The sequence below is a fragment of the Ranitomeya imitator genome, chromosome 8 (assembly GCF_032444005.1).
Source record: "Ranitomeya imitator isolate aRanImi1 chromosome 8, aRanImi1.pri, whole genome shotgun sequence".
Lineage (NCBI taxonomy): Eukaryota > Metazoa > Chordata > Amphibia > Anura > Dendrobatidae > Ranitomeya > Ranitomeya imitator.
The window spans coordinates 13,688,830-13,833,008 of NC_091289.1; the positions used below are offsets into that span (position 1 = coordinate 13,688,830).

The following is a 144,179-nucleotide window of genomic DNA, read 5'->3' on the forward strand; positions in this document are numbered from 1 at the left end:
TATGTACAAGAATATAACTACTATAATACTGCCCCTATGTACAGGAATATAACTACTATAATACTGCTCCTATATACAAGAATATAACTACTATAATACTGCTCCCTATATACAAGAATATAACTACTATAATACTGCTCCTATGTACAGGAATATAACTACTATAATACTGCTCCTATATACAAGAATATAACTACTATAATACTGCTCCCTATATACAAGAATATAACTACTATAATACTGCTCCTATGTACAGGAATATAACTACTATAATACTGCTCCTATGTACAGGAATATAACTACTATAATACTGCTCCTATGTACAAGAATATAACTACTATAATACTGCTCCTATGTACAGGAATATAACTACTGTAATACTGCTCCTATGTACAAGAATATAACTACTATAATACTGCCCCTATGTATGTGGATAGTATAACAGGAGCAGGTGGAGTATTATGTGCAGCGTGCCGTGGTGTATAATGATTGGCGCAGGACTTGGACCATATAAATAGATTTTTATTTTTCAATAATTTAATCAGAGGAACAAACATGATGATTGGAGGAAACCTGGAGATAAAGTGAAACGTGCTAATAAATAACATGTGTCCGGTTCTGGTGATGTAAACAGTGAAGTGCGATCTTCCCACGCGTTTCGGGCATCACAAGGTGACACGGACATAAACCTGTAACAGGTAGAACAGACGTGAAACATTTGCGGTAACATTTCTTCATGTGCAGAAGCAGCGAGGATGAAAGATATAAGGTCGGGTTCACACTTCGCTTTTGCTCCATTCACATCCAGAGCTGCCTTTACAATATTTCCTGGTTGCTCTTGGAAACAGACAACAGTTCATCTCCCGTTGTCAGACATGTGAGATCTCCATTATCAATAAAAGGTGCAGAATTCAGAATTTAGAGGTAAACAGAGAAGAAAATGTGATGGCGGCGGCCCCGGGCTCAGCAGTAGAGCAGGTAATAGCAGCCTAGCTCCAAATCCCCTGCATATACTAATCATCGATGTACCCCCATCACTGGGGTCCGGACCCCCAGCAGCTTTCCACCGGCCTCCAATCAAGTGCAGAAAAAGTGCTGCAGCGCTATGCACACTGGTGGCCATGAATGGTACTGCAGGCTCGCTGCCATGAAAGTGGAATAGGAGAAAGCTGCTGTACTGTTCATGGACACAACACAATGTGCAGAGCGCTGCACTGCTGTTCTTACTCGACAGCTGATAAAATGGGGTACCAAAGGTCAGACCCCACCATTAAGATTTTAACGACCTATCCTGATGATAGATCATCCATGTAAAAGTCCCAGGAAAACCACTTTAAATTGTGACTACATGCAGTCACCACTAGGGGGAGCTGAAGAGCTCAGTTTACGGTGTTGCGTTCAATGTATAAAGTGTATGCAGTGAGCTCCGGGGCTCCCCCTGCTGGTGACTGCAGGTACACAAAATGATATCATTTAAAGGGATTGCCCACGTGAAAAAATGTTTACAAAGCATGGGAAGAATTAAAATACCAAAATAAGCAGAATTGCTGATTATCACTCACCGCATCATCTACAAAAATGCAAATAATAGCCATTTAAATTCATTTATAGACAAAAAACTACAGCCATGGAAGAAAAAAAAAAAAGTTCTCATGAAGGTCCAGAAGTAGAAAAACAAAAAAAAAATCAGTTGCAGACTACAAAACCCAAAAAGTGGGTTCTGATTATTTTTCTTTTTTAATTTAAAATCTAAAAAAATCCCACAAAAACTGTTTAGTATCTCCGTAATCGTACTGACCCGCAGATTCACGTTTACAGGTCAATTTTTTACTGTACAATGAATGTCGTAAAAACTAAACCATGAAAACAGAGGCAGGAATTGAATTTTTTCACGTTTTCAATCCACTTAAAACTTTTTTTTTTTTTGTTCAAATTTTTCAGTACATCTTATGGTAAACTAAATGGTGTCACTCAAAATTATAACTTGTCCTGGAAAAAAAAAATCCTTGTACAGCTACTGTATGTCGACCAATAATAAAGTGATTTATAATAATAATAATTTAGAATTAGGAGAGATGAAAACAGAATTTGCAAAAACAAAAATTTTATTTTCACGACCTGCAGTCACCACTAGATGGAGCTCAAGATTAATGCATAGAAAGTTACACAAACTGTCTGCAGTGAGCTCCCCCTAGTGGTGGCTGAAAGTAGCAAACATTTAATTGACAACAGAAAACTCCTACGACTTTATTTCTACTATGCTGGGGATTTGGAGCTCTGTATCGGAAAAATGAAGCTTCGATCCCTAAATAGATAATAAATTAATCAGCACAGAAAAAACCAAAACATGATCTGACCATTAAAGCTAGACATAATTTATAACACTGATCACAGCAGCTTGCACGATTACGTCTGATACTTCTTTGCATTGTATCCAGAGGCGATGATGCCCATGGGGTCTTTGTGCTCGGGATATGTTATTTTCTCACCTTCGATCCATTATGGAAACATTTTAAAGCTACAGATCTTTAAAAAATGCGCAATAATAAATAGAAAAATAAATATAAGAGAGGATTCATTTTGTTTCAGCGCTTTTCCAATAAAGTGGAGCCACGCTGACTACTTTAACTGCTCATCCACATTCAACATCAATTAATGCAAGAACCCTGATTATGATCAATAAATAAATAAATCTGTTATTCTTTGGGTGTAAATGCAATAAAACCAAAAAAAAAGTGACCCCGGTCTGATGATAAAGAATTTGTTACGCATGCACTGATGAGATGGTTCATTCCTCAGCTCATGGGTACAGGAAAAAAATCCTGTCGTAATAGATCCGTCATATATTTGATATATCTTTGTACCATGTATCTGATACATAGAACCAAATCCCCTGCATAGACAGTTAAATGATAGAATTCGGTTTCCCTGCAGTCACCACTAGAGGGAGCTCCGTGCTTCCAGTAATAAAGCGTGAGCTCCCTCTAGTGGTGGCTGCAGGTAGGCAGAATTACATCATGTCACTAAGCAGGAGATTTGGAGTGTCCAATCTGCTAGAATAATGAGTCTAAAATAACGAGGTGCCAAAGAGGACACAAGCCCCTTTAACGTGTTCTATTAAGGTATTTTATAAATTCATAATAAATACCGAAGATCCACGGTGTCTAGTAACACCATCCAGATTCGCAGAAGTCCCCTTTAAGGAAAGAAGGACTGGAAGTGTTGTCATAGGGATCAGCAGGAAACATGGCAGCTATTTTTTTTTTTCTTTTTTAACCTGTGGCCGACCAGATTTGATGCAGGTGATATGAATGGTAATGTGTTCGGTGGTGTTAGACATGCGAAATTGGAAATTTTACAAAAAAAAATGTAACCTGGCTGCCTATAACGAGAAGTCAAAGACTCCAGCTCAGCGCGACATATCCGTCTGCCCTGTGTGACGAGTCAGTCTGTGCCGACCTCCCTGTATACTCGCCATGCAGACTCTCCTCATTGCCTCCATACTTGGGCCCAGATGGCGGCCCCCCAGACCGAAAGCCCCCAGCTCTAAAACCAGGCAGTGGAGCAAGATGGACGGGGCGTGTAGAGGACGGGGAAGCGATGGCGGCGCTCCGTCCCGGCGTCGGCTACTAGCCATGCTCTTCTCCTCCTATAAGTCCACATGGATGTCCTTGTACGACTTGTCCACCGTCCACTCCTTCTGGCTTTCTTGCTCGTCCTTGGCGTATCGCGCCATCTCCTGTTGGAACCACAGCTGTCGCGCCTTGTTGGGATCCACGTTGATCCAGTTGTTTGCAATCCATTTGGTTCCCTCTGTCACGAGGCAGCCGCCATGGAGAGCAAACTCGTCCACATCCCCGACCCAGCCTAATAGTGGAAAAAAAAATAACACTTAAAGGGGTTGTCCAAGACTAAGCCATAGATGAGCTTATCAATATCAGATCGCTGAGGGTCCGGCGCCTGGTACCCCCACCGATCAGCCAGTATCTGGTGCTAGAGCTCCATACACTGGGTAGTGGCCGTTCTCAGCTACAGCAGCTCGGATGGGATATCCCAGCTCCCTGAACGTCCATCAGCCGAGGCTCCAAATCTGGGCTGAGAACTGAAAGTGTCGGGTAGGAATAAGTCATTAATAACTTAGTCCTGGACATTCCCTTTTAAGACTAAAGACAGACATTTATCATATCTTATATACAATAACAGAGCTCAACATCTCATGCATAAGACATAGCATTTAATGATAAAATTCTGTCTGCCTACAGCCACCACTAGGGGGAGCCTCAGAGCTGACTGTATACAGGTCATTCACATGCCCCCTCTAGTGGTCACTGCAGGCAGACACAATTGTAAAATGCAAGTCTATGACTATACAAGGTATTTATATCTCTGCATTAATAACAAAAATAGTGTTCTGATTATACTAAAGATACGATAAAAAATGAAAAATTCCAGGAAAAAAAAAAAAATTACTTCCAAATATTTTCTTTGGAAAATCCCAGAAAACCTGTTTTTTTTATGTATGAGCCCAACTGACTGGTATAGACACAAATACATGACCGGAGGATGGAGCTCGCTGTATGCAGTCAGCTCCCGGGCTCCCTCTAGTGGTGGTTGCTAGGAATCTCTTATTACTACGTTCTATAGGGGGATATATGAAGGGTCCGGCACCGAAAGGCTGATCACTTGTGCATAAGGAATAATTGTGCGCAAAAAAAAAAAAAAAAAAAGCAATTTTTTCAACCTAGTCCTTTATTTAAAAAAAAATAGGTTGATGGAAAAAAGATGGCTTTCGACAAGAGGCGATGCATCCAGCCCCCAGATCCCGGGGTCCGGTGCGGCTGGTAACGTAACCTGCGTACCTTTGCCGTTGGACAAGTAGTTGTACCAGAAGACAGCTGTTCCCTGCCGCGGCTTTATTCTCAGGTTCCCCTTGTCGCAATGTTTCCGCGTGTCTCTCAGATCGACGTCGTTTTGGATCAAAGACTAAGAAAAGAGAGAAAAAAAAGGCAATAAATGGAAACGGTAGGACCCCCGATATGAATAGTGCATGGAATCGGAGAATTAAAAGCCATTTCCCAAAATCGAAAGCTATCCCCTATCCTTGGGACCCCCAGCACTCCGGAGATTCTGTAGAGCCCCATCCTGAATGGGGATGGGTGGACACAAGCTCGGCCTCAGCTCCGATCATTGTCTATGGGTGGAGGCTGGGCATATGCCCCCCATGCTGCACTCAGGACCCCAATATCAGGGTTGCTGGAGGTCCCTTTGGATCAGTGATAACTTGTGATTTTGAGAAAATTTCTCAGCTTTAAGGGGTATTCTGACTTTACAGAGTGATGGCGCACGGCTAGGACACGCCATCGCTTCGGTGGGGATCCGACCTCCGAGAATGACGGGAGTGCAATGCTGGTGGAGGACATTATTACTTATTGTGCCTGTAGAGAATTTTGCGGACCCTCACCAGCTCCTCGTAGGTCCTGTTATCTGCGATCGGGAACGTGGTCTCTCCGCCGCCGGTGACGTTGTTCAGGTAGAAGAGAACGGTGACGTACCTGGGAAGAAAGCACGGAGCGTGAGTCCGGACACCAACACGTCGTATGTCTATATATCCACCAGGGGGCAGCATTTCTATCTGTAACATGCAGAAGGCTGGGGCCATGTCCTGCGGGGGTGGGGGGTAACAGGGCGGCTGTCAGGGGCAGTGATGGGGGTTCAGGGGGCTCTTACCGACAGGAGGTTTCAAAAGGCGAACTTTCATTGGTCGTCAGCTTGGTGTGGGCACATGCCGTCTCGGGAAACACCGGCCCGCTGTCCATGTGGGCATGATAATGGCCGCCGGTGTTGTACCTCACTACCTGCAGGGGCTCGCTGTTCTCCACCACGTCGGGGGGCAGATGAGTTAATTTGATGACTCTAAAAAAAGGGATTAAATCAAAAGGTCACTTGCATGAGGCCATAATACTGTCATGTGAAGAGTTTAGTATTTTTTTTGTTTTTTTATTCTTGTCCTAGAAACAGCGCCACTATTGTGGGTAGGTCATGTCTGGTACTGCAGCTCACCGCAATTCAACTGAAAATCTCATTGTCTCGCTGCGGGGGAGGAAATGTGCCGAAAATATGCTCTGCAAAAAAAAAAAAAAAAGCACTTTAAACCCCCCCCCCAGACTGTGTAAATCAGCACTGTGCACCAAGTCGCTCTACCCTTGGTTAGGGAGATAGCGGAATAATCGGTGGGACTGACCCCCATCGATCCCAAGATCAGGGCTTTGTCTAAACAGAGCGGAGTCCAAGTGATGCATTCACTCTACAGGACTGTCGGAGAAGGCTGAGGCACCTCCAGAGCCCCCCGGTCTCAGTGATCGGACCCCCAGTTATTGCCTATGGATAACTGTACTGCATGTTTGTGTGCGGCCCTTATCAGCGGCTTTCCCGGAGTTTTAGGGCAGATGTTCGCTATAGTAAGTGAGGAATTATCTGCTCGCACAGCGTTTTGCTTTGCGGCGTCTTTTGGTTGAAGACCATTTGCGCTTTCCGTGTTTTTAGCCAAAGTCATTTCAATGCAGAGTGTGAACCCGGCCCGAATAAATCCAACTAGCCGGCGCATCGTATTAATTAGGGCAACGCGGATGACCGTAATCAGGGGGCCGTGTTTGCGGATTCCCAGGCTGTTTGCTGATCATTATAGGTAAGGCCGGATTCTCGTTTCCTCCGCCGTCCCCCAATTAACACCTCATTAGGCTCAGTACACAGATGCCCTGAGCGGATTATGCAGGGAACAGACTTCACAATCCCCCTTCTGGCCGCACAGTGCGGACGGAGTCACAGAAAAGAGGCGATCAGCAGCTGAGCGGAGAGGTGACCCTTCATGGACGGCCATTAATTGCAGAAAAGTAAAGGAAGAAGTGACGCTCCATTGTTACTGCAGCCGGATCATCCTCCTGCTCCTGCAGTCTGGCCCACAACGATTGTGATATTCCCTGATCCCTGCAGAATCCGCTTTTTCCTATGGTGGCGGCAAAAATATCTGCACAAAAATGATCTCCCGCATGTGAACGGCGCGGGAAAAGCGATTCATGTGCGGGATGCGGATTTTGCTGCAGCGTTCGTGCATTCAGCCTATTACTTCCTATATGTACAGGGAGAGCGGAGGATGGGGGGTCTCCAGTCCTGCATGATATACCTACCGCTGGCGTATGGACCTCAGCACCTGGTGGGCGCCCTCTCCCTGGTACAGCCAGGTGTGCTGACTGTTCCTCACCAGGTCATTCATGGTGATTTCTTGGTTGCCCAGGTATTTGTGGAAGTCCCTGAGGTTCAGCTTCTTGAATTCCTCCAGACTGAGGACCCCTATAAAGACAAGGAGCCTTGTGTAATATCGGGGCTGGCAGTCCTACATTAGTGTCAGTACAAGCATTACTGATGTCTGGAGCTGCTGTTTTTGGGGGGGATGAGGGATGCTCTGCAGACGGCGCTCCCTTCCTGTAGTGCAATGCTCTGCAGACGGCGCTCCCTTCCTGTAGTGCAATGCTCTGCAGATGGCGCTCCCTTCCTGTAGTGCAATGCTCTGCAGATGGCGCTCCCTTCCTGTAGTGCAATGCTCTGCAGACGGCGCTCCCTTCCTGTAGTGCAATGCTCTGCAGATGGCGCTCCCTTCCTATAATGCAATGCTCTGCAGACTGCGCTCCCTTCCTATAGTGCAATGCTCTGCAGACGGCGCTCCCTTCCTATAGTGCAATGCTCTGCAGACGGCGCTCCCTTGCTATAGTGCAATGCTCTGCAGACGGCGCTCCCTTGCTATAGTGCAATGCTCTGCAGACGGCGCTCCCTTGCTATAGTGCAATGCTCTGCAGACGGCGCTCCCTTGCTATAGTGCAATGCTCTGCAGACGGCGCTCCCTTGCTATAGTGCAATGCTCTGCAGACGGCGCTCCCTTGCTATAGTGCAATGCTCTGCAGACGGCGCTCCCTTGCTATAGTGCTATGCTCTGCAGACGGCGCTCCCTTGCTATAGTGCTATGCTCTGCAGACGGCGCTCCCTTCCTATAGTGCAATGCTCTGCAGACGGCGCTCCCTTGCTATAGTGCAATGCTCTGCAGACGGCGCTCCCTTGCTATAGTGCAATGCTCTGCAGACGGCGCTCCCTTCCTATAGTGCAATGCTCTGCAGACTGCGCTCCCTTCCTGTAGTGCAATGCTCTGCAGACGGCGCTCCCTTCCTATAGTGCAATGCTCTGCAGACGGCGCTCCCTTCCTATAGTGCAATGCTCTGCAGACTGCGCTCCCTTCCTGTAGTGCAATGCTCTGCAGACATTTTAGGGGGCACAGACCCCTACAGCCAGGTCATCCCTCTGACCAAGGGCAACCGAGACTGGCTACACCCATCTACTCCTGTGCTATGGCTGTCATTCTTTGGGGGGCTCTGTGGTGGGCACTATAATTATGGCACTGACGCCAGCATGGAAGCACGGCGGTCAGCACCGAGGGGTCCTCAACCTGACGATCATGTAGAGGCTTGGTCTAGGGTTTGAATTGATTGTAAGGGTCTGGGATTTAATTGATTTTTGGGGTCTGATACATTTTTCGATGTCTGGTCTGTGGACTAAAATATTTTAGGGGCGTTTTCTTGGGGGTCTGGCCAGTTATATAGGTGTGCTCCAGCCTCCGCTATAATTTTAGGGGGTTTGATCTGGACTAGGAATTGATTTTAGGGGTCCGAAATAACTTTCCAGTGGGTCTGAAATTACTTTTGGCGTCTGGTCTGAAGTCTGAATGAGTTTAGTAGTGTGGCCTAAGGTTTTACTAATTTTAGGGGTCTTGTCCAGGGGTGCTGATGGAGTTTACGTGCTTGTTCTGGGGTCCGTAGGGATGTTATTAAGGTTATGGAGACTGGTCTGGTTTTCCCCTCTCACAATTAATAAATGTAGATGTAAAACGTTCTACAAAGTTTGCAAAATACTAAATCAGACGACATCTTTACTTTTAGTGACCGCACATCCTGGTTTATAGGGTATTCGGGGGGATTGACATATGACCACATATTCTCCAGAAAATGTTATACTTTATTATTTTAATAGCCATTCCCTCATTTTAAAGGGAAAGCATCACCAGAAAGTGACCAAATGCTTTACTAAGTTTTTTGAGATAAATGTACTTTTTTATTACTATTTTTGACAAAAAAATTTTTTTTCCATATGACAATGTGTTTAAAAAAAATCTTGCAATTTATATAGAAAAAAAATCATATATAAATATTAAAAAAAACATGTGACACAAAACCCTGATTGAAACAGCTCATTTTCCAACGACACATTCCCTTTAAGCCGTTGAGAATAGAAGTGAAATAAAGGGTTAACCCAGTGCTGGAGACACAATATTAAGTAAGTGAACCGGTATTTTACAGTTTAGTAGCCACTACATGGCGGAAATTCTATCCTAATCCTATTCCAAGCACTCGGGAGACCACATCCATTAAGACGAAGCCGGGATGGTGCGGTGATATAAACACAGCGAGCTGTGCACGCAGCAGATTGACACTGAGCGGCATGTTTGTAACATGTCGTGCCGGCTCACCGTTTCCATCAGGGTCGGCTTTAACAGCTGTGTACATTTCCCGGATATTCTCAGGCGTCATCCATCTGCCGTTACCCAGCCGGGAATGGGTTAATACCTGCAGAAGAGATTAAAATAATATTAATGCTAAAATGTACAGGTCCAATTACTGCGGCCCGGAGAGAGGAAATGCTCCATCCACATCTAGAAATCCTCGGTATCTCTATGCCGGGTGGCGCGGAGCCGGATACATCCCGGTGTCAACAGAGCGACCCCGGGGACTAATGAGAGGTGGAGACACAAGAGTCAGTGGGTTATTATTACTGGACAATTATACTGATGAGGAGCAGGAATTAACCCTTGTCTGACCGATCATATATCTCGTAGCTATCCAAGTCCAAAGTGGAGACCCCCATAACGCTGCAGAGAGGGGTCACCGAGTACTGCTGACCCCATAACTGCAGTCCAGATCTGCTCTGGTATCAGCACAACCACAGCTGGAAGATTCATGGCCGAGCAGCTGCATGCAGCCGTACATCACCAAGCACAATGCCAAGCGTTGGATGGAGTGGTGTAAAGCTGCCACCACTGGACTCTGGAGGAGACGTGTTCTGTACAGTGCTGGATCGCACTTCTCTATCTGCGTCTGATGGAGGAGTCTGGGATTGGTGTTTCCAGGAGAACATGACCCCTGTACAGACGGTGGAGGAGGATAATGCTATGGGCTGTTCTCAGGGGTCGGCCTTGGGCCCTTCATTCCAGTGAAGAGAAATCTTAATGCTTCAACGCAAGACATTGTGGACAATTGTAGCTTCAGCTTTGTGGGAACAGTTTGGGGAAGGCACTTTTATGTTCCCCATGACTGTGCCCAGTGAACATACAGGCATGGAGTGGAGAACACGAGAGCCCGGACCTCAGCCCCATCCCATAATAGAGATTGTGAGCCTGACCTCCCCCAACATCAGGGTCTGACCTCACAAATGATCTTCTGAATGAAGTGATAAAAAATCCGATCGATGTCTCCAAATCTGGCAGAACTCCCTCCCAGAAGAGCGACTCCATGTTAATGTCTATGGATGTAGGATGGGAGGTGAGGATCTCCTGCAGGCGGATGTGGGGGGGGGGGGGCACATACTTATCTCCATGCAGCTCATCTGTCTATTGATCTTATAATTTACATAGGATCTGAATTCCTGGATAATACGTCACTGTATTTGGAAATATCTGGAATGATCCCTGCCGGACACGTCTGCTCCGGGGTGGATACATCGCTGGATCCGTGCTTTCGCTATACATTTACTTGCTTTATATTAGGTCGGATCCAAACACTCGTTCCCCTGGCAATAAAAATGAAATGTTGGCGAGGCGGACATGTTTATGTGGTGCGTACCACGGATAATGGAGGGTCTGTTCTTTCACAATGGGTAAGAGAAGAGCGGAATATAAACATGGCCGTACATAATGGTTTTTATGAGCGTTCGAGTGTCTTCCTAAGAATAATAATAAGAACTTCTGTACAGAACGAGGTCTCCAAGACCCCCCCGAGGCCAGCGCATAGTAGCCCCCTTCATATTAAATACTTCACAAACCAGGAAGATTCTATGTCCCTATCTCATGACATCCACGGACAATAGCGAAGGTCACAAACCCTTTTATCTGGGTTGTATTTATGGCCACATAGAGGACCCCTTTAATGAGAGGAGGTCAACAAATCAGCTGAGAGGTGCTCAGAAGAAGGAAAACAGAATGAGCTCACTCACTGGTTCTCAGTTAACTCATACTGCAGCCAGCAATAGCCAGTACCCAGCTTAAAAGGATTTTCCTTACCTATAAATAAAGCCTTAAAAGGAATATTCCCGTCTTCCTAAATATATATATTTTCGGATTTTACTTGTAAATACAAGCAATTTTCCAATTTGCTGTTTCTTAAAATTTTCAGCCGTTCTTGAGATTTTTAACACTTTTGTTGTGTGCAGCTTGTTGCCTTGGAGACCGACCACCGCTGTTAGACTTCAGAACATGCGCCGTGCTTACAAGTTCTTTTCTCCTGCTGTTTTGAAGCCGTCCAGGATCGCTGGAGCCCACTGTTCACTCCTAATTCCCGGCCAGATTTCAGAGCAGCGCTTACAAGCTACAGACAGCAGTGGTGGTCGGTCTCCTAGGCAACGAGCTGTAAAAAAAAAAAAGTGTTAATATCTCAAGAACGGCTGGAAATATGAAAATTTCAAAAGTGCTTAGTTTTACAAGTGTGATCCGGCAATATCCATCTAGGAGAACGGGTAATAACCCCTTAAAGGGTTATTCCCAACAGTTAAAGTTTATTTAAAGGGTAGGCGGTAACTTGAGGATCAGTTGGGGTCCCACAACTGAGACCCTCAATTATCCTGAGAATAGAATAGAGTCACATAGGAGACCAGACATAATTGTTACAATGTATCACTTTAGGTAAATAGTATCAGTCCAGATTCCAGACTGTTTAGCTCCGATTTCTCATTCACTGGCAGCAAGCAGAGATGTAAACAACCAAAAACAACGTATATTACAAAGTTGCCCGGATCGATACCGGAGCCCCCTTTATGCCCTAATGCCCCTGCAGTTGTTTTAACCCTCTCCTCACCTCTTTTATCTGCAGCTGCCCGTCCTGATTGTGATCCAGCAGATTGAAGATGTCGGCCTTGCTTATCTCCAGATTTTCCATGGCCTCCTTGTAGCCGTCCACGGGGAGGATCTGGCTGGCCTGGAGTCCTTTCAGCTGGGCCAGGTGGATGAGGAGCTTACACTCCTGTTCTGATAAAAAGTTGGGGATTTCTGCAAGAACCGGATTGGGGGAGGGGGGTGTTAATACACAAGAAATTTGGTGACTGTCGTAAGAAACAGAGGTATGGGGTCTGATTAACAAGGCACAGAATTTAATGGGTTAACAGAAAATAAGTGATAAGTCATCTCTGGGGGGGGTCCCGCAGATCACAAGATCAGGGGTACTGTGTCCACCGTATAATTTGAGGTGAAAATCAGTCCCCCTTACCGGTAAGTGCAAAATTTAAAGGGGCCTTCCATTTTCTGCAAACCTTGTTCTCCAGCTGCAGTACGTTTAAAAAAAATAATAATACAACAACCGTGCTTTACTCACCCTCCACGGGTCCAGTGCCGAGTCTCCACTGCTGCTCCTGGAGTCTGTTACTGTCTGCAGCCAATTAGTGAGCTCAGCTGCTCTGAGTGGCTCATGCTCAGTGATTGGCTGCAGTGCTGTCGACATAACGTCAGTGCTGCAGACAATACCAGAGAGCGGGAGCAGCGGTGGAGACTCAGCAATGGACATGGGGAGTAAAGTTTGTTTAAAAAAAAAAAAGATTGTTTTGTTTTTTGATTTTTAAGATAAACTGCAGACGGGGGGACAGAGATTTTCCAAAACTGGAAAACCCCTTTAAATTCTTGTATTTTACACCAGTGCTGGAGATTTGGTGCTTGGTTTCAGAAAACGGATTTAAATTTAATAATAAGTGAGGAAGGAATTGTGGATCCATTTAGATAAAAAAATGAAGTCCAATCTTTTAAGAGACAGATATCTGGCAAAATATGGATTGGCCGGGTTGGAGTTTCCTTGGCTGGGTCGGAGTTCTCTTGGCCGGGTCGAAGTCTTCTTAACCGGGTCGGAGTTTTCTTGGCCGAGTCGGAGTTTCCTTTCCCAGAAGTTGAGAGGATGGGTGGAACTTTTTGTGACTTTGGGTGTATAGTTAGGGTTTGCGACTGACAAGACGTGTCCCCCTTGGGTCAAGATGCCTCAAGTGGCACTAACAAGTCACTTTCCATAGGTCGGGGTATTTGTATACCAGACGAGAGGAGTGAACTTAATCACTGAGCCAAGTTTAGAAAAATGTAGAAACTCCTGAGCACAGGAGTCAAAATCAGTCCACCCTTTTCATTCTGGCCCCAAACCTCAGACCAAAGTACAAAAAAAAAAAAAAAATGCATGGGACCCAATTCAAAAGTTCCATATATTTCTCATGCCGTGACCCAACCCAAAAAGAAGAAGTTGCCTCCTCGGTGCTTTGCGATGTCCGAGAAAGTTTGCTTACTGCCCCTGTGAGGTCGGCAGAGGCGGCCAAACTGATTGAGGACAACTCAAAAACATTGATTTCTCTTTTTTCATTTTCCCTTGAAACCCCTAATTGTTTTTTTTTTTTTTTGCACCCCATCACATGACATTGTGATTAATTTCCAGATCCTAAAAACTAAATAGGTGCCAGTGAGCCATGGAGGATTGTTTTAAAAAGGAAAACATTTAATAAGCCCAGGGTCCCATCATGGGTTCTTTGAGCGCCCCCAGGGCTAAATCAACAGCCCTGACTTATCCTCCCCTCCCTTTGCTCCCAGGTCAATAAATGATTGTTTTTTGTTTTTTTTTTTGTCTTAAAGAACAGTGAGGAGGAAACAAGGAATGGTTAATGATCACAAATCGTAGAAAAGGGGGGGATTGGTGGACAAATGGCTTCCCGCAGAGATCCAATCATGAGTACAATAATGGGCCCGAGATAATGCCGGGCGAGTTCAAACATTCAGCCTCCTTGTCAGCCCCTATTACAACACCTGCTGGTTTAAGCTGCCCCCCTAACAAGACCAAACAATCAGGCCCATTGGCAAAAGCAAAACTGTGGGATTGTCTTGTCCAAGTGTGCTGGATCGTAATGAGAAAGGATTAGTAGGAAAAAGTGTCCTCCGACCCTATAAAATACCCCAGCTTGGTGCTCAGGGGAGACTCACTCGCCTGTGCAGGGATGAGGATGATGAGTGCAGGGAAGGGCAGATGCCCCGGATGCCAATACCCAAAGTGGCACCTGATGGTCTTGCTCTGTTTTTGGACCGGTGGCTCTCGGGCAATGTCTGTGGACTTTGTGAGCAGCTCGTCCCGGTGCATGACCATCCCCCAGCACATGCCCCTATGTTATGGCATTGGATACACAGAGATGAGGATTCCCAACCTGCTGGAGCATGAGACGATGGCGGAGGTGATCCAGCAATCTTCCAGTTGGCTGCCGCTCCTTGCACGTGAATGCCACCCGGATGCCAGAATCTTCTTGTGCTCGCTAATGGCACCGATATGTCTGGATGGGTAACGTACCCCCCGAAATATTCATTTCCATTCTGTATGTATTATCAGGGTATAGAGGGGGGGAAAGAGCACTAACGACGAGCCCTTCTATTACCCTGGAGAGCAAATACTGCCAAACCATGCCACTTGTGCCCATAGGCTCCCTATGCGGGATATATTACACGGGTGCCCAATGGGGGCTACAAGGACACTATACTGGCCCCTGTAAGCGGAATCGGAGCCTCAGGATACATCCGACATACAGTGTGTGCCACGGGCTTAGCAAAGTGTCGCCTGGAATCCCCCGCAGACCGTCGGCCATTGCTTGCATGTAACACCTGAAAGTGTAGGGTTTTCCCTGAGCTGAGCCCAGGTTGCAGTAAGTCAGTGAGCAGAGCGTCCCGAAGGGCGGAAGCGGCCCTGTGCCTAATGGCATTGACATTTAGACATTAGGAGGCCATTAGGGCGCGGGCGATACCCTCTGGGGGGCTGCGCTTATGTTCCGTGCTGCACATGTGGACTTACTACTCCTACTTGCGTCATTGGCAATGTAATTAGGAGCAGTGTTTTCCCATTAGTGGTTTTGGCATTGTGGGGTGTCTCCTTGAATTACGGCTGACGGAGCCGTACGTGCGTCACTCCGGCTCTCTGGGCAGAGCTGAGTCTCCTGTTCTTTGTTTCAGTGAATCGTACAAGTTGACAACAGAATTAGGGCCACCTACCGCCAGAGCCCAGCGCCGCGGATTAGGGATTATGGCAGCTAATAACGGGCGCCGTGCACCCTGCCGACGGTATATTAGCTACATCTGTGTCAGCTGGCTGACAACCAAGATGACCGCAGCTACCAGAAGGGTTGTCGCCACATGCCCGTGTACAGAGTTGGTGATGACCGTGATCAACCTCCAACTTTCCCTCAAACAGAATTTGTCAGAAGAGGACGACTCGGGGTCTTACACCGATTATAGGGGGAAATGTTCTTGAAATGATTTCTAGAATTAATAATGACCTCCTCATGTCTACAGTGACAGGATTATAAAGCCGTGCCGCAGCCTGTGCGAGGCGGTGAGGAACAGCTGTGCCCCCATCATGGCGTGTTATGGGTACCCGTGGCCAGAAATACTGAAGTGTGAACAGTTTACTATTGATCATGGGATGTGCATCTCCACTATTAGCAACGACACAAGAACTGCCGGAAGTAAGTGACGTCCGACAATATATCCTGTATTATACTCCAGAGCTGCACTCACTATTCTGCTGGTGCAGTCACTGTGTACATATATTACATTACTGATCCTGAGTTACATCCTGTATTATACTCCAGAGCTGCACTCACTATTCTGCTGGTGCAGTCACTGTGTACATACATTACTGATCTACATCCTGTATTATACTCCAGAGCTGCACTCACTACTCTGCTGGTGCAGTCACTGTGTACATACATTACATTACTGATCCTGAGTTACCTCCTGTATTATACTCCAGAGCTGCACTCACTATTCTGCTGGTGCAGTCACCGTGTACATATATTACATTACTGATCCTGAGTTACCTCCTGTATTATACTCCAGAGCTGCACTCACTATTCTGCTGGTGCAGTCACTGTGTACATATATTACATTACTGATCCTGAGTTACATCCTGTATTATACTCCAGAGCTGCGCTCACTATTCTGCTGGTGCAGTCACTGTGTACATATATTACATTACTGATCCTGAGTTACCTCCTGTATTATACTCCAGAGCTGCACTCACTATTCTGCTGGTGCAGTCACTGTGTACATACATTACTGATCTACATCCTGTATTATCCTCCAGAGCTGCACTCACTATTCTGCTGGTGCAGTCACTGTGTACATACATTACATTACTGATCCTGAGTTACATCCTGTATTATACTCCAGAGCTGCACTCACTATTCTGCTGGTGCAGTCACTGTGTACATACATTACATTACTGATCCTGAGTTACATCCTGTATTATACCCCAGAGCTGCACTCACTATTCTGCTGGTGCAGTTACTGTGTACATACATTACATTACTGATCCTGAGTTACATCCTGTATTATACTCCAGAGCTGCACTCACTATTCTGCTGGTGCAGTCACTGTGTACATACAGTGGGGCAAAAAAGTATTTAGTCAGTCGGCAATAGTGCAAGTTCCACCACTTAAAAAGATGAGAGGCGTCTGTAATTTACATCATAGGTAGACCTCAACTATGGGAGACAAACTGAGAAAAAAAATCCAGAAAATCACATTGTCTGTTTTTTTAACAATTTATTTGCATATTATGGTGGAAAATAAGTATTTGGTCAGAAACAAAATTTCATCTCAATACTTTGTAATATATCCTTTGTTGGCAATGACAGAGGTCAAACGTTTTCTGTAAGTCTTCACAAGGTTGCCACACACTGTTGTTGGTATGTTGGCCCATTCCTCCATGCAGATCTCCTCTAGAGCAGTGATGTTTTTGGCTTTTCGCTTGGCAACACGGACTTTCAACTCCCTCCAAAGGTTTTCTATAGGGTTGAGATCTGGAGACTGGCTAGGCCACTCCAGGACCTTGAAATGCTTCTTACGAAGCCACTCCTTCGTTGCCCTGGCGGTGTGCTTTGGATCATTGTCATGTTGAAAGACCCAGCCACGTTTCATCTTCAATGCCCTTGCTGATGGAAGGAGGTTTGCACTCACAATCTCACGATACATGGCCCCATTCATTCTTTCATGTACCCAGATCAGTCGTCCTGGCCCCTTTGCAAAGAAACAGCCCCAAAGCATGATGCTTCCACCACCATGCTTTACAGTAGGTATGGTGTTTGATGGATGCAACTCAGTATTCTTTTTCCTCCAAACACGACAAGTTGTGTTTCTACCAAACAGTTCCAGTTTGGTTTCATCAGACCATAGGACATTCTCCCAAAACTCCTCCGGATCATCCAAATGCTCTCTAGCAAACTTCAGACGGGCCCGGACATGTACTGGCTTAAGCAGTGGGACACGTCTGGCACTGCAGGATCTGAGTCCATGGTGGCGTAGTGTGTTACTTATGGTAGGCCTTGTTACATTGGTCCCAGCTCTCTGCAGTTCATTCACTAGGTCCCCCCGCGTGGTTCTGGGATTTTTGCTCACCGTTCTTGTGATCATTCTGACCCCACTGGGTGGGATTTTGTGTGGAGCCCCAGATCGAGGGAGCTTATCAGTGGTCTTGTATGTCTTCCATTTTCTAATTATTGCTCCCACTGTTGATTTCTTCACTCCAAGCTGGTTGGCTATTGCAGATTCAGTCTTCCCAGCCTGGTGCAGGGCTACAATTTTGTTTCTGGTGTCCTTTGACAGCTCTTTGGTCTTCACCATAGTGGAGTTTGGAGTCAGACTGTTTGAGGGTGTGCATAGGTGTCTTTTTATACTGATAAGTTTAAACAGGTGCCATTACTACAGGCAATGAGTGGAGGAAAGAGGAGACTCTTAAAGAAGAAGTTACAGGTCTGTGAGAGACAGAAATCTTGATTGTTTGTTTCTGACCAAATACTTATTTTCCACCATAATATGCAAATAAAATGTTAAAAAAACAGACAATGTGATTTTCTGGATTTTTTTTCTCAGTTTGTCTCCCATAGTTGAGGTCTACCTATGATGTAAATTACAGACGCCTCTCATCTTTTTAAGTGGTGGAACTTGCACTATTGCTGACTGACTAAATACTTTTATGGCCCACTGTACATTACATTACCTAATAAGTTAGAAGCTTCCAAAAATCAAAGTGTTAATAGTTTGCTTCAATGATCAAAATGGAAAGAAAAAGAAAAGATATTTAAATCCCATCATTTTCCAGCGACTGATTGTCCCCTCCATCATCAGTATCTGGTGACCGCCCGTTGCCTCCATCATCAGTATCTGGTGACCGCCTGTCACCTCCATCATCAGTATCTGGTGACCACCCGTCGCCTCCATCATCAGTATCTGGTGACCTCCCGTCGCCTCCATCATCAGTATCTGGTGACCTCCCGTCGCCTCCATCATCAGTATCTGGTGACCGCCCGTTGCCTCCATCATCAGTATCTGGTGACCGCCTGTCACCTCCATCATCAGTATCTGGTGACCACCCGTCGCCTCCATCATCAGTATCTGGTGACCACCCGTCGCCTCCATCATCAGTATCTGGTGACCTCCCGTCGCCTCCATCATCAGTATCTGGTGACCGCCCGTCGCCTCCATCATCAGTATCTGGTGACCTCCCGTCGCCTCCATCATCAGTATCTGGTGACCGTCCGTCGCCTCCATCATCAGTATCTGGTGACCGCCCGTCGCCTCCATCATCAGTATCTGGTGACCGCCCGTCGCCTCCATCATCAGTATCTGGTGACCTCCCGTCGCCTCCATCATCAGTATCTGGTGACCGCCCGTCGCCTCCATCATCAGTGTCTGGTGACCGCCCGTCGCCTCCATCATCAGTGTCTGGTGACCGCCCGTCGCCTCCATCATCAGTGTCTGGTGACCGCCCGTCGCCTCCATCATCAGTGTCTGGTGACCGCCCGTCGCCTCCATCATCAGTGTCTGGTGACCGCCCGTCGCCTCCATCATCAGTGTCTGGTGACCGCCCATCGCCTCCATCATCAGTGTCTGGTGACCGCCCGTCACCTCCATCAGTTTCTGGCCTTTCAGACACAGACGTTCTAGCTGCAGTTCCTGTGAGTATCATGAATAACTGATGTAGGGCGGTCACCGGATACAGAGGGACTCGGTATATTGGGGTGATGTATATTGGGGTGATATAGTCCCCGGGACACTGACGCTCCTCTCCTCTCTTACAGCGGTGCCCCGTGCCAGCTGCAGGGACTGTGAACTCGACGAGGCCAGCTCTGCCAAGGAGATCCTGGATACTTTCTGCGCTAATGATTTCGGTAAGTGCTGACATGATGCACACCTCCAGTGCTGCCGCCACTTAGCAAAGCTTGTACTGGTGCCAACGCCATCTGTGCCCATTGTAAATGGGTGCAGGTAACAGCCGGGGGGAGACGGATGCCAACTGTACAGTGTGCGTCTCCGATGACAGCGCCCGGAATAAAGTACCCTTCTGTCTCATCATTAAAGGCAGGGTGGAGGGGGCTTACCCAAGACCCTCTTATCTGTAAGAGCGCTCCCCGCTCTGGGGGATCTGACACATTCATAAATTACATGCATGGATTTCAATGACCAGCTTACAATATTTAATTCATCCTGTGGTGGCGCTGCAGGGAAATCAAACCCTCGCTGATCTCCACCGATCACTGGTGATCACAACCCCTATAAAGTTAATGAAGGAGATAAGTTAAAAAAACCCAAAATATTTAAATGAGTTGGATAAAACAAGTCTGCCTTCTTCCAAAGCAGCGCCACCCCTGTCTACTGGTTGCGAGTGGTATAGCAGTTCTGCACCATTTCTGAAGGAAGTCATTTCTTTTTTTTTGTAGAGCTGTTCTGGGAAGAATGCAGCTATGCTTTTTTCTAGTAATCGACAATCCCTTTAAGGGATGGCAAATAAAAGTCTCAATCCTTGGCTCCAGCTCAGGCCGCTCTCGCGGTCGCCACTGTAACAGTGAGTGATGATGTCCCTGACCAGTCTACTGACCACTGCAGTCAATCATTGGCGTCGGCAGTCACTCCCAGCACTGGCAGAGACCACCGCAATGATGGAGCGATTGTTATTTGCCTTGGATCCCTATTTTTTTTTAGAAAAACCCCTTTAATAAAGACAAGAAACGTCAAACTGAGGGGGGAGACGCATCTGTCAGCTGCTCCCAGGCAATCAGACCCCCCGTATCTAGGCCGCCATCCAGCGCCCATGCATCATCCCACCGGCTCGTGCCATCTGGGACACTTTCTATATTTATTTTATGTATTTGACCTACATTTCAGAAAAACATGGCCGCTTTCCTGGAAAAACAGCGCCACCCCCTGTGAACAGGTTGTGAGTGGCATTGCAGCTCACCCCTTTCACTGCAGCAGAGCTGAGCTGCAGTCTGTGGCCAGGGGTGGTGCCGTCTCTGGAAAGAAGCAGCAAGACTTTTCTAAGTAGGGAGAATGTTATGCGGACAGGTGGTGCAATGATACATTGCTGCAGGTGAACGATCCTTCGCTGAATAGTTCAGACCCATAAATGGCAGCGGCGTCTCCAGAGCAGCGCTCCTCCGAGGAGTAGATGCTTTGGAAAGTCATGCTTTCTGTCTCAGAAGCCGGCTGCGTATACAGGAGGCGAGCCCTGTGTATGGGGGGGAGAGGTGATGGGTGCCCCCCTTGTAAAAGTAAATTACATGCCGCTGACACCGGCTCTGGGACCATATAAAGACACAAGACTCAGGCTGACGGCGCGTCACGTCTCCATCCAGGGAAGCAGTGCTGGACTCAGCGGGGTAGTAGCTGTATACAGTATATACCGTCTATTACAGCGTATACCTGCCTTAGAAGAAACATTTTCACTGGGTTACCCAAAAACTAGTCAATCGGTATGGGGGGTCCCAACCTGTGGCTCCCTAGCCATTGAAAAACTACAAGTCCCAACATTCTCCAATATTTTCTGGGTAATGGACTATTAACAGATCGTGCTGGGAGTTGTAGTGCTGCAGCAGCCGGCGAGCTACAAGTTGTTTCATGAACAGGCTGTTGCAGTTATGCCACAGCTCAATACGGTTGGGAGGAAGCGTTGGGAGTTGTGCGCAGCTTCGTATGGGTGGAGGGAGCGTCGGGAGTTGTGCGCAGCTTCGTACAGGTGGAGGGAGCGTCAGGAGTTGTGCGCAGCTTCGTACAGGTGGAGGGAGCGTCAGGAGTTGTGCGCAGCTTCGTACAGGTGGAGGGAGCGTCGGGAGTTGTGCGCAGCTTCGTACAGGTGGAGGGAGCGTCGGGAGTTGTGCGCAGCTTCGTACAGGTGGAGGGAGCGTCGGGAGTTGTGCGCAGCTTCGCACAGGTGGAGGGAATACTGGGAGTGGTGCTCGGCTTCGCACAGGTGGAGGGAGCGTCGGGAGTTGTGCGCAGCTTCGTACAGGTGGAGGGAGCGTCAGGAGTTGTGCGCAGCTTCGTACAGGTGGAGGGAGCGTCAGGAGTTGTGCGCAGCTTCGTACAGGTGGAGGGAGCGTCGGGAGTTGTGCGCAGCTTCGTACAGGTGGAGGGAGCGTCGGGAGTTGTGCGCAGCTTCGTACAGGTGGAGGGAGCGTCGGGAGTTGTGCGCAGCTTCGCACAGGTGGAGGGAATGCTGGGAGTGGTGCTCCGCTTCGCACGGGTGGAGGGAATGTTGGGAGTGGTGCTCGGCTTCGCACGGGTGGAGGGAATGCTGGGAGTGGTGCTCGACTTCGCACGGGTGGAGGGAATGCTGGGAGTGGTGCTCGGCTTTGCACGGGTGGAGGGAATGCTGGGAGTGGTGCTCGGCTTTGCACGGGTGGAGGGAATGCTGGGAGTGGTGCTCGGCTTCGCACGGGTGGAGGGAATGCTGGGAGTGGTGCTCGGCTTCGCACAGGTGGAGGGAATGCTGGGAGTGGTGCTCGGCTTCGCACAGGTGGAGGGAGTGTCAGGAGTTGTGCGCAACTCAGCACCAGTGGAGGGAGCACCAAGAGTTGTGCGCAGCTTCGTACAGGTGGAAGGAGCGTCGGAAGTGGTGCGCTGCTTCGCACGGGTGAAGGGAATGTCGGGAGTGGTGCTCAACTTTGCACGGGTGGAGGGAGCATCGGGAGTTGCATGCAGCTCCTTATAGGTGGAGGGAATGTTGAGAGTGGTGCGAATGTCGAGAGTGGTGCGTAGCTTCGTATGGGCGAAGGGAGCGTCGGGAGTTGTGCGCAGCTCTGCACGGGTGGAGGGAATGTCGAGAGTGGTGCGAAGCTTCGCATGGGTGGAGGGAGCGTCGGGAGTTGCATGCAGCTCCGTACAGGTGGACGGAATGTCGGGAGTTGTGTGCAGCTTCGCACAGGTGGAGAGAGCGTCGAGAGTGGTGTGAATCTTTGCACTGGCGAAGGGAGCGTCGGGAGTTGTGCGCAGCTCTGCACGGGTGGAGGGAGCGTCAGGAGTGATGCACAGCTTCGCATGGGTGAAGGGAGCATCGGGAGTGTTGCGCAGCTCCATCTTTTATTCTTTCTTTCTGCAGCTGCCAAAATTCGCATCACAAGGCGGAACACGACCTCCAGCTCCATCTCTGACTTTGATGTGGACTCCAGGGTGGACGTCATAAAGCATGGCTCGCTGTCCAGAGGGGACGTCCTCCCCAGACTCCAGCAGTGGTTGGATCTGGACGCTACCTGTGTGCAGAACATAATGCGGGGGACCCGGACGGGCACTTACGTCGTCAGCGGGGAAGTGCAAAAAGACAAGATCGTGGTGCACAACGCTTACGCCTGGCAGAAGAGGAATAAGAACCTGCACTTCGCTGCCAAGAAATGGAAGCATCACAAATGCAGATCATAGGACTCTTCATACGCCGCCACCACCGCTGCCCCGGAAAGTTCCCCCCTAAAAATCAGCTAATCACCAGTAAATGTAAGCCCTTGTGTTATCTCTGCTGTAGCTTAGTCTGATCCTGGGAAAGCTGGGTGACATCACATATTACATCCCCCAGCTTTACTGAAACCAGAATGGGCAGACACGATCTCCTGGAGAGGGGAGAAGGTGGGTGCAGTAATGGAGGTCATACAGGTGGTCACACAGCTTTCCTGGGAACAGATAAGTAATCGTCATTAACTGGTGAAAGATGCCCTTAAAGGAAGAGATTTATTAAAGGGGTTGTCCAACTTAAAAAAATAAATTTAAATAATTCAGGAGCAATGTGCAAAAGAAGGCAGATTCACCCACCCTAACCCAAAAGTCTGGAGCATGGGCAGCTCCGGGGTCCACGGCAGGGCAGGAAGCAATGACATCGTGTGCTTTGGTCACCTGACTGCAGAGCTTTGTGATTGTCTGCAGTGTCATGTGACTGCAGTGGGATGTAATCGTTCCAGTCAGCTGATCGCTGCAGCCAATCACAATCCTCTGCTCTCAGGTGACCAAAGACCAGGATGTCATTGCTTCCTGTCCTGCCGTAGACCACCGGAGCGGGCTGCGTGGGAGCCATGGATGTTAGAGTGTGTATATCATTTTCTTGCTTCTGAAACAAGCTGTGGACAACCCCTTTAAATCATGGATTGTCAGGAGTGCAACAAATCTTTATGAATAGCCCTTTAACGCACCAAAAACGTGTGGAACTACCCGGGGTTATGGCGAGTAGCCCTCCTACCGGGCAGCATGGCGTCCTCATATAACACTCGTTTAGGAGAGAACGTGCCTGCGGCGGGGAACTGTATATAGCATTGTATATATGTGGGATGGAAACCAATACACATGAGGCTGTAAGAAACGCCGGGGGTGTGCGTCATTTATTGCGGTCCCCTGCACAGAGACCAAATGCTTATTTGTAGGAGACCTGGGAGCATCGATCATTGGGATGAAATGTGCATATTGGGGGCAGCGCGGGATCTGGGGGATTACAGCGCGCCGGACCCTGTGCATACACAATTACATCTGCTGATTTGCTGCTCATTTCTACCCCCACCGTTCCCAGCCTGCCCCAGGCATTAAGACGATTACAGTCCCTTACGTCACAGCGGCACAGGGGGGGCTCAGCGCTTACCAAACAGCAGGGGCTTCAGGCTCAGCGTCTTCATGTCGTACAGCTTGTTGTTGCCCAGTTCCATCTTCTGTTTGTAGCCGACCTGGAAGAGAAGAGCGATCAGTACGATCCTCCAGGTATCACACGTATTAGTCAGGACACGGCCAGAGGACTGTGCAATACTTGTCCTGTCCTGTGGTGGCGCTGCAGGAAAATGGAAAAATCATCATCAGCGGATCGCAGCAGTGTCAGATCGGAGGGGATCTGATCATAAGAACGGGGGTCCGTGCATAGATTATGCGCATGTGTGACCGTAACAGAAAGCCATGCATACGTATGACAGCTTCATTTACACAGGGGGACACAGGATCCCTGTTCTTGTTTTCATTGGGGCAGGGGGTCTCTATGGTCAGACCACCACTGATAATTCATATATGACCTAGATACAAAGCCAAATAGAAGTAGGGCCAATTGGAGTTTGGTGGACACAAAGAATGGGGGAGGGAGACCTGAATGTATGGGTATGGGGGTCCTGACCGGAGGGGGCTGTCACACACTGGGGTCACTGGAGGGTAAGACACATTCCTTCAAGAGAACTAGAATCTGTACAGAAATCTAACATCCAAGACGGGTCAGAGCAGAAAATCCCCTCCCCACCCTGGGGATGGACTAACACCGGGATTATGCTGCATGTGACAACTCAGTGCGTAGGGGGGGGGGGGGGGGCATTTAAAGGGCTTGTCCAACTTTTATTTTGCTGTTACTAATGGTAAATGCATGTATGGCTGGCTAGAAAATCATTTTTTAATTGTGTTTCAATTAAAAAAATTGTGCAACGTTTGCCTTCTATATTTTCCATATTACATTGTCTTGTCTCTGGCTGCAGAATGAGTAAACTGAGAATCCGTCAGCAAGCTCGTTCTGACGGTCCAACGGGAGAATTTTTAACTCTTATCTGCATTTTCCGAGCTCCTCTCAGCTGATTTATGACCACATCAAAGTTGAATGTGCAGAGAAGCAAAAGAGCCTGGAAAAGCAAAACGTTGCAACATTCTTAATGAAACCAAAAATGATATTTAGTGCCAAATACATGCATTTAAAAAAAAAATAATTGTGGCCAGGAGTGGACTACATCCAACATCCCCCCCCCCACACACACACACACACAGACTTCTCTCTATCTATGACTCTGCTGGATATCATCTATTGTTCCCTGTTATCAGCCATTTCTGGGGCCGTAATAGTTGTCGGTGGAAAGTAGTCGATTCTAATTGTACAAAAGTTGGGCAAAATGTCCTATTTTTCCATCTAGAAAAGCCGAAAATATGGGATAGCGGAACTAGAAGGAGGCATCGCCAGCAACTCATTGCTTCAGTGCTTCAGGAAACGCTGATATATCTGGGAAGTTTTTGGAGGAGTTTTTGTTTCTCTACAGAGCTTTTTTTTTTTAAGATTTTTTTTCTCCCAGAAGCTTTCTTTGTAGCGTTGTGATTGTACAGTGCCTAATTTGGAGCAAGCGCCACTCCTAGGAAGGGGCATGCTTTTTTTTTTTTTTTCCCCCCCCAACCAAGCACTTTTTCAAAACCTCTTTATAAAACACAAAAAAACCTTCCTCCTATGAGAACCAAAGTGAATTTCCCATAGATTTTTTTCACGAGGAAGACGCTTCAGGTCTCGCCAAGTTTTTTTTTCCTGAAGGGTCTTTTTTGGTGTCTTTTCGGTTGTTTTGACGACGTTGTGAGTCCCCAGTTTTTTTCAAAATCAACCAATTAGCCACTAAAAAAGTTCCAAAGACTGATAAACAGCAAGTTGGTCACATAAAAAGCATACGTTTTTAGTATTTTTTTTTTCTTTCAGGTGGGTTACACAGGAGATCTGCCTGACAAATAAGTCTTGTGCACAAACCCTAAAAGCAGTTTTTTGACAAAGTATTTGGAGCGGATCTACTCCCTGAAAACCTCCAGTGTGAACACAGCCTTTATACTTCTCACAGCCGATTACCTCCAGCTTGTATCCTAGATAATCCTCTGTGAGCTGAAAGCGTTAATCTGGATTTGATGAAGTGATGGCATAGCTCGATGATCGTGGAGGTCCGATGAGTGGGACCCTCACCAGCTCCAGGGGCAGCTGCACATACAAAAATAATGAAGGGGCTGCAGAGCTAAATCAATGCTTTAGTCCTTTAAAGGGACTCTGTCACCTGAATTTGGCGGGACTGGTTTTGGGTCATATGGGCGGAGTTTTCGGGTGTTTGATTCACCCTTTCCTTACCCGCTGGCTGCATGCTGGCTGCAATATTGGATTGAAGTTCATTCTCTGTCCTCCATAGTACACGCCTGCGCAAAGCAATCTTGCCTTGCGCAGGCGTGTACTATGGAGGACAGAGAATGAACTTCAATCCAATATTGCGGCCAGCATGCAGCCAGCGGGTAAGGAAAGGGTGAATCAAACACCCGAAAACTCCGCCCATATGACCCAAAACCAGTCCCGCCAAATTCAGGTGACAGGTTCCCTTTAAATTCTTGTGGTTTGTGGTCACACCCCTTTAAATGCCTGTAACTTCAAAGGGTATGTAATGTCTGCAAGTTCCTCTGCATTGCTGATGGACGCAGGAGCCGACCGCAGATTTTCATGGTGGATTTCCATTTGTGTGGCGAAATCCACAGCACGATCAGTGAATTGGGTCACACGCGGGTTTCATCCGTCTCTCATAGATAGCACTGCTGCCATAGATGTGGGGCGCCATCTTTTATACAACTGGGGTTGTCTCATCATGAAGGGGCTCCAGCCCAGGACCTCGCCATATGACCGAGAATGAGGATCCTCTCCCGTTCCAAAAACAACTCATACCAACCTCGTATTGCACGGACGTCCATTCATCCTATCAGCCGCCATGTAATACTACAGTCCCTCTGCAGAGGCGAGATTGCTTCATTTCACTGACAGCAATCAGAGATGGCGACAATGCAGAGGCCTGAGCTCCAGGTAAATCTGCTGTATCGCCAGCATTGGGCGACTGAGGGGCTCGCTGGACCCCCGCACCGGTGTCCTCCAACCTACTATGGGGCCGCAGGGTTGCAGGACAGGAGTCCAAAGTTTTTGTATAAAGTCCAGACAAATTCAGACCGACAGTCTTTTTTGACCACAGGTAGGTCGGGGTCTCTGCTGCAATGCCGGGGGGCTGCAGTGCCAGCGGCAGGATCTGGTGCAGCGGATCAGTGCTCGGCCCTGTGTGTATGGAGCGTTCTCGGGAGCCTGCGCCACACAGCGTGGGGGCCACTGAGGGCCCCGTGTCGGCCATGATTCTACACAAGACCCAGCGACATTACAACAGACCGAGAAACGGACAAATGATCGGAGGGACATTAAGAAGTCAACATAATGAAAGACAGAACAACAAAAATACGGGTATGTGCACACGTTCAGGTTTTTTCGCGATAAAACTGCATTAGAAACTGCAGACATATGCATCCTATCATTTAGAATGCATTCTGCAATATTTGAGCACATGATGCGTTTTTTTCCGCTAAAAAAAAACGCATTGCGGTAAAAAAAAAAAAAAAAAAGCAGCATGTTCATTAATTTTGCGGATTTTCTGCGTTTTTCCCGCTATTCTATGCATTTGGGAAAAAACGCACAAAACACGCACCATAAACGCATCAAAAACGCATGAAAAAAAACCCGCGAAAAAACGCATGCGGATTTCTGGCAGAAATGTCCGTGTTTTGTCAGGAAAATTTCTGCAAGAAATCCTGAACGTGTGCACACAGCCTTAAGGAGCACTAGAAGAAGTCGCCCCATCAGAAGAAAAGATTGTTTTGTAAGGTGAAAAAACAAAAATGTATAGAAATGGCAGAATCACTGATTGTTGGTTATTTCACCTCCTAAATAAAAAGATGAAGTCGCCTGGACCCCAAAATGGTCCCAATACAAACGGCCCCTCAGAGACATGGACCAAACAGTATAAAAGATGAGGAGGAAACCTGGGAAGTGGAGCCGGCTCCCATGTGGCAGCGGTGTGTGGCCCCCGGGCCATTGTGCTCTCAGGGGCCCCCAGACCTGGGGGGGAAACACTCCAGCATCACTGGGGGTCGCAGCCTCGCCCATAGTGGGCGCATTCACCCAAATAAACACTAGCAGCCAATCAGATGGCTGCTATCATTTTTTTAGGCAGCCGCATGGAAAGAAAGCGGCGTTCTGATTGGTTGCTATGGGTAACCCATTCTCCTATGCGTTTCACTTTACAACCGCTGCTGCAAAAGTCACCTGACCTCCCCGAGCGCTGACAGCGGCGGTCACATGACCGTCACCCACCTTGATGCCCTCCAGCCGGGGCAGGTAGCTGTAGGGGCCGCCGCCGCCGCCGTCCTCATGCCGCAGGGGAGCTCTGTGCTCCGGGGCCGGGGTGGTCGGTGCCCCGGTGTCCTCTCCGCTCTGGCTGCCGTTGCTGTAGTAGACGTAGAGCAGCAGCGCGATGACATTCAGGATGTAGACGTGCACGAACACCATCACCACCACGAAGTAGGAGCGGGAGCACACGCTGTTCCCCTTCTGGATGCCGGCGAGCCGGTCCCTGATCGGCGGCTCCTCGTCATCATGTGCTGGAGCGCTGCCCCCGATCCCGCCGGCCTCCATCCCGACCCGAGCCGGGGCCGCGCGTCACCCGGGCAACCGCGCGTGCTACCTGCTGGCGACACCTGGGGGCGTGGCCGCTGACGTCACGGGAGGACCAGGAGGGTGGTTGCTAAGAGACAGCGGCTTCCTCCTGTGATTGACACGTTCTAATCCTCCCGCAGTACAGCGGCCCCGGCTCACTGCAGTCACGTGACTCATTTAAAGGGGCTGTCCACATTTTGAGACCTTTTTTTCTTCCTTGAATACATGTATTGTTGGCTAAATATCTTTTTTTTTGTAATTGGATTCCATTATACATTTTGCACCATTTCCTTCCTCCAGCCTCCACTTGCACTGTCTATTGATGGCTGCAGAAGGAGTAAACTGAGAACTTGTCAGTGAACATGTTCTGAAAGTCTGATGGGGAGTTTAACCCTTTCATTAGTCTTCTTCTGCCTTACTCTCGGCTGGTTTACGTCCCACGACACAAAAGTTCTGCCAAAGTCTCAGTGCAATGTTTTTTTGTTTTTTTTTTTTATTGGAACCAATTGCAAAAATGATTTTTAGCCCCAAATACATGTATAGGTGCTTTTCACAAAATTAGAATATCATCAAAAAGTGAAATTATTTCAGTTCTTCAATACAAAAAGTGAAACTCCCATATTATATAGTCATTACAGAGTGATCTATTTCATGTGTGTATTTCTGTTAATGTTGATGATTATGGCTTACAGCCATTGAAAACCCAAAAGTCATTATCTCAGTAATTAGAATTAACAATAAACACCTGTAACGGCTCCTAAGTGTTTATAAAGGTCCCTTAGTCTGTTTCAGTAGCTCCACAATCATGGGGAAGACTCTGACTGACAGATGTCCAGAAGGCATCACTGTGATATAGAAGATGCTAAGCACAGCCTAAATAGGGGAGGTGCACAGTCATAGGTGCCCAAACCTGAACGTATACGATATAAAGTGACCAGCACACTCCAGGGTGTTGTGATGCAGAAAAGTGGGGATTTATTACATACAGTAAATCACAAACGCTTCGGTCGATACTGGACCTTCATCAGTGTGCTAGGTATAATTGTATGCTTGTATGGCCCCAAAAAACAATAGAATACTCGGATTTGCATCAGCTGACGGTGAGTCAGAATAATAGGTGGCGCTGAGGCTTAAAAGAGCTGTCAGTATGCCGGGACACTAGGGATAAATGCGGTATCCACCGCTAATAGAGTGTGTCACTGACACATAGAAGGCGTCACTGACACACTCCACAAGGAGGGGAAGCCACAAAAGGTCATTGCTGAAAAAGCCGGCTGTTCACACAGTGCTGTATCCAAGCAGATTAATGGAAAGTGGAAGGAAAAAGTGTGGTAGAGAAAGGTGCACAAGCAACCGGGATAACCGCAGCCTGGAAAGGATTGTTAAGAAAAGGCCATTAAGAAATGTGGGGGAGATTCACAAGGAGCGGACTGCTGCTGGAGTCATTGCTTCACCACACACAGACGTCTCCAGGACATGGGCTACAAGTGTCACATTCCTTGTGTCCGGCCACTCATGACCAATGGACAACGCCAGAAGTATCTTACCTGGGCCAAGTAGAAAAGAACCGGACTGTTGTCAGTGGTCCAAGGTGTTATCAGATTAAAGTAAATTTTGCGTTTCATTTGGAAATCAAGGTCCCAGAGTCTGGAGGAAGAGTGGAGAGGACACAATCCAAGCTGCTGGAGGTCTGGTGTGAAGTCTCCACAATCAGTGATGGTTTGGGAGCCATGTCATCTGCTGGTGTAGGCCCACTGTGTTTTATTAAAAAAAAGTCAGTGCAACCGTCTACCAGGAAATGTTAGAGCACTTCATGCTTCCCACTGCCGACAAGCTTTATGGAGATGGAAATGTCATTCTCCAGCAGGACTTGGCCCCTGTCCACACTGCCAAAAGTACCAATACCTGGTGTAAAAACAACAGTATCACTGGGCTTGATTGGCAGCAAACTCGCCTGACCTTAACCCCATAGAGAATCTATGGAGTATTGTCAGGAGGAAGATGAGACACCAGACCCAACAATGCAGACGAGCTGAAGGATGCTATCAAAGCAACCTGGGCTTCCATAACCCCTCAGCAGTGCCACAGACTGATCACCTCCATGCCACGCCGCATTGATGCAGTAATTGATGCACAAGGACCAAGTATTGAGTGCATTTACTGAACATACATTTCAGTAGAACATTTCAGATTGTAAAATCATTTTTCAAGCTGATGTTATAAAGTATTCTAATTTACTTAGATAATGACTTTTGGGTTTTCATTGGCTGTAAGCCATAATCATCAACAGAAATAAACACGTGAAATAGATCAGTGTGTGTAATGACTCATTGTATAGAGTTTCACTTTTTGTATGGAACTGAAATAAATTAACTTTTTGATGATATTTCTAATTTTGTAAGAAGCACCTATATTTAATGGCAAAAAAAAAAAAAGTCCCTTTTAAGCAATGGAAACATTTTGGGGTGTTAGTGTTTAATTTGAGGGTTGTAATAAGCAATTTGGCAACTGTTTATTAAAATTGTCTGCCGTTCTTGAAATAGTAACTATTTTTTACAGCTCGTTGCTTTGGAGACCGACCGCCGCTGCTAGACAGAATATGCACAATACTTACAACCTTTTATCTATTGAGCCATGTTGCAGCGTTGCGGATCGCTGGCGGGTGCCGTTATCGCCTCCGCACATGCTTACCAGCTCAGCAGCAGCGGTGGTCGGTTGCCACCGAAATGTAAGAGAATCACTAGTTTGGCCAAAGCAGCTCCATCGTGTCACTTTTGGACTTTATTAAGACTCCAGAACGGCACAGATATAGGAACCCTGTGGGCTGTCACCCATCTTTCCCAGCTGACAGATGGGGAACGGCGCAGAAGCTGCATCTAAAAATATCTGCAATCTTGGACTTATCAAAACAGAGCGGCGGCGCCTTCATGAAGAATCGCATTCCCCTCGAGATAACGGCAGAGAGGAGCTGGTGTTTGTCAAATCCCACACAGTTCTCAGCTCGGCGGTGGCACGACCCTCTGGGTATTTATAGCAGCACATTCGGTGAGGTGTCGTCCGCCCCCTCCTAGTCCCAGCGCATTCTCATTTATCTAGGATGGGCACAGAGAGGCCGCTGGAGGAAATGGGCGCAGGCACCAAAGGGGCAGAGTCTGCGATAAACAGCAGAAAGGGGTCATCTGCAGGAACCGTACTGCATAGAGGACGCACAGTCCATTACTCCAGCAACTGATAGACTGGAATCATCTTAATCCAGCAAATAGGGGCAGTATAAAAAAAACATGGGAGGGTCGCTGTGGTGGTCCTCTAAGCCCCCATCAAGATGAAGAGACCAGCACTGGTCACATCCCATACTTTTCTTCAGTGCCTTCACTCGGAATTTGCAAAATTATCTACAGATGACGCTTCCACAGAACAGTCCGGCCTCACAATCTAATCAGGCCCCTCTGGGTGTGACGGACATGCTCCATGCTGCCCCCATCATCTCTCAGGCGAGGGAGATCTTGTGCATGCGCTTCATTCTCCGCTGCCAGCTGGGCAGGACACAGTGTCACTATTGTGCATGGACAACGCGCAGATGAAGCACAGGGAGGAATCCGTGCAACACTTCGATTGTCGAGTGCAGACGTAGGCAGCTTGGGGAAAGCTAATCACTCCTGGGGAGCTGCGATAACAGAGTAGTGTGGAATTGATGACGGCCGGACTAATCAGATAATTTGCATATACTGATAAAAGCAGGATGCACTCACAATCTTCAAAATAGCAACTTTATTAAAGGTACCGTCACACTAGACGATATCGCTAGCGATCCGTGACGTTGCAGCGTCCTCGCTAGCGATATCGTCCAGTGTGACAGGCAGCAGCGATCAGGCCCCTGCTGTGCTGTCGCTGGTCGGGTGACGTCACCGCTCTGCTTTCCGGCCGCTGTGCTCACAGCCAGTACAGGAGGAGTGCAGAGCACAGCGCTGGAGGACAGACAGCGGTAGGTAAGTATGTAGTGTTTGTTTTTTTTTACTTTTAGGATGGTAACCAGGGTAAACATCGGGTTACTAAGCGCGGCCCTGCGCTTAGTTACCCGATGTTTACCCTGGTTACCAGCATCGTTGGTCGCTGGAGAGCTGTCTGTGTGACAGCTCTCCAGCGACCAAACAGCGACGCTGCAGCGATCCGGATCGTTGTCGGTATCGCTGCAGCGTCGCTAAGTGTGACGGTACCTTTAGTCTTCACAAGTAAAACTTCATGGCCGGGGGAAGAGGAAAGGAGCTCGAGCGAGCAGGAGGAGACGACGGCCGTTTCGCGCGATCCTTGCGCTTCAACGGGTCTGCAGAAACGGCCGTCGTCTCCTCCTGCTTGCTCGAGCTCCATTCCTCTTTCCCCGGCCATGAAGTTTTACTTGTGAAGACTTAATAAAGTTGCTATTTTGAAGATTGGTGAGTGCATCCTGCTTTTTTCTTCTGCTGCTTGGAACATAATCGCTATTTCATGGTTTTGCACCCGTTATCTTTTTCGGTATGGCTATTTTGGATATGCTATTTACACCGGCTTCTCTGAAGATTATGGACTTCTTTGGGACAGTACCGTCCACATGCTATTTTTTCTCCCTTGTTCATATACTGATAAAAGTTGCTTTTGCAGATCATTCTAGACTACTGCAGTGCTGGAGTATGGCTCCAAGTTATTACGAAATGACCTGCCAAGTTCCCTTTATTTGAAAGAAAAAACTGTAATGGAATACCCCTTTAAGGGCTGTATAAATCAGAGCAAGATCAGAGCTCTGTGCCTGGACTGGCCGGCGGCTCTCCGGACCATAGCGTCAAAGCTGCATAGAAATACATGGAGCGGTCTAGAGAGGCGCCGCCCAGTCCGTGCACTGAGGTCCGATCTTGCTCCATCATCTGACTGTGCCATAAGAGTGAATTCAGATATGGCAGATCTTCTGCACTTTTTCTGACTATCCCATTTTGCAGTAATCTGTCCACCGACCAGGAGAACGGAGCCAATTTGTTTCAGATATATCCCCTAATACTTCTCACAGCTGAGCATTTGCTTCAATGAAAACAGTTCAGTTTCAGCTACCTGCGCTGATACATTGCAGCAGAAAGACATGCGCTGTCATGTCCGTGTAGTATCATTCCTAAGAAAGGACAGTCAATAAAGGAGCCTCATCATCCGAGACCCCCCGATTATTTTGCTTACATCCGGGCTGCAAAGGAAAGTTAAAGAAGAAAAAAAAAAAAATCTGCACGTTAAATGTTTTTAAAAAGTGTTTTTTTTTTTTTTGTAATTCTATTTTTTCTGTATAATTGTACAACAGTTCAAAATGACAGTTTGCATAATAATCTAATTCTATTAACAGCCATTCAAAAAATTGAACTACTTTTCCAACACTTGCCATCCGGAACAAAAAAGGAAAAAAAAAAAAAGAAAAAAGATCAACCCTTTCACTGCCCAAACAATTCTCTGCAGGATGGTGGAGCGCTGGAAGGGTTAAACAACAAGGAAAAAGGAAGGAAGGGGGAAAAGAAAAAAAAAAAAGAAGAAAAAAAAAAACATGGAAAAGAGCAAAGTCTGGAACGGTCGGCCTCTTACGGCATCTACTAGGGTAAAGGAAGGCGCCTGGGGCTGTTAAGAAAAACGTGTAAGAGGAGGAAAAAATACAAACGGACAACGTTCCAAAATTAACGAGCGGGGTAAGAAAAGTGGATTCTCGGATTTTCGTCACATTCCTCAGAGCTACTGGGTTTCTTTGCAGAATCGGTTCCTCCACAACATGCGCTCGCTGCTCCCAGGCACTACGCTCCAGCCTTTATGTATCATGGAAATCCTTTAACAAAGTTCTTCTACGCTGCTCGGCTATATGCATCTGATTCTCCAGGTCCTGGGGGAGGAACAGGCAGATCAGGTCAAGGTCCAGTCTTATTTTTTTTTTAAACCATGGCTACTTTCTGCAAACAGCAGCGCCACCCCAGTCTATAGGTCATATGTAGTATTGCAGCTCAGTTACTCTGAAGTGAATGGGACTGAGCTGCAATTCCACAAACGACCGGTGGACAGGGGTGGCGCTTGGTTTCTATAATGAAGCTATATTTTACAACCTTAAGTCCACCCTTGAAAATCACCCACAGTTCTTTAAGGTTCCCTGGAGCCACCACTAAGGGGAGCTGAATGCATATAACATATACATTGGGCTTAAAGGGTTTTTTTTCCCATCTTCGCTCCTTCATGACGTATATTTACGTCATAGGTCATGTCCCCGACTTTGATGCCGATTCTAATGTGGAGCCCGCATCTTTCCTCGCACATTAGTCATCATGCGGGCAGGGTCATCTCCTCCTGTACCAGTTGTGACTTGTATTGTTCAAGATTATTGTACTTGTTTTTATTATGTATACCCCTCCTCAAATGTAAAGTGCCATGGAATAAATGGCGCTATAATAATAAATAATAATAATAATGTACCTTTAACAGCCATAGCTGGAGCGGTGCTCCACCCGTGGCTGTTAACCTATTAAATCCTGCTGACAGGTCCCTGAATCGTGTAAATCTGCATTGCTCTGCTGAAGGTAAAATATGACGCGACAGGCCAAACCTTATGGCTTCAGGTGAAATGGACACGTGGCAGCACTCACCCCTCTGTCGTAGCTGTCGGCTCTTTCTACCTTCCAGGAAAGGTTCTCGATCTCGGCCTCCAGCTGGGCCTGCTGATACTCAAACTACAGGTGGAAATCAGCGAGATGTGAACACGGCGGCACAAACAGAAATCACTAGAGACCACTCCCCGCTCGTGAACTTACCAGCTTCTTGCGTGGGCCGGACTCCATGTAGTAAGCATAGGGATATGTATATTGCAGAGTGTACCGGCACTGAATGTAGAGGGAAGAGAAACACAAAACTGGCGTTAATGGTGGGACCAACACTCCAGATCTGGATGCGATGCCCATAGCAATTCACTTCGATCTGTACAGGTCTCCAGCAGTGCTTGTAATGACGTGCCCGGGAACCTGTATAGGAAATTACTCCGTATACATGAGGAAGGAGTGATATTTCCTACACAGGTTCCTGGGAGGGTCAGAACCACTGCAGGAAAGGAGAAAATGAGGACCAGGGAAGATGCGAGAGGAGACACGACCCCCGAGTAACATGCAATCAATGACTGATGCCGGATCTGCGGGACCAGATACACTATCCGTGCCGCAATGTCTCACCTTTGCCAGCAGCTTTGCAGCATTTTGCAGGTACTGCCAATCAATCCAGGTGCCAAGGTTGTTCATTACCCGTTCTTGAATCTTCTCCTGAATTTGCTGGTAGGTCTGAGCTTCCAATTGCAGACTCTTATTATGATTTTCCCACTGCCGGACAGTAAAACAAAGGAGGATAAACCTGGGCTTCGCTTATACCTGCAATAACCTGATTGGCCGGTGTGATTTAATTTGGACTCTTCTGGCGGATCTTACCCTCTCGAAGTAGAAGAGGTATTTCTTGAGGGCCTCTCTGGCCTGAGCCTGCTGACTCTGGTTTACAATATCGGGGTTTTCTTTATATCGGCTGCACTCGTAATATTCGCTTCCATGTGTTTTCCAGTCACCAAGGCACATCCAGCAGAAGTCTGACCACACAGAATTACTAGATTATTATGTGAGCAGAAGCAGCTTGCATCCTGTAGCTGTCAGTGCATGCTGGGAGTTGTAGTACTGCAACAGCAGAATCGGGCCACTGCTCTACAGTAATGGCAGCGCTAACCACAGATACACACATGTAACGTTATCCATCACCGCGATATATATGGAGACACTTACCGTGCTTGCACTTCGAGCATTGCTGTAAAAGATTAAACATAGTGTTACATGAGGGTCATCAAACACTAGGGTCACGTGCAAGATTTAATGGCGGATTCTGTCAATCGATATTTGCACCATAAATGTTTAAGAAAAGGAGGCCAACAAGAGGCGACACATATTTCTGGCATATATGAGGGATGAGCCAAACATCCAAGGATATGATCGGTGGAGGTCTCACCTCTGGGACCCCCACCAATCCAAAGAATGAAGGGGCTACAGTGATGATGACCATAACAGTCTAGAACAAAACAGACCATAAACCCACTGAATATAAAATGATGGCACATCGTAGCCCCATACCATCACTGTATGAGCAAAGACTATAGAAAGACGCAATACTGAACAGTCAGACTAACGTCTTAAATGCATTTATTGCTCATTATTACTCACCATGTGGTTGCAACCTCCATTTTTTTCAATACAGATATTGCACTTGGGGCACTATAAAAAGAAAAAAATAAATATGAATGTGTATATGTAATACATCTACAGTGGTACGTAAAAGTTTGGGCACCCTGCATGGTCAGTACCTAGTAGCATTCCCTTTTGCAGGTATCGCAGCTTGTAAATGCTTTTTGCAGCCAGACAAGAGACTCAATTCTTGTTTGAGTGATTTTCATTCATTCTTCCTTGGAGAATTCTTCCAGTTCTGTGAGATTCCTGGGGCGTCTTCCATCCTCTGCTATCTTGAGGTCTAGCCACAGACTTTCAATGATGCCCTGATCAGAGCACTGTGAGGGCCATAGTAAAACCTTCAGCTTGCACCTTTTGAGGTCATCTATTGTGGATTTTGATGTGTGTTTAGGATCATTATCCATTTGTAGAAGCCATCCTCTTCCTAATTTCACCCTCAGCTTTGTTACAGATAGTGTTATGTTTGCATCAAGAATTTGACATTTCATTGAATCTATTCTTCCCTCTACCTGTGAAATGTTCCCTATGCCATTGGCTGCAACACAACCACAAAGCATGATTGATCCACCCCCATGCTTAATGGTTGGCGAGATGTTCTTTTCCAGAAATTCTGTGCACTTTTTTTCTCCACACAAACCTTTGATCATTGTGGCCAAAGTTCTATTGTAACCACATTGGTCCACAGGACTTGTTTCTAAAATTCCTCATCTTGTTTAGATCTTTTGCATACTTCTGATGCTTAATTTTATGGTGAAGAAACAGGAGAGGTTTTCTTCTGATGACTCTCCCATGAAGGCCATATTTGTGCAGGTGTCTATGAACAGTAGAACAATGTACCACAACTCCAGAGTCTGCTAAATCGTCCTTAAGTTCTTTTGCAGTCAAGCTGGAGTCCTGATTCACCTCTCTAGCAAACCTACAAGCAGCGCTCAAGCAAATTTTGCTTGTTCTTCCAGACCTTATCTTGACCTCCACTGTTCCTGGTAACTGCCATTTCTTAATTAAATTTCGAACTGAGGAAAGGGCAACTTGAAAACACTTTACTATCTTCTCATAGCCTTCTCCTGCTTTGTGGGCCTGCACCATTTTGGTTGATGTTTTTTGGCACAAGGTTAGAGGCTGGATTTTTATAAAGATGGGAAATTTGCATCACCTTGCCTTTCCTAAAGAAAACAGTGAACAAGCCATAATCCTAACAGGCTTATTAAGGTCTGAAATCTTGATCAAAGTTATCATTTCATCTTCAACTTTATTAACTGATCACAATTAACAGTAATTTTGACCAAGGGTGCCCAAACTTTTATATGTCACTGCAAAGTAAGGATACGTAGCATTACACACTTGATTGCTCAAGTTAAGGCCCCATTCAGACGTCCGTGTATCATGGTCCGAGTACGGACCATAAAGAGCACTGACCGGGGGGGCCTCCTGACCCGAACTCGACACCCTGATCTACGCCTAAGAGATTGGTCCGTACTTGGACCTGTGACACACGGTTGTCTGAATGAGGCCTTGCATTGCCAGTTTCAGCTGTTCTCACTTTTTACCATACAGAGAAAATCCAATATGAATAAAGGGTTAAACTAGAATGAGGATGAGATTTTCTGGAACTTGTTGTTTTACAATACAGGGAGCTGGCAATTACCGCCGAGGTGACGCCGGATCGCTGACCGCCAGCTCTAACACAGCTACTGGAAATGCCAGTTGCTCTTTGTGCCAGTGCTGGAGTCAGTGATTTGCACGCCCCTTCCTGTATGCTGCAGATCAGGATGAGCCCAGATGATTGACAGTTTTTGTGATAAGTGTTCATCACCGGGGGTGCCACTGCTGAGATCCCAACGGAGAACTATCGACTACTGTGCCGTACAAATGGGTCCGAGGAGCGGGACCCCCAAAGCCATCAGACACTGGGATTGGTTTTGATGGTGGGACAACCCCTCTAAGTTCTGCACATCTTACGTCTTTAGTGTGAGCGCTGATGTAGTTTGCCGTTTCCGAGTCGTCGGCACATTTCGTTAGCCACTTCCGGATGGTGGCGCAGTCTGTGGGGGCATGGTACATTTGGCGGCACCGGAAGCTGGTGACATAACATGTAGAGAGATTACAAAGCATGGAAGATGAAAACTGTATATAATAGCAGACGCTGCGCCATATATGAGAGATCAATGGTTATATCTATTATTGGAGAAAACGTTTTAAAACAACAGCCCAGTGTAAAAGGGTCAAAGTAAAGGCAGGAGATTTATAGACAGGAGCCCTTTATAAAAGGTCACGGCAGACGATGCAAGTTCTCAGACTTTTTCCTGACACAGTAACCCGTTTGGGTCGGAATACCTCTTGCTGGATATTTCAGTTCCGTGCCAAATGATTTGAGCCCATAATGCGTTACTCTCCAATATTTGCACTAGCAATCAATGCTGCTAGATGCGGTGGTCCGGCCCACTGTAGGCCCCCAATTTGTAATGGTTTCCATTTGTTCAAGGAGAATACCGATCGGATCCCAATGTACAACGCGGCCGTATCAGGTGTCCATTGCACTAGTATTGGAGAACCACTTACCAGAAGACCTCGCTGCACCTATTGCACTGCACTCGCCGAGCCTTCGGCTCCTGAACCTGTATGACCATGGGGCAGTCAGCACCGGGGCAGAGCTGCAGCTGGTAGTGGCTCTGGGGGAGGAAACGAGAACAACAAATTATTCCTCACCTTTATATCGCTATGGGAAAACTGATTTTTATAAGTATATTTTTCTTTGAAACACATTTTAGAGAAAATATAGTTAGAAGATGAAAGTGATTCACCGGTCTCTCCATCACCTGGAGTGGCACTGGGAGAAGCCATCATTGGGCGCTCCGGACTACAATGGTCTCCGGCAATGGTCCAAACTATAAGTTTTTCTTTCTTTTTTAACACCTTTTCTGCAACACTGGAGCATTTCAAAGAATAATAAAACTAGCTGCAATCGTGATTCGGATACCATGAATCAGCTGACAAGTTTCTGCGAAAGGAATAGACCTGTATTTTTAGGATATGTAGTTTTAACCCCTTAGTGACGGAGCCAAATTTTTGAAATCTGACCAGTGTCACTTTATGTGGTATTAACTCTGGAACGCTTCAACAAATCCCAGTGATTTTGATAATGTTTTTTTCGTGACACATTATACTTTATGATAATTGTAAATTTAGGTTGATATGTTTTGTCTTTATTTATAAAAAATATCAGAAGTTTGAGAAAAATGTTAAAAAATTAGCAATTTTCTAACTTTGAATCATTATCCCTTTAATCCGGATAGTCATACCACAGCAAACCATTAATAAATAACATTTCCCACATGTCGGCTTTACATCAGCACCATTTGTAAAATGTTCTTTTATTTTGTTAGCATTTTAGGAGGTTTAAAAATGTAGCAGTAATTTTTCATTTTTTCAAGGAAAATTTCCAAAACTTATTTTTTTAGGGACTATTTGAAGTGCCTTTATGGGTCCCATATATTGGGAAACCCCCAAAAGTTATACCATTTTAAAAACTGCACCCCCTGACATATTGAAAACTGATCTCAGGTAGCTTATTAACCCTTCAGGTGCTTTTCAGGAATTAATGCAAAGTGACATGACAAATGACAATGTGCATTTTTACCACCTAAATGCCTCTAAACTTCTGAACAGGTTAAAACAGCCAGCAGACTCTTAGGCCAGAATTTGGTCATGAGTTGTGAATCGCTAACATCAGGACCACATAATCGTGATCTGAGGGCACCAATTGAATTAGGAGGAAGCCCCCACAGTCTGTTAACCATTTATAATGATGTAGTCACTATTGAAAGCAGCATCTAAGGGGTTAAACAGAGTTGGACGGTGCAAACACTGATCGTGGCTGATGCAGCAAGTTGTCAGCTATAGTGTACAGCCGACAGCTGCGGGATTGTCACCTGTATGGGGAGGCTATTCTCTTATATCTCAGGTCAGTTAAAAGATGTATTGGCAGTCATTAAGGGGTTAAGATTGCGGTAGGAATGACCACTGTGATCTCCTCTGAACCTGAGAAAGTATCTGTGCTGAGGAGTTCAACCTGAGAATAAGGGGAACCAAGTGCCAATTTCAAAGTCTTTTCCAGCTGCCTGTTTTGCAATGAAAACTAGCGTAGCGGCTGCAGCGCTGAATTTACCCCATATTCTCAGGTCAGACCCCAATGTTCATAAAACGATGGCAGATCCTACCATTCTCATCTTTTTAGGAGATTGGAGTAACCCCAACAACCAGAGGTTACACCCTTATAACAGCTACCATTAGAGGAAGGTGGCCGGCCTTGTGAATAAAGATGGGCTTGCTAACAGTATTTGTTCAAATCGATCCGCTGGAAAGGAACCCCAAGAACAGCCTCCTATCTCCCCGCATCTGTGGCTCTTTTCATTAGCCAGCCTGGCCCGATGTCTTTGCGGCATGAATGGCTAATCAAAAGAGGAGCTGTGGATGCCGGGAGGTCATAAATGGTTCACAGGGCTTCTGCACAGCTGCAGTGTAAAGCATGAGGGATAGAGCCTCTGTCATCATCCCTAATAATGGTAGCTCTAATGACATATACCTCTACATAGTCCCTGAAAAGATATCGCTTGTATTTGTCCGTCAGTTCTTCATTAGGCAGTAATGGAAAAACAAAATCTTCTGGCGTTCGGAGCAAGCATTCCTGGGCCATGCAGGAGATCCCTGGGGAAAGCAGAAGGTGGAAATGATGGATCACGGTCTTAATCAAAAAAGCAGAAAGCACAAAAGGTCATGTTATGATCTTACCAACGCCGACTCCATCTTTCACTAGAACTGTGCAATGCTGCTCCCAACAGCTGCGGCAAAACTGGTGCTGACAGGCGAGAGACAGCAGGTTCTCCTTCCGGACGAACTGCATGCAGACTGCGCAGTGATGGGAGGAATGTGCCATGACCTGAGGATGAAGAGGGAAGAGCGAGCTCAGACTACAGATCACCCTCTATAGACACTCAGGCCAATGCTCTATGGTGGGAGACGGAAATATCGCCGGTAACCCACTCTACTGCCCTACAGAGAAAGAGTCAAAAAGGTGGATTCCTAAGACCTTTAACAGTTAAAATTGCAAAAGGCTACTGGCCACCTCTAGGCGAGGAACGTAGCACTTACAAGCTCTTTTCTTCAGGGATTGTAAGTGCTGCTCTGAAGATGGCCGGATTTCTGGATTTGGATGCCTTCGGTGACCTGAGCGCCTCTGATATTGTAGAGGCAATGTTGCAGAATTGGAAAGCGGATGATTCGGACCAGTGGCACCTACATGCCAATGGTCAAGCAAGAATGAAGCGGGGAGGTAGGGGAGTGGTGCGGTCCTGATTGAGGACAATCCTTTTAAAAGGGCTTGTCCAGGACCTAGATGAATTATGCCAGAATCGACCATCAATATCAGGCGAGTGGGGGTTTGAGATCCAAAATCCTAACAGGGACGTAAACAGTGTAAGGAGCCAGAACAGCTCTGCACACACATGCAAGCAGCCGACTGTAGTGGTGCCAGATGTTGTACGGCCACCGATCAGATATGGATGACCTTCGGGTACATTAACTACAGACTCCCACCACTTCAGCCTAAGCATCTGAAGGATCTGGATGGAGACCATTAATCAGGACAATAAGAAATGCAGAAAAGTATACAAAGTGCTCACATGTTTAGACGATAGCGGCTGTACCCTGGCGTCAACCGACAACTGGACAGAATTCAGTTTATGCCTGGAAAGAAAAAAAAAAAAACAACAAAACAATGAGATCATTAGGAGGCATGCGGTGAGGACAAGCGTGCACGGCCAGCAAGTTCTGCTCTAAAAAGATAAATTAAAAAAATTAAAAAAAAAAGTCTCCATTCAGAACACAAGCAGGTAAAGCTGAACATACACTTTAGATTAATGTTGGCCAAAACTTTGATCTAATGAGCTTTATGGGCTTCTCCCAGGGAGATAACAATCGGACAGCTGGATTTTAACATGCCCAATCCTTTAGCTCTCCAGGTACATAAACCAAACATTTGTAAAAAGCTGAACTTCAGAAGAAAGGAACCTCTCCATATACATGATCGCTCACCCTAGAGTTCATGTGTTATCAGCAGGGAGATGTCTGGCAGCCGCTTATCCATGATAAGGAAAAGATTGAAGGTACCGTTACACTAAGCGACTTACCAACGATCACGACCAGCGATACGACCTGGCCGTGATCATTGGTAAGTCGTTGTGTGGTCGCTGGGGAGCTGTCACACAGACAGCTCTCTCCAGCGACCAACGATCCGGGGAAAGACTTCGGCATCGTTGAAACTGTCTTCAACGATGCCGAAGTCCCCCTGCAGCACCCGGGTAAACATCGGGTTACTAAGCGCAGGGCCGCGCTTAGTAACGCGATATTGACCCTGGTTACCAGTGTAAAAGTTAAAAAAAAAAAAACACTACATACTCACATTCTGATGTGTGTCACGTCCCCCGCCGTCAGCTTCCCTGCACTTTCTGTGTCAGCGCCGGCAGTAACAGCGGTGACGTCACCGCTGTGCTCTGCTTTACGGCCGGCGCTGACACAGTCAGTGCAGGGAAGCTGATGGCGGGGGACGTGACAGACATCAGAATATGAGTATGTAGTGGTTTTTTTTTTTTTACTTTTACAATGGTAACCAGGGTAAATATCGGGTTACTAAGCGCGGCCCTGTACTTAGTAACCCGATATTTACCCTAATTACAAGTGAACACATCGCTAGATCGGCGTCACACACGCCGATCCAGCGATGACAGCGGGTGATCAGCGACCAAAAAAAGGTCCTGATCATTCCCCAACGACCTCCCAGCAGGGGCCTGATCGTTGGTCGCTGTCACACATAACGAGATAGTTAGCGGGATCGTTGCTACGTCACAAAAAGCGTGACGTTGCAACGATATCGTTATGTGTGAAGGTACCTTGAGAGTTGAAATTCCTAAGAGCTAGATCCTCCTCTTCCCTGACTGTCGGGGGTCCGTCATACACATCAGATGATTGGCAGGTTTGGACGACCTTCATCTAATGTGTATGGGAGAAATCACGCAGGTAATGTGTGTCGTCAGTTCAGCAATTATGAGCCCCATAGTAGCCAAAAGTGGAAAAATAGAAACCCCTGTAATGAGCATCTCACAATGGTACTCCTGTTTAACACTACAGGAAAGGGAGAGCTTGCCAAGTAGTTCCCCTCGTCAGAAACACATTTTAAGAGTGCAGCAGTGGATTCCCTTGTACATGGATATTTGTCAAGGTTTGTCCAAATTAGATAAGCCAGACTCTGGCCCGGTCTGGGGGAAAGGTCTCATTCTGTAAATTAATTTCTTATTACTCACCGTAAAATCCTTGTCACGTCACATACAATGGGAGACGCAAAGGTCTTGGGTTATAGCTGCTGCTGCTGTAAGCCAAGATCTCGGAACCTCCCCCCAATGGCACGGACAAGAAATACACAACCTCCATTAAGGAAGGAGACAGTTCAGCTTGTATGCTACGACCAGGGCCGGGCAGTGAGTGCTACATACTGAACACGACGAGCTGTGCAGCCGCAAAGGCCAACTATGAAACAGGAGACAAGCTGAGCGATCTCAGATGACTGCAGGCTCAGCTCTTCAGACAGCGCCATGTCAAGAGGCGACCTCTGTCCAGTCTCCCCCTGTATCTGCTCTAAGAGACGCCCAACCCCAGATCATTACGAAGTCATGCAGCTTTTCTTGTATTGATCTTAAGGAAGACGATCAAACCTTCTTCTCCGCATCCAAACTTACAAGATGGAAACGGTCGAGTGATCGGTGTGTATAGGTTATCTGCATTATTAGGCATTATATTTTGGGGGGTTGGAAGAAAGAAAACCCTTTAGTGCAAATCGATACTATAATGGAACATTGATTTTCACGTGCAAGGTGCAGATATCACGGGAAATGTCAGTAGGAGACCTTAAAGGGGTTTTCTATTTTCACTAAACTATTGTCCCCAAGTGCAATTTAATGCATAAAAAAAACACAACAATACCAAGCTTTACTTAGCCTCCCCGAGTCCAGTGTAGTTTCTGCACAACTGCCCCCGGTCTTTGCTGGTTGTCTGCAGCGCTGACCAGCTTTGCCACTGAGCTCAGTGGTGCTCCTGATGCAAGTTCAGTGATTGTCTGCAGACAAACAGAGACCGAGGCAGCAGCTGAGTCAGCACAGAACCCAGGGAGGATGAATACAGAGCTTTAAAAACGGCTTTAAAAAAGGTGAAGGGGGGAGCTGAAGCTTCAGCAAGTGAACACTGGGAGAACCTGGACACCCACCGCTCTAATATTTCTGAGACTTGCCAATGAAAGTGAACCAAGATGAGTTTTGCCACTGAATGGGATACCTGGAGTGAAAAAAAAAAAAACAAGTTTTAAATAATATCATGAAATTCCATAACTCTAGTATCCTATAATTTAGAAAATCTGATAAGTCCAACAGACACAGAACCACATGATAGTCTGGTGCAGAGACTTTCCAGATTATATGGCAGCGTTGCACCATTACATGAGGCTGCACGAGATGCGGGCGCTGGAGGATTTCCCTGAGCTCGAGGACTGGCACGGGTCACTGGGGCGGCACGGTGGCGCAGTGGTTAGCACAGCAGCCTTGCAGCGCTGGAGTCCTGGGTTCAAACCCCACCAAGGACAACATCTGCAAAGAGTTTGTATGTTCTCTCCGTGTTTGCGTGGGTTTCCTCCAGGTTCTCCGGTTTCCTCCCACATTACAAAGACATACTGATAGGGAATTTAGATTGTGAGCCCCATCGGGGACAGTGATGATAATGTGTGCAAAAATGTAAAGCGCTGCGGAATATGTTAGCGCTATATAAAGATTATTATTATTATTATTACTGGCACACAGCTAATAGGCCGTTATGTAACCTCCTAATGCGGCACATAGCGTGTCTGATGCCACTGAGCTCGTATAGGAGATTCGGAGAGGTGGCCGTATTAATGGAGGGTAAATGGACTCGTCCTCAGCAGTATTCACACCCAGCAATCATAGGATCCCATAACTGCCCTAAAAACCTATCAAGATTAACTCGATCAAAGAAATATGGAGGTAGCAGGTGAGAGGGAGATATTTAATAGGGTTGCACCAAGTATACAAATTATCCCCTAATTAATCACTGGGACCGATGAGAACAGGGCTTGACGGGATAACTTACATAATTGGTGCAACCGCTTTAATAAAAGTGGTTTCTTCAAAAGGGACACCTTTAGTCTATTGCCCTACAGCTTACATTTGCACCCATACACAGAAGATGAATATCAAGACATTGTCCCAAACTTCAGCACCTATCATAATGCAATGTGTTTGTCCGAAAAGAGTGCGTGCTACGGTCGGGGAGGTGAATGTGTAGCCCGCAGCCGCCATCATGTGCGTATCTTATTGACTGTATGATGAAAAGTTTTGCACATTTGCAATATACCGTATTATCATTTTCAAAGTTTCACCACTTAAAAGACACTTACTTGCTGTCAGTGAATGGAAAACATTCTCGCTTGCACTATAAGGCTATGTGCACACGGTGCGGATTTGCCTGCGGATCCACAGCGGATTGGCTGCAGTTTTCCATCAGGTTTCAGTACCATGTAAACCCATGGAAAACCAAATCCGCGGTGCCATGCTGCAGAAAGTTCCACGCAGAAATACAGCGGTTTATTTTCCGCAGCATGTCAATTCTTTGTGCGGATTCCACAGCGTTTTAAACCTGCTCCTCAATAGGAAACCGCAGGTGAAATCCGAACAAAAAAAACGCAGGAAATCCGCGGTAAATGGCAGTGCGTTTTACCTGCGGATTTAGCAAAAACGGTGCGGAAAAAAGCGGCAACGTGAGCACATAGCCTCAGACTGATCACCTCCTACCGGCACTGCTTCTTTAAGAGGATCTTCGGCAAAGAAAACAGCTTAAGAATTGCTGTAACTTGCTTCAACGATACCCTGCTGCTCTTGTTTCCTGCAGCACCAGCTTCCCATTACAGGGATGTGTGACCGCTACAGCCAATCGCTATGTCGTGATTAGCTGCAGGCGTCACATGTCGCTCAGTCATGAGAGACAGACTGGCACAGGAGCTGTACCCTTTTCACACACAATTCTGAGCCAAATTACTTCTCTGTGCAACACCTTTAAATGCATCCATGAATATTTCCATTCACTTACAGCAAGCGAATACAGGTCCTTCTCAAAAAATTAGCATATAGTGTTAAATTTCATTATTTCCCATAATGTAATGATTACAATTAAACTTTCATATATTATAGATTCATTATCCACCAACTGAAATTTGTCAGGTCTTTTATTGTTTTAATACTGATGATTTTGGCATACAACTCCTGATAACCCAAAAAACCTGTCTCAATAAATTAGCATATTTCACCCATCCAATCAAATAAAAGTGTTTTTTAATAAACAAAAAAACCAACAAATAATAATGTTCAGTTATGCACTCAATACTTGGTCGGGAATCCTTTGGCAGAAATGACTGCTTCAATGCGGCGTGGCATGGAGGCAATCAGCCTGTGACACTGCTGAGATGTTATGGAGGCCCAGGATGCTTCAATAGCGGCCTTAAGCTCATCCAGAGTGTTGGGTCTTGCGTCTCTCAACTTTCTCTTCACAATATCCCACAGATTCTCTATGGGGTTCAGGTCAGGAGAGTTGGCAGGCCAATTGAGCACAGTAATACCATGGTCAGTAAACCATTTACCAGTGGTTTTGGCACTGTGAGCAGGTGCCAGGTCGTGCTGAAAAACAGGATTTTTGGTTGCTTACCGTAAAATCTGTTTCTCGGAGCCTTCATTGGGGGACACAGGAACCATGGGTGTATGCTGCTGCCACTAGGAGGCTGACACTATGCAAATAAAAAAAGCTAGCTCCTCCTCTGCAGTGTACACCCCACCGACAGGAAGTAGGATATTCAGTTAGTGAGAAAGCAGTAGGAGAAGCAACGTGTAAAGAGAAAGAATATAATAATAAACTTTATTCATATAGGGCTGACAAATTCCGCAGCGCTCTACAGATTAACAGTTTCAAACACTCAAAGAGTGTTCAAATAACTCAAACGTTAACAGTATAACACAATAAACAGAGCTGTTCAACTTGGGAGGGTGCTGTGTCCCCCAATGAAGGCTCCGAGAAACAGATTTTACGGTAAGCAACCAAAAATCCTGTTTTCTCTATCGCCTCATTGGGGGACACAGGAACCATGTGACGTCCCAAAGCAGTCCCTGGGGCGGGAAACAGCATTCAACTCCAATCTGGGTCAGAGGAACTGACCACCATCACCTGCAAGGTCTTCCTACCTAAGCCGGCATACGCCTAAGCTAGGCATGGAAGTCTCGCGAACATGTGGAGGACCGATCATCGGTCTGTAGAGGTGCAAGGCAGAGGCCCTATATGTGCACCGCCGGGAGGCGCCCACTGCCCAGGTAGAGTATGCCTTAAACCTGGAAGGAGGAGCTGTGCTCTGACCCGGATATCTAAACATTGCTGACTGGATTTTGCGGGCATACGTTGATTTGAAGGCCGGAGGGCCTCTCTACGCCGAGCCCATATACTGAAAAGGGGGAGGGGCGGCCTTAGCTGGATAGATGCACCTCGCCCTGACCCGGTAGCATGATGAGCGAATGCTACGAAGGATGAGTCCAAGCAGGACGAAAGGAAGGGAATCAAGAATGATAGACAGAGCTATGGAGAACCTCGGCAAGGTAAAGGCAGAGCACTGAACCGGTGATCCACAGAATGTACAAAACTGCTGACAGACTCTGGAAGTGGTTGAGAGCCTGAAAAGAAGGTATAAAACGAAAAAGGACTTGCCCCTCGCAAAAATGCAGGATTGTCCAAAGACTTGAAGAAAAGGAGGACCAGGATAAAGGCTTTTATAAAATAAAGGAAAGCACATGTGGTCCCAGGAGAACAACGAGGTTTAGTTTGAGGAAGAAGGGAACTCGTCCCTCCGATGACCTTCTTAATAATTGGTTCAAGTTGGAGCCAAACTGACGGAAAACCTCGGAAGACAAGCGGTGAGGGACCTCCCAGAGGGTAAGTCCTGTCACGCCATAAGCAAAATGGACCTTCGGATTGGCACGACATTGCTGGATGTCCAAGCAGCACCTGCAGCGGCATCCGCGGGGGTGGATTCCATGTACTTCCCTGCATGAGTAAATTAGTCCGCAAGGACAGCGATTTCCTCTGATTGGACTCCTTGAAGAGTGCCCTGATGGAGCAGCTTAGCCCATGCATCTGTAAACTTTGCTGTCCAGGTGGAAACAAAGGCAGGGCACAATGTAATAATAATAATAATCTTTATTTTTACATAGCGCTAACATATTCCGCAGCGCTTTACAGTTTTGCACACATGGCGGACACTTCAATGGTTGACTTTAGTATCGTTGCTATCCTAGAGGGATCCTCTCTCTGGGAGAGGAGGACTATCGGTGGAAAATATGGAAACCGGAGGGTCCAGAGACAGAGAAGAGGTCCAGTTCGCAGTAAGGTCAGGAGAGAGGAAATATAGGAAACCGAAACATTTCCCTCTTTGGAACGGCTGGGTTAAGGATTCCAAAATAAAACCCAGAAAAGACCATTAATTTGAAATGACAAGAAGGGACTTGAGAGTAGGGTACTGGAGACCTGCTAGAGAGCAAACGCTGCGAACGTACTGAAGGGGGCCTCGGGTGAAACCCTGGATCTCAACCCAGCAATGTAGACTCTGCTACATCAACAGAACGGCTCAGAAAGGGAGAACCATTTGAAGAGACCATCTCTTGCCCGTCTAAGTAGAAAGAACGGAGACTACCAGACGACTCCGCGGACTCCGATCCATCAGGAAGCTAAACTTAAGCGTACAGGGATGAAGATGGTTAACAGGGACTATGGAAAATGTCGACAAGATGGGCGATGATAGGCACAATCGGATATGGACAGTCAAGGATTCCATGGAAAACCTGGAGTATTTCAATTTCCATGGAAAGTTGGCCCTAGGAAGGGGTACACAGGCCCCAGAAAAGACTTGTCTGCCAAGGGGAAGATCCTTACCTATGACGACTTGAGTGACCCTACCCGTCCCAGACCCTCTGGAACGGGGAGAGGATTGTAGTGTGTGGATCTACTTACCTAAGTATAAGACACCACACAAACGAGGAAAACAGTGAAAAAGATACGAATCCTGCTGAAGGAAGGAACGTATTATCACGAAAACCCCATCATTGGATCCAGGCGTGGAGCAGCCTTCTACACTGGACGATGCTTGCACAGAGTAGGATCCAATTCCTATCTGAGGTGGAAGAACCTGTTCCTGCCACGGTCGGAAATAAAAGTCCGGAGATGATCGAGGTTTAATCCAGTGTCTGTAAGAAAGAAGAGGTAAATACTGACATATAAATAGGAAGCTCTATATTGAGGTTGTTCAAGGACCTCTAGAATAGTGCAGTGAATATCATAAGTCAAGGTATTAGATGGGCTCTGACTCCGAAAGAGACAGCCAGAACATATAACACTGTAATAATATATGATAGGAGTAATGCACTGGATAGTGCAGAAAGACCTAGAGTTAGTGGTAGGCCCGAATAACCATACGGATAGGAAAAAGCCCTCAGAGTGCAACACGCAACTAAGGCCCAGTGCGTGAAGAAAAAATGCTACCAGTCGGTACCTGACGCCAGCGTGTCCGACCTACCTATGTGGACTGGCCACTTATGCTGCAACTGAGGTCCCCCATGGCACTATGATCCACCCTGTGGTACGTGGTAGATCTTCTGTATAGCTGTTATTGACCATGAAACACACGGTAAAAATTGCTCCTGACTCACCTGAAAGCGGATTGTAACCGCTGCGGCAGCCAGCCAGAAGTGATGAATACCGAGCACATCTCTCTGGGTGGAGACTAGAGGCCTAGTCTGGCCTGGGTAGAGCCTAGGCAGATGCTGCAAAGGATCCTTAAGAGCGTGATAGAGGGAGTTTCTGACTCACCTGCCTCTGGGGCAAAAGATCAGGACCCATGTAGCTATCCATCTCGGGCACATTTAAACCACTGGAAAGACGGCAGGTATTGACTAAATGTGCCTGGAAGATGACCTCGAAAGCTTGGATAGCGGACAGAGTACTGCTGCAATCATACGGTAGGAATAGGAGAGTGCATCTGACTTACCTGAATACAGTACAGAACGCCAGTACCACTGCAGTGGTCAATCCAAGACACGTTTGATCCGCTGAAGATACAACAGTGTCAAATACCGTACTGTACCTGGAAGGTGGTGCGTGTGAAAACCTGGATGGCGGATAGAGTACTGCAGCGATCGGCTCTCGGTATCCTGTGACTAATCAGCATGGAGAGAACCCTGGAGAAGGGTATAGGAGAGAGTTGATTCTGTGTTGCGGTCTAGGTCATGATACCTGACGGCATTAGGCAGAATAACAGCTTCCGTGTAGTAAGCCGCAGCACGGAGTGTGTCTTGAAGTATGTCCTTCCATGCTCGTTCTCCTGAAGGTAGGACAGTAGGCTTGTCAACAGGGGGACTAAACTCTACTCTCTGTTGTGCACCTGAGTTCAAACCTTTGCGCCTGCGATATGTGGTCAGATTCTTTATCCACTGAGCCACAGCAGACATTGCTAGGATATACGGACTCTTAACCAGCTGGAAGTTAGGTCCGAACCCTGCAGCGTGAGGTGGGTAGGAGCAGCTCCTCTCTTTGCTTAGAGCAGTGTAATGGTTGCATCCGGAGGAGGCTGCAGGGAGATGGAGGGCGAGTGCCTGAGAGCAGGAGATATGGAAACGTTTGATATGCCAGGGCTCTAGCAACCCTGTGTGTAGAGAAATAGCCAAGGCTCGCACTGCTGAAAATCAAGGCACAGGTCTGCAATAGCAGAAATCACAACAGCAGTGTGACAAAAAGGAAAACTCCAAGGAAAGATGTGCAACTGAAACCTGCGAAGAGAACGCCCTATGGCAGGTGTTATAATGGTTTGTCTTCCTGTGGAAGGTGAGGGGCGGACAGTGGCACAGATGACGGCAGCATAGGGCATACTGCCATACCCCTGCTGGAAACTGCACGGCTCTAGAGCACTTATTACACCTGAGATGGCACGGCTCTAGAGTACTACTATGCCAGTGACTGTATGGCTCTAAAGTGCTACTACGCCAGTGATTGCGCGGCTTTAGAGTGCTACTACGCCAATGATTGCGCGGCTCTAGAGTGCTACTACGCCAATGATTAGTGACCGGCTTGCATCAGAAAAAGGGCAAGAACGCTCCCCTATCAGATTAGACTGAGCATACCTATAAAGAATGCCAGAAGGCTAGGGGAACAGGAGGGATGCAGAGAGGAGTGCCAAACTGCTGAGAAGTGCTACTCACAGCAAGTGTAGAGTCCTGTGGTCTGCTCCCAGGCTGTAGCTGCAACAGGCATCAGGTACTAGAGCAGGTCCTGCCGAAGAATCAGCTCCGAATCCCATGCCGAAGATGGCGACCTTCTGGAGATGCAGGGACACACAGTGTGAGGTAGCAAAGAGCGCGCTCTCCAAGGCCGGAAGAGGGGCGGAGCCAACATGCTGGAAAAGACCCTCGCCTGACTAAGAGGAGACTCAGCCCAGCGTTCCTGTATTGCGTGCGGGCTGAGCCGGCTGCAAACCCCCCCCCAGGCCCCTGAGAGACTAAGAAGGAGCCAAGCGCAGCAGGAGAGCCGCTCTCCATGTTGGGAGGAGTGGGCGGGGCTAAACGAGTGGTCCGGGAGGACAAAGATGGCGCCGGTGGGCGGAGCTCGCCGAGCAAGACGGGCGGGAGAAAAGCCCGCCCGAAGGAAGGAAGAAGGGGGCGGAGTCGCGTCGCCGGACTAGGCCCAAAAAGAAGCCGGGGCCTAAATTAGAAACCGGTGGCCGCAGATCATATAAAGTGCAGCGCGGATGCCAGCAAAGACTACCGCGCTGGCGTATCAGTTAACCCCCGCCTGGGAAGCGATGCCCCTAGGAAAATGCTTCTCTGGTCAGAGACTGAGCCGGACCAGCAAGGTGACTAAGCACCTGGAGCGCAGGCTGGATAGAAGAAGCTGGGGCCTAACAGTCTGCGTAGTCTACCCCCCCCCCCCCCGCACAGAGAACCTCAGCACAAGCAGTGGCCCTGTGACCTCAAACATGGAAAGGGGGGCTAAAATACTCACCTCCTTCATCCCACGTCGGCTGATCAGAAGAACCCTGGAAAGAGAGGTACCTGATAAACCAGGGAATGAGTCGGACGTCCAGATGAAGACCGATGGTGGACGTACTCGTCTCCTCCAGCCGACAGGCTCTGGTGGGCGAGCGGGTGGGAGACGGAGCTAGGACCGGTTAGGATCTCCTAAACACGCTTCTGTGTTAGGGCTGGGGTCCTGCTGGCAGACATATGAGGATACGGGGTGGCAGTACACGCCGTACTCATAGTCCGTATTGTGGGAGTACAGGTGTGACTGCTCACCCTGTATCCCTTCCGGAAAACCTGAAAGGGAACGACGCACATTGAGGTAGATAAGGGTCTAATGAAAGACCCGTGTCCACCTCCTACTGACACTAAGCTAAACTGAATATCCTACTTTCTGTCGGTGGGGTGTACACTGCAGAGGAGGAGCTAGCTTTTTTTATTTGCATAGTGTCAGCCTCCTAGTGGCAGCAGCATACACCCATGGTTCCTGTGTCCCCCAATGAGGCGATAGAGAAAATGAAATATTCATCTCCATAAAGCATTTCAGCCGATGGAAGCATGAAGTGCTCCAAAATCTCCTGATAGCTAGCTGCATTGACCCTGCCCTTGATGAAACACAGTGGACCAACACCAGCAGCTGACATGGCACCCCACACCATCACTGACTGTGGGTACTTGACACTGGACTTCAGGCATTTTGGCATTTCCTTCTCCCCAGTCTTCCTCCAGACTCTGGCACCTTGATTTCCGAATGACATGCAAAATTTGCTTTCATCAGAAAAAAGTACTTGGGACCACTTAGCAACAGTCCAGTGCTGCTTCTCTGTAGCTCAAAAGTGGCTTTACCTGGGGAATGCGGCACCTGTAGCCCATTTCCTGCACACGCCTGTGCACGGTGGCTCTGGATGTTTCCACACCAGACTCAGTCCACTGCTTCCTCAGGTTCCCCAAGGTCTGGAATCGGTCCTTCTCCACAATCTTCCTCAGGGTCCGGTCTCCTCTTCTCGTTGTACAGCGTTTTCTGCCACATTGTTTCCTTCCAACAGACTTACCATTGAGGTGCCTTGATACAGCACTCTGGGAACAGCCTATTTGTTGAGAAATTTCTTTCTGGGTCTTACCCTCTTGCTTGAGGGTGTCAATGATGGCCTTCTTGACATCTGTCAGGTCGCTAGTCTTACCCATGATGGGGGTTTTGAGTAATGAACCAGGCAGGGAGTTTATAAAAGCCTCAGGTATCTTTTGCATGTGTTTAGAGTTAATTAGTTGATTCAGAAGATTAGGGTAATAGGTCGTTTAGAGAACCTTTTCTTGATATGCTAATTTATTGAGACAGGTTTTTTGGGTTATCAGGAGTTGTATGCCAAAATCATCAGTATTAAAACAATAAAAGACCTGACAAATTTCAGTTGGTGGATAATGAATCTATAATATATGAAAGTTTAATTGTAATCATTACATTATGGTAAATAATTAAATTTAACACTATATGCTAATTTTTTGAGAAGGACCTGTACACTGGGAATGGTGCAGAGTTAAAGCACAAAAGTTGGAAAACTTTAAATAAAAGTTTCATTAATGTGCAAGCATCCAACACTCATGACATACCCCTCCACAGCTATGGCAGGCGATGTGCACTCACCTTTACCAGAGACGCCAGGCTCGCCATCTGCTCATTGAGTGCACTCTCAGACTCCCTGTAGGTGAGGCAGGTAAACTGATATTCCTCAGGGTCAAAAGAGTCGGCCCCCTGCTGCTCCACATCGTTCGCAACGCCCACATAGTAATCCTCTATGTCTCCGGGGTCCTCGTCTTCCTCTTCATCCTCCTCCTCTTCGCAATTAGGGTCGTAGTCTTCATTGCTGTCTGATCCTTGACTGTTCATATCTACAGACATTTTACCATCAGGGGTCGGAGGGGGTCGAAACTAAAGCTACAAAATCCTGTGCATGACCCCCCTCACAGCAGGACGTAGGGCTGGAGTCTGGCACCCATCTGGGGTTGTAGTTGTCTGAAAAACATAAAAAAGACCAAAAAAAAAAAAGTCAGCAAATTACAGGAGGAGGCCATAAAGGCACTGACTATAGGCAGCAATCTATACATCAAATTACTTTAGGACTTCCAGAACAGAAAATGACACACACCCATGGCCTCCAGCTGTTGCTGCACACTGGTCATGCTGGGGGTTGTAGTTACGCGACGCCTTTTCTTTTTTTTTTTTTTTTCTTTCATTTATTGGTTGCAAAAATAAAAACTGTTTATTTTCCCAACATAAAAAGATCAGATGACCGCCACAGGCAAACAGAACCATCAAATTCTTGACAGTGTTTTTGCCACTTTAATAAGGGGTAAATACTGTTGGAAATGAAATGAATATCCAGAGCAGCGCTCACAATTCAGCTGGTTGATAATGGAAACAGTGAACAGCGGGACTGGTGTAAATGATGTCACTGGCAGCCACAGAATAAGAGAGGGGGTCACAGTATTGTCAATCAGGTGGGGAAGGTACAGGTAAGCAAGCTTCTCACTTATTGCTTCTCTCTGAGGAGGTACAGGGGGACAACTGCTCAAAAAAAAGCTCCAAAGTTAACGGATCCATGTCATTGAGGGCTGGAAAACCTTTATAACTGCTTTGCCCCCAATAGGAAGACTGACCAGTGCAATAAACTAGCGCCAAACCCCTTGTGATCTCAGGATTGGTGTGGGGGTCTTCACAAATCCTAGCAACAAGCTATTACTTTAGAGGATGGATGCATAATCAACGTGATAAACATATGGGGATTGGGCCACAGGGACTCTATGGAGGGCGAGAACAGGGGTCCTAAAGTAGTTTTCTGTATGAATGAAGGGTTAGTGCACATGCGAGACCACCGCTCCATTCACTTCAATGGACCTGTAGTAGCTGAGCTGTAGTCAAGAATGTACGAACCCAGCTGCCATAGACCGTGAAAGGACTAGTGGTCTTCCATGCTCCATACACACAGGGGACACTGACACCTATTGGTGGTCCACTGAGCAATAATTTATCACCTATCCATGTCTATAGACCAACCTCTTTAGGGTACATGTTCACACGTGGCATTTTCTAGCTTTTTTTCTGCAGTTAAATATGCAAGTTTTTTGTGGGTTTCTTTTCACATTCATTTGAATGGGTGAAAAAAAGCTGAAAAACTGCTGGAAAAAAAAAAAAAAATCCCACAGCTCAAAAAATAAGCGTGGGCACAAGATTTTTGTAAACTCTCAAGTTTTCTGGTACGGTAAAAACAAGTATGCCTCAACAGGGCACACAAAGTACGCCTGCGCCGGAGCATGAAAACGAGAAGATGAAGTCATCATAAAAAGATGGGAGGCCCCGAACCGCGACGGCCATCGGACCGGGACCACCTCTGGGTGAGTATATAAGCCCCTGATGATGGTGTGCTTAGCTCATCGTCGATTTTGGGGGCAACAGGTTCCCTTTAAGGGTTTTCAAAATCTGAGATGGTGATGACCCGTCCACAATGTGGGTCCAACACTCGGCACCACCACCGATCAGCAGTCATCCCTTTAATGCACTGGACATCCAAGAAACTACTTTTCCAACTTTCCCCATGATTTCGTCACTACGGAGGCAGCTCGTCTCTCCCACCATGGAACCATAAAGCAATTTCAACTCTACCCACAGCGTCAATGTGACAGCTGTTATCACACGGGTCTTATAGATATTGTACGTAAAGCGGTGAATCATGAAGATGAGGGGCTACATTACATTGTTATATAAAAGTCACGCACTATAGAGGGGGTATGCATAGGTCATAAGGATACTACAGAGGGGGTAAAGTCTGCGTATCCGTGACAGCACCGGCCGCTGCTCTGCAGGTTTTCCCATTATCGTGGTGAGAGCAAAAATCATGGTCCACATCAATGTCTACACGCAAAGTAGACAAAGAACAAGCAGTAAAGCCCCCAATAAACATTAGATTTCTGGTGGATGAATGAACAGGGAGACTCGGCCGAACACTCGCGTACTCTGTGATGACTCTGGCTTATGTCAAACAGTCCGAAATCAGAGATGCCAAATCCTTCTCTCCCAATACCATCTGCTTATAAGACCATCAGCCGACCCCGCAGATATCGGTCAACGCTAGTCTAGTGTGTATGGGGTCCCAGAATCCTTAGTAAAACTGCTGCTGCTATTTGGTTGCCGGTACACTATGCATGCTAGTGTGTATGTGTTATCAATAGGACTCGGCTATTTCTGCCTGCCCCATAAGCGGTGGTCATACGTGTGCACCCCCTCTCCATCCATACAGGAAGCCGCTCCCGGACATTTTGTTCTTATGGGGTCCCAGCAGTCAGACAATTATGCTAGTCATCTACATAACAATGATTGGGCGTTTTTTCTGCACACAGCCACCGACAGCCCCCCCCCACACACACACACACACAGCCACCGACAACCCCCCCCACACACACACACAGCCACCGACAACCCCCCACACACACAGCCACCGACAACCCCACACACACAGCCACCGACAACCCCCCCCCACACACACACACACACGCAGCCACCGACAGCCCCCCCACACACAGCCACCGACAACCCCCCCCCACACACACACAGCCACCGACAACTCCCCACACACACGCAGCCACCGACAACCCCCCCACACACACGCAGCCACCGACAGCCCCCCCACACACACGCAGCCACCGACAACCCCCCCCACACACACGCAGCCACCGACAACCCCCCCACACACACAGCCACCGACAACCCCCACACACACACGCAGCCACCGACAACCCCCCCATACACACAGCCACCAACAGCCCCCCCCACAGCCACCGACAGCCCCCCCACACAGCCACCGACAACCCCCACACACACACGCAGCCACCGACAGCCCCCCCCACACACACACAGCCACCGACAACCCCCCCACACACACACACAGCCACCGACAACCCCCCCACACACACACGCAGCCACCGACAACCCCCACACACACAGCCGACAACCCCCCCACACACACAGCCGACAACCCCCACACACACACGCAGTCACCAACAGCCCCCCCACACACACAGCCACCGACAACCCCCCCCACACACACACACAGCCACCGACAACCCCCCACACACACAGCCACCGACAACCCCCCACACACACAGCCACCGACAACCCCCCCCCACACACACACACGCAGCCACCGACAGCCCCCCCACACACAGCCACCGACAACCCCCCCCACACACACACAGCCACCGACAACTCCCCACACACACACAGCCACCGACAACCCCCCCCCCACACACAGCCACCGACAGCCCCCCCACACACAGCCACCGACAACCCCCCCACACACACACACGCAGCCACCGACAGCCCCCCCACACACACGCAGCCACCGACAACCCCCCCCACACACACGCAGCCACCGACAACCCCCCCACACACACGCAGCCACCGACAACCCCCCCACACACACAGCCACCGACAACCCCCACACACACACGCAGCCACCGACAACCCCCCCATACACACAGCCACCAACAGCCCCCCCCCACAGCCACCGACAGCCCCCCCCCACACAGCCACCGACAACCCCCACACACACACACGCAGCCACCGACAGCCCCCCCCCCACACACACACAGCCACCGACAACCCCCCCACACACACACGCAGCCACCGACAACCCCCACACACACAGCCGACAACCCCCCCACACACACAGCCGACAACCCCCACACACGCAGTCACCGACAACCCCCCACACACACGCAGCCACCGACAGCCCCCCACACACACAGCCACCGACAACCCCCCACACACACGCAGCCACCGACAACCCCCCACACACACACGCAGCCACCGACAACCCCCCACACACAGCCACCGACAACCCCCCACACACAGCCACTGACAACCCCCCACACACACGCAGCCACCGACAGCCCCCTCCACACACACACGCAGCCACCGACAACCCCCACACACAGCCACCGACAGCCCCCTCCACACAGCCACCGACAACCCCCCCACACACACACGCAACCACCGACAACCCCCACACACACACAGCCACCGACAGCCCCCACACACACACAGCCACCGACAACCCCCCCACACACACACAGCCACCGACAACCCCCACACACACACACAGCCACCGACAACCCCCACACACAGCCACCGACAGCCCCCCACACACACAGCCACCGACAGCCCCCCACACACACACAGCCACCGACAGCCACACACACACAGCCACCGACAGCCCCCCACACACACACAGCCACCGACAGCCCCCTCCACACACAGCCACTGACAGCCCCCTCCATACACAGCCACCGACAGCCCCCCCACACACACACGCAGCCACCGACAGCCCCACACACACACGCAGCCACCGACAGCCCCCCCACACACACACAGCCACCGACAACCCCCCCCACACACAGCCACCGACAGCCCCCCACACACACACAGCCACCGACAGCCCCCCACACACACAGCCACTGACAGCCCCACACACACACAGCCACCGACAGCCCCCCACACACACACGCAGCCACCGACAGCCCCCCCCACACACGCAGCCACCGACAGCCCCCCCCCACACACAGCCACCGACAGCCCCCCACACACACACAGCCACCGACAGCCCCCCACACACACAGCCACCGACAGCCCCCCACACACACACAGCCACCGACAGCCCCCCACACAGCCACCGACAACCCCCCCCCCCACACACAGGAGCTTTTCAAAGAGAAGAAAACTTCTGGCAGCCGCTTATCTCCCCTGAAAACAAAGGGATCGGGGGCTGAAATTCAGACTGCTCATCATTCCCTACCCAACATCCTCTATGAGGACCCAGACATCAGATGGTCGCTGCTCCCAAGTTTGGGCAACTGTTATCCAACATGAATGGGTGTTACCCTGTATGGCTACGGTCACACTATCAGTATTTGGTCAGTATTTCACATCAGTATTTATAAGCCAAAACAAGAAGTGGAACAATCAAAGAAAAAGTGTAATAGAAACTTGTCACTCCTGTCCTCACTCCCGCCCTTGAGCCGTGAAGATTTTTCGCTGTATGTTCCAATAAAGGACGTTTGAACTGCCATAGATTGGCGAGTGCTATTGCGTTTTTTCTACTTGTTTATGGTTTGCATGGACACTTTGTTTCACGCAAGCACCTCCTTTCACCTGACCGGACTACCCATTGTCCTGATATTTTCCACATTGAGCAGATAATCTCTGGAGAGTTGAGCTGTGCCGCTCACTTTTTTTCTTCTTTGGTTTAGAAACTTGTCACCAGTTCTGTATTTATCATACACGCCAGGTTTTGGCTTAGGCTACGTTCACATTTGCGTTGTTGTGTGCTGTGTCGGCGACGCAACGCACGCAAAAACGCATGCAAAACGCTGCGTTTTGTGACGCATGCGTTCATTTTTATAGCGCAAAAAAAATGCAACAAGCAGCGTCCTCTGCGCCCTGACGCTTGCGCCCAAAAAACGCATGCGTCACAAAACGCAACACAATGCATGTCCATGCGCCCCCCATGTTAAATATACGGGCGCGTGACGCATGCGTCGCCGCGGCTGCGCCCGACGCAACGCAAATATGAACGTAGCCTTACAAATACTAATGTAAAACACTGATGAAATACTGAACGTGTGAATGTGGCCTTAAAATGACAGGACCAGTACTTCTCAGTAATAAAGGTAACCAGGACCTTTAATTTATTAAGCAAAGCAATGATTAAATGGCAAAAATGTCATCATAGGTCACCGGGTATGTAGCAGAGATGGCAGACTCAGACGGATGAGCAGCGCCCCTTGTTACTAATTATTAATCATATCCTCAGGAGGTTACCCGGATACTTTAAGGAAGCCTCATGCCTCTTTCTGCAATTTTGCTATAAAACCCCCAGTATGGAGACACCCTGACAAATAGGGAGGAACAGAACGCCTCAAGACATTTGGGGGCTGCTTCTCTTCATTTATAGAGTAGATCCATCCCCAATTATTTCTCCTTGCGGGTTTTTAGCTATTCATAAAAAAAGTAATCCTGTAATCCTCCTGTAATTAGAATTGTAATGTTTGCATGTGTCGGGGACCCCGGTCCTGAGACCCCTACTGATCGCCCAGACCACCGTGCAGCTCCTGCATAAGAGCATACAGGATCGTTAGAGCCCATGGGTCTGTGCACTGCGGAAAGCGCAGGCGGGAGGGAGCTGAGGGGGTCTGCACTGCATTCTCAGCAATCGGTGGGGTCTTCAGGCCTGGATCCCATCTGGGGATATTGAGATGTTTCGCCATCGGGGTTCTCTCAGTCGCTAAGAAACTCTGGAACAAAGCCCTGGTATTTGCATGGGGCACAAGTGCAACACCAGAAATTCAGGGTAACCCCTTTAAATCGGATCCTGTTTGGCGGGTTCATTAGTTGTCAACCGCCCTTTAAAAAGGAGCTGTCCACAAACAATATGGAAAGTGATAAACTAAAAAAATAAATAAATATTTAACCAATAAATCCCCCACAGCTGCAGCGCCACAGTCCCTGCTGGTCTCGGTTCACATTACTGCAGCGTTTATGTGCTGTGCAACCACGTGACAGCTGCAGCCAATCCCTGTCATGTATATCTGTGTGGCTGGTGATTGGTTGCAGCAATCACATGATCGCTGCAGTAAAGCGAACACCGACAGGAGGAAGTGGCGCAGCGGCGCCTGGAGCCGCGAGGGACGTAGGACAGTATTCCTTTATTCTAGGACACTGCCAGCTGTGAGACATTTCTCCTGAGATCCTAGACCATCCCTTTAAGTGTCGCATCTTTGCACACGGTCACCTCTGTGCGGCACCGTATGGCGGAAGCGCCCCGGGGTCGTAACCTGCACTCAGCTTCGAATTCTGCACCTTCTCTGAAGTCCCCTGCATTGGGCGTCATGTGACCGATACGACAGTCATGTGACCAGTACGCCAGTCATGTGACCCCCTACACCAGTCATGTGACCCCATTTTAGGTGGCACCCTAACCCCCACCCATAAAAGTGAGGTGTGAGCACCCTGCGGTGCCAGTGCCGCCCCATCCTCCCCCTAGTGACCAGTGCTGGTATCACCACATAGAGGGGCACAGCTGGCCCCTCTCTCCCCTCCCTGCCCCCCAGCTGTGCCCACTCACTGCTATGCAACCCCTCCCCCATCACGTATCCCCGTCATTCCCACCACACCCCGCCGCTTATCTCACCAAACAGGGACGAAACTGTGTCCCCCAAGCCGCCAGCAGCGCCGCACGGTCCCGGTGGTAGGCGGCGCTAATCACCCCGAGCGCTCCACCTCCGCCAGCCTCTCCACCGACTGCCTACACAGGAAGTGCTGCGCTCCTTCTTACGTCACTTCCGCTAGGCAGTGCGGACGCTATGACAACATTCGAAGGCGGGGCATGGGCCTCGATGGGGGCGGGTCTGCTTTTCTGACCACACCCCCACGTTGTGGGCGAGGCTGAGACTGGAGAAGCTCGCATTGGTCACGTGGTGTAGTATAAACAACCGTCTGCGGCTGCGCGATGTATGCTGTGCTACTACAAGTCCCAGCAAGGGGTTACGTTCCTTAACCCCTCAGATGCCGGGCTCTATTGGCCTTTAGAACGTTTTATTCCATTATTTCCCATTGCAGATTTTGCAGAGCTGTAACTTTAAGGTTTTTTTCTCAGCAGCAAATTTAGATTTTTTTTTTGTTCCTCCTCGTCTTCCTCTGACAGAGATTTTATTGCTTCGTCAATTGTGGCGCTTGCGTTTGGGTTGGCTACGACCCCGTGGGTTTCCCTGACGATCGTATCCTTGGTGATGGCAGAACACCGCCATAAAGCGCTGCATCGCGTCATCGTCCTCCGCCCGTCACTCTCTGGTGGTGACGTCTCCGCCCCAAACTCCTCACGACCCCTGAACTGTGGGACCCCGGCCCCCGGGGTTCAAGGTGTTCGGCCCTCGCTCCTGTCCTACATACTGGGAATTCAGATCTTCCTCCGATCCCTCTGACTGGATCCACCACCGGACGGCGGCCCATACCAGGGCTCAGGGGGGTCATCCTGGCCACGGACAGCCTCTCACAGCGGGTCATCCTGGCCACGGATAGCCTCTCACAGCGGGTCATCCTGGCCACGGGCAGCCTCTCACAGCGGGTCATCCTGGCCACAGCCTCTCACAGCGGGTCATCCTGGCCACAGCCTCTCACAGCGGGTCATCCTGGCCACGGGCAGCCTCTCACAGCGGGTCATCCTGGCCACGGATAGCCTCTCACAGCGGGTCATCCTGGCCACAGCCTCTCACAGCGGGTCATCCTGGCCACGGGCAGCCTCTCACAGCGGGTCATCCTGGCCACGGATAGCCTCTCACAGCGGGTCATCCTGGCCACAGCCTCTCACAGCGGGTCATCCTGGTCATGGATAGCCTCTCACAGCGGGTCATCCTGACCACGGACAGCCTCTCACAGCGGGTCATCCTGGCCACGGACAGCCTCTCACAGCGGGTCATCCTGGTCATGGATAGCCTCTCACAGCGGGTCATCCTGACCACGGACAGCCTCTCACAGCGGGTCATCCTGGCCACGGATAGCCTCTCACAGCGGGTCATCCTGGCCACGGACAGCCTCTCACAGCGGGTCATCCTGGCCACGGATAGCCTCTCACAGCGGGTCATCCTGACCACGGATAGCCTCACAGCGGGTCATCTTGGCCACGGATAGCCTCTCACAGCGGGTCATCCTGACCACGGACAGCCTCTCACAGCGGGTCATCCTGGCCACGGACAGCCTCTCACAGCGGGTCATCCTGGCCACGGACAGCCTCTCACAGCGGGTCATCCTGGCCACGGACAGCCTCTCGCAGCGGGTCATCCTGGCCACGGACAGCCTCTCATAGCGGGTCATCCTGGCCACGGACAGCCTCTCACAGCGGGTCATCCTGCACACGGATAACTTTTTAGAGCGGGTCATCCTGTACACGGGTAGTTTCTCGGAGTTGGTCATCCTGCCCACAGAAGGCTCATCTCTGCCTCCTAGTGTCCACAGCAATACCCAAAATCATATTATTATCGTAAGTGTGATTAAAAAAGGATTTCACATAAAAAAAAAAATGAATCAAAACTTTTTTTTTATTAAATGCAAATATAAAATGATTTATTACATGACATTACATGTACAAACTATGTACAAAACTCCGTCATGGGACTGTTCCAGCAAGCAAGAAAATCATCGTCCGCAGAAAATGGAATACAATAAAGGCATTAAAAAAATGCAAATATTAATCTCCAGACTGAGTTAATGTCATGTCACTCTCCATCCTGTTTGTCCATGTCGGAGGCCACACACCACATGTCCTTGAAGTCCAAGGAGGCGCCGGTCATCCTCTGAAAGATGTCCCTAATGTCATCGCAGGTCGTCTCAAAGTGAGTGGTGGCATCGTATGACCGAGAGATAAAAATCTGCGGAAAGAACATTGAAGTCAATTAAGGATTTTGCATTAGGAGGTCATCTTCGTTGTGCCCTGCCAGGACCTTCTTCATCAAGGACATAGCCACCAAACAATTCCCTGCACTCCTTTAAGACCTCGGGGGTCTTCAAATATATCCGGTACAGAGTTTTAAAACACACCTTTCCTAAATGGATCCTATGTCTCTGGTTTCCCCAGAAGTACTAGTGCCTTTCAGATTGCACCCCTGAAAATATTAAAACCACATGGTGGATATTGCCGCACCAATTGTTCCCAAAATTATTTCTACCCAGCAAATAGTGCCCCTATTAGTAATAGTAGGAACAACATAGTCATAGTCAAAGGTGTTGACGCCCTTGAAATTGTTCAAGAAAATTAAGTATTTCTCCCAGAAAATTATTACAATTACACATGATTTGTTATACACATGTTTATTTACTCTGTGTGTATTGGAACAACACAAAAAAAAACACAGAAAAAAGATAGATTAGACTATATTTCACACAAAACCCAGAAAATGGTTCGAAAAAATTTGTTGGCACCTTTCCAAAATTGAGGTAAATGGCTTTGTTTCAAGCATGTGATGCTTGTTCACACTCACCTATGGCAAGTAACAAGTGTGGGCAATATAAAAATCACACCTGAAACCAGATTAAAAAATGGAAAAGGTGACTCAATCTTTGCTTTGTATGTACCACACTAAGCATGGAGAACAGAAAGAGAAAAAAAAGAACTGTTTGAGGACTTGAGAACCAAAATTGTTGCACAATATCAACAATCTCAACATTACAACTCCATCTCCAGAGATCTTGATACTCCTTTGCCACTGTGCACAACATAATAAAGAAGTTTACAACTCATGGCACTCTAGCTAATCTCCCTGGATGTGGATGGCAGTGAAATAAATTGATGCAAGGTTGCAACGCAGGATAGTCCAGATGGTGAATAAGCAGCCCTAATCACGTTACAAAGAAATTCAAGCTGTCCTGCAGGCTCAGGGGACACCAATGTCAGCGCGAACTATCTGCCCACATTTGAATTAAATTAAGCCCTATGGCAGGAGACCCAGGAGGACCACACTGCTGACATTGAGGCATAAAAAAGCTAGGCTTCAGATTGCCAAAATATACAGGAGTAAGCCAAATTCCTTCTGGGAAAGCGTCTTGTGGACAGATGAGACAAAGATAGAGCTTTTTGGTAAAGCACATCATTCTACTGGTTACCTAAAACGGAATGAGGCCTAAAAACAAAAGAACACAGCACCTACAGTCAAATATGGTGGAGGTTAAAAGATGTTTTGGGGTTGCTTTGCTGCCTCTGGCAAGGGGTCTTTTGTGTACAAGGCATCAAGAAATCTGAAGATTACCAAAGGATTTTGGGTCGCAATGTAGTGGCCAGTGTCAGAAAGCTGGGTTTGCGTCCTAGGTCATGGGTCTTCCAGCAAGACAATGACCCCAAATATACTTCAAGAAGCCCCCACAAATGGATGGAAACAAAGCGCTGGAGAGTTCTGAAGTGGCTGCAATCAGTCCAGATATAAAAATCCCATTGATCACCTGTGGAGAGATCTTACAATTGCTGTTGGGAGAAGACGCCTTCATATATGAGAGACCTGGAGCAGTTTGTTAGAAGAGTCGTCCAAAATTCCAAGTGAGCGGTGTAAGAACGAAGCTCATTGATGGTTATAGAAATCGATTGATTGCAGTTATTTATTCCAAAGGGTGCAACTAAATATTAAGTTGAGGGTGCCAACAATTTCGTCCTGCCCATTTTGGGGGTTTTGAGTGAAATGATGTCCAATTTGCCTATTATTCTTCATTTTTTTGTGCTGTTCCAATACACACAAAGGAAATAAACGTGTAATTGCAATAATATTCTGGGAGAAATACTTAATTTTCTAGAATAATTTCAAGGGTGCCGACACTTTCGGACATGACTGTAGAGGGGCATAATCATTGCATCTGCACCACATTTTGTACAAATAGGGACGTTCTATTGACATTTTACCAAATTCCTCAATGTGTTATCTTATTCATTACACACATTTTTAGAAAGTGTGCATAAAGTCTTAAAAATTATGAAAAGTACAATTATCATTGCAGTTCTATGCAAGTCTCATATTCTACAAAGGTCATAATGGACTTAAAAAAATGCAGAGCAAATAATGTTCCAAACGTTGCAATCATTTTTAACTTGCAATAAAAAGTAACAATTTGAGCTAAATTCTAAGCTGTTCCTTCACCTGTGACATCTGATCGCTCTCCTGCTCCTTTCTAACATTAAGATGGGATCCAATTAATAGGCATAAAGAGTTGAAATTTGACCAAAGTTCTGCATTATCTTGTGACATTTCACACATTGGTCTCAGACTCTTATGTAACTCTGTGAAGTGCACCGCCGCGCTGAAAAATTGTGCTGATGCCATTTATGCCAAATTTATTATTAAGGTGCAACGTCTTATAAATACAGTAAGGATCAGCAGAGGTGAAGTCAGAACATTAAAGATCTGGTGCTAAATAAGTAATGTGAATTCAAAATAACTGTGCTAAGCAGTGTGCCCCAAACAGTAATAGAACAGCTTTACAGCGCCCCTAATAGTAACTGTGCTAGCTAGAATGCCCGCAACTGTAATAGTGTCTTTGAAGGCAACTGTGCCAAAGTGTTTCCTATAATTCCACTAACTGGAAGAATCCATCCCCAGAGTGTCCCCATAGCCCCCCTCTCAGTAATAATGCCCCATAGTAATAATGATCCACCATAGACCCCTCTTAGTAATAGTGCCCCCATAATAATAATGATCCTCCATAGTCCCCTCTTAGTAATCATTCCCCTATAGTAATAATGATCCCCATAGTCTCCTCTTAGTAAGTGTCCCCATAGTAATAATGATCCCCATAGCCCCCCTCTTAGTAATAATGCCCCATAGTAATAATGATCCACCATAGACCCCTCTTAGTAATAGTGCCCCCATAATAGTAATGATCCTTCATATTCCCCTCTTAGTAATAGCGCCCCCATAGTAATAATGACCCTCTATAGTCCCCTCTTAGTAATAATGCTCCCCCATAGTCCCCTCTTAGTAAGTGTCCCCATAGTAATAATGATCCCACATAGTCCCCTCTTAGTAAGTGTCCCCATAGTAATAATGATCCCACATAGTCCCCTCTTAGTAAGTGTCCCCATAGTAATAATGACCCTCCATAGTCCCCTCTTAGTAAAAATGCCCCTATAGTAATAATGCTCCCCCATAGTCCCCTCTTAGTAAGTGTCCCCATAGTAATAATGATCCCACATAGTCCCCTCTTAGTAAGTGTCCCCATAGTAATAATGATCCCACATAGTCCCCTCTTAGTAAGTGTCCCCTTAATAATAATGACCCTCCATAGACATCCTTAATAATAGTGTCCCTATAGTAATAATGACCCTCAATTGTACCCTCTTAGTAATAGTGTCCCCATAGTAATAATGATCCTCCATAGTCCCCTCATTAGTAATAGTGCCCCCATAGTAATAATGATCCTCCATAGCCCCCTCTTATTAATAGTGCCCCCATAGTAATAATGATCCTCCATAATCCCCTCTCAGTAATAGTGCCCCCATAGTAATAATGCTCATCTATGGTGCCCTTATTTGTAACAGTTTTGAGCACAGATGGGTGATTTCGGCCTCACCTCACCTGACTTTTCGTTCCATCGTGTTTTGGGACATACTGGTCACTAATGGACACAAACCTGTGAAAAGAGAAATGAGCTCAGAAAACTAAAGACACAGAATTTACTGTGAGATTGGGGATTTTTTTCATTACCCCCCTCTGTGCCATGAGGACATAGGAAAACGTGACTGCGGACATTCTAGAGATAGTGGCGAGAGGGAATTGCACGAAGAGCAATTCCATAAGATATAGAAAAGTGCAATCAGTCCAATACAGAGCAGGGTCAATGGGGAATCAGTTCCCACCACAAAAGGCCATGTGGGGCCTGTGCGGAGCCCTAACAGCAGCCCGGGGGAGCACTGAGAATTTGGAACCCCCCGATACCCCGCTATACTCTGTACCCACAGCTGAAGAGCAATAGGCTGCAATCAGCAATTCAAACAATGTAGAGAATTGACACCATTGTGTTCCTGCATGTGATAAAAGCAAAGACCTCCAGGGATGATGTCTTGGAATCGTCTTTCTCCCTCCTTTTCTTATGAAGTGCCAGAATTTTCCTGCAATGTTTTCACATTTCATCCCAGGAACAGTGACTCGTCATCGTTTCCTGAATTCCAGCGAATTTCTTGGAAATCTTCTGGCCACATGTGTTACAAAAGTAAACTAAGAATCTCAAGGTTACATGAGATTAGAAAAGAATGCTTGATTTATTTTATGAAACAGCGCCCCCTCATGAGCAGAGGCCGAGTCGAGAAGTTCCAATTTTCCAAAATATGTAAATTAGAAAAAAGGCAACTTTTTTGCTTTTGACCCCACTGATCTCTAACGAAGGGTGCAACGTGTAATTATGTTTTCCCATTCTTTATTGCAAGAAGCCTCCATATATTCACAGAATCGATGATACATACTAAATCATCGATGGTCCCCCACTGATCACTAGATAAATGCTTTAGGCTTGAATACCCCTATAATCATTGTATTAAAAAAAAATTGCAACTTTCTACTATACTCTCAGTTTCAATTCCTTTCCATTTTCAAGATCTTTGCTTGCTGTCAGCGAATGCAAAAATCGTCCAGGTTTACGAGACAGCCTGAAAAATGCACCAAATTCACCCCGGACGCTCAAAACAGGATGATCAATTCAGCCCATCTACTTTACCCATCTCTTGCCTTACTTTATACCATGTTTTTGCATCTAAAATTTTGGTGCATGTTGTTGCATGTAAGTCACATCCCTTTAAATATGGGCAATTAAAAAAATGGGGAAAAAACATACATTGCTCAAAAACTAGTTGACGCAATTTGCATAAAAAAATGTCACAGAGTAAATTTGGTTTGATTATGTTTTAGGCTGGAGTCACAATAGCGAGTTTTACGGACGTATGAGTGCAGAAAATACGTCCGTAAAACTCGCCTAACAAACGTCCCAATTATTCTCTATGCCCCTGCTCCTATCTGCCGTATTTTACTGATCAGTATTATACGGCTTTCTACGGCCGTAGAAAATCGCAGCATGCTGCGTTTGTCACCGTATTGCGCAAAAAAAACGCCAATGAAACTCTATGGAAGCCAGAAAAATACGGATCACACACGGACCAGCAGTGTGACTTGCGAGAAATACGCAGCGGTGTTAGAGAGAAAAGCCGGTAATTCGGTGCGGTGTACAGTAATTTCACACTGACGGCTTCCAATAGAATAGGTAGAATAAATGTGTACACATAGAATAGGTATATGTCAGTAGACACATATATGTATATATATTATTACTTCATACAGCGCTAGATAGCTTTAAAGCCGGTAATTCAATTACCGGCTTTTGCTCTCTCCTTCCTAAACCCGACATGATTTGAGACATGGTTTACATACAGTAAACCATCTCATATCACCTTTTTTTTTTGCATATTCCACACTACTAATGTCAGTAGTGTGTCTATGCAAAATTTGGCCGTTCTAGCTAGTAAAATAAGGGGTTAAATGGCGGAAAAAATTGGCGTGGGCTCCCGCACAATTTTCTCCGCCAGAGTAGTAAAGCCAGTGACTGAGGGCAGATATTAATAGCCTGGAGAGGGTCCACGGTTATTGCCCCCCCCCCTGGCTAAAAACATCTGCCCCCAGCCACCCCAGAAAAGGCACATCTGGAAGATGCGCCTATTCTGGCACTTGGCCACTCTCTTCCCATTCCCGTGTAGTGGTGGGATATGGGGTAATGAAGGGTTAATGTCACCTTGCTATTGTAAGGTGACATTAAACCAAATTAATAATGGAGAGGCGTCAATTATGACACCTATCCATTATTAATCCAATAGTAGTAAAGGGTTAAAAAAAAACAACCACATTATTAAAAATTATTTTAATGAAATAAAAACAAAGGTTGTTGTAATATTTTATTCTACGCTCAATCCAATCACTGAAGACCCTCGATCTGTAACAAAAAAAAAATAATAAACCAACAATATCCTTACCTTCTGCAGATCTGTAACGTCCAACGATGTAAATCCATCTGAAGGGGTTAAAATATTTTGCAGCCACGAACTCTGCTAATGCAGCGTTGTTCCTGCCTGCAAAACCCCGGGGAATGAAGGTAAAGTAGGCCAATGACCTATATTTACCTTCATTTGCTGTGAGGCGCCCTCTGCTGGTTGTCCCTAGATCGTGGGAACTTTCCTAGAAAGCTCCCAGGCTCGAGTTCATATGAGGACAACCAGCAGAGGGCGCCTCTTATGAACTCGAGCCTGGGAGCTTTCTAGGAAAGTTCCCACGCTCGAGGAACAACCAGCAGAGGGCGCCTCACCGCAAATGAAGGCAGGAACAACGCTGCATTAGCAGAGTTCGTGGCTGCAAAATATTTTAACCCCTTCAGATGGATTTACATCGTTGGACGTTACAGATCTGCGGAAGGTATGGATATTGTTGGTTTATTTTATTTTTTTTGTTACAGATCGAGGGTCTTCAGTGATTGGATTGAGCGTAGAATAAAATATTACAACAACCTTTGTTTTTATTTCATTAAAATAATTTTTAATAATGTGGTTGTTTTTTTTTAACCCTTTACTAGTATTGGATTAATAATGGATAGGTGTCATAATTGACGCCTCTCCGTTATTAATTTGGCTTAATGTCACCTTACAATAGCAAGGTGGCATTAACCCTTCATTACCCCATATCCCACCGCTACACGGGAATGAGAAGAGAGTGGCCAAGTGCCAGAATAGGCGCATCTTCCAGATGTGCCTTTTCTGGGGTGGCTGGGAACAGGTGTTTTTAGCCAGGGGGGGGGGCAATAACCGTGGACCCTCTCCAGGCTATTAATATCTGCCCTCAGTCACTGGCTTTACTACTCTGGCGGAGAAAATTGTGCAGGAGCCCACGCCAATTTTTTCCGCTATTTAACCCTTTAATAGCTAGAACGGCCAAATTTTGCATAGACACACTACTAACATTAGTAGTGTGGAATATGCAAAAAAAATGGGGATATGAGATGGTTTACTGTATGTAAACCATGTCTCATATCATGTCGGGTTTAGGAAGAAGAGAGCAAAAGCCGGTAATTGAATTACCGGCTTTAAAGCTATCTAGCGCTGTATGAAGTAATAATATATATACATATATGTGTCTACTGACATATAAATATATATATATATATATATATATATATATATATATATAGACAGTATATATGTTTTTGTTTTTTTTTTACACATGGATCCCTTGTATAGCCGTATGTTGTTTTTGCAAGCCTGCGAGAAAAACACGCAGTACGGATGCCATACGGATTACATACGGAGGATGCCATGTGCAAAATACGCTGACACACCCTGCCTATGGAGGAGCTACGGACCACTTTTTTGGGGACTTTTCAGCGTATTACGGCCGTAATATACAGACCGTATTGTCTTACGCTGAGTGTGACTCCAGCCTTACATTCACAAGCTAAAAACCTTCATAGACCTCCTACTTGTCACAGCAGTGGGTTTGCAACAATTGTATCCAGCCCGGAAAGAATTTAAATTGTGCGGTTTTTTTTTTAAATAATGCACCGCAACTCAAAAACAATGCAACTGCACTGATACATTGTAGCAAGCAGGAAAGTAGATCTATGCTGTAGAGGATTGTATGGGCTGGATACAATGTAGCAATCTTCTATATGCCCTCGATACATCGGTCCGACTTACTTCTGATCCACAGGCTCCAGGAGTTCCAGGGCCGGCAGAATCTCGCTCTCCGGATTCTCGCTTTCTACCGTTGTGCTAATAATTGCCACGTATTTCCCGTCTGATGCCACGCGGTGCGAGCAGGAGACCATGCACACGTAGATGTCTGAGCAGAGGAGATACAGGACCGATCATCATGGTTTACAATAACAAAAATCTGATAATTGGCACCAAATAGAATAATGAGAGACTTTGGGCAAAAAATTTTTGCAAACATATACCCTTTAAAGGGACCGGACAGGAATAAAAAAACATGGCTGCTTTCTTCCAGCGATAGTGCCACAGATTGTGTTTAGTATTCCCTATTCACTTCAAGCTGCAATACCATGCATGACCTGTGGACAGGGGTGGCACCGTTGGTTAGGAAAAAAAAAATATTTTTTTTTATTGTCTGACCTGATTTTCTATTTACTTGCGTCTGGGGAATAATGATTTGGCAAGAGGTGCATTCGTTGGTGTTCCTGATTGGATGGCTGAGGATGCAGATGACTCTTATCACTTGTCCAATTTTCTTCACTTGGCCAGGAACGTAACTTGGGTCACAGATTAACTGTTTACAGTGCGCGACCTGGAATGTAAGAGACAGGGCGGGAGTTATATGGAGTAAATTATATATATACAGCCATGGTCAAAACTATCGTCACCCTTGAAATTGTTCCAGAAAATAAGGCATTTCTCCCAGAATATTATTGCAATTACACTTTTTGTTATACACATTTATTTCCTTTTTCTGTATTGTAACAAAAAAAAAATCTGAAAAAAGTCAAGTTGGACATAATTTCACACAAAACCGAAAAAACGGGCCAGACAAAATTGTTGGCACCTTTCCAAAATTGTGGGTAACCAGCTTAATTTCAAACATGTGATGCTTGTTCAAACTCACTTGTGGCAAGTAACATGTGTGGGTAATATGAAAATCACACCTGAAACCAGATAAAAAGGTGAGAAGTTGCCTGTAGCGAATCTCCCTCGAAGTGGATGGTAGAACAAAATTGACAAAGGGTTGCATCGTCGGAGAGTCTGGATGGTGGATAAGCAGCCCCAATCAAGGTCCAAACAAATTCAAGCTATCCTGCATGCTAAGGGTGCATCAGTCCACATTTTAATGAAATGAAACGCTATGTCAGGAGACCCAGGAGGACCCCACTGCTGACACAGAGACATAAAAAAGCTAGACTGCAGATTGCCAAAATGTAAGCGAGAAAGCCAAAATCCTTCTGGGAAATCATTTTGTGGACAGATTAGACCAAGAGAGAGCTTTGTGAAAAGCACATCATTCTACTGTTTACCGAAAACGGATTGATTCCTAAAAAGAGATGAACACAGTACCTACAGTCAAATATGGTGGAGGTTCAACAATGTTTTGGGATTGTTTTTCTTTCTCTGCTACTGTGTACAAGGCATCATGAAATTTGAAGATTACCAAAGTATTTTGAGTCGCAATGTAGTGCCCAGTGTCAGAAAGCTGGGTTTGCGTCCTAAGTCATTGGTCTTCCTGCAGGACAATGACCCCAAACATACTTCAAGAAGCCCCCAGAAAAGGATGGAAACAAAATGCTGGAGAGTTCCGAAGTGGCAGCAATGAGTCTAGTCTAGATCTAAATCCCATTGATCCACTGTAGCGAAATCTTAAAATTGCTGTTGGGAGAAGACGCCTTCACATATGAGAGATCTGGAGCAAAAGAAGAGTCGTCCAGAATTCCAGCTGAAAGGTGGAAGAAGATTGTAGATGGTTATAGGAAGAGATTGATTGCAGTTATTTATTAGAAAGGAAGTACAAGCAAATATTAAGTTGAGGGTGCCAACAATTTTGTGGGGTTTTGCGTGAAAGTATGTCCAAATTTTTGTTGTTGTTCCAGTACACAGAAAGGAAATAAACATGTGCATAACAAAACATGTAAATGCAACAACTTCAAGTCTACCCACATGTTTGGCCATGACTATATATAATACAGGATCCGCTATTGATAATTGGTGATATCACAGCTCACCTCCTGTACAATGACTGATAACACCTCTATATACAGTAGATAACACAGGATCCACCATTCACAATAGGGGATATCACAGCTCACCTCCTCCTCCTGTACAATGACTGATAACACCTCTATATACCTGTATAGTAGATAACACATGATCCACCATTCACAATAGGTGATGTCACAGCTCACCTCCTCCTCCTGTACAATGACTGATAACACCTCTATATACAGTAGATAACACAGGATCCACCATTCACAATAGATGATGTCACAGCTCACCTCCTCCTCCTGTACAATGACTGATAACACCTCTATGTACAGTAGATAACACAGGATTCACCATTCCCAATAGGTGATGTCACAGCTCACCTCCTCCTCCTGTACAATGACTGATAACACCTCTATATACAGTAGATAACATAGGATCCACCATTCACAATAGGTGATGTCACAGCTCACCTCCTCCTCCTGTACAATGACTGATAACACCTCTATATACAGTAGATAACACAGGATCCACCATTCAGAATAGGAGATGTCACAGCTCACCTCCTCCCCCACACACAACAAACACTGCACAGATCACAGAGCATGCTCACAACACTCTCCCCTAGAAGTGAGTGAGTCAGGCCCTATCTATAGCTGTCTACAGTCACATCTATAACAGAATCTCACATGGCCATAGAGCACAGGCAGAGCAAGCAGCAGCGCTCACTACTCACCTCTCCCTCGGACTTGACGCCGACTACTTTCCCCTTCTCCATTAATATCTCATCCACAGGTTTATTGAGCATATAAATCCCACCGTACAGAGCACTCAGCCTAAGGGAGGAGAGCGGAGAGGTCAGTGATGGGGTGGGACTATCATAGGTTTGGTGGTCCGTCATTCGTGCCTGTAGATGTAAAAGGGCAGTGGCCTCACCTGGCAAAACCCTGTGGCAGCTCTCCGAGCCCGTACAGAGGATACATATAAGGACTTTTACTGTATTTTGCCAGGGACTCGCAGTAGAGTTTTATTCGGTTTATGGTCTCTAGACATGGTTGGTCCAAGTAGCTGCAGAGAAGAAGTACATTATCTCTTATAATCTTCAAGCCTCCTTATAAAGTGGAATATTTGCCACCACCACTAGGGGGAGTTTGCTGCATACAGTCTTTCAATTTATTAACTGTAAAATCATAGAATTGTCCTTAAAGGGTATCTGTCACTTGCCATAAATATGTAGTTTTTTTTACCTTGTCTAAATGCCGTTGTTCCCCTGAATCCGATGGTGTGTTTCTTTTGTTCATACACCTCTCTGTTCCCGAGATATAGCCTTTTCTTCCTAATTTTTTTAATGCAAACTGGGTGTGGTCTCTAAAAACATCCCCAGAGTCCAGAGTTTATAACCACGCCCACTTAGATAACAGAACAGATTTACATACCGGGAAGATGGGGTCATATCTCAGTAACGGAGAGGAGCAGGAACAAAAGGAAAACATTGCCGGATTCAGGAGAACAGCGGCATTTACACCAGGTAACAGAAATACAAATTTAAGGCAAGTGAGAGATTGTATTTAAAGGAGCTAGGATACTGATGACCTATGCTATGTGTTAATGTAGATCCAGTACAGTCAGCTGTTAGCAGGTCTTCTACTAAAACAGACACGTCAGGAGAAATGACAGGTCCTCATTAATAAAAATCGCCAGTTAAGACTCCTTCCACTCACTCGTCCGTCCTGTACAATGCCAGCGCGTGCCCTGTGAACGCCATCACCTCTGCTCCAAGGTCGAATTTCCTGTAAACCTCACGCATGGTCATTCTCTTGGGATCGATATCCTGATAAGTCTTCACGTCGTGTTCAACAAAATTTAAGACAAATAGTAAGAATTTGCGGAAACGTCTCTTCTCGAACATTCCCATCAAATCTGAAAGCAACAGTAACATGATAAATCATCAATAGTCTGTATTTTTAAAAAAAGACTCTACCTTTAAAGGGGTCCTCTCCTGTTACAGCTTTTTCAATAGGTCCCTGGATCCACTCACCAGAGACCAAGGCTTCCTCCTCCGTGCAGGGCACCTTGTGGATTCTCCCAGCTTTGTACACATAGCTTCCATCCACGACCTTAAAATCTATGTATCTGGTGACTTCTGTGTATAGCAGCATCTTCACCAGCTGACCTAAGAGGCAGAAACATTGCAAGATGCAAAGAAGAATGAGATTTACAAGTATTCAGACATTTGTGTTGCAAATATAATTTAGCTCATAAACAAAAGAGAAACATACAAATTAAAAGAGAAAAGAATCAGCAGCCATCATGTGAGTCTTTTTTTTTCTTACCGTTGGCCATGAGAAATTTGGGTACAAGATCAACGTTCCATTCTCTGCCTCTGCCCATTGGTTCTGGTGGACCAATCACATTAAACCTTCGATAAAGCTGAAAAGTAGAGTATAAGTCACATTACTTACTAAAATACTGTTCTCCATGTACAAAAATATAATACTGCCCCTATATAAAATAAAATAACTACTATAGTACTGCCTCTATGTACAAGAATATGACTACTATAATACTGCCCCTATATACAAGAATATAACTACTATAATACTGCTCCTATATACAAGAATATAACTACTATAATACTGCTCCTATGTACAAGAATATAACTACTATAATACTGCTCCTATATACAAGAATATAACTACTATAATACTGCCCCTATGTACAAGAATATAACTACTATAATACTGCTCCTATATACAAGAATATAACTACTATAATACTGCCCCTATGTACAAGAATATAACTACTATAATACTGCCCCTATGTACAAGAATATAACTACTATAATACTGCCCCTATGTACAGGATTATAACTACTATAATACTGCTTCCTATGTACAAGAATATAACTACTATAATACTGCTCCTATGTACAAGAATATAACTAATATAATACTGCTCCTATGTACAAGAATATAACTACTATAATACTGCTCCTATGTACAAGAATATAACTACTATAATACTGCCCCTATGTACAAGAATATAACTACTATAATACTGCCCCTATGTACAAGAATATAACTACTATAATACTGCTCCTATGTACAAGAATATAACTACTATAATACTGCCCCTATGTACAAGAATATAACTACTATAATACTGCTCCTATGTACAAGAATATAACTACTATAATACTGCTCCCTATGTAGAATATAACTACTATAATACTGCCCCTATGTAGAAGAATATAACTACTATAATACTGCTCCTATGTACAAGAATATAACTACTATAATACTGCTCCCTATGTACAAGAATATAACTACTATAATACTGCCCCTATATACAAGAATATAACTACTATAATACTGCTCCTATATACAAGAATAAAACTACTATAATACTGCTCCCTATGTACAAGAATATATCTACTATAATACTGCCCCTATGTAGAAGAATATAACTACTATAATACTGCTCCCTATGTACAAGAATATAACTACTATAATACTGCTCCTATGTACAAGAATATAACTACTATAACACTGCTCCTATGTACAAGAATATAACTACTATAATACTGCCCCTATGTACTAGGATATAACTACTATGGGCAGCACGGTGGCGCAGTGGTTAGCACAGCAGCCTTGCAGCGCTGGAGTCCTGGGTTCGAACCCCACCAAGGACAACATCTGCAAAGAGTTTGTATGTTCTCTCCGTGTTTGCGTGGGTTTCCTCCGGGCACTCCGGTTTCCTCCCACATTCCAAAGACATACTGATAGGGAATTTAGATTGTGAGCCCCATCGGGGACAGTGATGATAATGTGTGCAAAAAATGTAAAGCGCTATATAAAAATAAAGATTATTATTATTACTATAATACTGCTCCTATGTACAAGAATATAACTACTATAATACTGCCCCTATGTAAGAGTATATAACTACTGTAATACTGCTCCTATGTACAAGAATATTACTACTATAATACTGCCCCTATATACAATAATATAACTACTGTCATGATCCCAATGGCAGGGGATCACAAAAAGGACAAGCACAGATACAAACAAGCTCTAGGGCGATGGAACCTGAGCTGACAGCGACCCTGAACCTAACACACAAATAAAAGTAGCCGGGGAACGTGCCTACGATGATCCTAGACGTCTCGCTCCAGCCGAAGATCTAACTTCCCCTATCAGAAGAAACACAGACCTCTCTTGCCTCCAGAGAAATACCCCACAGCAAATAGCAGCCCCCCACATATAATGACGGTGAAATGAGAGGAAAGCACATACGTAGTATGAAAACAGTTTCAGCAAAATGAGGCCCGTTAAAGCTAGATAGCAGAGGATACAAAAGTGAACTGCGCGGTCAGCGAAAAACCCTTCAAAAAACCATCCTGAAATTACTTGAACTCATGTGCCAACTCATGGTACATGAAAAGCAATTTCAGCCCACTAGAGCAACCAGCAGCAGAGAATCACATATCTGCAGGCTGGACTAAAAACCAAATTAAGCAAAACACAAAACAGGAAAATCCAAACTTAGCTTGTCCAGAAGGTTCTAGGAGCAGGGAGCAGAGGTAACAAGACACACTGGATACATTGATAACCGGCGAGGAAATGCCAGCAAGCCAGGTTAAATAGGAAACTCCCATATGCTGATGGAACAGGTGGAACCCAGAAACCCAGGAAAGACAAGTCACCCAGTACCATCAGTAACCACCAGAGGGAGCCCAAAAACAGAACTCACAACAGTACCCCCCCCTTGAGGAGGGGTCACCGAACCCTCACGAGAACCACCAGGGCGACCAGGATGAGCCCTATGAAAAGCGCGAACCAAATCATCAGCATGAACATCCGAGGCAACCACCCAAGAATTATCCTCCTGACCATAACCCTTCCACTTGACCAAATACTGGAGTTTCCGTCTGGAAACACGAGAATCCAAGATCTTCTCCACAACATACTCCAATTCTCCCTCCACCAGCACTGGAGCAGGAGGCTCAAGAGAAGGAACAACAGGTACCTCATACTTCTGCAACAACGACCGATGAAACACATTATGAATAGCAAACGATGCCGGGAGATCCAAACGAAACGACACAGGGTTAAGAATTTCCAAGATCCTATAGGGACCGATGAACCGAGGCTTGAACTTAGGAGAAGAGACCTTCATAGGAACAAAACGAGAAGACAACCACACCAAGTCACCAACAAGAAGTCGAGGACCCACGCGGCGACGGCGATTAGCAAACTGCTGAGCCTTCTCCTGGGACAACTTCAAATTGTCCACCACATGACTCCAAATCCGATGCAACCTATCCACCACCATGTCCACTCCAGGACAATCAGAAGGTTCCACCTGACCAGAGGAAAAACGAGGATGAAACCCCGAATTACAAAAGAAAGGAGAAACCAAGGTAGCAGAACTAGCCCGATTATTAAGCGCAAACTCGGCCAGCGGCAAAAAGGTAACCCAGTCATCCTGATCAGCAGAAACAAAACACCTTAAATAAGTTTCCAAGGTCTGATTAGTTCGTTCAGTCTGGCCATTCGTCTGAGGATGGAATGCAGACGAAAAGGACAAATCAATGCCCATCTTAGCACAGAAAGTCCGCCAAAATCTAGACACAAACTGGGATCCCCTGTCAGAAACGATGTTCTCAGGAATCCCATGCAAACGAACCACATTCTGAAAAAACAGAGGGACCAACTCAGAGGAGGAAGGCAACTTAGGCAAGGGTACCAGATGAACCATTTTAGAAAAGCGATCACACACAACCCAGATAACGGACATTTTTTGAGAGACAGGGAGATCCGAAATAAAGTCCATGGAAATGTGCGTCCAAGGCCTCTTCGGGATAGGCAAAGGTGACAACAATCCACTGGCCCGAGAACAGCAAGGCTTAGCCCGAGCACAAACCTCACAAGACTGCACAAAAGAACGCACATCCCTCGACAAGGAAGGCCACCAAAAAGACCTGGCCACCAAGTCTCTAGTACCAAATATTCCAGGATGACCTGCCAACGCAGAAGAATGGACCTCGGAGATGACTCTACTGGTCCAATTATCCGGAACAAACAGTCTCTCAGGCGGACAACGATCAGGTTTAGCCACCTGAAACTCCTGCAAAGCATGTCGCAAGTCTGGGGAGACAGCAGACAAAATCACCCCATCCCTAAGGATACCAGAGGGCTCAGAATTTCCAAGGGAGTCAGGCACAAAACTCCTAGAAAGAGCATCCGCCTTCACATTCTTTGAACCTGGCAGGTATGAAACCACAAAATTGAAACGAGAGAAAAACAGTGACCAACGAGCCTGTCTAGGATTCAGACGCCTGGCAGACTCAAGGTAAATCAAATTTTTGTGATCAGTCAAGACCACCACACGATGTCTAGCACCCTCTAGCCAATGACGCCACTCCTCAAATGCCCACTTCATGGCCAAAAGTTCCCGATTACCAACATCATAATTCCGCTCAGCCGGCGAAAACTTTCTAGAAAAAAACGCGCATGGCTTCATCACTGAGCCATCGGAGCTTCTCTGTGACAAAACCGCCCCCGCTCCAATCTCGGAAGCATCAACCTCAACCTGAAAAGGGAGCGAAACATCTGGCTGACGCAACACAGGAGCAGAAGAAAACCGGCGCTTAAGTTCCTGAAAGGCCTCCACAGCCGCAGGAGACCAATTAGCAAAATCAGCACCCTTCTTAGTCAAATCCGTCAAAGGCTTAACAACACTAGAAAAATTAGTTATAAAACGACGATAGAAATTAGCAAAGCCCAAGAACTTCTGTAGACTCTTAAGAGATGTAGGCTGCGTCCAGTCACAAATAGCCTGAACCTTGACGGGATCCATCTCAATAGTAGAAGGGGAAAAAATATACCCCAAGAAAGAAATCTTCTGGACTCCAAAGAGACACTTTGAGCCTTTTACAAACAAGGAATTGGCCCGCAGGACCTGAAACACCTTCCTGACCTGCTGAACATGAGACTCCCAGTCATCAGAAAAAACCAAAATATCATCCAAATACACAATCATAAATTTATCCAGATATTCACGGAAAATATCGTGCATAAAGGACTGGAAGACTGAAGGAGCATTAGAAAGTCCAAAAGGCATTACCAAATACTCAAAATGGCCCTCAGGCGTATTAAATGCGGTTTTCCACTCATCACCTTGCTTTATTCGTATAAGATTATACGCACCCCGAAGATCAATCTTAGTGAACCATTTAGCCCCCTTAATGCGAGCAAACAAATCAGTCAACAATGGCAAAGGATACTGATATTTTACGGTAATCTTATTCAAAAGACGATAATCTATGCAAGGCCTCAAGGAACCATCTTTCTTGGCCACGAAAAAAAAACCTGCTCCCAAAGGGGACAAAGATGGACGGATATGTCCCTTTTCCAAGGACTCCTTAACATAATCCCGCATAGCAGTATGCTCTGGCACTGACAGATTGAACAAACGACCTTTAGGAAATTTACTGCCCGGAATTAAATCTATAGCACAATCGCAATCCCTGTGAGGAGGAAGCGAACTGAGCTTAGGCTCCTCAAAAACATCCCGATAGACAAAAACACAGGAATCTCAGAAGGAGTAGATGAAGCGATAGAAATCGGAGGTGCATCATCATGAACCCCCTGACAACCCCAGCTTAACACAGACACTGATTTCCAGTCAAGGACTGGATTATGAGTTTGTAACCATGGCAGACCAAGTACTAGAACATCATGCAAATTATACAGTACCAGGAAGCGAATCACCTCCTGATGAACGGGAGTCATACGCATGGTCACTTGTGTCCAGTACTGAGGTTTATTCATAGCCAAAGGTGTAGAGTCAATTCCCTTCAAAGGAATAGGGACTTCCAGAGGCTCCAGACTAAACCCACAGCGATTGGCAAATGACCAATCCATAAGACTCAGGGCAGCGCCTGAATCCACATAGGCATCGACGGAAATGGATGATAATGAACAAATCAGAGTCACAGACAGAATGAACTTAGACTGTAAAGTACTAATGGCAACAGACTTATCAACCTTTTTTGTGCGTTTAGAGCATGCTGATATAACATGAGCTGAATCACCACAATAAAAGCACAACCCTTTTTTCCGCCTATACTTTTGCCGTTCACTTCTGGACTGAATTCTATCACATTGCATTATCTCAGGTGACGGTTCAGACGACACCGCCAAATGATGCACAGGTTTGCGCTCCTGTAAACGCCGATCAATCTGAACAGCCATAGTCATAGACTCATTCAGACCAGCAGGCGCAGGGAACCCCACCATAACATCTTTAATGGCCTCAGAAAGGCCATCTCTAAACTTTGCAGCCAGAGCGCACTCATTCCACTGAGTAAGTACCGACCACTTCCGAAATTTTTGACAATAAATTTCTGCTTCATCTTGCCTCTGAGAGAGGGCCAACAAAGCTTTTTCAGCCTGAATCTCTTGGTTAGGTTCCTCATAGAGCAAACCCAATGCCAGAAAAAACGCATCTGCATTAAGCAACGCAGGGTCCCCTGGTGCCAATGCAAATGCCCAATCCTGAGGGTCACCCCGCAGGAAAGATATAATTATCTTGACTTGCTGAGCGGGGTCTCCAGAGGAGCGAGATTTCAAAGAAAGAAACAACTTGCAATTGTTCCTAAAATTCAGAAAACGAGATCTATCTCCAGAAAAAAACTCTGGGACAGGAATTCTAGGTTCAGACATAGGAGCATGTACAACAAAATCCTGTATATTTTGAACCTTAGTGGCAAGATTATTCAGGCTGGAAGCCAAACTCTGGACGTCCATGATAAACAGCTGAGATCAGAGCCATTCAAAGATTAAGAGGAGGAGGAAGTAGCCAGGCTGCAATAAGGCTAGGCAGCAAACTCTGAGGGGAAAAAAAAAAAAAAAAAAAAAAAAAAAACTTCCTCAGACTACTTATCCTCCTACTTCAGCCAATACAATTAACACTTTGTGGGCCGGTTATACTGTCATGATCCCAATGGCAGGGGATCACAAAAAGGACAAGCACAGATACAAACAAGCTCTAGGGTGATGGAACCTGAGCTGACAGCGACCCTGAACCTAACACACAAATAAAAGTAGCCGGGGAACGTGCCTACGATGATCCTAGACGTCTCGCTCCAGCCGAAGATCTAACTTCCCCTATCAGAAGAAACACAGACCTCTCTTGCCTCCAGAGAAATACCCCACAGCAAATAACAGCCCCCCACATATAATGACGGTGAAATGAGAGGAAAGCACATACGTAGTATGAAAACAGTTTCAGCAAAATGAGGCCCGTTAAAGCTAGATAGCAGAGGATACAAAAGTGAACTGCGCGGTCAGCGAAAAACCCTTAAAAAAACCATCCTGAAATTACTTGAACTCATGTGCCAACTCATGGTACATGAAAAGCAATTTCAGCCCACTAGAGCAACCAGCAGCAGAGAATCACATATCTGCAGGCTGGACTAAAAACCAAATTAAGCAAAACACAAAACAGGAAAATCCAAACTTAGCTTGTCCAGAAGGTTCTAGGAGCAGGGAGCAGAGGTAACAAGACACACTGGATACATTGATAACCGGCGAGGAAATGCCAGCAAGCCAGGTTAAATAGGAAACTCCCATATGCTGATGGAACAGGTGGAACCCAGAAACCCAGGAAAGACAAGTCACCCAGTACCATCAGTAACCACCAGAGGGAGCCCAAAAACAGAACTCACAACAAACTACTATAATACTGTCCCCTATGTACAAGAATATAACTACTATAATACTGCCCCTACGTAGAAGAATATAACTACTATAATACTGCTCCTATGTACAAGAATATAACTACTATAATACATAGGAGCACTATGTACAAGAATATAACTACTATAACACTGCTCCTATGTACAAGAATATAACTACTATAATACTGCCCCTATGTACGAGGATATAACTACTATAATACTGCTCCTATGTACAAGAATATAACTACTATAATACTGCCCCTATATACAAGAATATAACTACTATAATACTGCTCCTATATACAAGAATATAACTACTATAATACTGCTCCCTATGTACAAGAATATAACTACTATAATACTGCCCCTATGTAGAAGAATATAACTACTATAATACTGCTCCTATATACAAGAATATAACTACTATAATACTGCTCCCTATGTACAAGAATATATCTACTATAATACTGCCCCTATGTACAAGAATATAACTACTATAATACTGCTCCCTATGTACAAGAATATATCTACTATAATACTGCCCCTATGTACAAGAATATAACTACTATAATACTGCCCCTATGTAGAAGAATATAACTACTATAATACTGCTCCTATGTACAAGAATATAACTACTATAATACTGCTCCTATGTACAAGAATATAACTACTATAATACTGCTCCTATGTACAAGAATATAACTACTATAATACTGCTCCTATGTACAAGAATATAACTACTATAATACTGCTCCCTATGTACAAGAATATAACTACTATAATACTGCCCCTATATACAAGAATATAACTACAATAATACTGCTCCTATATACAGGAATATAACTACTACTAGATTGTGGCCCGATTCTAACGCATCGGGTATTCTAGAATATGCATGTCCCCATAGTATATGGAGAATGATGATTGCAGAATTCGCGGCAGACAGAAAAACACTTAGACAATTATATATATAGATTATGACATCTACGTCGATACTGTGCCCGTCCCTGATTGGTCGAGGCGAATTCGCGGCAGACTGTGCCCGTCGCTGATTGATCGAGGCAGCCTTTATGACATCATCGTCGCCATGGCAACCATTATGACATCATCGTCGCTGTGCCCGTCGCTGAATCAGAAACGTGGGATTTCTACATCCTTTATAACATCATCGTCGTTGTGCCGGTCGCTGATTGGTCGAGGCCTGGCGGCCTCGACCAATCAGAGACACGGGATTTCCAAGACAGACAGACAGACGGAAAAACCCTTAGGCAATTATATATATAGATAATACTGCTCCCTATGTACAAGAATATAACTACTATAATACTGCCCCTATGTAGAAGAATATAACTACTATAATACTGCCCCCTATGTACAAGAATATAACTACTATAATACTGCCCACTATGTACAAGAATATAACTACTATAATACTGCCCCTATGTACAAGAATATAACTACTATAATACTGCCCCCTGTATACAAGAATATAACTACTATAATACTGCCCCTATGTACAAGAATATAACTATAATACTGCTCCCTATGTAGAAGAATATAACTACTATAATACTGCCCCCTATGTACAAGAATATAACTACTATAATACTGCCCCTATGTAGAAGAATATAACTACTATAATACTGCCCCCTATGTACAAGAATATAACTACTATAATACTGCCCACCATGTACAAGAATATAACTACTATAATACTGCCCCTATGTACAAGAATATAACTACTATAATACTGTCCCTATGTACAAGAATATAACTACTATAATACTGCCCCTATGTACAAGAATATAACTACTATAATACTGTCCCTATGTACAAGAATATAACTACTATAATACTGCCCCCTATGTACAAGAATATAACTACTATAATACTGCCCCTATGTAGAAGAATATAACTACTATAATACTGCCCCCTATGTACAAGAATATAACTACTATAATACTGCCCACCATATACAAGAATATAACTACTATAATACTGCCCCTATGTACAAGAATATAACTACTATAATACTGTCCCTATGTACAAGAATATAACTACTATAATACTGCCCCTATGTACAAGAATATAACTACTATAATACTGCCCCTATGTACAAGAATATAACTACTATAATACTGCCCGTATGTACAGGAATATAACTACTATAATACTGCGCCTATGTACAAGAATATAACTACTATAATACCGCCCCTATGTACAATAATATAACTACTATAATACTACTCCTATGTACAATAATATAACTACTATAATACTACTCCTATGTACAAGAATATAACTACTATAATACTGCCCCTATGTACAATAATATAACTACTATAATACTACTCCTATGTACAATAATATAACTACTATAATACTACTCCTATGTACAGGAATATAACTACTATAATACTGCCCCTATGTACAAGAATATAACTGCTATAATACCGCCCCTATGTACAATAATATAACTGCTATAGTACCTCTTCCAGGGGTGTGATTGATGCACTTTCTCCTCCATAGTAGTTGTTTTGATCTATGTGTAAAACTTTTCTACCGTTCACAGACATTATCCCAGACAATACACATTCCTAAAAATGAGATAAGAGACATTGTATTATTCTATACAAAGTGTCGATGTTTTTGCAAAGGTTTCAGTGTCTCAGGAAGATCATATTGTTATGACAAATATCATTCGGAGCATTAAACGGATTCTCTGATGAAAACAAGTGATCATCTACCCACAGGATACTGTAGCTGATTGATCATTTGCTTTGTGACTGCTGGAACCTGCACTGATCTGCAGAGCGGGAAACCTTTAGGCTATATGCACACGTTGCGGATTCTACGTGGATTCGCAGCGTTTTTTGAGGTGCAGAAACGCTGCAGATCCGCAATTGATTTACAGTACAATGTAAATCAATGAGAAAAAAAAAATGCTGTGCACACTTTGCGGAAAATCCGCTGCGGAAACGCTGCGGTTTAAAAGAAGTAGCATGTCACTTCTTTTTTGTGAATCTGCAGCGTTTTTGTACCCGTTCCATTATACAAAACCGCAGTGGTAAAAACCGCAGCAAAAACGCACACAAAAACGCTGCGGAACCACACAAAAAACGCGACAAATCCGCAGGTGCGTTTTCTGCCAGGAGAGGCAGAATCCGCACCAGAAATTCCTAAGCCAAATCCGCAACGTGTGCACATAGCCTTAGGCTATGTGCACATGTTGCCGATTTCCGGCAGATCTGCAGTGTTTTTTTTTTCAGTGCAGAAACGCTGCAGATCTGCAAGTGATTTACAGTACAATGTAAATCAATGGGAAAAAAAAAGATTGCTGTGCTAATGGTGCGGAAAATTCCGCATGGAAAAGCTGCGGATTAAAAGAAGGAGCATTTATTTGTGCGGTTCTGCAGCGTTTTTGTACCCATTCCATTATAGAAATCCGCAGGGGTAAAAACGTATGAAATCCGCACAAAATCCACAGTAAATCCGCACAAAATCTGCATAAAAAGCGCATCAAATCCGCACCTGCCAAGAGAAGCAGAATCCGCACAAAAAATTCCAGAGGCAAATCCGCAACGTGTGCACATAGCCTTATCCCTGTTAGAATGAAGCTGCAGTGCACATGCTCGACCGCCGCTCCATCCATTCATTCATTCTGCAGGGGGATTATGTCCTATAACGTCCTACAGTATTATATTTAGGAATTGCTAGTTGAGCCATTCCATAATACAGCCTCATCATTACTCGCAGTCTGCGCCATTGTTCTTATGAAGCACACACGGCTAATCCCTCGTCCCTGACATGTTAGATTGATGTATAAGCCGATTAGCGGTGACGGCCTCGCTGATCGGCCAGTGATGTCACCATGCAGGGGTTGTGAGTGTGACGGGGGGCTGCAGAGTGACTGTGCAGGAAGCATGATACAGACTGATGACAACCTGCACATCGTGTCTTGCGCATTCTTAAAGGCGTTTTCTAGGGGGGTTGCTTTTTTGGCAAAAGTAAAAAATTAAAGCAACATTCTGGTTCATATTTTTAGTGCAGGAACTAACACTAATGTTGTATCAGTTTTGCAAAGAGCAGGGGTGGACATACCATTGGTGTAACCTGTGCAGCAGGGACCCAAGGTGTAAAGGGGCCCAATTCCAGAACTTATGTCATAGACAAATTATTGGCCCTTGCACAGGGGCCCTTCTCTGCCACTGGTATAGCGGTTTCCTTTCAGAGCTGAGCTCTATGCGGTCATATGGAAACTACATATATATGTTCCAGGTTGGAGTGCCCCTTTAAATATTGTATAAGGAAAAGGTTTGACAACTTTTCACGAAACTTTTGAGCCCCAATCATTGAATTTGCACCCGTCTTTGTTGATTTGTTTGGTCTTTTGAGCCTTTTTTATTCGGTTTGCACCAAATTCAGCTTTCCATTTTTTTTAAGTCTATTTTATATATATATATATATATATATATATATATTTTTATATATATATATATATATATATATATAAAATATATAATAATATATATTATATAATAATATATATATAATAATAATATATAATATATATATATATATAATATATATAATATATATATAAATATATATATATATTTATATATATATATATATATATATACTTTATATACTTTAGGATTATTTAGTCTAGAAAAAAGACGACTGAGGGGCGATGTAATAACCATGTATAAGTATATAAGGGGACAATACAAATATCTCGCTGAGGATCTGTTTATACCAAGGAAGGTGACGGGCACAAGGGGGCATTCTTTGCGTCTGGAGGAGAGAAGGTTTTTCCACCAACATAGAAGAGGATTCTTTACTGTTAGGGCAGTGAGAATCTGGAATTGCTTGCCTGAGGAGGTGGTGATGGCGAACTCAGTCGAGGGGTTCAAGAGAGGCCTGGATGTCTTCCTGGAGCAGAACAATATTGTATCATACAATTATTAGGTTCTGTAGAAGGACGTAGATCTGGGTATTTATTATGATGGAATATAGGCTGAACTGGATGGACAAATGTCTTTTTTCGGCCTTACTAACTATGTTACTATGTTACTATATATGTTTTGCTTTATTTTTTTTTTCTTTATCGCCACTTTGGGCAGAGTTTAGGGTTTTCTAGATGTTTTTGCCTAATTCATAATTTGCAACTTTTTTAAAAAGTCAAAAAATCTTTTGCCAATGTACTCCAGACGCCGCCTTGTGTTTTCAGGTAAATCACAAACTTTTGCGCTATTTTTTTTGTGTACATTTATGAACCAAGTGCATTAGTTTGATGAATTTGGCGCAAAAAAACCCCAAACATCAGCACATCAGTTTAAAACAAAGCCGCAAATGATGAATTGTGCACAACGTTTGTTTCCATTTCTCGCCTCCTTCAAGGATTTGCTACATTTGTATCCTGTGTAGACAATCCTATGGGAATCAGATACATCAAGGGTACAAATCTCCTGTGATAGTTTGCTACAATGTGTCAGCGCAGTGGACCTGTGGACCAGTGGAAGCTGAAGAGCTTCTGCAGCAGCTGTGTGATCAATGGGACCCAATCAGATGTCCCTTACATGTCATCACCTATTTCCAAAAACTAGAGTGGATAATTTGGAAAACTTTCCATCATGTAACACTGTGCTCATTTTATCATCTTGTTCCATAAATTCGACATGGCGGTATTATGGCCCAAATGTACAAAACCGCAACCTGGCACCAATACTGCCCTACTGTACCTCATTATACCATTATAGAAAAGGCAAGAAAACGATGTAGCAAGTTTGATCACTGTCACAGGATATTCCCTCCTGTATACATATGTTTATAGAGCCACACTAAGCGGCATATGGCGGCACACATAGTATATGACTCTTATTTGCTACCATAAATGGCAGAAAATGAGGCACAAACATGATAATTCCTACATTTATCATTAAAATCTTGACATTTTAGATAAAATGACGCCATAATTTAGCACCTCAGAGTTTGCCTAGAATTTTACTAAACCCAGATCTTATCAATACATAAAAGGTGGTTGTATGAATAGTATTTGGGGTCCACTGTGCTGCAACGCAGATATGTCCCAAAATGCCGCTGCTTTGACCAATGATCCATTAGATCCCACGGGGACGAGGATCTCCTACCTTGAGCCCCGTTCCCAGCACAATGACATCATACTCTTCCTCCATGCCGGAGAGATGGGTCCGTTCCTCACATTCGTGGCTACTGTGGTGGTGCGTGTAACAGTCTGCGGGACTAATCTGATCTGCGAGACGGTGATTAGCCGCCAGCTTTACTGTTACTCGGCCCAGTGACCCAAAGCCGGGCCACCTGCCTGTAATCCAGCCTGGTGCAAAATGCTGTAATCATAGGTCATTGCCCCTCGCTATTGAAATGGTGGTCTCATCTTCTTAAATAGGCAAAATTGCAAAGTGCTGATTTTATGTAATATTATTATATTATACGGTGCTGTACATGAGAAAGGGGTTACATACAGAGATATAGAAAGCAAAATGCTTCCTATCTACTTCTTATTAACAATCCTCAAGAATTAAAGGATTTTTAATTTTATAGTTTACAGCTCATTGCTTAGAGACCAGCCACCTCTGCAGAGGTGGCCCCTTTCAAGGGCGAGGAGCACGGCTCTGACGCTGGCCAAATCACTCCTCCTCTGCATAAGGGAGCGTACAGTTCAGGTCATAGATGCCATTATGCCGCTGTTCAGATCTGTCAGTCTTCAGGAGCTCATAAGTCTCTAGGCAAACAGAAAGATGAGTCAGGGGAGCGTGCACTCCCCCTGATGTAAAGACCCCCTTTAATTATAAACGCTATTAATGGTGCCATAAACCTTTAAAGGGAACCTGTCACCCCGAAAATCGCGGGTGAGGTAATCCCACCGGCATCAGGGGCTTATCTACAGCATTCTGTAATGCTGTAGATAAGCCCCCGATGTTACCTGAAAAAGGAGAAAAAGGCGTTAGATTATACTCACCCAGGGGCGGTCCCGCTGCTGGTCAGGTCGGATGGGCGTCTCCGGTCCGCTCCGGCGCCTCCTATCTTCTTTCCATGACGTCCTCTTCTGATCTTCAGCCACGGCTCCGGCGCAGGCGTACTTTGCTCTGCCTTCTTGAGGGCAGAGGATAGTACTGCAGTGCGCAGGCGCCGGAGAGGTCAGAGGCCTGGCGCCTGCGCACTGCAGTACTTTGTCTGCCCTCAACAGGGCAGAGCAAAGTACGCCTGCGCCGGAGCCGTGGCTGAAGATCAGAAGAGGACGTCACGGAAAGAAGATGAGAGGCGCCGCAGCGGACCGGACCAGCAGCAGGACCGCCCCTGGGTGAGTATAATCTAACGTCTTTTTCTCCTTTTTCAGGTAACATCGGGGGCTTATCTACAGCATTACAGAATGCATTACAGAATGCTGTAGATAAGCCCCTGATGCCGGTGGGCTTACCTCACCCGCGATTTTCGGGGTGACAGGTTCCCTTTAATAGTTAACTTCCCCATAGCTGCACCCTCATGCACATGGAGGCTCGCTTCAGCTGAGCGTACATGTGTTGTCTCAGTGCAAACTGCCCAAGAGGGTGCACAAAGGAATGTAAAAGGAAGAACAATGATTTCTTTCAATGCATACATTGTGCCCCCCTGAAAGATGCCCTAAGTGGCCATATACTTCTTGTGCCCCCTCCAGGCACAGTAAGACCCTCATTCACTGCAGACACAATGTCTATAAACAAATAATGCAGAAATTAGATATGAAGTGTCCTCTATAGGAATCGGGGGGCTCCGTTCTGCCCCACTGCTATACTGAGTAATCTACTATATAATCGTCTAAGGGTCACTTCCGTCTGTCTGTCACGGATATTCATTGGTCGCGGCCTCTGTCTGTCATGGAAATCCAAGTCGCTGATTGGTCGTGGAAAAACAGCCACGACCATTGCCACAACCAATCAGCGACGGCCATAGTCTGGCAGCGAAATATCCGCTGCTTTACTGCTCTGCAGTCAGCGCTGAGCGCTCACACAGGGTTAATGCCAGTGTTAATGGACCGCGGTGTAACGTACTCTGTTAACGCTGCTATTAACCCTGTGTGACCAACTTTTTACTATTGATGCTGCATATGCAGCATCAATAGTAAAAAGATCTAATGTTACAAATAATAATAATAAAAAAAAACCATTATTCTCACCCTCCGACGTCGCGCTGTCATCAGCAGTGCAAGCGGCAGGTTCTGGTGCTAAGGATGCTATGCGAGAAGGACCTTCCATGACGTAACGGTCATGTGACCGCAACATCATCACAGGTCCTGCGCTCATACCAACCCTGGGACCGGAAGGTGCCGCATGCACCGCACACATTCGACAGGACTACAAGGGGCCCTCCGAAGGTGAGTATATGTTTATGTTTTATTTTAAGTCTTTTTTAACCACGCATATACAGTGGGGCAAAAAAAGTATTTAGTCAGTCAGCAATAGTGCAAGTTCCACCACTTAAAAAGATGAGAGGCGTCTGTAATTTACATCATAGGTAGACCTCAACTATGGGAGACAAACTGAGAAAAAAAAATCCAGAAAATCACATTGTCTGTTTTTTTAACATTTTATTTGCATATTATGGTGGAAAATAAGTATTTGGTCAGAAACAAAATTTCATCTCAATACTTTGTAATATATCCTTTGTTGGCAATGACAGAGGTCAAACGTTTTCTGTAAGTCTTCACAAGGTTGCCACACACTGTTGTTGGTATGTTGGCCCATTCCTCCATGCAGATCTCCTCTAGAGCAGTGATGTTTTTGGCTTTTCGCTTGGCAACACGGACTTTCAACTCCCTCCAAAGGTTTTCTATAGGGTTGAGATCTGGAGACTGGCTAGGCCACTCCAGGACCTTGAAATGCTTCTTACGAAGCCACTCCTTCGTTGCCCTGGCGGTGTGCTTTGGATCATTGTCATGTTGAAAGACCCAGCCATGTTTCATCTTCAATGCCCTTGCTGATGGAAGGAGGTTTGCACTCAAAATCTCACGATACATGGCCCCATTCATTCTTTCATGTACCCGGATCAGTCGTCCTGGCCCCTTTGCAGAGAAACAGCCCCAAAGCATGATGTTTCCACCACCATGCTTTACAGTAGGTATGGTGTTTGATGGATGCAACTCAGTATTCTTTTTCCTCCAAACACGACAAGTTGTGTTTCTACCAAACAGTTCCAGTTTGGTTTCATCAGACCATAGGACATTCTCCCAAAACTCCTCTGGATCATCCAAATGCTCTCTAGCAAACTTCAGACGGGCCCGGACATGTACTGGCTTAAGCAGTGGGACACGTCTGGCACTGCAGGATCTGAGTCCATGGTGGCGTAGTGTGTTACTTATGGTAGGCCTTGTTACATTGGTCCCAGCTCTCTGCAGTTCATTCACTAGGTTCCCCCGCGTGGTTCTGGGATTTTTGCTCACCGTTCTTGTGATCATTCTGACCCCACGGGGTGGGATTTTGCGTGGAGCCCCAGATCGAGGGAGATTATCAGTGGTCTTGTATGTCTTCCATTTTCTAATTATTGCTCCCACTGTTGATTTCTTCACTCCAAGCTGGTTGGCTATTGCAGATTCAGTCTTCCCAGCCTGGTGCAGGGCTACAATTTTGTTTCTGGTGTCCTTTGACAGCTCTTTGGTCTTCACCATAGTGGAGGTTGGAGTCAGACTGTTTGAGGGTGTGCACAGGTGTCTTTTTATACTGATAACAAGTGTAAACAGGTGCCATTACTACAGGTAATGAGTGGAGGAAAGAGGAGACTCTTAAAGAAGAAGTTACAGGTCTGTGAGAGCCAGAAATCTTGATTGTTTGTTTCTGACCAAATACTTATTTTCCACCATAATATGCAAATAAAATGTTAAATAAACAGACAATGTGATTTTCTGGATTTTTTTTTCTCAGTTTGTCTCCCATAGTTGAGGTCTACCTATGATGTAAATTGCAGACACCTCTCATCTTTTTAAGTGGTGGAACTTGCACTATTGCTGACTGACTAAATACTTTTTTGCCCCACTGTAGTGCCCACATTGCTATATACTACGTGGGCTATGTATACTACGTGGGCTGTGTTACATACTGCGTGGGCTCTGTTATATATACTACATCTCTGCTATTTACTATGTAGCTGGGCAATATACAACATGACTGTGCAATATACAACGTGGCTGGGCAATATACTGCGTAGCTGTGCAATATACTACGTGCCTCTACAATATACTACGTGGCTATGTCATATACTACGTGGCTGGGCAATATACTACGTCGCTGACCAATATACTACATAGCTGTGCAATATACTACGTGGCTCTACAATATACTACGCGGCTATGTTATATACTATGTTGCTCTGCTATATATTATGTGGCTGACCAATATACTACATGCCTGTGCAATATACTACGTGGCTATGTTATATACTACGTGGCTGTGTTATATACTACGTAGCTCTGCTATATACTACGTACGCTGTGTTACATACTACGTAGCTCTGTTATATACTACATAGCTATGTTAGATACTACGTCGGTTGTGTTATATACTATGTCACTGTGCAATATAGTACATAGCCTGTGCTGTATAATACCTACATAATCTAGCATACCTGATATGTTAGAATCGGGCCACCATCTAGTAATGCTCATAATATGGAAAGGATTCACTTATAGGTGGGCAGCAATGCCCCCTGCTGACTGCAAAAAGAATAGAAGACACGACCAAATGCCAAAAAGAGAAACCTCCTTGTGGAGAGTGACATTAGACCCAGGTCCAGAGCCTCTCAAATAGCCAAAGGTCCAGAGCCTCTCAAACAGCCAAATCATGCTTTGCACTGACGAGGGGCAAAACCCCAAAGCATTGTGTCTGCAAATTGAGATTCTGATTTGGTTTTTATCCTAAGTCATATTGCAAGGCTCGTTAAAAGGTCTATTGGCTAGATTATCCATCTATATACATATAACTTGTAGGATTCTACTTCCACCAGATGGCTCTATAGAGTTCTAGTCTAAATTTATTTTTAAAAATAATTTTGTCCAGCAGGGAAAGTTATGAACTTTGCAATTCACTTTATTAGGTGATTTGTCTTTATTTCTGAAAAAAAAAATGCATATAAGCGGTTTCTCTAGTCTATTTGCTGCCTTCAGCTGCATTTATGTCAGACACCTACTGATTTGGCGTACAGATGATGTGTCACAGAGGAGCCAAAAGACCGCAGCGTCTGATTTCTCCTACTTCTGCACTGATTAGAAGCACTTCACCGTCATTATAAATGGTGCAGGTTTCTTTTATCAGTGCCGGGGTTGATCTGCTCAGTTGAGAGCTCCTGGAAGCTTTCCTGCATTAAGGCTCTCAGCTGTTCACTGAGGTTGTTGAGGCTCAGGGGGAAGCTCCTGCTGCCTGTCTCTTAGGTAATCTGTTTGTGCCTGTCAATCTCCATCTGAGAGTTCTTAGTGAACATCATGATTCGGTCTTGGCCAGACAACTTTAAGTTTTGTTCAGGACTGACCATGTTCCTTCCTACCTTATTGGTTATATGGTACTGTGAATAGTTAGGTCAGTGTATTAACTTGCCTGTGTTTATCGTATGCATAATATTATATACAAGATTTGTCATTATATCTGCAGTTTCATTGTCAATAAGGGATTTTCACATGCATGTTCTGGAGCTTATATCAGCAGTTTGAGCAGGCAGCTGCGGTGGATCACGGACTTTATTATAAGGCATGACCATTGAGTATTTCACATTGTGTTTTTAAATGTTTTTAATTGTCAGTGTGTCTTATGTGCTTTGTTTATTTTGTGCAATTGAAATAAAAAATCTTTTGGCAAGTTTAATGAGTTTGGGTGTTCCCTGTTATATGGGCATGCTTTTTCTTTTTGGTTTTCGCCTGCAGTGTCTGTGCGCATTCTAAGACCTCTCATACTTGTCTGTCGGGGTCTCTCTAACCATTGGTGATACCCAGTAGACCTTGGATTCATTTAGCAGACAATTTTATCCCTGATCTACGTGTCGGCACGGAATACGGTAAGTTGGTGGACAGATTCAGTAAGATGTCACATTTTATTGCGCTACCCACTATACCGAACGCCAAGTCCTTGGAGAAAATTTTCATCAGTGAGATAGTAAAATCACATGGGATCCCGACTGATATTGTTTCTGACCAGGGGGTGCAGTTTGTTTCCAAGTTTTGGAGGGCACCCGTCTGGGGACCCTATTGTCATTGTCTTCAGCATTTCACCCGCCGTCTAATGGGCAAAATGAATGGGTCAACCAGAATCTGGAGACATATCTTAGGTGTTCTGTGTCTGAGAATCAGGAGGATTGGGTTACCTACTTACCTCTAGCTGAGTGTGCGGTAACTAATCGTTGTCATGAGTCTACTGGTCAGTTTTCATTTTTCGAGGCATACGGATTTCATCCTCAGTTCAGCTCATTTAATAGGATTCGTTCTTCTGGAATACCTGAAGAGGAGCGGTTTTCATCATCAATTACCTCTGTGGGGCAGAGGGATCTTGATAATTTGAGGAAGATTGGGTCCAAATATGAGTGTGGCTGATCGAAGATGTTTAGTGGGTCCAAGTGTAAGTGTGTGGCTGATCGGAGATGTTTGGCGGGTCCAGACCTGTGTGTTAGTGACTTGGTGTGGTTGTCCTCAAGGAACATTATGTATTATTACTGTATTATTATTATTACTGTATTATGCTCCAGAGCTGCAATCACTATTCTGCTGGTGCAGTCACTGTGTGCATACATTACTGATCCTGAGTTACATACTGTATTATACGCCAGAGCTGCGCTCACTATTCTGCTGGTGCAGTCACTGTGTACATACATTACATTACTGATCCTGAGTTACCTCCAGTATTATACCCCAGAGCTGCACTCACTATTCTGCTGGTGTAGTCACTGTGTACATACATTACATTACTGATCCTGAGTTACATCCTGTATTATACCCCAGAGCTGCACTCACTATTCTGCTGGTGCAGTCACTGTGTACATACATTACATTACTGCTCCTGAGTTACATCCTGTATTATACTCCAGAGCTGCACTCACTATTCTGCTGGTGCAGTCACTGTGTACATACATTACATTACTGATCCTGAGTTACATCCTGTATTATACTCCAGAGCTGCACTCACTATTCTGCTGGTGCAGTCACTGTGTACATACATTACATTACTGATCCTGAGTTACATCCTGTATTATACACCAGAGCTGCACTCACTATTCTGCTGGTGCAGTCACTGTGTACATACATTACATTACTGATCCTGAGTTACATCCTGTATTATACTACAGAGCTGCACTCACTATTCTGCTGGTGCAGTCACTGTGTGCATACATTACATTACTGATCCTGAGTTACATCCTGTATTATACCCCAGAGCTGCACTCACTATTCTGCTGGTGCAGTCACTGTGTACATACATTACATTACTGATCCTGAGTTACATCCTGTATTATACCCCAGAGCTGCGCTCACTATTCTGCTGGTGCAGTCACTCTGTACATACATTACATTACTGATCCTGAGTTACATCCTGTATTATACCCCAGAGCTGCACTCACTATTCTGCTGGTGCAGTCACTGTGTACATACATTACATTACTGATCCTGAGTTACATCCTGTATTATACCTCAGAGCTGCACTCACTATTCTGCTGGGGCAGTCACTGTGTACATACATTACATTACTGATCCCGAGTTACATCCTGTATTATACTCCAGAGCTGCACTCACTATTCTGCTGGTTCAGTCACTGTGTACATACATTACTGATCCTGAGTTACCTCCTGTATTATACTCCAGAGCTGCACTCACTATTCTGCTGGTGCAGTCACTGTGTACATACATTACATTACTGATCCTGAGTTACATCCTGTATTATACCCCAGAGCTGCACTCACTATTCTGCTGGGGCAGTCACTGTGTACATACATTACATTACTGATCCTGAGTTACATCCTGTATAATACTCCAGAGCTGCACTCACTATTCTGCTGGTGCAGTCACTGTGTACATACATTACATTACTGATCCTGAGTTACATCCTGTATTATACTCCAGAGCTGCACTCACTATTCTGCTGGGGCAGTCACTGTGTACATACATTACATTACTGATCCTGAGTGTAGTGTAGACTAGTGGCCCTTTTAGAAGAAAAGGTGCGGGGTCTGGAAGAAAGAATAGCAACTTTGAAACTCATCAAAGAGAATGAAGACTTTCTAGACAGAACAGAAGCATCTCTACTGGTCACAGAAGGTGCAAAAAGTGTCAGAGAACCTCCAAAAGCAGATGAGTGGAAGCATGTGACCAAAAGAAGCAAGAAGACCATGGAGAAATCACCAACCACACAACTGAAGAACCGATATCAAATCTTTGTAGAGGATGAAGATGGCACACCTAAGAATGAAGCAATACCAGCAAGCAAAAAAGAAAAGGGCACACAGCAACAAGTGACAGCAAAAAGTACAGCCAAGAAGCAACGAAGAGTGGTGGTGGTGGGAGACTCACTACTGAGAGGCACCGAAGCAGCCATCTGCAGACCGGACATAACTGCAAGAGAAGTATGCTGCCTTCCAGGTGCGATGATCAAGGATGTGACCGATAGGATACCAAAGCTCTTCAGCTCCAAGGACGTCCACCCATTTCTTCTGATACATGTTGGCACCAATGACACGGCAAGGAAGGACCTACCGACAATCTGCAAGGACTTTGAAGAGTTGGGGAAGAAAGTAAAGGAACTGGATGCACAGGTAGTTTTTTCTTCTATCCTTCCAGTAGACGGGCATGGCACCAGGAGATGGAACAGGATCCTTGATGCAAACAACTGGCTAAGACGATGGTGCAGACAACAAGGATTTGGATTCCTGGACCACGGTGTGAATTACTGGTATGATGGACTCCTCGCCAGAGACGGACTACACCTCAACAAACCTGGGAAACACACATTCGCCAGAAGACTCGCTACACTCATCAGGAGGGCGTTAAACTAGAAGAAGAGGGGACGGGAAGAAAAACATTAGACTCGAACAAAGACGACCCAGGAAAACATACTCAGAAGGGAGGTAAGAACATTTCTAAAACAATCCACAGTGAGGAGATTGGAACAAAACAAAATCCTCTAAACTGCATGCTCGCAAACGCCAGAAGCCTGACAAACAAGATGGAAGAACTAGAAGCAGAAATATCTACAGGTAACTTTGACATAGTGGGAATAACCGAGACATGGTTAGATGAAAGCTATGACTGGGCAGTTAACTTACAGGGTTACAGTCTGTTTAGAAAGGATCGTAAAAATCGGAGAGGAGGAGGGGTTTGTCTCTATGTAAAGTCTTGTCTAAAGTCCACTTTAAGGGAGGATATTAGCGAAGGGAATGAGGATGTCGAGTCCATATTGGTTGAAATTCATGGAGGGAAAAATGGTAACAAAATTCTCATTGGGGTCTGTTACAAACCCCCAAATATAACAGAAAGCATGGAAAGTCTACTTCTAAAGCAGATAGATGAAGCTGCAACCCATAATGAGGTCCTGGTTATGGGGGACTTTAACTACCCGGATATTAACTGGGAAACAGAAACCTGTGAAACCCATAAAGGCAACAGGTTTCTGCTAATAACCAAGAAAAATTATCTTTCACAATTGGTGCAGAATCCAACCAGAGGAGCAGCACTTTTAGACCTAATACTATCTAATAGACCTGACAGAATAACAAATCTGCAGGTGGTTGGGCATTTAGGAAATAGCGACCACAATATTGTGCAGTTTCACCTGTCTTTCACTAGGGGGACTTGTCAGGGAGTCACAAAAACATTGAACTTTAGGAAGGCAAAGTTTGACCAGCTTAGAGATGCCCTTAATCTGGTAGACTGGGACAATATCCTCAGAAATGAGAATACAGATAATAAATGGGAAATGTTTAAGAACATCCTAAATAGGCAGTGTAAGCGGTTTATACCTTGTGGGAATAAAAGGACTAGAAATAGGAAAAACCCAATGTGGCTAAACAAAGAAGTAAGACAGGCAATTAACAGTAAAAAGAAAGCATTTGCACTACTAAAGCAGGATGGCACCATTGAAGCTCTAAAAAACTATAGGGAGAAAAATACTTTATCTAAAAAACTAATTAAAGCTGCCAAAAAGGAAACAGAGAAGCACATTGCTAAGGAGAGTAAAACTAATCCCAAACTGTTCTTCAACTATATCAATAGTAAAAGAATAAAAACTGAAAATGTAGGCCCCTTAAAAAATAGTGAGGAAAGAATGGTTGTAGATGGCGAGGAAAAAGCTAACATATTAAACACCTTCTTCTCCACGGTATTCACGGTGGAAAATGAAATGCTAGGTGAAATCCCAAGAAACAATGAAAACCCTATATTAAGGGTCACCAATCTAACCCAAGAAGAGGTGCGAAACCGGCTAAATAAGATTAAAATAGATAAATCTCCGGGTCCGGATGGCATACACCCACGAGTACTAAGAGAACTAAGTAATGTAATAGATAAACCATTATTTCTTATTTTTAGTGACTCTATAGCGACAGGGTCTGTTCCGCAGGACTGGCGCATAGCAAATGTGGTGCCAATATTCAAAAAGGGCTCTAAAAGTGAACCTGGAAATTATAGGCCAGTAAGTCTAACCTCTATTGTTGGTAAAATATTTGAAGGGTTTCTGAGGGATGTTATTCTGGATTATCTCAATGAGAATAACTGTTTAACTCCATATCAGCATGGGTTTATGAGAAATCGCTCCTGTCAAACCAATCTAATCAGTTTTTATGAAGAGGTAAGCTATAGACTGGACCACGGTGAGTCATTGGACGTGGTATATCTCGATTTTTCCAAAGCGTTTGATACCGTGCCGCACAAGAGGTTGGTACACAAAATGAGAATGCTTGGTCTGGGGGAAAATGTGTGTAAATGGGTTAGTAACTGGCTTAGTGATAGAAAGCAGAGGGTGGTTATAAATGGTATAGTCTCTAACTGGGTCGCTGTGACCAGTGGGGTACCGCAGGGGTCAGTATTGGGACCTGTTCTCTTCAACATATTCATTAATGATCTGGTAGAAGGTTTACACAGTAAAATATCGATATTTGCAGATGATACAAAACTATGTAAAGCAGTTAATACAAGAGAAGATAGTATTCTGCTACAGATGGATCTGGATAAGTTGGAAACTTGGGCTGAAAGGTGGCAGATGAGGTTTAACAATGATAAATGTAAGGTTATACACATGGGAAGAGGGAATCAATATCACCATTACACACTGAACGGGAAACCACTGGGTAAATCTGACAGGGAGAAGGACTTGGGGATCCTAGTTAATGATAAACTTACCTGGAGCAGCCAGTGCCAGGCAGCAGCTGCCAAGGCAAACAGGATCATGGGGTGCATTAAAAGAGGTCTGGATACACATGATGAGAGCATTATACTGCCTCTGTACAAATACCTAGTTAGACCGCACATGGAGTACTGTGTCCAGTTTTGGGCACCGGTGCTCAGGAAGGATATAATGGAACTAGAGAGAGTACAAAGGAGGGCAACAAAATTAATAAAGGGGATGGGAGAACTACAATACCCAGATAGATTAGCGAAATTAGGATTATTTAGTCTAGAAAAAAGACGACTGAGGGGCGATCTAATAACCATGTATAAGTATATAAGGGGACAATACAAATATCTCGCTGAGGATCTGTTTATACCAAGGAAGGTGACGGGCACAAGGGGGCATTCTTTGCGTCTGGAGGAGAGAAGGTTTTTCCACCAACATAGAAGAGGATTCTTTACTGTTAGGGCAGTGAGAATCTGGAATTGCTTGCCTGAGGAGGTGGTGATGGCGAACTCAGTCGAGGGGTTCAAGAGAGGCCTGGATGTCTTCCTGGAGCAGAACAATATTGTATCATACAATTATTAGGTTCTGTAGAAGGACGTAGATCTGGGTATTTATTATGATGGAATATAGGCTGAACTGGATGGACAAATGTCTTTTTTCGGCCTTACTAACTATGTTACTATGTTACTATGAGTTACATCCTGTATAATACTCCAGAGCTGCACTCACTATTCTGCTGGTGCAGTCACTGTGTACATACATTACATTACTGATCCTGAGTTACATCCTGTATTATACTCCAGAGCTGCACTCACTATTCTGCTGGTGCAGTCACTGTGTACATACATTACATTACTGATCCTGAGTTACCTCCTGTATTATACCCCAGAAGTAGTGTATAATAGCCATGTTTCGTCAAACTCAATCTGACAGGTGCCCCGCCCCTATCAAAGTGTATCAAAGTGTGTAACCCCTCCCCTCCCCTTGTTTGACGGCTGGTATCCAGCTGTCCCTCCTTGTTTGATTCCCCCTTTTGATATAGTTTAATATAGTTTAATTTGTTGTAGTTTTGATATTATTCCCGTATTTTGTGGAATAACACATGTTTATAATTATAGCCTAGTCGTGTATTTATTTTACACGTGGTTTATAACACCTTTCTCATTTGTTTATAATAGATTTTATACGTATCCCCGAGTTTGATTCTGTAAGCTTTTGTTTTATTCACAGTGTATTCATATAGTGGAGAACTTAAAGCTGTTTATATGTGTCTCTACTGAACACTATGGTGAACATTAACTAAATGTTTATTTTCCCAAACAGAGAATCTGCTGTGGGTATTTGCAGTGTATTCATATAGTGGAGAACTTAAAGCTGTCTATTTGTTTTTGTAAATGGTGAACACTAACTAAATGGTGAACATTATCTAAATTAGGTTAACTGCGGTTCAGAGGTTCATAACACCTAGGTCAATTTATAGCACCTAGGTCAAGCAATTGTTGTTGTATTTGCGTACCCCATAAATGTTTATTCTCACAAACAGAAAAGTTATTGTGTCCTGAAGATGGCATCTGAGGTTATTTGTTTTTTGTATTAGCTTTCTCAGAAAACAGCTGTGTTATCTGAGGGTCAGATATTTTTGTACAAACTCATGCTGTTTGGTGATCTTTGTGAAGCAGAACTTTGTTTTATAACACATTTGTACTTGTATTGTACCTGGATTGATATTTGCTTTCTCTTTTTTGTGTCCTGAAGATGGCATCTGCAAAGTTATTTGTTATCTACTGAGGCCATTGCAAGTTGTGTTTATTCACATTGTAGCAGGTTTTATCCTTGTGGCTGCCTTATATACACAGAAGAGATATGCACCAATGTCACAACACAAGTTATAATATGACCCAATGTTACAACACAAGTAAGAAGCGGCGTGTTTTATACGAATAAAAACCAAAGACACGATATTGTAAAAAAAAAAAAAATTTAAAAGATTTATTTCTCACGATAAAACAGCATCTCAAAGACATTTCAACACTATAAAAAATTCTTACAGAATATAAAAAGTAAAAACATTAAAATAGTACAATGAACAATTACACTTCTTACAAAATAATTAATATAGAGTTACAAGGCGAGTACAGCATTTTAGCCAGTACATTCTTTACATCGTGAGCCACATGGTTTGCAGCATCGGTAGAGACCTTTTTTAGGTAGCAGAGTTCCACGTGTGGAACCTAAGGAAGGGGAATGTAAAGATTGAATTGTACGGGGAGCCGCCGCTAACTTCAGCGGTGTAGATACAGAGCGTGTCTCACTGTTGGTAATTTTTAATTCATCTAAAAGCTTCCTAGTAGCGGTATTACCCACAACTGTAGACGCCATATTTAGTTCGGCCATAGCCTGCATAAATGAATCCCAACTCGGCGGTAAATTTCTACTGTTCAGAGCATGGCTCTGCGTTGTACTACGTACCAAATCCAGTAAGTTAGGCCCTGGTATTACGGATCCTTTGAAAATAAATTCAGCATTATTATTCCATGCTGTGACATTTTTATTCTGCAGCAGCCTGTTTAGTAAAAATTCAGCATTCTTTTTATATCTTTGGTTTATATTATATTAGCTTTTTGTCATAGGTCAGGGATTTTTTTTTTTTTTGCACTTTATTAATATGCGGTTATTAGTCATTTAGGACTTATGTTATCATGTTTTTTGCACTTTATTAATATGCGGTTATTAGTCATTTAGGACTTATGTTATCATGTTTTTGCACTTTATTAATATGCTGAACACATAGGTCAGGGATTTTTGCACTTTATTAATATGCGGGCCACATAGGTCAGTGATTTTTGCACTTTATTAATATGCAGGCCACATAGGTCAGTGATTTTTGCACTTTATTAACATACAACACACAAGAAATAGACATTTAGAACTTATTTATGTTATTATCTTTATGCACGTTGCCTGTGCTGTCTATAATTTGACTCTATCCTTGTTTTGTTGAAAATAACTGGACATACATAAGAAACCGGGCAATATATCTTTATAGAAATAACACTTCTGCACTCTTTGTGCATTTCTATCAGTTTTATTCATGCATTTATAACACACCATGTTTGATATTGGTAATTTGATTCTGGGAACACATTTTAAGTTACTTCTGCACATGTATTACTGTTTTTAGGCCATATAAATAGAAAATTATGTAGAAACCCAAAGTTTTGATAAGTGTATGAAAATACACCAATATTAACTATTTGTGCTATTTTAGGCGTAAATTTGTCCTATATGTATAGCAGTCAGGAGTTGGGGCGATGAAATATGTGTTACAAGCGTAGTGAATTGCAGATATATTCTACAGTGTATGTCATTTTGAGAAATGTGTGGCATAACCAATGTATACAGTAACAGGCGGAATGACTGAGTGTAATATTGCACTCAATACTGTGCAAAGGGTCTGAATACTTATGACCGTGTGATATTTCAGTTTTCTTTTTAATAAATTCGCAAAAAATCTACATTTCTGTTTTGTTCAGGCATGATGGCGTGCAGAGTGTACATTAATATATATATATATCTCAGAATGCAACTGAATAGTATTGCTAATTAGGCCATATAAATAGAAAATTATGTAGAAACCCAAAGTTTTGATAAGTGTATGAAAATACACCAATATTAACTATTTGTGCTATTTTAGGCGTAAATTTGTCCTATATGTATAGCAGTCAGGAGTTGGGGCGATGAAATATGTGTTACAAGTGTAGTGAATTGCAGATATATTCTACAGTGTATGTCATTTTGAGAAATGTGTGGCATAACTAATTACCTATTACGGCCACATTTCTATGCAGTGTATTTTAGAACCAGTGTTTCTGGCTGCAGACTGTAATGTGTAAGGTATTCTCATTTTTATATATTGTATTTTATAACACACCATGTCGTTTATATAATAATCACAGTTGTGTCTCTACAGGACAACGTGGCTTACAAAGACATTTCATTAATATAAGTGTGAAACTGACAGACAAGCACAGCTGTGTCTCTACAGGACATGCTGGTCACTAGACAGCCAGAGTTTCTGTGGGGGAGATATACTAACAGAGGTTCTGTTGACCCAATAAACCGGTGTAGAACGTACACAGAGAGCAACTTACAATATTTACTAAGGTAGCGGAAATGAGTTTACTGCAGTTATCAGAGCATTGTATTTTATTTGACAGCCACAAGTCACACAGGTCATGATGATAGTGTATCTGCAGCATGTTATTTGGAAATAAAGAAGCCTTTTTTGTATTCGCCCGCATTTTATATAAAATCTGCATAAAAAAATCTTCTTGGCTACACCAAAACACGTAAGAAACAAATGTATAACTTTTAGATCTACCGCATCCACAGATATTATTCCAGCGTTCTTTAATTCTACATTATTTTAGCACATATTAATTTCACAACTTTTATATGATATTTATAACACTCATTTTATATGAGTTTTCTAACACATTCTCACGGTAATATTATATATATATATTTTGTGTTTTGCGCAATTATTTGACACTGTAATTCGCATTTTATATAAAATATGCATAAAAAATCTTCACATTCTCACGGGAATATTATATATATATTTTGTGCTCTGCATCATTATTTGACACTGTAATTCGCATTTTATATAAAATCTGCATAAAAAATCTTCTTGGCTGCACCAAAACACGTAAGAAACAAATGTATAACTTTTAGCGCTGTCGCATCCGCAGATATTATTCCAGCGTTCTTTAATTCTATATTATTTTATCACATATTAATTTCACAACTTTTATATGATATTTATAACACATTCTCATTTATAAGGGATTTATAACACAATATTGTAAAATCATTTATTGGTTCGCGGCCTTACTAATATCCTTTGAAAATAAATTCAGCATTATTATTCCATGCTGTAACATTTCTATTCTGCAGCCTCCTGTTTAGTAAAAATTCAGCATTCTTTTTATATCTTTGGTTTATATTATATTAGCTTTTTGATAATCCCGGGAGTGCCATCTATCTAGCCCGAGTATTTTTGTTATCTCAAAAGGGTGTGACACAGTCCCATATATTATTCCAGCATTCTTTAATTCTACATTATTTTAGCACATATTAATTTCACAACTTTTATATGATATTTATAACACTCATTTTATATGAGTTTTCTAACACATTCTCACGGGGATATTATATATATATATATATATACTGTATATATTTTGTGTTATGCACCATTATTTGACACTGTAATTCGCATTTTATATGCCGCTGCTTTTTCTTGTTTTTGTGTAAAAATCTCTGGCAGACAGGCACAGCTGTCTCTACAAGACATGCGGGACACACCAGAGACATTGGAAATTGGGGGTTATAATGTCGAATTCAGAAAATAACCATTTTATATTGAATGACTAATGATTTCTATAGGCCTACTTTACTATGAAATTATGCATAAAAAATCTTCTTGGTTAACCCAAAACCGTAAGAAACAAACGCATAACTTTTAGCTCGAACACATCAGCATATATTATTACAGTTTTTTGCTGAATTAAAAATTATACAGTTATTTCATATTTTTTGGGCTTCATGACAGGAGAAATTATTGATAGAAACCCAGAGTTTTGATACGTGTATGAAAATACACCAATATTAACTATTTGTGCTATTTTAGGCACAAATTTGGTCTATATGCATAACAGGCAGGAGCTGGGGCGAAGAAATATGTGTTACATGCGTAGTGAATTGCAAATATATTCTGAAGTGTATGGCATTTTGAGAAATGTGTAGCATAACCAATTACCTATCACGGTCACTAGATGGCAGAATATCATATTAATTATACATTGGGGTTTACTTTTGGAAGCTTATAAAGGCGGTGTGTATGTGCACAGGATGACTTATTTTGTTTTTATAGTCACTAATATCCATATTAAATGACTCTTTAGCTTTATGAGTAAGAGACAACATACAAATAGAATCCTTTTCCCTAGTAGTTTTATATTCTATGTCTGATATATTTCTACACAAAGCTACAAAACTATTTTGTAGTTTATAATGTATCACAGTAGTTTCATGTGAAGTTACATCTTAGGTTCTGTTCAGACTATTGTAATATCTATAGCTTAAAATAGAGCCAAATAGCTACTTTCAAACACGGACATACACCATTGATTTTCGTCACAAATGGATCCAATATATCTCGTGTCACGGTTTATTTTTACCGCGTTGCGGTTTAAAGTTATAAGCATTTAAATAATAATTTTCTCATTAGATATGTGACTCGCGATATTTATTTGCTTAGGTTAGATCATTTTCAGTTTAACAATACATTTTATCACAAAAATGACCTTATCTGGGGCCCTAGAAACAACATAGCAGCATTAGTAAGCCCCTTTCTTTTTACATTATCAAGAATCCTTGGGTTAAGATAACGTAAGTTTATATGCATAAAGCATTTAATATAGTGCACCAAACATGATATGGTTTTTGATTTCTATGAACTGTCGCGGTCTAAAATGTAATCGCACTATACACTATGTGTGTTGTGTGTGATGCATGTGTTGTATGTGTTCTGTGTGTTGTGTGTGTGTGTGTGTTCTGTATGTTGTGTATGTATGTTTGTTGTATGTGTTGTGTGTTTTCTGTATGTTATGTGTGTTTGTTGTGTGTGTGTGTTTGCCTGCAGCCATCTCCTTTCTGTAATTCTCCTCTCTCTTTACAGCGCCATAAATCTATAATGGCCAATTCATTTACCCATATTTATATAGAAAAGGTAAAAATCACAACTGAGGAAGAAACCAGTAGTACATGAACAAAAGTAACACCCGGAAAATAAAATACTGTAAACAATAGTAAAACATTATATTCAATAAGTGTGTGATGCATGTGTTGTATGTGTTCTGTGTGTTGTGTGTGTGTGTGTATGTTTGTCGTGTGTGTTGTATGTGTTGTGCGTGTTTTGTATGTTATGTGTGTTTGTTGTGTGTGTGTGTTCTGTATGTTGTGTATGTATGTTTGTTGTATGTGTTGTGTGTGTGTTTTGTATGTTATGTGTGTTTGTGGTGTGTGGGTTCTGTGTTGTGTGTGTGTGTGTGTTCTGTATGTTGTGTATGTATGTTTGTTGTATGTGTTGTGTGTTTTCTGTATGTTATGTGTGTTTGTTGTGTGTGTGTGTTTGCCTGCAGCCATCTCCTTTCTGTAATTCTCCTCTCTCTTTACAGCGCCATAAATCTATAATGGCCAATTCATTTACCCATATTTATATAGAAAAGGTAAAAATCACAACTGAGGAAGAAACCAGTAGTACATGAACAAAAGTAACACCCGGAAAATAAAATACTGTAAACAATAGTAAAACATTATATTCAATAATATTCATATATTTAACCTTATATGATTTGTTCGCGACAGTTCATAGAAATCAAAAACCATATCATGTTTGGTGCACTATATTAAATGCTTTATGCATATAAACTTACGTTATCTTAACCCAAGGATTCTTGATAATGTAAAAAGAAAGGGGCTTACTAATGCTGCTATGTTGTTTCTAGGGCCCCAGATAAGGTCATTTTTGTGATAAAATGTATTGTTAAACTGAAAATGATCTAACCTAAGCAAATAAATATCGCGAGTCACATATCTAATGAGAAAATTATTATTTAAATGCTTATAACTTTAAACCGCAACGCGGTAAAAATAAACCGTGACACGAGATATATTGGATCCATTTGTGACGAAAATCAATGGTGTATGTCCGTGTTTGAAAGTAGCTATTTGGCTCTATTTTAAGCTATAGATATTACAATAGTCTGAACAGAACCTAAGATGTAACTTCACATGAAACTACTGTGATACATTATAAACTACAAAATAGTTTTGTAGCTTTGTGTAGAAATATATCAGACATAGAATATAAAACTACTAGGGAAAAGGATTCTATTTGTATGTTGTCTCTTACTCATAAAGCTAAAGAGTCATTTAATATGGATATTAGTGACTATAAAAACAAAATAAGTCATCCTGTGCACATACACACCGCCTTTATAAGCTTCCAAAAGTAAACCCCAATGTATAATTAATATGATATTCTGCCATCTAGTGACCGTGATAGGTAATTGGTTATGCTACACATTTCTCAAAATGCCATACACTTCAGAATATATTTGCAATTCACTACGCATGTAACACATATTTCTTCGCCCCAGCTCCTGCCTGTTATGCATATAGACCAAATTTGTGCCTAAAATAGCACAAATAGTTAATATTGGTGTATTTTCATACACGTATCAAAACTCTGGGTTTCTATCAATAATTTCTCCTGTCATGAAGCCCAAAAAATATGAAATAACTGTATAATTTTTAATTCAGCAAAAAACTGTAATAATATATGCTGATGTGTTCGAGCTAAAAGTTATGCGTTTGTTTCTTACGGTTTTGGGTTAACCAAGAAGATTTTTTATGCATAATTTCATAGTAAAGTAGGCCTATAGAAATCATTAGTCATTCAATATAAAATGGTTATTTTCTGAATTCGACATTATAACCCCCAATTTCCAATGTCTCTGGTGTGTCCCGCATGTCTTGTAGAGACAGCTGTGCCTGTCTGCCAGAGATTTTTACACAAAAACAAGAAAAAGCAGCGGCATATAAAATGCGAATTACAGTGTCAAATAATGGTGCATAACACAAAATATATACAGTATATATATATATATATATAATATCCCCGTGAGAATGTGTTAGAAAACTCATATAAAATGAGTGTTATAAATATCATATAAAAGTTGTGAAATTAATATGTGCTAAAATAATGTAGAATTAAAGAATGCTGGAATAATATATGGGACTGTGTCACACCCTTTTGAGATAACAAAAATACTCGGGCTAGATAGATGGCACTCCCGGGATTATCAAAAAGCTAATATAATATAAACCAAAGATATAAAAAGAATGCTGAATTTTTACTAAACAGGAGGCTGCAGAATAGAAATGTTACAGCATGGAATAATAATGCTGAATTTATTTTCAAAGGATATTAGTAAGGCCGCGAACCAATAAATGATTTTACAATATTGTGTTATAAATCCCTTATAAATGAGAATGTGTTATAAATATCATATAAAAGTTGTGAAATTAATATGTGATAAAATAATATAGAATTAAAGAACGCTGGAATAATATCTGCGGATGCGACAGCGCTAAAAGTTATACATTTGTTTCTTACGTGTTTTGGTGCAGCCAAGAAGATTTTTTATGCAGATTTTATATAAAATGCGAATTACAGTGTCAAATAATGATGCAGAGCACAAAATATATATATAATATTCCCGTGAGAATGTGAAGATTTTTTATGCATATTTTATATAAAATGCGAATTACAGTGTCAAATAATTGCGCAAAACACAAAATATATATATATAATATTACCGTGAGAATGTGTTAGAAAACTCATATAAAATGAGTGTTATAAATATCATATAAAAGTTGTGAAATTAATATGTGCTAAAATAATGTAGAATTAAAGAACGCTGGAATAATATCTGTGGATGCGGTAGATCTAAAAGTTATACATTTGTTTCTTACGTGTTTTGGTGTAGCCAAGAAGATTTTTTTATGCAGATTTTATATAAAATGCGGGCGAATACAAAAAAGGCTTCTTTATTTCCAAATAACATGCTGCAGATACACTATCATCATGACCTGTGTGACTTGTGGCTGTCAAATAAAATACAATGCTCTGATAACTGCAGTAAACTCATTTCCGCTACCTTAGTAAATATTGTAAGTTGCTCTCTGTGTACGTTCTACACCGGTTTATTGGGTCAACAGAACCTCTGTTAGTATATCTCCCCCACAGAAACTCTGGCTGTCTAGTGACCAGCATGTCCTGTAGAGACACAGCTGTGCTTGTCTGTCAGTTTCACACTTATATTAATGAAATGTCTTTGTAAGCCACGTTGTCCTGTAGAGACACAACTGTGATTATTATATAAACGACATGGTGTGTTATAAAATACAATATATAAAAATGAGAATACCTTACACATTACAGTCTGCAGCCAGAAACACTGGTTCTAAAATACACTGCATAGAAATGTGGCCGTAATAGGTAATTAGTTATGCCACACATTTCTCAAAATGACATACACTGTAGAATATATCTGCAATTCACTACACTTGTAACACATATTTCATCGCCCCAACTCCTGACTGCTATACATATAGGACAAATTTACGCCTAAAATAGCACAAATAGTTAATATTGGTGTATTTTCATACACTTATCAAAACTTTGGGTTTCTACATAATTTTCTATTTATATGGCCTAATTAGCAATACTATTCAGTTGCATTCTGAGATATATATATATATTAATGTACACTCTGCACGCCATCATGCCTGAACAAAACAGAAATGTAGATTTTTTGCGAATTTATTAAAAAGAAAACTGAAATATCACACGGTCATAAGTATTCAGACCCTTTGCACAGTATTGAGTGCAATATTACACTCAGTCATTCCGCCTGTTACTGTATACATTGGTTATGCCACACATTTCTCAAAATGACATACACTGTAGAATATATCTGCAATTCACTACGCTTGTAACACATATTTCATCGCCCCAACTCCTGACTGCTATACATATAGGACAAATTTACGCCTAAAATAGCACAAATAGTTAATATTGGTGTATTTTCATACACTTATCAAAACTTTGGGTTTCTACATAATTTTCTATTTATATGGCCTAAAAACAGTAATACATGTGCAGAAGTAACTTAAAATGTGTTCCCAGAATCAAATTACCAATATCAAACATGGTGTGTTATAAATGCATGAATAAAACTGATAGAAATGCACAAAGAGTGCAGAAGTGTTATTTCTATAAAGATATATTGCCCGGTTTCTTATGTATGTCCAGTTATTTTCAACAAAACAAGGATAGAGTCAAATTATAGACAGCACAGGCAACGTGCATAAAGATAATAACATAAATAAGTTCTAAATGTCTATTTCTTGTGTGTTGTATGTTAATAAAGTGCAAAAATCACTGACCTATGTGGCCTGCATATTAATAAAGTGCAAAAATCACTGACCTATGTGGCCCGCATATTAATAAAGTGCAAAAATCCCTGACCTATGTGTTCAGCATATTAATAAAGTGCAAAAACATGATAACATAAGTCCTAAATGACTAATAACCGCATATTAATAAAGTGCAAAAAACATGATAACATAAGTCCTAAATGACTAATAACCGCATATTAATAAAGTGCAAAAAAAAAAAAAATCCCTGACCTATGACAAAAAGCTAATATAATATAAACCAAAGATATAAAAAGAATGCTGAATTTTTACTAAACAGGCTGCTGCAGAATAAAAATGTCACAGCATGGAATAATAATGCTGAATTTATTTTCAAAGGATCCGTAATACCAGGGCCTAACTTACTGGATTTGGTACGTAGTACAACGCAGAGCCATGCTCTGAACAGTAGAAATTTACCGCCGAGTTGGGATTCATTTATGCAGGCTATGGCCGAACTAAATATGGCGTCTACAGTTGTGGGTAATACCGCTACTAGGAAGCTTTTAGATGAATTAAAAATTACCAACAGTGAGACACGCTCTGTATCTACACCGCTGAAGTTAGCGGCGGCTCCCCGTACAATTCAATCTTTACATTCCCCTTCCTTAGGTTCCACACGTGGAACTCTGCTACCTAAAAAAGGTCTCTACCGATGCTGCAAACCATGTGGCTCACGATGTAAAGAATGTACTGGCTAAAATGCTGTACTCGCCTTGTAACTCTATATTAATTATTTTGTAAGAAGTGTAATTGTTCATTGTACTATTTTAATGTTTTTACTTTTTATATTCTGTAAGAATTTTTTATAGTGTTGAAATGTCTTTGAGATGCTGTTTTATCGTGAGAAATAAATCTTTTAAATTTTTTTTTTTTTTACAATATCGTGTCTTTGGTTTTTATTCGTATAAAACACGCCGCTTCTTACTTGTGTTGTAACATTGGGTCATATTATAACTTGTGTTGTGACATTGGTGCATATCTCTTCTGTGTATATAAGGCAGCCACAAGGATAAAACCTGCTACAATGTGAATAAACACAACTTGCAATGGCCTCAGTAGATAACAAATAACTTTGCAGATGCCATCTTCAGGACACAAAAAAGAGAAAGCAAATATCAATCCAGGTACAATACAAGTACAAATGTGTTATAAAACTCTGTACAAATACCTAGTTAGACCGCACATGGAGTACTGTGTCCAGTTTTGGGCACCGGTGCTCAGGAAGGATATAATGGAACTAGAGAGAGTACAAAGGAGGGCAACAAAATTAATAAAGGGGATGGGAGAACTACAATACCCAGATAGATTAGCGAAATTAGGATTATTTAGTCTAGAAAAAAGACGACTGAGGGGCGATCTAATAACCATGTATAAGTATATAAGGGGACAATACAAATATCTCGCTGAGGATCTGTTTATACCAAGGAAGGTGACGGGCACAAGGGGGCATTCTTTGCGTCTGGAGGAGAGAAGGTTTTTCCACCAACATAGAAGAGGATTCTTTACTGTTAGGGCAGTGAGAATCTGGAATTGCTTGCCTGAGGAGGTGGTGATGGCGAACTCAGTCGAGGGGTTCAAGAGAGGCCTGGATGTCTTCCTGGAGCAGAACAATATTGTATCATACAATTATTAGGTTCTGTAGAAGGACGTAGATCTGGGTATTTATTATGATGGAATATAGGCTGAACTGGATGGACAAATGTCTTTTTTCGGCCTTACTAACTATGTTACTATGTTACTATGAGTTACATCCTGTATAATACTCCAGAGCTGCACTCACTATTCTGCTGGTGCAGTCACTGTGTACATACATTACATTACTGATCCTGAGTTACATCCTGTATTATACTCCAGAGCTGCACTCACTATTCTGCTGGTGCAGTCACTGTGTACATACATTACATTACTGATCCTGAGTTACCTCCTGTATTATACCCCAGAAGTAGTGTATAATAGCCATGTTTCGTCAAACTCAATCTGACAGGTGCCCCGCCCCTATCAAAGTGTATCAAAGTGTGTAACCCCTCCCCTCCCCTTGTTTGACGGCTGGTATCCAGCTGTCCCTCCTTGTTTGATTCCCCCTTTTGATATAGTTTAATATAGTTTAATTTGTTGTAGTTTTGATATTATTCCCGTATTTTGTGGAATAACACATGTTTATAATTATAGCCTAGTCGTGTATTTATTTTACACGTGGTTTATAACACCTTTCTCATTTGTTTATAATAGATTTTATACGTATCCCCGAGTTTGATTCTGTAAGCTTTTGTTTTATTCACAGTGTATTCATATAGTGGAGAACTTAAAGCTGTTTATATGTGTCTCTACTGAACACTATGGTGAACATTAACTAAATGTTTATTTTCCCAAACAGAGAATCTGCTGTGGGTATTTGCAGTGTATTCATATAGTGGAGAACTTAAAGCTGTCTATTTGTTTTTGTAAATGGTGAACACTAACTAAATGGTGAACATTATCTAAATTAGGTTAACTGCGGTTCAGAGGTTCATAACACCTAGGTCAATTTATAGCACCTAGGTCAAGCAATTGTTGTTGTATTTGCGTACCCCATAAATGTTTATTCTCACAAACAGAAAAGTTATTGTGTCCTGAAGATGGCATCTGAGGTTATTTGTTTTTTGTATTAGCTTTCTCAGAAAACAGCTGTGTTATCTGAGGGTCAGATATTTTTGTACAAACTCATGCTGTTTGGTGATCTTTGTGAAGCAGAACTTTGTTTTATAACACATTTGTACTTGTATTGTACCTGGATTGATATTTGCTTTCTCTTTTTTGTGTCCTGAAGATGGCATCTGCAAAGTTATTTGTTATCTACTGAGGCCATTGCAAGTTGTGTTTATTCACATTGTAGCAGGTTTTATCCTTGTGGCTGCCTTATATACACAGAAGAGATATGCACCAATGTCACAACACAAGTTATAATATGACCCAATGTTACAACACAAGTAAGAAGCGGCGTGTTTTATACGAATAAAAACCAAAGACACGATATTGTAAAAAAAAAAAAAATTTAAAAGATTTATTTCTCACGATAAAACAGCATCTCAAAGACATTTCAACACTATAAAAAATTCTTACAGAATATAAAAAGTAAAAACATTAAAATAGTACAATGAACAATTACACTTCTTACAAAATAATTAATATAGAGTTACAAGGCGAGTACAGCATTTTAGCCAGTACATTCTTTACATCGTGAGCCACATGGTTTGCAGCATCGGTAGAGACCTTTTTTAGGTAGCAGAGTTCCACGTGTGGAACCTAAGGAAGGGGAATGTAAAGATTGAATTGTACGGGGAGCCGCCGCTAACTTCAGCGGTGTAGATACAGAGCGTGTCTCACTGTTGGTAATTTTTAATTCATCTAAAAGCTTCCTAGTAGCGGTATTACCCACAACTGTAGACGCCATATTTAGTTCGGCCATAGCCTGCATAAATGAATCCCAACTCGGCGGTAAATTTCTACTGTTCAGAGCATGGCTCTGCGTTGTACTACGTACCAAATCCAGTAAGTTAGGCCCTGGTATTACGGATCCTTTGAAAATAAATTCAGCATTATTATTCCATGCTGTGACATTTTTATTCTGCAGCAGCCTGTTTAGTAAAAATTCAGCATTCTTTTTATATCTTTGGTTTATATTATATTAGCTTTTTGTCATAGGTCAGGGATTTTTTTTTTTTTTGCACTTTATTAATATGCGGTTATTAGTCATTTAGGACTTATGTTATCATGTTTTTTGCACTTTATTAATATGCGGTTATTAGTCATTTAGGACTTATGTTATCATGTTTTTGCACTTTATTAATATGCTGAACACATAGGTCAGGGATTTTTGCACTTTATTAATATGCGGGCCACATAGGTCAGTGATTTTTGCACTTTATTAATATGCAGGCCACATAGGTCAGTGATTTTTGCACTTTATTAACATACAACACACAAGAAATAGACATTTAGAACTTATTTATGTTATTATCTTTATGCACGTTGCCTGTGCTGTCTATAATTTGACTCTATCCTTGTTTTGTTGAAAATAACTGGACATACATAAGAAACCGGGCAATATATCTTTATAGAAATAACACTTCTGCACTCTTTGTGCATTTCTATCAGTTTTATTCATGCATTTATAACACACCATGTTTGATATTGGTAATTTGATTCTGGGAACACATTTTAAGTTACTTCTGCACATGTATTACTGTTTTTAGGCCATATAAATAGAAAATTATGTAGAAACCCAAAGTTTTGATAAGTGTATGAAAATACACCAATATTAACTATTTGTGCTATTTTAGGCGTAAATTTGTCCTATATGTATAGCAGTCAGGAGTTGGGGCGATGAAATATGTGTTACAAGCGTAGTGAATTGCAGATATATTCTACAGTGTATGTCATTTTGAGAAATGTGTGGCATAACCAATGTATACAGTAACAGGCGGAATGACTGAGTGTAATATTGCACTCAATACTGTGCAAAGGGTCTGAATACTTATGACCGTGTGATATTTCAGTTTTCTTTTTAATAAATTCGCAAAAAATCTACATTTCTGTTTTGTTCAGGCATGATGGCGTGCAGAGTGTACATTAATATATATATATATCTCAGAATGCAACTGAATAGTATTGCTAATTAGGCCATATAAATAGAAAATTATGTAGAAACCCAAAGTTTTGATAAGTGTATGAAAATACACCAATATTAACTATTTGTGCTATTTTAGGCGTAAATTTGTCCTATATGTATAGCAGTCAGGAGTTGGGGCGATGAAATATGTGTTACAAGTGTAGTGAATTGCAGATATATTCTACAGTGTATGTCATTTTGAGAAATGTGTGGCATAACTAATTACCTATTACGGCCACATTTCTATGCAGTGTATTTTAGAACCAGTGTTTCTGGCTGCAGACTGTAATGTGTAAGGTATTCTCATTTTTATATATTGTATTTTATAACACACCATGTCGTTTATATAATAATCACAGTTGTGTCTCTACAGGACAACGTGGCTTACAAAGACATTTCATTAATATAAGTGTGAAACTGACAGACAAGCACAGCTGTGTCTCTACAGGACATGCTGGTCACTAGACAGCCAGAGTTTCTGTGGGGGAGATATACTAACAGAGGTTCTGTTGACCCAATAAACCGGTGTAGAACGTACACAGAGAGCAACTTACAATATTTACTAAGGTAGCGGAAATGAGTTTACTGCAGTTATCAGAGCATTGTATTTTATTTGACAGCCACAAGTCACACAGGTCATGATGATAGTGTATCTGCAGCATGTTATTTGGAAATAAAGAAGCCTTTTTTGTATTCGCCCGCATTTTATATAAAATCTGCATAAAAAAATCTTCTTGGCTACACCAAAACACGTAAGAAACAAATGTATAACTTTTAGATCTACCGCATCCACAGATATTATTCCAGCGTTCTTTAATTCTACATTATTTTAGCACATATTAATTTCACAACTTTTATATGATATTTATAACACTCATTTTATATGAGTTTTCTAACACATTCTCACGGTAATATTATATATATATATTTTGTGTTTTGCGCAATTATTTGACACTGTAATTCGCATTTTATATAAAATATGCATAAAAAATCTTCACATTCTCACGGGAATATTATATATATATTTTGTGCTCTGCATCATTATTTGACACTGTAATTCGCATTTTATATAAAATCTGCATAAAAAATCTTCTTGGCTGCACCAAAACACGTAAGAAACAAATGTATAACTTTTAGCGCTGTCGCATCCGCAGATATTATTCCAGCGTTCTTTAATTCTATATTATTTTATCACATATTAATTTCACAACTTTTATATGATATTTATAACACATTCTCATTTATAAGGGATTTATAACACAATATTGTAAAATCATTTATTGGTTCGCGGCCTTACTAATATCCTTTGAAAATAAATTCAGCATTATTATTCCATGCTGTAACATTTCTATTCTGCAGCCTCCTGTTTAGTAAAAATTCAGCATTCTTTTTATATCTTTGGTTTATATTATATTAGCTTTTTGATAATCCCGGGAGTGCCATCTATCTAGCCCGAGTATTTTTGTTATCTCAAAAGGGTGTGACACAGTCCCATATATTATTCCAGCATTCTTTAATTCTACATTATTTTAGCACATATTAATTTCACAACTTTTATATGATATTTATAACACTCATTTTATATGAGTTTTCTAACACATTCTCACGGGGATATTATATATATATATATATATACTGTATATATTTTGTGTTATGCACCATTATTTGACACTGTAATTCGCATTTTATATGCCGCTGCTTTTTCTTGTTTTTGTGTAAAAATCTCTGGCAGACAGGCACAGCTGTCTCTACAAGACATGCGGGACACACCAGAGACATTGGAAATTGGGGGTTATAATGTCGAATTCAGAAAATAACCATTTTATATTGAATGACTAATGATTTCTATAGGCCTACTTTACTATGAAATTATGCATAAAAAATCTTCTTGGTTAACCCAAAACCGTAAGAAACAAACGCATAACTTTTAGCTCGAACACATCAGCATATATTATTACAGTTTTTTGCTGAATTAAAAATTATACAGTTATTTCATATTTTTTGGGCTTCATGACAGGAGAAATTATTGATAGAAACCCAGAGTTTTGATACGTGTATGAAAATACACCAATATTAACTATTTGTGCTATTTTAGGCACAAATTTGGTCTATATGCATAACAGGCAGGAGCTGGGGCGAAGAAATATGTGTTACATGCGTAGTGAATTGCAAATATATTCTGAAGTGTATGGCATTTTGAGAAATGTGTAGCATAACCAATTACCTATCACGGTCACTAGATGGCAGAATATCATATTAATTATACATTGGGGTTTACTTTTGGAAGCTTATAAAGGCGGTGTGTATGTGCACAGGATGACTTATTTTGTTTTTATAGTCACTAATATCCATATTAAATGACTCTTTAGCTTTATGAGTAAGAGACAACATACAAATAGAATCCTTTTCCCTAGTAGTTTTATATTCTATGTCTGATATATTTCTACACAAAGCTACAAAACTATTTTGTAGTTTATAATGTATCACAGTAGTTTCATGTGAAGTTACATCTTAGGTTCTGTTCAGACTATTGTAATATCTATAGCTTAAAATAGAGCCAAATAGCTACTTTCAAACACGGACATACACCATTGATTTTCGTCACAAATGGATCCAATATATCTCGTGTCACGGTTTATTTTTACCGCGTTGCGGTTTAAAGTTATAAGCATTTAAATAATAATTTTCTCATTAGATATGTGACTCGCGATATTTATTTGCTTAGGTTAGATCATTTTCAGTTTAACAATACATTTTATCACAAAAATGACCTTATCTGGGGCCCTAGAAACAACATAGCAGCATTAGTAAGCCCCTTTCTTTTTACATTATCAAGAATCCTTGGGTTAAGATAACGTAAGTTTATATGCATAAAGCATTTAATATAGTGCACCAAACATGATATGGTTTTTGATTTCTATGAACTGTCGCGGTCTAAAATGTAATCGCACTATACACTATGTGTGTTGTGTGTGATGCATGTGTTGTATGTGTTCTGTGTGTTGTGTGTGTGTGTGTGTTCTGTATGTTGTGTATGTATGTTTGTTGTATGTGTTGTGTGTTTTCTGTATGTTATGTGTGTTTGTTGTGTGTGTGTGTTTGCCTGCAGCCATCTCCTTTCTGTAATTCTCCTCTCTCTTTACAGCGCCATAAATCTATAATGGCCAATTCATTTACCCATATTTATATAGAAAAGGTAAAAATCACAACTGAGGAAGAAACCAGTAGTACATGAACAAAAGTAACACCCGGAAAATAAAATACTGTAAACAATAGTAAAACATTATATTCAATAAGTGTGTGATGCATGTGTTGTATGTGTTCTGTGTGTTGTGTGTGTGTGTGTATGTTTGTCGTGTGTGTTGTATGTGTTGTGCGTGTTTTGTATGTTATGTGTGTTTGTTGTGTGTGTGTGTTCTGTATGTTGTGTATGTATGTTTGTTGTATGTGTTGTGTGTGTGTTTTGTATGTTATGTGTGTTTGTGGTGTGTGGGTTCTGTGTTGTGTGTGTGTGTGTGTTCTGTATGTTGTGTATGTATGTTTGTTGTATGTGTTGTGTGTTTTCTGTATGTTATGTGTGTTTGTTGTGTGTGTGTGTTTGCCTGCAGCCATCTCCTTTCTGTAATTCTCCTCTCTCTTTACAGCGCCATAAATCTATAATGGCCAATTCATTTACCCATATTTATATAGAAAAGGTAAAAATCACAACTGAGGAAGAAACCAGTAGTACATGAACAAAAGTAACACCCGGAAAATAAAATACTGTAAACAATAGTAAAACATTATATTCAATAATATTCATATATTTAACCTTATATGATTTGTTCGCGACAGTTCATAGAAATCAAAAACCATATCATGTTTGGTGCACTATATTAAATGCTTTATGCATATAAACTTACGTTATCTTAACCCAAGGATTCTTGATAATGTAAAAAGAAAGGGGCTTACTAATGCTGCTATGTTGTTTCTAGGGCCCCAGATAAGGTCATTTTTGTGATAAAATGTATTGTTAAACTGAAAATGATCTAACCTAAGCAAATAAATATCGCGAGTCACATATCTAATGAGAAAATTATTATTTAAATGCTTATAACTTTAAACCGCAACGCGGTAAAAATAAACCGTGACACGAGATATATTGGATCCATTTGTGACGAAAATCAATGGTGTATGTCCGTGTTTGAAAGTAGCTATTTGGCTCTATTTTAAGCTATAGATATTACAATAGTCTGAACAGAACCTAAGATGTAACTTCACATGAAACTACTGTGATACATTATAAACTACAAAATAGTTTTGTAGCTTTGTGTAGAAATATATCAGACATAGAATATAAAACTACTAGGGAAAAGGATTCTATTTGTATGTTGTCTCTTACTCATAAAGCTAAAGAGTCATTTAATATGGATATTAGTGACTATAAAAACAAAATAAGTCATCCTGTGCACATACACACCGCCTTTATAAGCTTCCAAAAGTAAACCCCAATGTATAATTAATATGATATTCTGCCATCTAGTGACCGTGATAGGTAATTGGTTATGCTACACATTTCTCAAAATGCCATACACTTCAGAATATATTTGCAATTCACTACGCATGTAACACATATTTCTTCGCCCCAGCTCCTGCCTGTTATGCATATAGACCAAATTTGTGCCTAAAATAGCACAAATAGTTAATATTGGTGTATTTTCATACACGTATCAAAACTCTGGGTTTCTATCAATAATTTCTCCTGTCATGAAGCCCAAAAAATATGAAATAACTGTATAATTTTTAATTCAGCAAAAAACTGTAATAATATATGCTGATGTGTTCGAGCTAAAAGTTATGCGTTTGTTTCTTACGGTTTTGGGTTAACCAAGAAGATTTTTTATGCATAATTTCATAGTAAAGTAGGCCTATAGAAATCATTAGTCATTCAATATAAAATGGTTATTTTCTGAATTCGACATTATAACCCCCAATTTCCAATGTCTCTGGTGTGTCCCGCATGTCTTGTAGAGACAGCTGTGCCTGTCTGCCAGAGATTTTTACACAAAAACAAGAAAAAGCAGCGGCATATAAAATGCGAATTACAGTGTCAAATAATGGTGCATAACACAAAATATATACAGTATATATATATATATATATAATATCCCCGTGAGAATGTGTTAGAAAACTCATATAAAATGAGTGTTATAAATATCATATAAAAGTTGTGAAATTAATATGTGCTAAAATAATGTAGAATTAAAGAATGCTGGAATAATATATGGGACTGTGTCACACCCTTTTGAGATAACAAAAATACTCGGGCTAGATAGATGGCACTCCCGGGATTATCAAAAAGCTAATATAATATAAACCAAAGATATAAAAAGAATGCTGAATTTTTACTAAACAGGAGGCTGCAGAATAGAAATGTTACAGCATGGAATAATAATGCTGAATTTATTTTCAAAGGATATTAGTAAGGCCGCGAACCAATAAATGATTTTACAATATTGTGTTATAAATCCCTTATAAATGAGAATGTGTTATAAATATCATATAAAAGTTGTGAAATTAATATGTGATAAAATAATATAGAATTAAAGAACGCTGGAATAATATCTGCGGATGCGACAGCGCTAAAAGTTATACATTTGTTTCTTACGTGTTTTGGTGCAGCCAAGAAGATTTTTTATGCAGATTTTATATAAAATGCGAATTACAGTGTCAAATAATGATGCAGAGCACAAAATATATATATAATATTCCCGTGAGAATGTGAAGATTTTTTATGCATATTTTATATAAAATGCGAATTACAGTGTCAAATAATTGCGCAAAACACAAAATATATATATATAATATTACCGTGAGAATGTGTTAGAAAACTCATATAAAATGAGTGTTATAAATATCATATAAAAGTTGTGAAATTAATATGTGCTAAAATAATGTAGAATTAAAGAACGCTGGAATAATATCTGTGGATGCGGTAGATCTAAAAGTTATACATTTGTTTCTTACGTGTTTTGGTGTAGCCAAGAAGATTTTTTTATGCAGATTTTATATAAAATGCGGGCGAATACAAAAAAGGCTTCTTTATTTCCAAATAACATGCTGCAGATACACTATCATCATGACCTGTGTGACTTGTGGCTGTCAAATAAAATACAATGCTCTGATAACTGCAGTAAACTCATTTCCGCTACCTTAGTAAATATTGTAAGTTGCTCTCTGTGTACGTTCTACACCGGTTTATTGGGTCAACAGAACCTCTGTTAGTATATCTCCCCCACAGAAACTCTGGCTGTCTAGTGACCAGCATGTCCTGTAGAGACACAGCTGTGCTTGTCTGTCAGTTTCACACTTATATTAATGAAATGTCTTTGTAAGCCACGTTGTCCTGTAGAGACACAACTGTGATTATTATATAAACGACATGGTGTGTTATAAAATACAATATATAAAAATGAGAATACCTTACACATTACAGTCTGCAGCCAGAAACACTGGTTCTAAAATACACTGCATAGAAATGTGGCCGTAATAGGTAATTAGTTATGCCACACATTTCTCAAAATGACATACACTGTAGAATATATCTGCAATTCACTACACTTGTAACACATATTTCATCGCCCCAACTCCTGACTGCTATACATATAGGACAAATTTACGCCTAAAATAGCACAAATAGTTAATATTGGTGTATTTTCATACACTTATCAAAACTTTGGGTTTCTACATAATTTTCTATTTATATGGCCTAATTAGCAATACTATTCAGTTGCATTCTGAGATATATATATATATTAATGTACACTCTGCACGCCATCATGCCTGAACAAAACAGAAATGTAGATTTTTTGCGAATTTATTAAAAAGAAAACTGAAATATCACACGGTCATAAGTATTCAGACCCTTTGCACAGTATTGAGTGCAATATTACACTCAGTCATTCCGCCTGTTACTGTATACATTGGTTATGCCACACATTTCTCAAAATGACATACACTGTAGAATATATCTGCAATTCACTACGCTTGTAACACATATTTCATCGCCCCAACTCCTGACTGCTATACATATAGGACAAATTTACGCCTAAAATAGCACAAATAGTTAATATTGGTGTATTTTCATACACTTATCAAAACTTTGGGTTTCTACATAATTTTCTATTTATATGGCCTAAAAACAGTAATACATGTGCAGAAGTAACTTAAAATGTGTTCCCAGAATCAAATTACCAATATCAAACATGGTGTGTTATAAATGCATGAATAAAACTGATAGAAATGCACAAAGAGTGCAGAAGTGTTATTTCTATAAAGATATATTGCCCGGTTTCTTATGTATGTCCAGTTATTTTCAACAAAACAAGGATAGAGTCAAATTATAGACAGCACAGGCAACGTGCATAAAGATAATAACATAAATAAGTTCTAAATGTCTATTTCTTGTGTGTTGTATGTTAATAAAGTGCAAAAATCACTGACCTATGTGGCCTGCATATTAATAAAGTGCAAAAATCACTGACCTATGTGGCCCGCATATTAATAAAGTGCAAAAATCCCTGACCTATGTGTTCAGCATATTAATAAAGTGCAAAAACATGATAACATAAGTCCTAAATGACTAATAACCGCATATTAATAAAGTGCAAAAAACATGATAACATAAGTCCTAAATGACTAATAACCGCATATTAATAAAGTGCAAAAAAAAAAAAAATCCCTGACCTATGACAAAAAGCTAATATAATATAAACCAAAGATATAAAAAGAATGCTGAATTTTTACTAAACAGGCTGCTGCAGAATAAAAATGTCACAGCATGGAATAATAATGCTGAATTTATTTTCAAAGGATCCGTAATACCAGGGCCTAACTTACTGGATTTGGTACGTAGTACAACGCAGAGCCATGCTCTGAACAGTAGAAATTTACCGCCGAGTTGGGATTCATTTATGCAGGCTATGGCCGAACTAAATATGGCGTCTACAGTTGTGGGTAATACCGCTACTAGGAAGCTTTTAGATGAATTAAAAATTACCAACAGTGAGACACGCTCTGTATCTACACCGCTGAAGTTAGCGGCGGCTCCCCGTACAATTCAATCTTTACATTCCCCTTCCTTAGGTTCCACACGTGGAACTCTGCTACCTAAAAAAGGTCTCTACCGATGCTGCAAACCATGTGGCTCACGATGTAAAGAATGTACTGGCTAAAATGCTGTACTCGCCTTGTAACTCTATATTAATTATTTTGTAAGAAGTGTAATTGTTCATTGTACTATTTTAATGTTTTTACTTTTTATATTCTGTAAGAATTTTTTATAGTGTTGAAATGTCTTTGAGATGCTGTTTTATCGTGAGAAATAAATCTTTTAAATTTTTTTTTTTTTTACAATATCGTGTCTTTGGTTTTTATTCGTATAAAACACGCCGCTTCTTACTTGTGTTGTAACATTGGGTCATATTATAACTTGTGTTGTGACATTGGTGCATATCTCTTCTGTGTATATAAGGCAGCCACAAGGATAAAACCTGCTACAATGTGAATAAACACAACTTGCAATGGCCTCAGTAGATAACAAATAACTTTGCAGATGCCATCTTCAGGACACAAAAAAGAGAAAGCAAATATCAATCCAGGTACAATACAAGTACAAATGTGTTATAAAACAAAGTTCTGCTTCACAAAGATCACCAAACAGCATGAGTTTGTACAAAAATATCTGACCCTCAGATAACACAGCTGTTTTCTGAGAAAGCTAATACAAAAAACAAATAACCTCAGATGCCATCTTCAGGACACAATAACTTTTCTGTTTGTGAGAATAAACATTTATGGGGTACGCAAATACAACAACAATTGCTTGACCTAGGTGCTATAAATTGACCTAGGTGTTATGAACCTCTGAACCGCAGTTAACCTAATTTAGATAATGTTCACCATTTAGTTAGTGTTCACCATTTACAAAAACAAATAGACAGCTTTAAGTTCTCCACTATATGAATACACTGCAAATACCCACAGCAGATTCTCTGTTTGGGAAAATAAACATTTAGTTAATGTTCACCATAGTGTTCAGTAGAGACACATATAAACAGCTTTAAGTTCTCCACTATATGAATACACTGTGAATAAAACAAAAGCTTACAGAATCAAACTCGGGGATACGTATAAAATCTATTATAAACAAATGAGAAAGGTGTTATAAACCACGTGTAAAATAAATACACGACTAGGCTATAATTATAAACATGTGTTATTCCACAAAATACGGGAATAATATCAAAACTACAACAAATTAAACTATATTAAACTATATCAAAAGGGGGAATCAAACAAGGAGGGACAGCTGGATACCAGCCGTCAAACAAGGGGAGGGGAGGGGTTACACACTTTGATACACTTTGATAGGGGCGGGGCACCTGTCAGATTGAGTTTGACGAAACATGGCTATTATACACTACTCCCAGAGCTGCACTCACTATTCTGCTGGTGCAGTCACTGTGTACATACATTACATTACTGATCCTGAGTTACATCCTGTATTATACCCCAGAGCTGCACTCACTATTCTGCTGGTGCGGTCACTGTGTACATACATTACATTACTGATCCTGAGTTACCTCCTGTATTATACCCCAGAGCTGCACTCACTATTCTGCTGGTGCAGTCACTGTGTACATACATTACATTACTGATCCTGAGTTACATCCTGTATAATACTCCAGAGCTGCACTCACTATTCTGCTGGTGCAGTCACTGTGTACATACATTACATTACTGATCCTGAGTTACATCCTGTATTATACTCCAGAGCTGCACTCACTATTCTGCTGGGGCAGTCACTGTGTACATACATTACATTACTGATCCTGAGTTACATCCTGTATAATACTCCAGAGCTGCACTCACTATTCTGCTGGTGCAGTCACTGTGTACATACATTACATTACTGATCCTGAGTTACATCCTGTATAATACTCCAGAGCTGCACTCACTATTCTGCTGGTGCAGTCACTGTGTACATACATTACATTACTGATCCTCAGTTACATCCTGTATTATACTCCAGAGCTGCACTCACTATTCTGCTGGGGCAGTCACTGTGTACATACATTATATTACTGATCCTGAGTTACATCCTGTATAATACTCCAGAGCTGCACTCACTATTCTGCTGGTGCAGTCACTGTGTACATACATTACATTACTGATCCTGAGTTACATCCTGTATAATACTCCAGAGCTGCACTCACTATTCTGCTGGTGCAATCACTATGTACATACATTACATTACTGATCCTGAGTTACATCCTGTATTATACTCCAGGGCTGCACTCACTATTCTGCTGGTGCAGTCACTGTGTACATACATTACATTACTGATCCTGAGTTACCTCCTGTATTATACCCTAGAGCTGCACTCACTATTCTGCTGGTGCAGTCACTGTGTACATACATTACATTACTGATCCTGAGTTACATCCTGTATTATACCCCAGAGCTGCACTCACTATTCTGCTGGTGCAGTCACTGTGTACATACATTACATTACTGATCCTGAGTTACATCCTGTATTATACCCCAGAGCTGCACTCACTATTCTGCTGGTGCAGTCACTGTGTACATACATTACATTACTGATCCTGAGTTACATCCTGTATTATACCCCAGAGCTGCACTCACTATTCTGCTGGTGCAGTCACTGTGTACATACATTACATTACTGATCGTGAGTTACATCCTGTATTATACCCCAGAGCTGCACTCACTAGTCTGCTGGTGCGGTCACTGTGTACATACATAACATTACTGATAATGTACTTTGTTGAAAATGTTATTTTTAGGGCTCATTACCCATTTAGAGACTATGACTGCTTGTACATTGTGATGTGTATATCCCTTTAAAGTACTCTGCCCATTTCAAACATGGAGACTGAGATTCCAGCACAGCTCCAGGTGTAAGCACGAGTCTGCACATTGCTGAGAACATCAGATTCGGGGCTAACGTTGTCTTATAATAATAATAATAATAATTTTTATTTATATAGCGCCAACATATTCCGCAGCGCTTTACAAATTATAGAGGGGACTTGTACATACAATAGACATTACAGCATAACAGAAATACAGTTCAAAACAGATACCAAGAGGAGTGAGGGCCCTGCTCGTAAGCTTACAAACTATGAGGAAAAGGGGAGACACGAGAGGTGGATGGTAACAATTGCTATAGTTATTCGGACCAGCCATAGTGTAAGGCTTGGGTGTTCATGTAAAGCTGCATGAACCAGTTAATTAATTTTTTTTTTTTTTTTTAATATAGGCCACACAGGGATCGTTAGGTTAATGCATTGAGGCGGTAGGCCAGTCTGAACAAATGAGTTTTTAGGGCACGCTTAAAACTGTGGGGATTGGGGATTAATCGTATTATCCTAGGTAGTGCATTCCAAAGAATCGGCGCAGCACGTGTAAAGTCTTGGAGACGGGAGTGGGAGGTTCTGATTATTGAGGATGCTAACCTGAGGTCATCAGCGGAGCGGAGGGCACGGGTAGGGTGGTAGACTGAGACCAGAGAGGAGATGTAGGGTGGTGCTGAGCCATGGAGTGCTTTGTGGATGAGGGTAGTAGTTTTGTACTGGATTCTTGAGTGGATGGGTAACCAGTGTAATGACTGGCACAAGGTAGAGGCATCGGTGTAACGGTTGGTGAGGAATATGATCCTGGCAGCAGCATTCAGGACAGATTGGAGCGGGGAGAGTTTGGTAAGAGGGAGGCCGATTAGTAGAGAGTTACAATAGTCCAGACGAGAATGAATAAGTGAAACAGTCAGAGTTTTTGCAGAGTCGAAAGTAAGAAAAGGGCGAATTCTAGAAATGTTTTTGAGATGCAGGTAAGAAGAGCGAGCCAGTGATCGGATGTGGGGGGTGAATGAAAGGTCAGAATCAAGGATGACCCCAAGGCAGCGGGCATGTTGCTTTGGAGTAATGGTGGAACCGCACACGGAGATGGCAATGTCAGGCAAAGGTAGGTTAGTAGAGGGAGAGAACACGAGGAGTTCAGTTTTTGACAGGTTTAGTTTCAGATAGAGGGAGGACATGATGTTAGAGACAGCGGTAAGACAATCACTGGTGTTTTCTAATAAGGCAGGCGTGAGATCAGGAGAAGAAGTGTATAGTTGGGTGTCGTCAGCATAGAGATGGTACTGGAAACCAAATCTACTGATTGTTTGTCCAATAGGGGCAGTATACAACGAGAAGAGGAGGGGGCCTAGGACTGATCCTTGAGGAACCCCATCACGTTATGAACAGTTATTGCTTCTGTCAGTAACGGAGACTGGAAATGTGCGACGGTTTTACCTCTAGTGATCACAGCTAACTAATCAGGGTGCGTTTCCTTTAAGAAGGCGTGGTTTATGAAAAAATAGTTGTTTTGAGTGGTGTTTTGAGTTGTCACTCATTCAGTTTTGGGAGACGTCACCACAGAAATCCTAAGGAAGGGCGGAAGATTAAAAAGTCACTCGGTGATTGGTAGTGAGGCCTGTCAGTCAGCGAGTGAGGGCGGAAGTCGTTGATATAGTAACATTTGATTGGTTAGGAGCTGTCGGGATACGCGTTGTGATTGGTCAGTTTCCTTTAAGGGAAATTAGGGCGAAGGTCGCGGGAGTAAACCTTGTCCTGAGTGCGGGAGGCGGCGGCTGTCACTGTCCGGTGCCGGAGACTGCGGGCATCATGGCCGAGAAGAAGCAGCAAGTCGTCAGCCCCGTGAAGAACTTTTTTGCCGGGGGCTTCGGAGGAGTGTGCCTGGTGTTTGCTGGACATCCCCTGGACACCATAAAGGTGGGCGCTGCCGGAGTCGCCGGTCACCGGAGCGTTGGAAATGCCCAGAAGACGCCTGAGAGTGCGAGCGGCTCGGACCTGGTCACACTTTGCTTCTTTTTTTCATTTCTTTGTAAAAGCTGCGGCGTTTTTCATCACCAGCAGAGTGAATGCGATTTCTGAAGTCTCGTGCACACGCTGCTGTTTTTTTTTCCCCTTGCAGATTTGACCAATCACAGCAGGGTTTTTTTTATTTTTATTATTATTATTATTTTATTTCATAGCTCCATCATCAAATTTTTCATTGTTTTTTTTTTTTTCACCCATTCAAATGAATGGGAGATTTAAAAAAAAAAAAAAAAAAAGTATTTTTCTTGCCAATACTTTGGGTTTCGGTGCAGAAAAATCTCTTCGGTGTGCACAGCCGCAAACCTGCAAAAAAAAAAAAAAATAAATTGCAGGAAAAATAATAATAATAATAATAAAAATAGCGATAAAATCATTGCAGCTTTATGAAGTCAGTGCAGAAAAATCACTTTCAAATACTCGGTGTGCACGCAGCCGCAAATCTGCAAAAAAAAAAAAAAATGCTGGAAAAATAATAATTAAAAAGGAAAAAAAAAAAAAAAGATAAAATCATTGCAGCTTTATGAAGTCAGTTTTTTTCACCAGGGGGGAAAAAAAAAAAACCCAAAACGTTTTGTGCTCATTATAGGCCGGGTTCAAAAAAACATTTGTGTGACGTTTTACCGCAGTTTTGCACGAAGGTGTCATCTGCACAGCCACCTGCAGGGGGCGCTGGCGTTGACAAGTTTTTAGGTAAGAGGTTACAGGCTGGAGGGCGGCTGTGCTGCATCGTGTGACTGTTCGTTGGCTCCCGGGGCGTCGGTGACACTTTATTTGTATTCTTCTCCTAAACTTATTAAAAGGAACAGAAAGAAAGTTTAGGAAATAAAATGTTTCTATCTTTTCCTGGGTAATTACTAGTACAGCCCCTCATGGGGCAAGAAAAAAGGTCAGAACCGGGCACTAAAGCCATTCAGGGTTTTAGGAAAGTGAGGTGAGGTTCCTGGAGTCGATGCACCCAAAATTAAGCTAGAACTCGCCCCCCCCCCCCCCCCCAAAAAAAAAATAAAAAATTGTTAGTTATTTGTAAATATTCTTATTTATGTTTTTTTTTTTTTTGTTTTTGTTTTTTTTATGTTCTAGGTTCGGATTCAGACCCAAGTGAAGCCGGGTCCGGGGCAGACCCCTCTGTACTCGGGGACCTTCGACTGCTTTAAGAAGACGATTGTAAATGAGGTATCCTCATCTGTTAACTATGGCCGGCCCCCAGCTGGGGAAATATTGGGGTCCCGCACCAGTAACCGGTGCCCACTGTGGTTTCCGTCAGTAACTGCTTCCATTTCTAGACTGCAGAATTATGGGAAGATATTGGCGGGTATCATTGAGTCAGAGAAAAGCATTCTGATATTCTATGCAGAAAAGCTCACAGAATATTCCCAACCTCATAGATAGGTGTGATCTGATAGTGCGTCCAAGCTCACGCAAGTTTATTTTACCTCTTATTAAAATTTTCAGCTGTTTTTGAAAAATTTTATGTTTTTTTTGTTTTGTTCACATCTTGTTGCCTTGGAGATTGACCACTGCTGTTAGACAGCATAACATGAGCATTGCTTACAAGCTCTTTCCTATTGAGCTTGTAAGGCCTGTTTTGAAACTATCCAGGAGCATGCCATTACCTCCTACTCCCGGCCTGCTTCAGCGCAGTGCTTCCAAGCTATAGAGAGCAGAGGTGGTCGGTCACCAAGGTAACAAGTTGTAAATAAAACTGTTAATATTCTCAAGAACGGTTGACCTTTTGTTTTTATCGTAAATTAAAGGTACCTTCACACATAACGATATTGTTAACGATATCGTTGCTTTTTGTGACGTAACAACGATATCGTTAATGAAATCGTTATGTGTGACAGCGACCAACGATCAGGCCCCTGCTGGGAGATCGTTGGTCGCTGAATAAAGTCCAGAACTTTATTTCGTCGCTGGACTCCCTGGAGACATCGCTGGATCGGCGTGTGTGACACCGATCCAGCGATGTCTTCACTGGTAACCAGGGTAAACATCGGGTAACTAAGCGCAGGGCCGCGCTTAGTAACCCGATGTTTACCCTGGTTACCATGCTAAAAGTAAAAAAAAACAAACACTAGATACTTATCTACCGCCGTCTGTCCTCCAGCGCTGCGCTCTGCACTCCTCCTGTACTGGCTGTGAGCCGGAAAGCAGAGCGGTGACGTCACCGCTCTGCTTTCCGGCTCACAGACAGTACAGGAGGAGAGCAGAGAAGCAGAGCGCAGCGCTGGAGGACAGACAGCGGTAGGTAAGTATCTAGTGTTTGTTTTTTTTAACTTTTAGCATGGTATCCAGGGTAAACATCAGGTTACTAAGCGCGGCCCTGCGCTTAGTTACCCGATGTTTACCCTGGTTACCGGCATCGTTGGTCGCTGGAGTGCGGTCTGTGTGACAGCTCTCCAGCGACCAAACAGCGACGTTGCAGCGATCCGGATCGTTGTCGGTATCGCTGCAGCGTCGCTTAATGTGAAGGGGCCTTAAGATATCATAGAATGTTGGAAAGGACCTTCCAGGGTCCTCGTGTCCAACCCCCCTGCTCAATGCAGGAGTCACTAAACCATGTCAGACAGATGTCTGTCCAGCCTCTGGTTGGAGACTTCCATTGAAGGAGAACTCACCACCTCTCGTGGCCGCCTGTTCCACTCATTGATCACCCTCACTGTCAAATTCTTTTTTTCTAACATCTAATCTGTATCTTCTCTCGTTCAGTTGCTTCTCTATTTCCATGTTCAAATTAGATTAAGGATTAAACTCTATGGGCAGCTCTGCCAGGCAGATATCTGAAGAGTCTGCACCATTCTGGGGTCACATGTACCATCTGGAACATAAAGGGTTCGGCACGGTTCAGTCCTAGGTCCCCTCCTCTACTCCCTGTACCCTGCCCCTACCCTCCTCTTCTCCCTGTACCCTGCCCCTATTGGATAAACCATCAGTAGATTCGGGTTTTCATTATCATCTCTATGCTGATCACCTCCAATTATACAGATCATCTCCTGATATCCCGCCTGCATTACTACAAAATACTAGGGATTGTCTTACCGCTGTCTCTGACATCATGTCCTCCTTCTGTCTAAAGCTGAAGTCCTTGTTTCCTCCCTCCTCTAACCTACCTATGCCCGACACTGCCATTTCCGTGTGTAGTTCCCCCATTACTCCCCAGTATATTATTCAAAACTTATTCCTCCCCCCCCCACATCCGATCAGTCGCTCGCTCTTTTCATCTACACCTCAAAAACCTCTAGAATTTGACCTTTTCTTACCTTTGACTCTGCAAAATCTTACTGGAGCTCTAATTCATTCTTGCCTGGACTATTGCAACTCTCTACTAATCGGCCTCCCTCTTACTGAGCTCTCCCCTCTCCAATCTGTCCCGAATGCTGCAGCCAGGATCATATTCCTCACCAGCCATTACACCGATGCCTTTACGCTGTGCCAGTCGTTGCACTGGTTACCCATCCACTCCAGAGTAAAATATAAACTCATCACTCTCACCTACAAAGTGCTCCACGGTTCAGCACCACCCTACATCTCCTCCCTTGTCTGTCTACCACCCTACCCGTGCCCTCCGTTCTGCTAATGATCTAAGGCTAACATCCTCCATAATCAGAACCTCCCATTTCCATCTCCAGGACTTCTCTCGTGCTGCACCTGTTTTCTGTAATGCACTACCTCGTACAATTCTGTTAATTCCCAATACCCAAAGTTTCAAGTGTGCCTTAAAAACTAATTTGTTTAGACCAGCCTATTGCCTCACTAATCTATCCCCTGTTCTCTCTTCCACGCACTCAGTAGCACTTTGTACTGGTATCGGTACTTGTACACGTATATTGGCTGGTGACTGATTCATGCAGCGTCCTTTGAATGCCCTTACAGTTTCTCTCCCACCACCACTAAAAAAAGGAAAAAAGTCCGCAGGTAACAGAAAAGAGTGCTTGAGATAAGCGGTGCGAACATTCATTGACAGCCCCTTATCCCAGGAGAGATGACTCCATCCTGGAGTGATGACTTCTGTGTAGTTCAGGGAAGTGACTCTTTTCTTAACTTCTTTGCTTCAGGGCGTCAAGGGTCTGTACAAGGGAATGTTGGCCCCCATCATCGGGGTCACACCAATGTATGCAGTTTGCTTTCTTGGGTTTGGTCTTGGGAAGAAACTGCAGCAGAAGCATCCGGAGGAAATTCTCACGTAAGACACAGACTTTTCTATTACTTTATTTAAAAAAAAAATAAAAATGATCTTCATTAAAGTTTTCCAACAATTTTTACACGAACATATTACCTGCTTTGGGTAACACAGAAAATTAAGAACTGGGAAGGGGGGGGGAATGGGACATGGAAAGGGAAAGACAGCTACGGTAAAAAGGAATCATACTGCAGCGGTGATAGAGACATCTTCTACTTTCTTCACAGGTATGTCTGAAGAGGTTCATCTGTCAAGGACAGGAAACCAACTGATTTGGGAGAGAGGTGCCGCCCTTTTATGTCTGTAGGTTTCCTGTCCCTGAAAGGCGGATCCCCTCTCTCATGGTGCTGTTATGGGAGACCGAATAAAAGAGGCAATATTAATAAGTTTGAACAGCTTTGGGCTTCCTGGATGGATGAACCAGGGATCCTGTCGAGGGAATTAGTGAGATATAGATTGGGCTTGATTTAATAAAGAGGATTACGAGAGATATGATCCATGTTTATCCCATAAGCAATAATAATGATTGAACAGCAGCTACAAGCTCCAAAAGGAGAGGTTTTCTTTTTAGGTATTACAGTGGTGATGGCGACATGTTTTGTCCCTTTTTTTTTGTTTGTAGAATGGGAATTTTTGTTTTTAATTTGGTCTTTCTATCACAGCTGTGGTGCTCTGTGTATCTTGAAAGAGGAGAACAATATCCAGGAATGCGGTTTTAGTCGACGCGTTTCGAAGTTCAAAACTTTGTCATCAGGACTAGCTATAGTCGTTTGTGCTGATGAAGAAGTTTGGATATTGTTCTCCTCCTCCTCCTCCTCCATTCTACTATATTGGCAGCGGAGATTAACCCTTCCATTCATTTTTACCTTTTCCAATCCCCGTGGGTCTGCAGCAGCCTTGAACTTTTCAGTGGTTGTGTGTACACAACCATAGGAGGTGAGTATCATTACTTTTGGTCTCCCCACTGTGTCTCGGATAAGAACCTTGTTGCCCCTTATTGTTCCAGTTTTTTTTTTTTCCTAATTGCTCCGCGAATCCTGACTCCATTCTATCATAGCTGCGATGCTCTGCAGGTCCTGACTCCTTTCTATCATAGCTGCGATGCTCTGCGGGTCCTGACTCCTTTCTATCACAGCTGCGATGCTCTGTGGGTCCTGACTCCTTTCTATCATAGCTGCGATGCTCTGCGGGTCCTGACTCCTTTCTATCATAGCTGCGATGCTCTGCAGGTCCTGACTCCTTTCTATCATAGCTGCGATGCTCTGCAGGTCCTGACTCCTTTCTATCATAGCTGCGATGCTCTGCGGGTCCTGACTCCTTTCTATCACAGCTGCGATGCTCTGTGGGTCCTGACTCCTTTCTATCATAGCTGCGATGCTCTGCGGGTCCTGACTCCTTTCTATCATAGCTGCGATGCTCTGCGGGTCCTGACTCCTTTCTATCATAGCTGCGATGCTCTGCAGGTCCTGACTCCTTTCTATCATAGCTGCGATGCTCTGCGGGTCCTGACTCCTTTCTATCATAGCTGCGATGCTCTGCGGGTCCTGACGACTTTGCATCACAGTTATTACGCTTTGCGCGCCCCACCGCTTATCACCCATTGACGTAAATGTAACCAGGTTCAGTGTCGCTTGCGTCACCTTTTATTAATGTTATGGCTGGTCGTTGTCATTACCCGGTGGACCAATTCCACCATCACAAACCGCAGCAGTACCCCCTGACCTGTGGGATATATCGGGCTCCATTCACTGACAGCAGGCAGAGATACGATCAGCTAAAGGGACCCATCAAGGTGGATGACTCTGGATATGCGACATAAAGTAGTAGTCATTGGGCAGAGATATTTCTGGGCTTCTCTTGTCCGAATTTCAAATGGCTGGTAACAGAGAACAGTAAATTGCACAGAAGAAATTGGCTTTAGTGTCACTTTATACCATGCGTGACCTTAATGCCGTGATCTCCGGTTGCCCCTCTGTCTTAATTGCTGCTCTTCTAGGCTGTGAATACTGGAGGGGCTTGTTCCTGACACCCCTACCTTCGCCCGGCTGTGTAAGGTATGTGTCCTCGGTGTCCATATTCTGTACCCGTGTGTAAATAGTATATGTACATTCACCCTCCATTCTGCCCAGTACTAGCCCAGTCTTCTGCAGATCATGATGCCAGTCTTTACTTTGCTGTATGACTCTCTATCTTTCTTGTTTCTAGGTATCCCCAGCTATTTGCAGCCGGCATGTTATCCGGGGTCTTTACAACAGCGATTATGGCACCTGGTGAGAGAATCAAGTGTCTATTACAGGTATGGAAGAAGTGAAATGCATTGTAACCGCAGTGCATTATGGGATATGTAGTTTAAAAAAAAAAAAAATTGTCATCCTGCAGTTCCTTCCTATGGGCAGCAGGTGGTGACATTGTGCTCTTTGAGAAAAAGGAGCTCCTGTAGCCACATGGTCCTCGCTATCGTCCGCTGCATATTGCCCCCTTTAAACCCTGCACACAATCTGTGTGCCAATGGGTATACATGGCAGCTAGACGCCTATTGAAGTCTCCATGGTCGCTATTTCTTTCTTTTTTTTTTTTTTTTTGCTCATTAATTTCACTATTTTACCACATACTGCTAAACTGAACCACTTGCAGTTTTTGAAAAAAAAAAAAAAAATGTAAAGGTTTCTCTCCCCTTTTTTTCCAATGAAAAAATACTCCCACATTAATGTTTTTAACTTGTAAGGTAAATGCAGTTTAAAAAAAAAAAATCCAAATCAAATGGCAGATTTTCAATCAGAAAAATGCAATTAGGGCGAAACAAATAAAAAATATCTATCTATTTATCTTATTTTTTTTTTTTTTTGGACTAGAAGACCTTTTTTTCTCCAAAAATGGGAGGTGCGTCTATAGTCCAGATGTCCCTAATCTATCTGTGGTGGGAGAGCGGCAGAGTAGCGGGTGACAGCAGCAGCAGCAACCGGCTCCTGCCTCCTAACTCCTGGTCCCGCTGCTAAAGATAAATTAATATTCACTCCCTTCCACGCCCATGGGCGTGGAAAGGAGTGAATATTAATTTCTCTTTAATAGTGAGCACAGTGTTGGCAGCTGCCCAGCCTTGGAGTGTGCAGGCTACTTAGGGCAATGAATATTCACTCCTCTATACTCCCATTAGGCGTGGAATGCAACGAATATTTCTTACCTTTTAGTAGGGACACATGTGAAGGCTTGGAAGCTGCAGGAACCCAGCGGCTGTTGCTGACACTGCTCACTAAAGAGCACTGAATACTCACTGCGCTCCACACACACAGTCCTGGCGTGGAGAACTGTGAATATTCCAGCAGCTGTCCTCTGCAGCTTATAAGCAGCGCATGACGTCACTGCCATGTGCTGCTTACAAGCACAAAACAGCTGCTGGCACAGCACGCTGCGAGGGCGCACAGGTAGGTAAGAATTGTTTTGTTTTTGTTTTTTTGTTCTTTTCTGCTGGGGTCCATGCATACAGTGAAGGAAATGAGTATTTGATCCCTTGCTGATTTTGTAATTTTGCCCACTGACAAAGACATGAACAATCCGTAATTTTAAGGGTAGGTTAATTTTAACATTGAGAGATAGATTATCAAAAATAAAATCTAGAAAATCGCATTGTATAAATTTCATAAAGTTTTTTTCAGCGCTGTTAAAAAGCTGCGCTGAGGCATAAGTACCCTTAACTTCTGCCGTTTAAAAAGCGTATCTGCGGTCCTTAAGGGATTAAAATGGATAGGACTGAGATGTAATACCATGTGGAACCTGTGGAAAGTTGTGGCGCTGTTTTGTGGAAAAGTAGCCTTCTTTTTTTTTTTTTTCTCCTTTTTTTTTTTTTTTTTTTTTTCCTTCTTAAGTTCTGTACAACTTTTTAGAAGTTTGATTTCCTCCTCTAACGGCTTTATTGTTATAAATCAAAATCGTGAAGGTAAGGAGTCGCTTCATTGATCATGTTAGCGAATAAAGATGATGACCACCTCGCCTGATATACTGGACAATTAGGAAGGTCCGAACCCTGCTCATGAAGAGACCATGCACTGAAAATATGCTTTTTGTCTTCCAGATCCAGGCGGCCACTGGAGAAAAGAAATATGCCGGCCCCATGGACTGCGCCAAGCAAATCTACAGAGAGGCTGGAATCCGAGGAATATACAAGGGGACGGTTCTGACCCTCATGAGAGGTACGGTATATAGGATGGAGGATGCATGGGGCCTCACACTGCGGATATCATAAGTAACACTAGGGGGAGCCAATACCAAGCAAGATGTCATACTCCAGGGGTACAACAGGGAAGAAAGTGTAGATTTAGGGGGACCCATCACCATTTCTCACCGGGTTACCCTGGCCGCAGCCTTTGGCATTAGCATGGCATCCCCCTTTCTGTAGATAATGAGATTCAGGAGCGATGAGCGATAATTGCGCTGATTAAATCTCACATCCTAATCAGAGTCACGGCTGCACAATTCTACAAATCCAGGACGTAAATGACTTGATTCAAGGTCAGGTCGGCTTCCAGTAGCTAATTGTATTCTTCCTGCTGATCTATAGTTTTCCAGGGCCTGAGCCGATCTGTGAGATATGAAGAGGTCCTCTAACAAGGGGGGTCCATGATTCACCCCAGTGTAGCGGGATCGGGGCGCTTAGCACCTAATGTACTGAACTTTTTAAAGGGATATTCCCATCTTAGAAAATAATGGCCAAGGATGATTGGATCGAGGTCAGATCCTTTTGGGGGCACACAGCGCCTGAGAATAAAGGAGAGATGGCGCTAATGTCTGCACAGTGTAGCTCCGAAAACGCGATGGGCTCAGAAATGCAGAAGCACGTTATTCTCTGAGCGCCGCTGTGCAGAGAAAAGTGCAGGAGCTGCATCCATTTTATTCTCTAATGTTGGGGTACCACAGGTCAGAAACTTGCCAATATTAAGAGGTTTATCCCCTTTCATATGAATAAGGTATAACTTGCTGATCACTGGAGGTCCGACCTCACGGACCCCTACCGATCCAGATTAGAAGGTGTTGCATGCACCCCTCCAGTCCATTCATTGTCTGTGGGACTGCTGGAGAGATCTGAATAGAGCACTCTACTCGAACTGGCCATTGTATAGACAATGACTGGAGGAGAGGGGCGCACGCTCCACCTCCTCTTTCTCTGGGTTGTTGGGGGTCCCAGTTATCAGCAAGGTCTGTACAGAGGATAACTATCAATCTGGGGTAAAACCTGTTCAAAGTGACAGCATATCACCTATAAAAATTCTCTTTACTGGCTGCATCTGGGAAACCTGAGTGGCCACTATTACTGGTCCTATAATGGTTGCATCCAGCTTTCCCAAGCTTCTGAAGAGCAGTACTGTATCGTTGGGGTGTGATACAATATTAGTGGATCTATCAATCCTCCGCTAGGCAGACTTGTCTCTCGGGGCTATAGGAAAGGTGGGTGACTATAGCTGGGGTCGATGTACGGGCAACCATGTTTGTGCTGGGATTTCTATTGTCTGCTGTTGGTTAATGATTGTCCGCTTTGTGCCGTAGATGTGCCGGCGAGTGGAATGTACTTTATGACCTACGAATGGCTGAAGAATGTCCTGACACCTGAGGGCCACAGGTAATCACAGTCGCTGCAGAGCAGGGTCGGCTCATTGGACTTGCACCAGGACAATGTACGGTCAGTGAGGTTTAAAATATAAAGCACATTAGAGGGTTTGGGCCACCCCTCTTCCAGTAATGGTAGTAAAGATATGCTCTGTGGGGTGTAGCTGCTGGTGGTCTCCACAGTGCATAAAATACAAAGGCCCCTTCGCTCCTGTTTGTGTCACTTCAATTCAGAGAAGCTTTATCTCCTGACTTCTTAAGGGGGCCGATTAGACACGGAGGGGCGGCTCCTTCATTTTGGGTATCACTCGAGGTCACCGCTCCTTGTCCTCGTCTCCTGTCTCTGGGACACTGGCGTTCATGGTTTCTGAATTAGTATAACTTAGTTTAGCTTATTTCTGTGAACGGATCGGCTGAGCCAGAATATCCGGCCCAACGAGTCCTCAACCCGACGTGGGGAGGGTTTGTTGTGTGCACAAGTATAATTGGTGTAAGTAAATCCCTATAATCAGCCAAGTATTACAGACGATCAATCATGGTACGTAACCTCCTTTATCCCTTTGTCATGTTTATTTAGTAACTGGGGTGGGGGGGAGGAATAAAATTACTGATGCAGAAGATCAGAGTTGGTCATTATAATAACACGATGTTCCCTGGTTTCATCGGACTGCCATTACAGCTCCGTGTTACATTAACGCAGAGAGATATCATAACGAACACTGGAAAACACATTCAGCTCTGCTATATCGCTTAACTACCTATAGAAGATATAATGTGCAGCTAGGTGGTCAGACAAGCTTAGAAAGATAGCTGATACGTCGTGCGAGATAAGACGGGGATGGCCAATCAAAATGGGGGGTACGTCTCCTTTATTCTCAGTATCTGTAAGGTTCCCGGAGATTCAACCATAAATCCTAATGATTTTCCATCACTTCAAGGGAAAGTGCTGCCAATTATGACAGATCCACGGCTAACATCCCCTTCCTTATCGGCGCCCATAAACTGCAAACAGATGAGCAGTGGGATCCTGAATGTGAACCTTTAAAATCCTCAGCAGCACCTCGTCCTGTTGAAACGGGGGATGTGCTGCCGACAAGGATCGTACTAATGATCCCCGTACAGTTTGTATGGGCTCATCTGAAAGAACCTTCCTTAAACCAGCGCCGATCGCAGCTTGTTCTCGGAGTTTACATTTCTTGCAGGCTGGGATGGACACGGGCCATTGTAGGGAAATCCTGCCTCTTTATAGTTGGCACGGTGTTGGCTGCTCACTTGTGTGTATCCAGACTGGTCATGAGCCACAACGCTTCTTACAAATGGCCCCCGTACACAAGTGATGAAAGGGGGACGATTTTAGCCACAGCGGATGACCATGTAATGTATATGGGGGGGCCGCCTGACTCTTTCCCAACATATTATGTATGATACTTTTTTTGGAGGGATACTCCATTGCCAGAAGTGTCTGAAAACACACGAGTGCTAGGCTCGGCCGAGGGTTCATAAGTATAGGGGAGTTGGGAAAGATTGACTAAAGTTGATCAAATAATATCTCGGAACCCCTAGTCCAGTGGCCACATTAGTAGCCCGCGGTCGCCATTTCAGAGCCCTGTAAACCTTCTATCCTATGTATAGTGCAGTCTCTCATATTACTGGTGCGAAGCCGCAGTCCTGCTGTAAATTACCTTTTTATATATATCTATATTTTTCCCTTTTCTCCATCCCCCATCCCTGACAGTGTCACTGAGCTGAGTGTTCCTCGAATTCTTTTCGCCGGAGGAATGGCTGGAATCTTTAACTGGTCTGTGGCGATTCCCCCAGACGTGCTAAAATCTCGTTTCCAGACAGGTGGGTGCTGGCTTTGCTGTGAGGGTCTGCAGGCCGGCGTGTTAATAGGAGCGCTGTATTTCAGTAAATCCCGTTCTATTCTTCCTCTCTTCGCTCTTTTTCCACCTCTTCAAGTGCTAATAATTTCTGAGCCTCTTGTGAATTGAATTAGTCTCCGCGGGGCCGCGCTCGTAATGGGTCTGAAGTGGAGCAGCAGCCAAAAAAAAAACCCGCAACATACTCTTATATATGCAGCATGGAGCTGTGCAGGGCAAACTGTGGTGGGGTTGGCGCTGCACTACAACTCCCAGCATTACAATATGGTGATACATTATATAGCTTATTCCCAGCATTAAAGGCTTGGATTGGCGATCAGTTGCAGATGGGTGGGGGTCCGACGGCTGGGACCACCGCTCCTTCCGATAACTGGGCTCTGAAGTGAAACTCATGTGCACCATTTTATTTTTTTATTCAATGTCTATGATCTGCCGGAAAAGCCAACTGCTGTCAGCAGCCATCACCAGTAATTCCGTAGAGGATGGATGTGCGGCTGCCGCTCCAGCCCGGAGGGGCATTTCAGGGTCCCATTCTCGGGCCGAAGCATTAACACCCATCAATTATCCAAAAGGTGAGAGCGGCCATTTACATCGCTGTCTGCCGCCGTAGCCACTTCTCCCATGTATACAAATGTAGCCTTGTTAGCCAAGTGGGCGTGATCCTCACTTTTTATGGGTGTTGTATTAAGGACCACGCCCACGTGACAAGGCTAGATTTGCATACACTGGCAATATGGCAGCAAACAGGGATGTAAATGAAATGGTCTGTGTTTCCCATAGCAACACTTCGTTTGGTTGCTATGGGCAACAAAGATGTCTCTCTGTACACCCTTTCATAAAGCTCCCCGTTATATCGGTGGATATGGCGCAGTTTGTGCCGGTTTTCACTCATTGAGGCAACCCGCTATACTGTTTGATCTGTGACCAGTAGGCCCCGATTATATAAAACCTGTTGTCAAAGTCTGATGTTGCCCTTAGCAACCGATAATTTTTCCAGCTGAACTCTGGCTGGTTGCTCTCAACAATTAGGCCCAAATGTGTAATGGTGAGACTGGCTTGGTTTCCCATAGCAACGAATCAGAGCTCAGCTTTAATTTCTTAAACTCCACTGGAAAAATGAAAGCTGCTCTGTGATTGGTTGCTACAGTACAAAATGTCCTGCCTGTACTTTTACTGCATCTGTCCCACAGCCCCGGCCGGAAAATATCCCAATGGATTCCGGGATGTGCTGCGTGAATTAATCCGTGAGGAAGGAATAGGATCACTGTATAAAGGCTTCACGCCGGTCATGCTCCGTGCCTTCCCTGCCAATGCTGTAAGTAATGGTCTGGATCATACGGGCTCTCGGGCCCCTTTTCCCTTCCTTTTTTTTTTTTCTTCCCTGCCTTCCTAGAGATATATATATATATATATATATATATATATATATATATATATATATATATATATATATATATATATATAATTTTTTTTTTCCGACATGGACTGTAGATATTTTCCTTGCCACTTTGGACCCATACGACTTTCTGATTTTTATTTTTTTATTATACATACTTTTTTTTAGCAATATTTTATGTACATATGTAAAACAAACACCCCCCACCTCAAAAAATTGATATTATTTTATAGTATAATTTTTATTTTTTTCTTAGTTTGTACCTGCTCAATCATTAATCTAATTGAAAGCATTTTAATCACTCCAGATTTCCAGACCGATCGTGAGACCACTTATAATCCCGGATTACTGGATTTCTCAGTATAACCATGGCTGGAAATAATCTCCTAAATCCTATATGGTCCGGGTCTCCTGTAGACTGATATCTTAATCAATGGCCTGAAAAGGACAAATTTAAAAAAAAAAAAAAAAAGCTAAGATTCAGCAATGATTTCCGTCACCCAGCTTTCCCAGAACCAGATAGCTATTTAGCAGAGAATACTGATTGAAGGACTCTGACTAATGAATCCCCTCATCTCTTCTCATCCTCAGGCGTGTTTCCTTGGATTCGAAGTGGCCATGAAGTTCCTAAACTGGCT

At 43.5% G+C, this 144,179-nt stretch overlaps 5 protein-coding genes across 6 annotated transcripts in view; 2 read left to right on the top strand and 3 right to left on the bottom strand.

Annotated features, from left to right (window-relative positions):
* Positions 1-506: 506 nt before the first annotated feature.
* Positions 507-28,909, bottom strand: P4HTM (prolyl 4-hydroxylase, transmembrane). The gene is made up of 9 exons (XM_069736327.1): positions 28,551-28,909; positions 24,258-24,339; positions 12,165-12,355; positions 9,569-9,665; positions 7,185-7,347; positions 5,728-5,913; positions 5,462-5,552; positions 4,860-4,983; positions 507-3,867 (listed from the first exon to the last, which is right to left on the bottom strand). The coding sequence occupies exons 1-9, from the start codon at positions 28,869-28,871 to the stop codon at positions 3,650-3,652; spliced, it is 1,473 nt and encodes a 490-aa protein (XP_069592428.1). The 5' UTR covers positions 28,872-28,909; the 3' UTR covers positions 507-3,649.
* On the top strand, positions 14,400-23,614 carry LOC138647095 (secreted frizzled-related protein 5-like). The gene is made up of 4 exons (XM_069735907.1): positions 14,400-14,657; positions 15,659-15,831; positions 19,447-19,536; positions 22,743-23,614. The coding sequence occupies exons 1-4, from the start codon at positions 14,425-14,427 to the stop codon at positions 23,057-23,059; spliced, it is 813 nt and encodes a 270-aa protein (XP_069592008.1). The 5' UTR covers positions 14,400-14,424; the 3' UTR covers positions 23,060-23,614.
* A 5,234-nt stretch (positions 28,910-34,143) lies between the features above and the next one.
* On the bottom strand, positions 34,144-62,741 carry ARIH2 (ariadne RBR E3 ubiquitin protein ligase 2). The gene is made up of 15 exons (XM_069736328.1): positions 62,595-62,741; positions 54,998-55,366; positions 45,456-45,523; positions 42,823-42,886; positions 41,933-42,080; positions 41,727-41,848; positions 39,704-39,813; positions 39,104-39,221; positions 37,121-37,171; positions 36,689-36,710; positions 36,347-36,498; positions 36,098-36,241; positions 35,687-35,755; positions 35,522-35,605; positions 34,144-34,770 (listed from the first exon to the last, which is right to left on the bottom strand). The coding sequence occupies exons 2-15, from the start codon at positions 55,250-55,252 to the stop codon at positions 34,699-34,701; spliced, it is 1,479 nt and encodes a 492-aa protein (XP_069592429.1). The 5' UTR covers positions 55,253-55,366; positions 62,595-62,741; the 3' UTR covers positions 34,144-34,698.
* A 1,739-nt stretch (positions 62,742-64,480) lies between these two features.
* Positions 64,481-90,666, bottom strand: LOC138647096 (rab GDP dissociation inhibitor beta-like). Of its 2 annotated transcripts, XM_069735908.1 has the most exons (11): positions 90,567-90,666; positions 86,904-87,011; positions 77,000-77,096; positions 76,705-76,839; positions 76,388-76,586; positions 75,603-75,734; positions 75,403-75,502; positions 73,095-73,266; positions 72,660-72,804; positions 68,512-68,566; positions 64,481-64,827 (listed from the first exon to the last, which is right to left on the bottom strand). In XM_069735908.1, exons 1-11 carry the CDS (start codon positions 90,609-90,611, stop codon positions 64,675-64,677), a joined length of 1,341 nt encoding a protein of 446 aa, XP_069592009.1. In that variant the 5' UTR covers positions 90,612-90,666; the 3' UTR covers positions 64,481-64,674. The 2 variants fall into 2 exon arrangements, with proteins under 2 accessions (XP_069592009.1, XP_069592010.1); XM_069735909.1 differs by lacking the exon at positions 68,512-68,566 and having other exon boundaries at positions 64,623-64,827; positions 90,567-90,658.
* Positions 90,667-130,166: 39,500 nt separating this feature from the next.
* SLC25A20 (solute carrier family 25 member 20) overlaps positions 130,167-144,179 on the top strand; it is a 14,985-nt gene continuing 972 nt past the window's right edge. Inside the window, exons 1-9 of the mRNA XM_069736329.1 lie at positions 130,167-130,379; positions 131,568-131,660; positions 134,543-134,670; positions 136,873-136,963; positions 138,737-138,854; positions 140,206-140,278; positions 142,001-142,110; positions 143,336-143,460; positions 144,133-144,179. The exon at positions 144,133-144,179 is cut by the window's right edge and continues 972 nt beyond it. Of these exons, the coding sequence (XP_069592430.1) occupies positions 130,272-130,379; positions 131,568-131,660; positions 134,543-134,670; positions 136,873-136,963; positions 138,737-138,854; positions 140,206-140,278; positions 142,001-142,110; positions 143,336-143,460; positions 144,133-144,179 (893 nt within the window). The 5' untranslated portion in view covers positions 130,167-130,271. The remainder of the gene's footprint in view (positions 130,380-131,567; positions 131,661-134,542; positions 134,671-136,872; positions 136,964-138,736; positions 138,855-140,205; positions 140,279-142,000; positions 142,111-143,335; positions 143,461-144,132) is intronic.

Excerpts from the sequence above, each read along its gene's own strand:
- LOC138647095 (XM_069735907.1), top strand. The coding sequence starts at position 14,425 with ATGTCTGTGGACTTTGTGAGCAGCTCGTCCCGGTGCATGACCATCCCC. Across the intron at positions 14,658-15,658 it reads GCACCGATATGTCTGGATGG|TGACAGGATTATAAAGCCGT; the intron begins GTAACGTACCCC and ends TCATGTCTACAG. Across the intron at positions 19,537-22,742 it reads TTTCTGCGCTAATGATTTCG|CTGCCAAAATTCGCATCACA; the intron begins GTAAGTGCTGAC and ends TTCTTTCTGCAG.
- P4HTM (XM_069736327.1), bottom strand. The coding sequence starts at position 28,871 with ATGGAGGCCGGCGGGATCGGGGGCAGCGCTCCAGCACATGATGACGAG. Across the intron at positions 5,914-7,184 it reads CTGAGGTCCATACGCCAGCG|AGTCATCAAATTAACTCATC; the intron begins GTAGGTATATCA and ends CCCTTTTTTTAG. Across the intron at positions 3,868-4,859 it reads CTACTTGTCCAACGGCAAAG|GCTGGGTCGGGGATGTGGAC; the intron begins GTACGCAGGTTA and ends TTCCACTATTAG.
- ARIH2 (XM_069736328.1), bottom strand. The coding sequence starts at position 55,252 with ATGTCTGTAGATATGAACAGTCAAGGATCAGACAGCAATGAAGACTAC. Across the intron at positions 45,524-54,997 it reads GCCTGGCGTCTCTGGTAAAG|GTATCCCATTCAGTGGCAAA; the intron begins GTGAGTGCACAT and ends TTTTCACTCCAG. Across the intron at positions 36,499-36,688 it reads ATGCTCGAAGTGCAAGCACG|ACTTCTGCTGGATGTGCCTT; the intron begins GTAAGTGTCTCC and ends CTGTGTGGTCAG.
- LOC138647096 (XM_069735908.1), bottom strand. The coding sequence starts at position 90,611 with ATGGAGGAAGAGTATGATGTCATTGTGCTGGGAACGGGGCTCAAG. Across the intron at positions 76,587-76,704 it reads GGAGGAAGCCTTGGTCTCTG|ATTTGATGGGAATGTTCGAG; the intron begins GTGAGTGGATCC and ends TGTTGCTTTCAG. Across the intron at positions 72,805-73,094 it reads GCAAGTAAATAGAAAATCAG|ACATCTACGTGTGCATGGTC; the intron begins GTCAGACAATAA and ends TCCTCTGCTCAG.